Source organism: Typha latifolia, chromosome 15, assembly GCF_019914945.1.
Source record: "Typha latifolia isolate L0001 chromosome 15, TyphaL0001v2, whole genome shotgun sequence".
Lineage (NCBI taxonomy): Eukaryota > Viridiplantae > Streptophyta > Magnoliopsida > Poales > Typhaceae > Typha > Typha latifolia.
In genome coordinates this window covers 2,337,531-2,481,709 of record NC_133100.1, presented here as the reverse complement: position 1 = coordinate 2,481,709, position 144,179 = coordinate 2,337,531, and the positions used below count along the sequence as shown (strand labels likewise).

The window sequence follows — 144,179 nt, the reverse complement described above, 5'->3', positions numbered from 1 at the left end:
AGGAGGAGGGGCTCAAGCCTATATGCAAAACAAAAGCTCTAATAATCAATAATCCAAAAGTGGTTGTTATACCATGTATTTGGAGGTTAGCCAATCATTCAAAAATTATAAACAAATCTTAATATAAAATAACTTAACCGACGAGCGCTCGAATATCGTTCAACCGCATTTGACGACCAAAAATAAGGATATGTATGTGTGAAACCTATGCAAGCGTTTGAACACCCTTCGACTGCATTTGAACAACCAAAAATAATATTTTATATCTTAATCAAGAACTACAACATAGTCGTGTGTGTATATATATATATATATTTTTATATGCTCCTTATTTAATTGGCGTGAGAATTTTGAACTCTATATATGCTCCTTATTCATTATGTAATACATGGCCTCTTTTATAGCATACATTCTCTTCTCCTCACATTAACTCTTAATAATGACTAAACAAAGAACACACTCTTTATCTAAGTGGGCCGAGACCATGGTCTGCTAAAATTTCAAAGTTATAGGTATTAGGGTGATTTGCACAAAAAATACATTTTATTTTCTTTTTTGAAGTCAGATTTGCTTTACATTGTTTCCTGCATGATAGATTTTTTTTTACTAGTTTTCCTAACTTTGCTCTTACCCTATATGAAAAGTAGACAGAATTGTACAAATTATTTATTAGTTACATTAAGTACATCTTACACTCGACTATATATACTAATATTCTATAGTAATATAAAAATATCTTTTTCTCACTCCTCCAGCCAAAAAGAATTTTAATTGGACATGCAAGTACTTTATATTAATTAAAAATTTTATTCTCCAACCAAATATATAGTTGCTTCTAAAAGCGAAGTAAGTTTAAAGGTTTTTTTGTTGTACCATTTTAATTGGTAGCTAGTTTATGGACTTCATAATTTGTGTATTTCTAGTTGATAGTTAGTTCACATTTTTTGCAGTTATTAACTAAGTAGTTTGAGATTATTGAACATAATTCTCCATTACTAGTTAATCTGTATCACTTCCGCATTTGTATTTCTACATGTTTTAAAATTTTATGACATAATTTATAATTATTGAACATTTACATTTCACGAGTTTCATAGTTTTATTATGTAATTCGTATGAACAATAATATTTCATATCTCCCAATTTTATTATGTGATTTATAGTTATTAAACACTTATATTTTTATGAAACTCACAATTTTTACTATACGGCAGTTATTTATTTTTATAGTTTTATTACATAAATTCATAGTTATTTAATATGCATTTTTATTGTTTCATAGTTTTATTACATAATTTGGAATTATTGAACACCAATTATTTCTGTTTCATATTTTTTATTACAAAATTCATAGTTATTGAATACTTGTATTTTCTATTTAACAGATTTATTATGTATTAAACACTTATTTTTTAATGAATTTCATTTAGTTTAATTAATTCCTAATTTATACTGATGTAGAGTGTAATTAATTTACATAGTTGATAGCTTTTTCTGTATTGGTTAGTAAATATTTATTACTGCCCATGTTCTCCTGAAGCAAATGTGACATAATATTATTATATTTTAGAAAATCAGACTAATTCTTATTTTATATATTATGTAAATATATATGAGAAAGAGAGAGTGCAAACATATATTGCTGCCTGCATCTTTCCTAGGCAAAAAGTGATAGTATATTTAATTAAAAAAGTTAGATTTTATTAAATGCATAGTAGATTTCTCTTCCTTCACCACTATATTAAATGCATAGAAGAGAAAATGAAAAAAAAAAATTTCTGACATTCAAAGAAAATATGAAGTGCGCTTAATGTATAAAATCGAAAATGCATTGTGTTTTTGCAAATCACCCTAGGTATTATGATAGAAAATTCTAGGAAAAACTTTATTTTGCTCCCTCCTTTTTGCCTTATTTCTATTTCGACCTATTATTTTTCTGCCGGCCTAAATCCACTCCTGCTTTATATATTTACTATCTACTAAACCCCCTGCCATTAGTTAACGTCACATAGACTAACTGAATTCAAATTAAACTAACCTACGATGCTCAAATTACTAGTATGCCTTTGGATATTCACATCCATACCCGTTAGGAAACTCAACCCATTTACATTTAGTAAAACCCCATCTTTCTTAATCTCTCATATGAAAACCCTATCTTTCTCATCCGAAAAATCTTATTTCCTAAATCTCTACTGATCTCTCTTCCCTAGTATATCTTTTTCTTCTAATCTCAAGATGTATCTAGGCATTCTTGAAGAGAAAGATGAAGGTGCTAGTTATTGAGCTCTTGACCACAGGTAAGTTTCTGCTCTATGAATTAAGACAATTTATTCTCCCTTTAAGTAGTAGTATCTTTGTTTAAGTCTTGTATAATCACTTTTCATAGATCTTTACTTATATCCCTTTGAGTACGAGGACTGTGCATGTCATATGTTTATGGAAATGTCACAAACGAAGTTATTAAGTATATCACTCAATTGCTTACCTATTTGCAAGTTATTGAGTTGGTTATTTACAATATTTCATTAAATCCATGTTATTATATTTCTTAGCCCTATTAAAGTTTAGCATGATATGTATAATTAATCACACATACATTTTGACAAGGACAATTGTAGCGAAAATCAAATTGCATTATGGTGGGGCATATGGAAAGTAAATGAGAGAACTCTACTTAGAGAATATAATAGAGAAAATCAACATACATTTACCATAGATCGAGATTATGTTATCACTATATATTAATCAAAGCTAATATGGAAGGACATGTGGTCAACTATCTATGCTACATGTCACCTGCATTGCATCATTCCTTTATCATTTTGAAAAATGATAATGATATTATGAAAAATATGTAATAATTGTGTATTATTAGTGTATGTAGATATGTATGCTGATATAGAAGAAATGCAATAATGAAAATGATGATATATGTGAAGGAGCACAAGCTTCTTACAATCAAGATGACAATCCACCAATGGTAGATGTGCATGATATGTTTGGTGATGATATGAAATTTTTTAATAGTGTCTCACATTCAGAGTCTTCCGATGATATAAGACATAATAGTGACAATAATGATGATAACTCACCTTTAGATGATAGAGATTTTAGAGAGCAAAAATATAAGCAACAAAATAATGATTCGTCGATGGTTGTTGGTGTAACATATGACAATGCCAACAAATCTAGATATGCACTGAAAGACTTTGCAACTCACCATTTTGAGACAATGTACATGAACAATGAGTCTAGCAGAGTTACCGTTAGATGTGCATAACAAGAGTGCCTATGGTGACTATATGCTTATATTGTGTTAGGTGGCACAATAATACAAGTGATATCAATAAAATGAGCACATACCTGTGAGGTAAGTGATATTTGTAGTAACAAGATAGCGAAAGCCAATTAGATAATTGGATACGGCTTGAGCCAAGTTTAGGAATGTGCTAAAATGAAGGATGAAGGATGCATATCATGGTTTGAGTTATGGCAAATTATGGAAGGGAAGAGAGATTGCTATAGAAAGAATATTTGACAATGTAGAGAAATCATTTCTAAAAATACCAACATTACATAAAGGATTGTTTGAGAGGAACTCAAGGAGTGTGATAAAATTTGATGTTGATGATATAGAAAACAGATTTCAAAGGTTCTCCGTATGTTTTAATGCTTGTATTGATGGAGTTCGAACGCGACCTTACAAGAATTTTATTTTAATAAAAATAAACACCTAATGCAATAAGAAAAGATCCTAACTAAGTGTATCAGCCCACCACGCTTCCCCCACCTTGCCCTCAAAGTAAAAAGTTAGGGAAACGCTCCAAGATATCAGTCTCCAACTCCCATGTCGCCTCATCAGATGGCTTGCCAAGCCACTCAACTAAAATCTCCATCTCCAATTTGGTATCATGTCGTCGGCGGCATCTAGCAAGTACTCGAACTGACTCTACGATCTCTATCTCCTCCAATAGCTCCGGTAGAATCAATCCAACAATCACATGATCTCCAATGCGCTCTCTTAATAATAAAATATGAAAGACAGGGTGCACTCTCGACCCCTCTAGCAGCTCCAAACGATATGCAACCGGACCAATACACTCCAACACCTGAATGCATCCGCAGTCCAGCAGCAAACCGCCTCGATTCTCCAACTTGGGATGGCGCTCTAGATCATCCATCACCTCCTAGAACAATCTCAAAATATCTGGGTTAGATGTACATGCATACCTCAGCTCATCAAGGAAGAGAAAGGTAGGAGATAAATGGGCTGCAAGCTCGGTAGTATTGGGTTAGCGTGATAGTGCATCCACCACTCTATTTTCCATTCCCTTCTTGTATTGAATTTCATAATCATACCCCAGCAATTTTGTGACCCATCGTTGCTGTGCCGGAGTGTGTATGCGCTGTCCCATAAAGTATGGAAGACTCCTTTGATCGGTTCGGATAATGAATCGTCTACCGATCAAATAAGGCCTCCACTTTGACACCGCATGCAAAATTGCCAACATCTCTCTCTCATAAGTCGATAATTGCTGATATTTTTGCGATAAAGCCTTGCTAAGATAGGCAATAGGACGTCTTTCTTGCATTAGTACTGCTCCTATGCCAACACTCGATGCATCACACTCAACAATGAATTCTTTGGTGAAGTCCGGTAGCGCTAGAATGGGTGTCGTCGTCATTGCTGTTTTCAATTTTTCAAAGGCTAAAGTGGCTTCATCCGTCCATCTAAAAGAGTCCTTTTTAACAAAGAAGTGAGAGGAGCAGCGATTTTGCCATATCCGGCAATGAATCGACGATAATAACTAGTCAGCCCCAAAAATTCTCTCAATCCGGTAGTAGTAGTAGGAATAGGCCAAGCAGTCATACATGCAACCTTTTGAGGCTCTGCCGCTACACCATCCGTTGAAATAATGTGGCCTAAATACTCCACCTTCGGTACTCCCTATAGGCACTTGGACTTCTTGATTTTTAATTGGTTTTGTTCTAACAAATTCAGCACATTCTCCAAATGCCACCAATGCTCCAATTCAGTTATGTTATACACTAAAATATCATCAAAAAATACTAAGACATACCTTCGTAAGAGAGGCCAAAATATATCACTCGAAACTCATAATGCCCGTCCGGAGTCTGAAATGTAGTTTTGTGCACATCCGCCGAGTAAACTCTAATTTGATGACATTCGGCCCTCAAGTCAAGCTTACTAAATATAATCGCCCCTGCAAGCTCGTCCAGCAACTCTTTGATAACCAGAATAGGATACCGGTCATTGACGATAATAGCGTTTAGTGCTCAATAGTCGACACAAAAATGCCATGTCCCATCTTTTTTCGCACCAAAAGCACGGGGGATGAGTATGAGCTATGACGGTTGTATAAGGCCTTGCTCCAACATCTCAGCTATCATCTTTGAGATAACTTCTTTTTGCACATGTGGATACCGATATGGTCTCACGTTCGCCGGTGCAGCCCTGGGTACAATCTCTATGCGATGGTCCGCAGCTCTCCTCGGTGGCAACTCCTATGGCTCCTCAAATAGTCCAAAAAAGTTATCTAATAGATTAGACAATTCAATGATAGTATCTGAACTCGTTTGAGGCTCATCTCCTGCTGGTCCTAACTAAAGAAGATAGGTCAAATCATACGCACCAAGCAGCCCCACCATAGGCTGCATCGTAGGAATCGGCAAAGTCCAAACACCATCAAGCTGCATATCTTTGTTTCCTTGTTTATATTTCATCCACATGCTTCGAAAATTAAATGTGACGGGTCCCAAACTTTGTAACCAATGAGCACCAAGGACAATGTCCGCTCCCCGTAGCGCCAACGGATACAAGTCAGCAATGATGTCGTGTCCTTGCACCCGTATACCGACTCGGCGACATAAGCTCTCCGCCCTAAGCTTTGTGCCATCTCCAATAGCAACGTCAAACCCCGTAGTCAGTTGAGCATTCAAACCCAATCTCCTCACTAGCCTCTCGTCTAGAAAGTTGTGTACTCCCCGAATCGATGAGGATGTGCACACAATGCTTTCTAACGAGTTTGTCTACTTGTAACGTCCTCGGTGCGAAAGTACCCGAAAATGCATGTATCGATATTTCAGCATGGTTATCCTCCTCCACGCCCTCCTCCACAATCTCCTCATGGGTCTCCTCTGGACACTCTCCATCATCAACTACCTTATTATCCTCCTCAGGACCATCGATAAGCATCATACTCCCGATCGGTTTAGAACACTGATGACCGAGGGTGAAACGCTCATCAAATCGAAAGCAAATGCCATTTGCTCTTCACTCCTCCACTTGGGCAGGTGTGAGAGTTCGAACGGGGGGTCTTGTGCCTCCTCTAACATTTGAAGGTCTCAAAAGTGGTCGTGGTCAAGTAGTCGCAGCCGCTGTTTTTGAAACCATAGAATTTCTAGCTGGCGTTCTAAGTGCAAACCACCCATCTCGATTGCCCCAATTAGTTTTCGCTGCTATCTTTAGAGCCTATGCTTTTGTTGCATCCTCACGGCCTTCTCAAAGGCCTCCTCAAGAGTAGTAGGACATAGAGCATGAACATCCGCTTGTATCTATTCTCGCAGCCCTGAAATAAATGTACTCATCAATGTACGTTCGGGCCACAGTGGCTCACAACAACTACTAACTCTTTCAAACTCAGCTTAGTACTCCAATACGGTAGTCCTTTAAACCATCTTGCTTAATGTGGCAGAAAAATCTTCATATGCTGCTGTCCCAAATCTGCATGTAATCCTTCTACAAAAGTCAATCCATCTCGTAAATCCACCACCACGAATAATCGACCTATACAAATGCAATGCCGTTCCTTGGAGGTGGAACCTTGCCATCTGGAGTTTTGCATCTTCCGCCCTTGACAATTAAAATATTGTTCAACTTGAAACACCCAATCCGTTGGATCACCACCTTGGAATTTTGGAAAGTCCAAATGTGTGGTTCTCCCCCGAATAGCATTGTCGGGTTCGCGAAAGATCTTAGGTTCAGGTCTAAACCTTTGTGCATGTTGATCACCTTCGCTAAATCCTCGAGCACGTCCATCACCATCTCCATAGGGATCAACCTCATCCTCATAGTGCCAATCCTCCTCATCGACGAAGTGCATCGATGCCGCACGCCTCTCGGGTTCCACCACCGCCGGTCTTGGGTTTTGTAATTGAGATGGGGGATGATGTGAAGGCATAGGTAAGAGGGGATCATTGAAACTCATATGACGCACCTGGACCTGTGAGGTATCGGTTCTCTGGAGTCCCACCGTTGGTCTTTCTTGAAACTATGTTTGTCGTCGAGGAGATGACAAACCCAATCAATTCACAACATATTCCTTGAATTCATTGTGATCCTTTTATATGTTGTCTACTCTATAAAACAATGTTTGGAACATGCCCCTTAGTTTATCCATATTCGAACCTAAGGATGTTGGTTGAATTGGTCCTGTCGTGGTCGCTCCAAAGGAATCGACCTCACGGTTAGGATCATCGTGCATTGAGTCCTCCCTTGTCGGTGTGCTCTCCATAGGTCTCCTTGTTGATGTCATCTTCCTTGTTTCAACCATTAATGGAGGTCTAATGTTCGCCTGCTATGATACCAATTGTTAGGCTCTGATACCAATTTGATAAGATCTGGAACCAAAGATAAGCTATGCTAAGATTCCTTCAAGATCTGAATTTATTATAGAAATTAGTCTGCGCAATCGATGAAAAATATTCATCAGATATTCTCTAGTAGTCAGAAAATTACGAAACCAATTGGGTTGGATCTGTAACTTCCTAATATACAACTTTTATTTACACCCTTCATAGATTTGAAATGTAGCAGGGACGAAAACACAGAATAACGTGGGTGATGGCGGTGGTGACGGGTGGAGTGGATGTTAGGGTTATGGATGGGTATGGAGATGATGGTGGATTGTAGAAGTGATTAAGGAAAGTAGACGGAGGGAACAAAGTGGTCGAGATCCCAAAGAAGAGGGGTGATTCGATAGATGGGGGAGATTAGAAGCGAGGAGAAACCTTGCCAACGGTAGAGGTGGAAGGATGGTGAAGAGAGAGGAGGGAGGAGTCTAGAAAGAAGATAGGAGGCAAGAAATCAAGAATCCAATTCCATTATGAAGTTGGTTGACATCCACATATTTATAGAGGCTAGCCAACAAGTCCTAAAATAATATGAAACCCTAATTCTAGAGGATTCTCGTCGACCGTGTTTGAACGCGCCCGATCACGTTCGAACGCACTCAAAAAGCCCCTTCTCTGGATTTGTGAATGCGACACAAGCGCTCACAAGTCGTTCAAACGCGGGCGTTCACAAACGCGTTCATAAGGCGTTCACAAGCGCAGGCATTCACAAGGCGTTCACAAGCGCAGGCATTCACAAGGCCTTCACAAGCGTTCATAAGACGTTCACAAGCGTTTACAAGGTATTCATAAGGGTTCACAAGCATTCGAACGCAACTCCACCTGCGTTCGAACGCGACCTATAGGAATTTTATTTTAATAAAAATAAACACCTAATGCAATAAGAAAAGATTCTAACTAAGTGTATCAGAAAGGAGGTGGGAGAGAGAGCCATTGGCTAGAGCAAGAAGAGAAGGAGATAAAGGCACAATGCCGATTTCAATTATTAGATTAACTCCAATTAGGGTTTCCTCCACATATTTATAGAGGCTCACCGTAGAGACCCATCAATTAAGTTAGAAAACTGTGACAAACCAATAATTTTTGCTGCAGTGCATTCAAACGCGAAATTAAAGTTCTCTGTCATTGCGAACGTGTGCAGTTGTTCGAACAATCGCGTTTGAAATGCCCGATTCTATTCAAATGCACAATTTTGTTCTCTATTTTTGTGAACGCGTACAAGCATTCTCATAACCTGTACGAACACAGTCCTTGCTTTAACGCCCCCCGGCAAAAAATTCTTTTATTTCTAGATAAATAGGCTCATCCCAATGAACCCAATGTCACAAGTGAAGCTAATATAGACTGAGTCGTATCACTCCACCACGCTTCCGTTCACCTTGCCCTTAAGGTGTCAGCTCGGGATAGCGGTCAATAAAGTCAGATTCGAGCATCCAAGTCATCTCGTCCACTATGCGTCCTTGCCACTTGACCAAAATCTCAATCACCAACTCGTCCTCGACTCGAGTGCGTCGTCTAGCTAAGATCCGAACTAGAATAGGAGTACTCGGTTCGGCTTCTGACTCATCGGGTTCAGCCCCTATTGGCTTAGGTGGAATAGCTCTAATGTGATTCAGACTAGATCGGATCACCTAGAAAGACATTGGGCTTGTTAGATCAAGTCTAGTTATTTTATTTATTATTCTTATGTGGTTTAGTCAAAGTCTTAGTATGATAGGATTTTATTTAATTAGCTAAATCTAACTCTATATAGTTACGGAAAATATTCAACAGAATATTCTAAATATATCTGAATAATATCAAAAATTTTGTATTTAAGACTTCTCTAGATTTAGAATCTATCTATATCAAAATGAAGGGTTAATCCGAAAAGATAAGGAAGACTAGTTTAATTAAATATTTTTAGACTTTTTTATTTAATCTCGATAAATAGGGCCTTATGGTTTGTATCTTATGCATGCTTGGAATGAAAGATTAATTGACTTTTGCCATGGCATCTCTCTCAACTAGGCCACCGGCCTCTACATCTCTCTCCTCCTTCTTCACCAACCAGCGCCACCTCTTTCGTTGGCAAGGTCTTGTCTAGCTTCTAATCTTCCTCTTTCGTCGACTCCCCTAGTCTTATAGGGCAGGCCTACTTCTTCTCCTTCGTCTCTTTATCTTAACCATTTCTATCTCCCGTACGGTTTTTATCATAGTAGTAGGCCAATCATAGCCTTCAACCATTTATCGCATCCGCATTTACCAACCATCACCACCACCACCATCATCTATTGTCGAGCCACCTTAATCAACTACTCGATCTCCACTCCATCATCACCTCCATTCTATACCTAGAAATTTATGCCTCCACCTGTGGATCCCTGATAGATTACAAAATGATCCCTTTAAGATCTGGATTTATTGTAGGAAACAGTCCGCGCAACCGAGAGAAAATATTCACCAAATATTCTTCTGTAGTCATAAAATTATGAAACCAAGTTTGATTGATCCGTAACTTCCTAATCTACTTTTTGTAAACTTTCTTTCACAGATTCGAACTGCAACTGGGACAAAAACACGATATAGTGGGGATGAAGGTGGTGGTGACGAGTGAAGTGGATGATAGATGATAATAGAGATGAGGGTGGATGGTTGTTGTAGTTTAAGGGATAAAGATGAAGGGGAAGAAGTAGTCAAGATTCCAAGAAAGGGGGAGAACTCGATAGACGAGGGAGATTAGAAGTTATGAGAGACCTTGCCAACGGTAGAGGTGTTAAATTAACTATAAACTCAAATTATCTGAATAGTTTTGAGTAATTTTTTTATGGAGTAGGATAAAAATAAAATAATAAAAAAAGTTAGGGTCAAATAAGAGGTAGGATTTAGGTATTTAGATTTTTTTTAATTTATTTATCACCCTTACTATATCCGCCATGCTCATTAGTCATTTCTACTCCATGAGTAATTCGAATTTTTCCGAGTCCGATAAATATAAACCACGTAAATTTCGGATCCTCTGGAAAACTCCAACTAAACCCGATAACGACGACTTCAGCGGTAGACCAAGGGCCCGCAAATTGCACCGGATTCACACCCCGGTCGTACTCGCATCGCTTTCCGTCGCCGGATTGGCTGGCAGCTCTAATACCACCTTGCGGGCCCCGCCAAGCCGTGACGTGTGACTCTAGCAGTTGGCATCACGTGGTGGCGGGGGTTAATCGTTTGGCTCTTAAAATCATCTCGTGTTCCCATGATGCCCATCTCTTTCATTCTTTCAAGATTCGTTTTATATTATTATTATTAAAGAAATTTGCATATAATACCCTGACTTTTAATGAAATTATGATTTATATCCTACGATTTTACTAAACCCTAAAACACTCTCGCTATTAAATTTATTAGCTAATCTTAACTAAATATCTAGGTTATATTAATTATACTAAAAAGATTAAAAAAGAAATCATCAGTCAAGTTATACTTACCCACATATACTAACTTAACTCAAAACAACTAAACCTAACATATACTAACAGTATTTAGTCATTTAGAAATTAAATATCTTAAATTAGCTATACAAATTTGTTAAATTATGAGACTCGATTTGCAAATAGTGAAAATAAAATGATGTAAAAAATAATTTTGTTAAAAGGCATGGTATTATGTGCAAATTTTTCTTCTTATTATTATTTCTACAAGAAGAAATAATAGATCTAGGAGAAGTAAGACGAGACTTATTAGGAAGAATAATATGTTCCAAATTTTGACAAACTCTAATAATATTCAGAGATCAGGTATGTGGCAGATTTTGCTTCCCATTTTAACACTTTGTTGTTTCAAAATAATTTCCCCAAATCATCCACCAGATAATTGTTGAAAGAAATTTAGTGGCTTTTCTGGTCTTAGCTGGGACATGTAGCATTTTGCTAGGAATCATAGAATTCCTTCAGCTAAGGAATATGAGCAGGGAACTGAAGCTTGTCTATGAAATAATTAAGAATAAACTGAGAGTAAGAACATTGCTGGGAGATTATGGGAGAAGCCTGAATGAAAGATTCTGACTTTAGAAAACTATAGATGGTGTTTTGAATGATCTTTTAAACATCAACATAGATAATTATTTTTCAGAAGGAATAATAGATGTTTTTTTGGACATATGCTCAAATCTAGATTGGAGATTTGTGAATGAAACAACACTAGAGTATTGACTCTTACTCAGAAGGAAGGATGAAAATGATAAAAGGTATAAAAATTATATAGTTTAAATATAATGCATCATTCACCTTTGTTGTTGGTGGTCTTTTTTAACCTCCTCCTCCTTGTTCAATATGCATTGAGTGTAGAAAAGTGATGTTAATTAGATCCTTGTAAATGTATTTGATATGCTTTGTGAAAGTATAAGAGTATAGAATTTTGGTTTCTCTTTTAGCCCCCTAAGTTAGCCATCATGATTTATTTATAGTAGATCATAAATTATAATTATTGAATTGTTATGAGAAGAAGTTATAAGAGGCGTATGGATAGTTATATAACATAGGCAGGTGTTGCAATTTAAAATCATGTAAATATAAGTTTTTTTTTATAGGAAATGGCTGATTACATGTGTGAAGTTAATAGAAATTTTAGATAATTATAGGAGTGTGGAAAGTTAAATAGCTATGGAAGTAGTGGAGAGAAATAAAAAGTTAAAAAGAATGTTATAAAATAGTTATAGGAGAGTGAGAGGTGCAAAGAAATAGGAAGTTAGAAAGAAATTATGAATTCCTTATAGGAGAGTGAGAAGTGAAGGAAAATACAAAGTTAAAAGGAAGCTATTGAAAATATTTAATTACCTCTAGAAGTTCTATACGAAACACAAGGGTATAAGAAAACACAATGATTTTAACATGAAAAACCTTTATCAACCAACGAGTTGTTTGAATAACTTCGAACAAATCTTACCCGAGAGCTTGAGAAGATAAAGCTGAGTAGTTTGCAAAGTTTGTTCGAACAAACTTTGATTGTTCGAAGTTATTGGAACAAGTTGATTGTTATTACCCACAACGGTTATAAAATATTTACAATCTAATTGTTATTACCTACAATTCTCTTGACAATATTTTGTTTGACGTGCTTAGTACTCAACCTTGGTGACTCTTAAAGTTGTAGGTTTGTCTCTATCACCCTTGAAATAATATATAATGAAATTTTCAATATAGTGAAATACTAATAAGATAAAATATTAATCTCCTTAACTTCTTTGAATGATCTCCAATGAGATACTTTGGTCTTAAGGAGTGTTGTCTCTTTTTTTTAAGGCTTTTCTTTTTATAGCCCCCAAAAAGGTAGGCTTCTGAAACCCTAATTTGAATTGAAATTGTGAACTGTTATTGACATGTTTGAACAGGTTTCAACAAACCCATTAAAAACTGCTTCAAAAGACTTCTAAAGCTCTCGAGCAAATCTTCTTAGAAGTTTGTTCAAACAATTTTGAACAAACAACACAGCATTATTTTTTAGAGCTCTCGAGCAAGTCTTGTTCCAACGACTTCGAATAATCAAAGTTTTTTTGAAAAAAACTTCGAACAAACTACTCAGCTATATCTTCTCAAGCTCTCAAGTAAGATTCGTTTGAAGTTGTTTGAAAATTCTTCAAACGAATTTTAATCTTTGCTGCACCAACTTCACTTATCTTCCAAACTCTATAGGACATTATGTCATAGCTCATACAATAGAAACTAGATAAAGTACATTATGACCAACTTTGTTTAGTCACTAATTGCCAATTACAAGACCTAATAGTTGTGAAGTATTAATAGGAGAGTAAGATATTGAGAGAAATAGAAAGTTAAAAAGAAATTATGAATGTCATAAGAGAGTGAGAGGTGGAGAAAAATATAAATTAAGCCGCCATGGTCCAATTCCCTCCCCCACAAAAAACTTTGACCAAGATCTCTGCATTAGTCTATAGAATAATTGTTCCCCGTTAGCCTTTAGCTTCTAAAAGCCCTAACTATAGAGCTCAAACCTCATAATATATTGTTGACTCCTTAATGGTTGGCTCCACCATGGCCCAAAGTAGGTCATCGCATTCATTCCTACCTATAGCTTCGATACCGCCCTTATAATCACTCTCATGAATGCCCCATTTGTATTAATTTTAATCCATCCACATGGTATAGACTCCCAATGGATATGGATGTTTATGTGCCCATGCGCTTTTGAATTGAGAAAATTTATAGATATTCTTGTACCATTTGGATAGCTCTTCTGACCACCATCCTAGGTTGAGACATTATACCTTAGAAGATCATATAGTTTCGTTCCTTTTAGATACCCTATCATGTAGCTGCAATGGTCGCCTTGAGTTGGGTATCCCAATCTTGCTCATGGTCCCACTCCTTCATGATCTAATCTTAATTAACTCTCCCTCCAAAACCATCTGTAAAGTGGGTGAGCTCAGTGATGCAATCCAAACTTGCATAGCAAATTGGCAAGAGTACAACAAATGGGCCATCGTTTTCAAAAACAACCCACACATAGAACAATTTGATAGACATTAATTCATGCATAACCATACCAAGATTCATAAATCTTAGATTTACCATGATCCTCTAGGGAACCTCTAATCTTTGATTTTAAATTATCTTGGTCCATAGCCATGATCTTCTAGAGAGACACAATTGTTAGTGATCTTGGAAGCCTTTAGATCTCCAAATAATTTCTCTCAAGTCCGATAGAGAGAGTAAGAGAGATGACAACAACAAACCTTTTCAGCACAAGGAAAGACACTTGAATCGCAAGTACTTGACAAAAAAAACTCTATGTCAAATCACTCAAGATCAAGCTTTATTTATAAGAGAGAGAATTGGAATTCAAAGAGAGGGAAACAAACCTCTTGCTCTTCTCTTTTAATAGATACCTCTTCAGAAGATAGAAAATCGTTGATATGTAGCCTATTTTCCTTATTGGATCCTTAATGGGTCTAAATTTGGAACTTGCCTATATTATTTCCTTATTTACAGAACATTGCCATATTTAATTGTGTTCCTCAGAGACCAATAGTCTCGTGATTAGGATTCTAATGGCTCTAGTTTCACCTAAATCAGAGGTCAGGATGAAAAGATAAAAATTAAATAGTAGTGATAGGTCAGGGAGAGCATAACGGTAATTTCTGACGTTGCGGCGGTCATTGGAGGGTGGTGGACGGCAGTGTAGTAGGGTGGCTGCTGGAGGTAGGAGGTGGTTAGGGTTTGCAAACTTGAAGGGGATCTACGGTTATGGTCTACTCCTATGAAGATAAAGACAATCCAACGGTTAATGTAAAAAGATAAGGATGAGAATAATAACTAGCTAAACTCATATTTCTCTCGATTCAATGCTCCTTATCAACTCATGTCTACCCCTATTTATAGGAGTAAAATTTCTTAACAGATCGGATCCACATGCGGATTATCCGATTTATTTAAAATTTAAAACAGAAAGATAAAGCTAAGTAACTAATTTAACTTGACTCGACTTGACTTGACATAACCCATATGGTCGGATCGTAACATAGTACCCATAGCTTCTTGGACCCTAATGCTGCTAGAGAAAGTCACTGCATCATTGAATGTACAGCTCCTCTTTATGTAACTATTGCCCATGGTCAGAAGCTTATCAGCTCTTCTACTTGCTCACAATTTACTTGGACTATGCAAGGTCCTACATTCACAGCTGATATGAAAATCTTGCAATTAGGAGGTTGTGATATGGTACTCGGGGTGGATTGGATGCGTCAATATAGTCCTATAGTATTTGATTTTGAGAAGCTCATGCTGAAATTCTAAAAGGATGGCAAAGAGATTACACTTTCTGGAATGGACAATAGTATAACTTGTCAACTTATTTCAGGCTCTTCTATGGCCAAACTACTTCAGAAAGGGCATAATGCTTTCTTAGGGCAAATATTTTCTATTAATTCAGACATTGAATCAGCTAGTTCAGTTCAACAATTTGCAGTACCAAATCTTACTTTCACCAATACTCTCTTCTTTACTAGCTAATTTTGCAGATGTCTTTAAAGAACCGCATCATCTCCCTCCTATAAGATCCCAAGACCACTGCATACATTTGAAATCAGAAGCAAACCCACCTAATATGAGGCCTTGTCAAATCCCTTTTGCCCAAAAAGCTGTAGTGGAATCTATTATTCAGGAATTGCTCAAGTCAGGGGTCATTCAGCCAAGCCAAAGTCCGTTTTCTTCACCTATTTTGCTAGTCAAAAAGAAAGATGGAGATTGGAGATTGTGTGTTGACTATCAAAAATTTAATGACCTCACCAAAAAAAACAAGTATCATATTCCTATCATTGAAGAGCTACTTGATGAATTGCAAGGCTCTACTATATTCTCCAAGTTAGATTTGAGGTATGGATACCATCAAATCAAAATGCATCCTTCCGATATTCCGAAGACTGCATTCAGGACACATCATGAACATTTTGAGTTTCGAGTAATGTCATTTGGACTTTGCCCCGTGCTACCTTCCAATCTTTAATGAATGACATAGTTCAACCCATCTTGAGGAAATTTGTCTTAGTATTCTTCGATGATATATTAGTTTATAGCTCTTCCATGGAACAACATTTACACCATCTACAACAAGTTCTGAAATTACTACGGCAGCACTCTTTATTTACTAAACTTTCCAAATGTTCCTTTGTTGTCCCACAAATTGAATACCTGAGCCATATTATAAACAAGGATGGGGTGGCTGTTGATCCAAAAAAAATTGCTTGCATTCTAAAATGGCCCAAACCGACAACTCTGAAGCAATTAAGGGGTTTTTGGGGGTTAACCGGTTACTATAGGAAATTTGTCTTCAACTATGGGTTGATTACAAAGCCTCTTACTAACATGTTGAAGAAGGACTCATACTCATGGTCTTCGTAATCTGTAGAAGCATTCCATCTTTTGAAGCAAGTGATGACTAGTACCCCTGGTTTGGCACTTTCAAACTTTAATAAGCTTTTCGAAATAGAAGTTGATGCTAGTGGTACAAGTGTGGGGGCTATGCTCAGTCAAGATGGCCATCCTATAACATATTTCAACAAGGCATTAGGGACCAAATTCCAATCCTATTCTACTTATGAGAAAGAGCTACTTGCCATAGTCATGATTGTTACCAAATACAAATCATATCTAGATGGACAACACTTCATCATCCATACGGACCACCACAGCATCAAGTACCTATTGGAGCAACGCTTGCACACCCTTTTGCAGTAGAAATAGCTAATCGAGTTATTGGGATTTGACTATAAATTGCATTATAAACAAGGTAAAGAGAACATAGGTGCAGATGCCTTATCAAGAGTACCATTTGTTACTTCTTCCTTTGCTTCCTTATCTACGGTAAATCCAAGTTGGCTAGAGGAGGTATTGGCATCTTATAAAGATAATAGTTTGGCATCCCTTCTCCTCCCTAAGCTTGCTATCACTTCTCTATATAATGACTTTTCATTATCACAAGGTATTATCAGGTACAAAAACAGAATTTATCTTGGAGCTACCACGACATCCAATCTAGAGTCATTACAGCACTGCATGCTACACCTCTTGGAGGACATTCAGGTCGACAAGCTACATATCACTGCCTGAAACAATTTTTCTTTTGGCCATGCCTCAAAAGAATGGTTAGTGACTTCATCAAAGTTTGTGATGTGTGTCAAAGACACAAGCATGAGCAAACCCACCTCGCAGGCCTACTACAACCTCTTCCCATATCGACCAGATTTTGGCTAATATTTCTATGGACTTTATAGAGGGTCTACTTAAATCAGAAGAGAAAGAGGTGATCTTGGTTGTTGTCAATAGGTTGAGCAAATACTCACATGTCTTCTCCATTGCTCACCCTTTCACAGCTCCTCAGGTAGCTACACTCTTCCTAGATAATATTTACAAATTGCATGACTTACCCGAGAGCATTGTTAGTGATAGAGGTTTTGTCTTCATCAGCTCTTTTTGGAAAGCAATTTTCAGCAAATTGGGTACCTTGCAATTTTCTACAGCTTATCACCCACAAACAGATGGGCAAACAGAAAGGGTAAATGCTTGTCTTGAATCATACTTGAGATGCACGACAAGTTCAAAGCCAAAAAAAATAGAATCAATGGCTATCCCTTGCTGAGTGGTGGTTCAATACTAACTACCACACTAATTTGCAAATCTCTCCTTTTCAGGCTCAGTATGGTTATCCTCCTCGATAGTTAGCTCTCTTTGTTGAGCCTACTACTCCTCTGCAAGTTGTTGAGTCATATTTAGTGGAGCGCAATCGCATGGTAACTCTCCTCTGAACTGAATTGGCCAAAACACAATCCAAAATAAAAAGCTATACTAACAAAAACAGACAGAAAAGGAAATTTGCTATTGGAGACTGGGTTTACCTAAGATTACAACCATATAGGCAATCATCTGTTGAAATTAGGAGCTCGTTGAAATTAGCAGCAAAATTCTATGGGCCTTTTCAGATTATTAATCATATTGGCAAGGTTGCTTACAAGCTACTACTCCCTCCAACTTCAAAATTTCATAATGTCTTCCATGTTTCTCAACTAAAGAAACACTTGGCCCAGCAATACACCCACAACCATCCCTTCCATGAGTTGACTCTGATGGTGAGTCTCTATTACATCCTGAGAAGATCCTCCAGCGACGCATGATATGAAGAGGAGATCAAGCAATCACCCAAATTTTGGTTAAGTGGAGCAATTCGTCAGAGGAGGAAGCAACTTGGGAGGACTACCACGCCTTGCTTCGCCAATTTCCAACGCTTGATCCTTGAGGTCAAGGATCTCTAGAGAGGAGGTTAATATGTCATGGCCCAATAGAAACTGAAGATGACTTTGGGGAAGATAGACTATTTTCACTTGAGTCCTGTTTTGTTTTTATTTTCACTTGAGTCCTTAATTTTCATGTGATTAGCACATGAGGAATTGTTAGACGTCACTGTCCGCTCATGGCAGTTGGTTAGGAAGGAGAGAGAGAGAGAGAGAGAGAGCGCTGGGGTGAGAGTATATATACTAATCTGTATTAAACTGAGAGGAAGGCAAGTAATGAAATAGCTCTTTATCTTAGTGGAGAAGACGACCAATTTAGTGGAACTGGTGTCTCATTTACTCTCCTCATTACTTTTGAATGTATTTGTGATTTGTGGATCTGTTATGGTTAGTAAATTCGTACTTGACCCTAACATAAACCTCTAATCTTTGATTCTAAACTACCTTGATCCATAGCCATAATTTTCCAGAGGGACACAATCACCGAAGATCACTAAAAGCATTTAGATATCCAAGTAATCCCTCTCAAGTGTAATGGAGAGAGCAAGAGAGACGACAATGACAAACCTTTCGTGCACAAGGAAAGACACATGAATCGTAAGTTCTTGACAGAAATCTCAAATCACTCAAGATCAATCTCTATTTATAAGAGAGAGAGAGATAGAGAGATAAAAGTAGAGAGAGAGATGATTGGAATTTGAAGAGAGGAAAACAGACCTCTTCCTCATCTCTTTTAATAGGCACCTCTTTAGAAGATAGAAAAGAGTTGATCTGTACCCTATTTTCTTTATTGGGTCTAAATTCAAAATTTGCCTATATTATTTTCTTATTTACATAATATTGTCATATTTAATTGTTTTCCCTAGGGACCAATAGCATAATTGCATTATTTTCAAATTTTATATAATTTAGACCATTACTAAATCATAAAATTATTAATACACTTTTTATATTAAAGGCCCCACTCCTCATGACACATATTGAACCCGATAAATAATACTTAATTTGATCACTTCATAATGGGTCTTATTAGATATTGACAATCTATTATTCAATATATATTTATATCACATATAAGTCTATATATGTTGTAATTAATTGAAATTAATTCCAACACAATTGTGATCAGGTCCACATTTGATCCCATAGAGGAAGGCTCCAACTGAAACTCTATTCCACAAAAACTTTCAGATGAAGATCTTAATACAAGGGGGTGGTAGGTAGCTTCCACAGCCTAGACCGACCTTCCCAAAGTTAAAAAGGAAGTTATGGAGTAGCTATAGAAGAGTAAGAGAAAAGAGAGAAATATGAAGTTAGAAAGAAATTATGAATTAGTGATAAAAGAGTGACTATAAAGCTAAAAGGAAATCATGAAATAGATATAGGAAAGTAAGAGGTGGAGAGAAATAGGAAGTTAAAATAAAGTTATGAATTTGTCGTAAGAGAGTGAAAGGTGGAGAAGAATATGAAATAAAAAAGAAGGTATGAAATAGTTATACAAGAGTGAGATGTGCAGAAAATAGTAAGTTATATAGTGGTTAGTAATATATTTATGTTTACATAAAGATAGTTTTGATATATTCATCAATCATATGTTTCTATGTGATAAAGAAAACATAAATTTAATCATGTTAGATAATGATTGAACTAATACACGTGGCATTATAATAAGATGCTACATAGCATGAAACATATAATGATGAAATATATTAAAAAGATGTACTTATATATCATTAAAGCTTTATCTAGATAAGACTCAAGTTTATTAGCTCATAGAGCTAAGTATATTAGATTTTATATGTAAAATACCAAATATATTCATGTTGTATTCTTAATAAATAAATAGATAAATATGGCAATTCAACTTTAAAATATAATCCAATAATTTTCTAATTTTATACATCCTTTAGGAAAATGTCAAATGAAAATTTTAAAATAACCGTAGGTGGGATGAAATTTCGAAGATGTCCCACAAGTATATAACAAATATTATGTATTATTCTGAACACAAATTCAAATAACAAAGTGCGAAATTAGATATCATATGTTTACATTTTCACATATTATTTGATGAAAAAATTTACCAAAACTCCCTTATCTTATGGGTCTCTATATAGGATGTTATTAGAATATTATGAAACTTAACATAATGATTTACATATGTGGTATAAATATTTTAAGATGATACATGTCCCAAGGATTATTATGTAATTATAAAAAATTTAGAATCCTATGCATACATATGATAAGAGTCTGTAAGTTATATACTGATACTCTAAATAAAATATGTTATTTAACTAGGTATACTTGAGGAGTAATTATAATTATGATAATTAAGATATGTCATATATATGTGGATTACATATTTTATTTTGAACTAGCAAAATGCATGTCAACAAGCTTAAAATAGATTAGCCTATATATAATGTAAATAGAAACAAGTACTTACAAACCCATAGTCAATCTATTATCTAATTGTTGAAATCTATGTCCCTTGCTCAAATTCTATCTCGATTGACTACTTTATGATTTTTGGCATCTGGATCGTAGTACCTCACTATGGATCACTTATTCAAACTCTTGAGTGGCTAGTTGTGGTACATGATGCCGACTTAGTTCAGCTTCTTCATTATTTTAGAATCATCCTTTGTTGAAGCATAGTACTCAAACATATGAAGAAGCTCTTGTCACACTTAATACGAATTTAACTCCCTAAGAGAACTAGAAAACTCTTCAAATATGGGACTGAAAAATTTCTAGAGTTTTCACTTGAATGGATGTCTAACTCTCTAGCTTTAAGTCCCTTAAATAAATAAGAATCATATTTATTACATATTAGGACAAGACACTAAAGAAATCTCCAAATTAATTTTTGAATCAAAAGTTTACTTTGTTGTCGTGCACACGTTGTTTGGATGCTCTTAGTCATGTTTGAACGAGGTTCTAAAAATAATTATTAAAATCTAATTTATGCTTTGATTTACTTAATTCTTCGCATAATTTGACTCATCAGGTGTGCATCGGCCCTAAGTTGCATATGAGTCGTATGCATTCTTTTGATGTGCTAGTTGTGCGCCCAACCTACAAAATTGAAAGCATGCATTTTGACTTGATTTCTCTTGCATTCTTCAATCTTCCTCTCACAAGGATTCTTCTTGAATATTAAAACTAAATTATACAACATATTTTAAAATAGTTTGTATCTATATACTTATCGTTACATAAATTTGCACTTAAAAGGATATTTTCTAGGTTAGTACCATAGTGGAGAATCTATAAATATGTTTTAGAGTTTTGTATTAAGAGCAACGGTATTCTTACTCAATAAAAATTCTTTTCTTTCTTATATTCCAATACATTTGTGGTGAGACACTTGAGTAATTTAAAATACGAGTTTTGGTGAGACATAAAAGTTTTGAATTGATAAGACACTACCATTTATTTTAAGGTTAAAGACCTATAAAAATTCTTAATTCAGTTAAATTTTTTTTCTTAGTCGAGGAGGTCAATGAGATTTTTTTTTTTTTTTTGATGCCATGCTCATTAATATTGCATGAGTAATTCGAATTTTTCAAGATCATGTATGGGATGTACCATGGAATAATAGGCAGAAGGAATATTCTCCAAACATACTTCCAAACCCTTACTATGTTATCCGGACAGACTACCCAATCAAAGTCCGAGTCCGATAAATACAGACCACGTAAATTTCGGATCCTCTGGAAAAGTCCGAGTAAACCCAATAACGACGACTTAGGCGGTTCCAATTAGACGGAGGCCCACAAGTTGAAGTCGTACTCGCGTCGCTTTCCGTCGTCGGATTGGTCGGCAGCTCTCATACCATCTCGTGGGTCCCCCCAACCCGTGACGTGTGACTCTTTTGCAGTTGGCTCTTAAAAACAGAGGAAATTTGTATGGGAAATTTTCATATAACACCCTACTTTATGTGCGACTCTTTTGTGGGACAGTGGTTGGTCTTAAGAATTCGAGAAATTTATATATAACACCCTACTTTATAACGTAATTATGATTCACACCCTATATTTTTTACTATATATAATTCAATTTCTTTAACTTAACAAATATTAATAGAAAAATAATCTGAGTTAGATTTGAACTTAACACCGTAAAAATTATCTTTAGTATAACTTAGTTGAGGATATTTTTATAATTTTTTAATTGGCTAAATTTTCTTCACATATTCACTAACTCATAGAGCTCAATTTACGGATAATAAAAATATGGAATGTAAATTATAATTTTATTAAAATATAGGGTGTTATATGTAAATTTCTTTCTTTTTTCACTCGGCCTCCTCGCCTCTATCCCCACAACAAACCTACCTCCTATCTCTTTCAATCTTTCTTTCTTTCAAGATTCTTTTTTATATTATTCATTTAATTTGTTTTGAGAGAAAATTTGGACCGAGCACTATTAGATTAAAATATTAGAAAGTTTAAGACGTACGAGAAGAAATAATATTCAAAAAAATATATTTTTAACCAAATCATCCACCGGATAATTGTTGAAAGAAATTTAGTGATCTTAGCCTGGACATGTAGTTCTCAGAATACGAGCAGGGGAGTGAAGGAAAGATCTTGACTTTGAATTCTATTTGGATCAAATGCCAAAGTACTGACCGCTTTGTTTGATTTAAACTTAGAAAACTCTTTTAAACTGGTCCAGGAACTCTTAATCTGATTCAATAATTAAACATCTTTTTATCTTTTTCATATCTAACTAAATTTACTCTTAAAAAAACCCAAGACTAAAAGATGAGACCGGATGCAAATTTAACCAAGTTTTCTATATCTAACCTAGTTTTGTTTTGGGATTAGGTGATGCACGAACCGGTTAAGTGGATGTCAAAAGACAGTATCTAAATCTACCTGCTTTTCTTAAAAAAAAATATTGTGTCTATTTATTGTGTCTATTTATACAACATCTACAAAATTATGTCAACTTTAACAACCAACTAATAGAAATACTATTGAAGTAATTTTAAAATAATTAATCATAAGGCAAAATTATAATGCTTGGAAAAAGATGGTTATAAAGTATAAACTTACCCTTTGATATGTAGTAAATGAAATAATATTTTACAGCTCAAAAGTTGCCATAATTAATATTCCTACCATGATGCTAACTACCTCATGATTTAATGAAGTAGAGGAGTCTAAAACAAAGAGTATAAATATAATAATCATATATTACTTATGTTTGATCTAGCAATAATAATTATTCTTGCGAGTTTATGGGTTAAAAAGAAAAAAAAATCCTGCTAATTCGTATAATTTAGAGTACAATTTAAAATTATTTATGAATTTGAAAAAAAAAATTGGTTGACAATTGTGGAAAATGCTCAATTTCGAAATTTAAATTTGCTATTATATTAGAATATCTTTGAAAGCTTTTGTCTCTCCCTCTCCAAGCCCGACCGTCCATCCTTATGGCCACGGTCCCTTGCTCCTGCGGCGCACCGCATCTCGTCCTCCGGCGAGCGAACTTCTGGGTGCGGTCGACGCCGTCGACCGGAACGCGCGATGCCCCGACCCTTAGGGTCAAGCGTGGCGGGGCGACGGCGTGCTCGACGTCGTTCCCGAGCTTGGGGAGGGTGGGGTGGCATCGGAGGGAGGGAAACGCGTCGCTCCTGTCGTTTGGCGCGACCAGCGAGGGATTCTCCGTCTCTGGCAACGGAGACGCGCCGGCGGCGGCGTCCGACCCCTCCCAGGCGATCTCCGGATTGCTTCCCTTCGTCGTCGCGGCCACGGCCGTCGCCGCTCTCGGGAATCCCGCGACTTTCTCATGGTGTGTTGATTTTGGATTCAGAAAAATTGTTTTTTTTTTGTAAAATGTTTGATGCTAAGTTGTGTCCATGAGGTAAAAAGCTAGTTCTTTTAGATGAACAGTGATGTCGTTAAACAATGATTGAAGGGAATTTAGTAGCTAAAGACTGATGATTGCTTACTTTAGTGAGTTCGACAATATTACAAGAGTAGACTAGGCACTTTTGGGCGATGAGATTAATGAAGTACTTGCTATTCATGGTTGAGGGTGCTTATGTCATATAATGGTTTGAATTTTCACTGGATACGGAACAGTATCGGCCGAAACTTGAAGAAAACTAAAATGGAAACTCATTGGTTAAGACTGAAACTATCAAGATTTTTTGTTTTGACATTTATTTTAGACCACAATAATCTAAAATCATTATATTTTGGTTTGAAATATTTATTTTTTATATGGGTCAAAACTGAACTTCGAACAGTAAGACATAGATGAATATAATGGAATTTGATTATGGGTTGTGGTTTACAAACCTTACTTACTATGTCAATACAATTAGTAGTTCATGGGTTATACAATTTCAATACAGAATGGAAATATATACACTCACATGTGCTGCTTTGTGAAAATGATTTACCATGAATTGTTTGAAGCTTTAAATCATGGATTGAACTCATTGAAGTAAAAGAAGAAACCTAGCAGTGTCAATTAAGCCTCGGACATCAATGGGTCTTGTAGAATTGAGTACTGGAGTTGTTGATCATATTGTCAGTCTAAAACAACTTCAGTTATTATTTTGCAGCGCTCTTGATGTGCTTTTTTGGTAACTTTGATCCAATGAATGTTTTGGTTTAGGTCAGAGTTAACTGAAATATGTACTCAACTCGCCTGGGGTTTGTTCCTTTAGTAAATGAAGTTCTAGAGAATCTAGACTGTAACTATTATTGCACTTATTTTTCTGTTTAGTAATCAAAGATCAACAAGTTATCAGTCTAGCAGAAAAAGACTTGTGAGTCAAGCGATGCTAGTCTCTAATGACTCTAATGAAGTAAAGCTCTTTGTTCGATGTGCTTCACAGTATTTTGTTTCTGCGATGAGATTCAAATGTTCCATCTATGATTGATTAACTTATGGGTCCAAATGTATATCATGTTGCACCAACAATTTTATTTATTTGTATGAGAATAAAATTATTCGTAGCATTAAGCTGTTTTGTATTAGCCTAAAGATGTATATCATGCATTAATATGCCCTCACATGCCCCCTCCCAAAACAGAATGGGTAGCCCCTCCATTTACACAAGTATAGGTAATAAAAAGTAAGGATTAATAATGAGGTTGGTGAGCAAACTTGAAAAGAACTGGCTCTCATACCATGTCAAATAATCACTTGATGGAAAAGCTTAACTTCTTAATCTATCAGGTAATGGACCAACAATTCATATAAAGCTTCAACAAGTTTGAGCAAAGAAACTGGGGAATGAGGTGAAATCTCCATTCTAGAGTTTGAATCATTGATGTGATTGTCGTATACAATTATATTTGGCCAATATGGTCATTAATTGTTGTTTAAGCTTCAATTTAATGTTATAATTTGTGAAAGATTGTTTGTTGTTTGAGCAAATTCAAATGTAATTTAATGTCCTGATTTGGATAAATTATTTGTCCTTGAATTTGCTAGGGTTTCAAAAGAATATTATGCCCCTGCATTAGGAGGAATCATGCTATCCATCGGAATCAGACTCTCCATTGATGATTTTGCTCTTGTCTTCAAGAGGTTGTCTATTCCGTATTCTTCCATTCTTGTAGTTGAGGGTACTGATAAAAATTCTTATTCTTAATCTAAAACTTTGTTTCTATATGGATAATATGGTGCAGACCTTTACCGTTGTCCATTGGATTTATTGCACAATACATTTTGAAGCCACTTTTGGGCCTTCTGATTGCAAGGGCATTCAAGGCACCACCTTCATTCTATGCTGGTTTCATCCTTACTTGTTGTGTTGCGGGTGCACAGCTCTCAAGCTATGCTAGTTTCTTGAGCGAAGGGGATGTGGCTTTAAGTATTCTGTTAACTAGCTGCTCAACAATATCTTCTGTCGCTGTTACACCTCTTCTCACTGGCTTTCTCATAGGCTCAGTGGTCCCAGTTGATGGAGTTGCCATGTCCAAGTCTATTTTGCAGGTATATATGATGCTTGCTGATCTCAAAGATTTTACTATCATTTTCTATTTCTTTCGGAGCTTTAGCACTAAAGAATAAAAGGCATGATTGTCAGAGCATGTTAGTTTGCATTTGTGAAAAGAATATCAGAATTACTTACTAGTACTTTTTTTGTGAAGAAAGGTGATGTAGTAAACTTTAAAGCTTTCTCATATTTTTCCATCAAATTCAGTGTTCCCTAACAAATTAGAAGGACTCCATAAAAATTTATAGATGATTCATGCCATGTTTAAATGTGTCATGTCATTTTAACTGAGTCATATGGATGTTATTTGAGAACTTCTTGCCAAACTTACATCATCAATTTGCTCTATTTCTGAAACTAAGACCAATTTTCAGGCATTCCTAAACCAATACAACGCTAAGAGCTAAAGGGTACTGATATGATAAACATCAATTTGCAATTGTGATTTCTCTGCTGTTTCTAGTTCTGAGATAATGAATTTGCCACAGCCTTCATGCTAACTTTTGTGATGGTCAAACTTAACTGGAAATTTTAGGATTTGGTCCAGTGCAGATTGTACTGGATGATTTTAAACAAATATTTATGTAAATTCTATGGTTTAATATATTCTAATTCTGGATCTTAAGCTTCCTTCAAAGATTGTTTATTATGCATCTACTCTCAAGGAAAGCTTTTTCATAGCCTTCAAGCTTTCTACTTTATTCCATTGGAAAATTTGTTATTCAGGTTATTGCACACATCTGCCTTTAACTAGAGCCATCGGGATCTCAATTATTGCATGTGTTATTGTGAATATCTTCCATTAATCTACTGTGGAATTTCTTCCCTTCACATTGGACCAAAGAGACTTTTTAATTTATGTGAAAGTTCCTTATCATAATGATTTTCCTTTAAGTTCCATGGTAGAACTTAATCTTTCTCAAAGAATGTATCCTTCTTATATCTTTTTCCTTTCCCTAATGGTATTCTAGATTCCATATTCTCTTTCTTTTTTTCTTACTTCCACTGCCACACACATTTATGATATGATGAACAATTACTTGGAGGATGATAACTTTTATGTGAACCACTATTTTTTTTTTTTGTTAACTGGTTAAGGCATGATATACATTGTTAGTTCATTAGCAAACAACAGTTTTCAGTCAATTGGTTTTCTAATATAATATCAGAGCTGGCTTTTTTTAGAGGTCATGAGTTCAACCCTTGTAAACCCAACTTTATTCTCTATTTCTATTATATCTTCTTGTGTGGTATGGACTATAGTGGGTCTTCACACCCTCTTGTCCATCATCTATCCACTTCCAGACTGCAATGTATAAGAGCTCTACGTGATAGGATGTGTTAAGGCATGACATTGCTGATATATTATCTAAGAGTTGAATTTTTTAGGTTAACTAGTTATCTAACATTTCCCTTGCATCTTAGATATATTAGAATATGCTGGGGGAATTTAGTTTTGGTTGTGTTTTAAGATCTTATATATCCTTAATTTTCTTTCTTTGGTTGTCTCACTTAACATAAAATTGAGAGTTCTAGTGCACCAAGTTTCATCGATGCAGGATTTAAGGGAAGTTGTATGCAGCCTTACTTTTATTATACTCAAATCTGCTAACAGTGTATAGAGTATCGAACTTCACATCACACCAAATTACGTTTTGTAAATATCAATTAATCTGCTGAAAGAAAAGGGTCTGAACATCCATTAGTTTCCCTCTTTCCTACTATAATACTACACTAGTAGACATTCTATATTGTTCTCTTGTGGTACAAATTATCAAGATATTTCAATAGTTGCTTTTACTTTTTATCAGATATTATTTCCTAGTTTGGTATGTGAATTTACTCACTTTCTATTTTCTAGGTTGTGCTTCTTCCAGTAACGCTGGGCCTTCTTCTCAATACTTATGCAAAATCTGTGGTGAACATTATACAACCAATTATGCCTTTCGTTGCTATGTTTTGCACTTCATTGTGTATTGGAAGCCCTCTTGCCATTAATCGGAGCCAGATTCTTTCTTCAGAGGGTTTCCTTTTACTTCTTCCCATAGTGACTTTCCACATTGTTGCCTTCACATTGGGTTACTGGTTTGCCAAGTTGCCTTTCTGGAGGTAATTCTGTAATAGTATTTGCCTTTTATTTCTTTAATTATCTGAGTACAAAAGAATGTAACAACCATTCCCTAATAGCTTAAGCTTTTAGGTAGTTGGTAGGTTAACCAAACATTAAAGCAGGAGGTCCCTAAGCTCGAATCCCTCATACTTATCTATCGTTTAAAATATAAACAAGGTCCCTTTTAATTCAAGTCCATTTTTTGAGTCTTGAACCCAAAAGTAAAAGGAAGTGTTGGAGTATAAAAGATGAAATCAGGTTAAGTTGTTACAATAGTTAGTGAGTTAAATCTGAACAGAGAAGTGTAGTTATAAACTATCCATTCCCACTTTTCCTTTTTGTAGAAGTCAAAACTAAAAAAGAAAGGCATTTTGCCCATAATATCTTACATGGAAATCTTAAATGTACATTAACCGACAAATGTTTTGTTTTTTAATTTTCAGAAAAAAATTCTTTTGAGCTTTTTTTCTGTTGTAAGAGTGCTAATTTCGGCACCGTAAGCTCTGACTACTATAGTCTCATGTCTTTTCCTGATTAATTTAATTGCAACTCTAGCCTTTAATGCAACTCCTTTTATTGTTTTGTTTAGAAAATATAACTGCAATTAGATCTGACTTTTATGGATCCTGCGATAAGTTAAATCTTGAATTTGAATTGCATGAAAAATATAGTTTAGAAGTGTAATGTACTGAAATTTTCTTTTGATCATTCATTATATATATATATATATATATATATATATATATATATATATATATATATTCTTTTTCTTTATTTTGCTACAAGATGCTGTTCAGACCCGACCCATATGCCTTCACTAGTGAGTTTGGTTTTTCATTTGTCAAGTAACAAACTTTTTCCATCTTGTTCTTTGTTGCTTTTGTCCTTTCTGTTGTTCCTTAAGATTGAATTTTTGGTGCTTGAGAATATTCTCTTGTAACCTCTGCGTGATAGGAATACTTTGAGGAATTTTAGTTGCACAACTTCTAAGATGTACATCATTGGGACGAAAAGCCACACTTCAAAAATGACAACTTATTCATGTCATGCTAGCAAATACATTTATACTTCAGTTCCTGTCACATTTATTTCCATTTCATTCTACCTCATTTCTATGATTGATCCACCAGGCAAGAGGAGCCCGTCTGTAGGACAATTTCTCTGTGCACAGGGATGCAGAGCTCTACCCTAGCTGGTCTTCTTGCTACACAGTTTCTTGGAAGTAGTCATGCAGTTCCACCTGCTTGTTCGGTTGTGGTAATGGCCATAATGGGTTTAAGTCTAGCATCCTTCTGGGGCAACGGCTCGCGCATCAGAGACATCCCATTGCTATTCTTACCTTCAACTCAATCAGATATCGGCTCGTGAGGAAAAAAATAACAAACCATGAATTATGCTGGAATCTCCACTCTACCTGGAAGCAGCCACTGAATTGTGGATATTACATTGGTTAACAAAGAAAAGAATAATTCATTGTAAAATCCTCCTATTATATAGCAGAATTGAGGAGGAAAGTGAGATCATGACATCAATGTAAGAAAAGTTCCAAATGAGTCATATATGTTGAGCAGCAGCATCTCGGCATTATTTGTAATTATGTATATACTTCAATTGCTTAGATATATAAGAATAAAGAGGTGCTTTATATCTGATGCAAACTGAATGTCCTCTGAATGGCTGTTGTGATATTGACTTATTGTAGCTTGTTGATATGCTCTTGTATAGTTGAAATTATTGCAGTTAGCATATTACGGGCACAAAAGAAACAATGGCTGTAGAGTTCTTATCATTCTTTCATCCTTTCGTGCTGCATTGACCACCTGCAGTAATTGAAACTGCTAGGAACTATCTTTTGATTCACTCTTGGCTGGAGAAAATGAGAAATATCAACTGGTTTTCATTTTTGTTTAAGAAATGAATAATATTAACTGTCATTGTGGCCATCGTTAGCCATTTCCCTAAGAGGGAAAAAAAGAGGTAAAATTGTCTTTAGCCATATAAATATTATGAATTTTAAGTAGGAAGAATGCGTACAAAAGTGAAAGATTACAAAGGGAGAAGGAAGAAAAATATATGCTACAAGAGGAAGAGTAATAAGACTTCCCCTTTCATCAAAGTCCTGTCAGCTCGAAGAGGAAGCAGATGGAGTAAGAGCTTTAAAGTTAAAAAAATTGTTGTTGTGCTGGCGCCAAATCTTCCACTAAATGATAGAAATGAGCATTTCTCTTATTTTGAGAATCAATGGAGGAATAGCACTAGCCCTCTTATCAGATCAGCTACCAGCCAGGAGGAGGGACTTGAGGTGATCCCAAGCTTGGAATAGAAGATGTTATTGAGGTTCATAGAATGTGAACAATCAAAGATAATGTGATTGAATATTTCTACTTCCACATCACGGAGTGTTGGCGGTAACAATTTGATTCCAAAGAGTCACAATAAATTCGATCAAAATAATATAAATAACTTACAGATTACAGAATATAAAATTCTGAATAGTCGAGTTTAGTGTTGGACACTATCTCCTTAAGACCAATTCGCCCTCCACCGATTGCTTCTGGAACAGTGGACGTCGATCTCCCAGGATACAACGACTGCCTTGCACTGGAAAGGAAGCAGCTTTCTAATGCTTTGATTGAACCTGAACTGTGCTGTACTCTCTTTCGGATGCAGACTCGACTCTAGAAGGAATGAACCAAGTTTGACAGCCTATTTATGGTCAAAAATTAATTTATTGTTACATTGTGAAGGGATGCACCATTTGGTTTTTGAACACAATGTAACTATAAATTAGTTTTAACACAGTCGGTTCTAAATGTTGTGTCCATTTCGGCCCTGGACGCGCTTGGTAATTCTTTGAGTGCTCTAGAGATTTAGCCTAGTTATCTCATAGAAGCGGCCCACTTCACACTCACATAGGTGACCTCTTATTAAGAGTATCCTGTCATACTCCACTTGGATTTCCAAAGTATAAGAGTCATTAAAAGCATTGCTTACCCTAACGCTTAGTACAGGTTTATCACTATGTCATCATAGAAAAGGTGTAGGAAATTTAATTCCTTAGTGATTTCAGAGAACGCCCCCACAACTCGGTTGTCCCTTTGAACCTAGATCTTGGGATCTCCAGTCAACTAGGTTGGGTTGCCGTTGTGTCGTTACTCTAGGTGGTAGGCTTCAAACCCATTCCCCTCGATGAACAATATACTTGATCTCTTGTTAAACCCTTAGTTAATGGATCCGCGATGTATAAGAGCAAATTTTCATTCACTTCTCTTCATGGATTTGACTAAGTGAATATTTGACAATAAAGTACACTTTGAGCTAAATTAATTCCACCATTAAACCATCATTAATAATGTGTGGGCCCCACTTAAAACTTAGCTCAAAGTTAATAAAAATTCATGTCAAAAACATGAAATTACTAACACGGAGAACACAAAATAAAGCCCTGGTGTAACCCTTTCTTTTTGACAAGTTTGCTCTACTGTGAAGCTTGTTGAGGCAGCCTGATGCAATCATGCAATACGAGTTGACTAGAATCTGAGATTGATCCGAAATTTTGTTTGGGAAGTTATTTTTTTTTAGTTTGTTTCTTATTCTATTTCAGATTTGATCTTATCTCGTATAGTTAGTGAGTTTGAGTTACATTATATGACTCTTTGGTTTTATTTCCTATTAATAAGACTTTATGACTTGTAATCTGAGACATTAACTGACTTTTATGCGACTGAAAATTGACAAGTTTTCTCAAATTCCAGCAATGCTGCCCATTTTTTATGCCTTACTCGTAGTATTCTGTTGGAGAATACGTGATTAATTAATAAATCTATTTGTGAAGATTTTTAGTTTCTTTCTTATTTTGTTTTAGATTTGATCTAATCTCATCTAGTTATTGAGTTTGAGTTTTTTTTTATTTTTAAAGAAAGTCCGTAGACGGATCATATCATTCATTTCAATCATACCGATACAACTTAATACAAAAGATGAAAATGAGAAATAGAACAAGAGCCATAGAAGCAAGCCCCATACTTGGTTGTAATATAGATTGAACAATAATTAACGCAAGTATCATATCAAGTACTCAAGCACAGTAAAAACAAAGGAGATATAGCAATGCTCTAATAGCAGGTCTCTCGCTTAGCCAGCTGGCAGCACTATAGGTAGAAACAGTGTGAGCTTTGAGAAGCTAAGTATCCAACTAAGGAGCAATCTTTGACAGTGATACATGCATGCCAGCAATGAAGTCCGATGGATTTAACAAAATATCTAAAAACCCTCATTTGAGTAGACTTGTGAACCCAAGAACACTACAAGCAAACAAGAGGAGAGAAAGGAAACAAACAGTGAGGGTAAGAGCCAAGATATGCTGCCTATTACATCTCATTGCATCCAAACAGATATTTAATTCAAAAAAATGGAGGGCCTAAAATAGGAAGAAACAGGGCAGATAGTAGCTTCGATGGTGATGAAAGCTAAGTGAGGCGAGTCAAAACATAGTGACGGAGGCCGAGGTGAGTCAAGGCGATGGCGCGTCGACGGAGGCCGCGGTGAGACGTGGCAAGGCGCAGCAATAGAGGGCGAGGTGCAACGACAGAGATAGCAAGGAGCGGAGGGGTAGAGAGTGGGACCGGGTAGATCTACGGTCTTCAACTCTAACCGTGGTGACCCAGAGGTCAAGGAGGGGATTGGGTGGGTACCACGGTACTTAGCCCAGATAGTGATGACGCTCGCGATAGCGCTAATGAGGGGTGAGTGGAGAGAAGAGGAAGCGAGAAGAATCGTCGGAGGCGGGGGAAAGTCCTCTTGACGAGGGGAGAAAAAGCCAAACCCTAGCAAAGCGCTCTGCTAGGGCCGACAAAAAAGACTATGTTGGACAGCTAAAATCAGAGTTTGAGTTACTTTAGAACTCTTTACTTTCGTTTCCTATAAATAAGGCCTTATGATTTGTAATCCAAGACATTGATTGATTTTTTATGCTATTGAAAATTGAGAAGTTTTCTTAGGTTTTAACAATGTTTGCCATTGTTGACGGGTTATTTTTGGTATTTTCTTGGAAAATTAACAAGAGTATGAAAACTTCAATCTCGTATTCGTATGCAAATCAACATGTTGGAGTAAATCTATAGTCTCCTCATGCAACCTGCATTACAGGCTAATCAAAGAAATATTTGTAATTTGGAAGGAAGAGAAGAACACCAAATTCTGTTGAAGCTGCTGAACTTCAACCTAAAGAACTTAAGGAAGCAATAAAAGGACTTTACTGAGAATGCCCCATTGGCAGAAATCTTTAGGAGATCCGATATGAAAAATGATAAATAAAATTTTTCTAAATCAAGTTTCAAATCTCCAACAACTATTAAGAGACTAAATGTATGAAAATGTCTCCAAGAACATAGCAGTAATGTATGAGGATGTCACCCTTCTCAGCAGTCAACTCTTCTGAAGGCCGAGAGGAAGAGTGTTTGAAAGTAAATTTAAGAGGCCCACCTATCAATCCACTCGTTGATTCAAGCTCTATTTCCAACACAGCACACTTGAAATTGTCTCTAACTCAAGAATGCTACTTGGTCATATTAATCTATTTATGACTCAAATTCAATTATGCTACTTGGTCGAATATGAGAGAGCAATATGTGGTTGCTCTTGATAGAATGTTTACAACTATTAAATGGGAAGTATATTTCCCTATAACCAGAGTTATGGCCTTGCCAAGAAATTGTTTAGACCACGTGTCTTTACTAATTGATATAGCTCAACTATTGTGCATAATAATGTTTTTAAGATTGAGGGGTTGGTAAGGAAGTGATGGAACCAATCAGTGAGGGGTTCTATTGACATGGACATCTGGACTGCTAAAATTAAAAGAATGAGACAGGGTCTAAGAAGGTAGAGCAAGAATAGCAAGAAGTTAGATCAGGCTCAAAAAGATAATTGGCTTGCGAGCATTAATGATATTGATACGGTGGAGAAAAATAGAAATCCGACTATTAAAGAGATTGATAATAGAGGAGACTTAATTTCAAAGCTTACTCAATTATACAAAGAGGAGGAGCTACTGTGGCAACAGAGAATAGATATTGCAAGTGGATTTGAATACATCTTATTTTCATGCAATTGCAAATGGGAGAAGAACAAGGAATCTTATCAGCTCTTTAAAAATTGATGGGGTTCAAGTAAGAGACTCATAAAATCAAATAGCACAATATTAGTTACTACCGGAGTTTTCTTGGAGTAGTGTCTAATTGGAGATTACAAATAACTAAAGAGAGCTAGGTAAATGATAAGGTGGAGGCTGACGAGGCTAAAGCATTAAGTAAGCTTTTTACCGAATAAGAGGTGCATAAAGCTGTATAGGGGATGACTAAAAACAAAACACCTAGACCAGATGGGTTTAGTTCAAAATTTATTCATCAATTCTAGGATTTGATTAAGCATGAATTGGTTAACATGTTTTAAGAATTAGATGAGGGGGCTGAGATCTTACATAGGTTGAACTATGTTATATTGGTGTTAATTCCCAAAAAATAGGGAGCTAAAAGAGTAGAAGATTTTAGACTTATCAGTCCACTTAATTGTAGATATAAGATTGTCACTAAGGTTATAAAGAATAAGCTTTGTACTGTGATTGGAAAATTAATTGGTGATTATTAAAGTGTTTTTATTAAGAAAAGATATATTTTGAATAGCATGATGTGTGCACATGAAATTATTTATGGGACTAAAAAGAAGAAAGAATAAAGAAGAAATAATTCTGCTAAAACTTGACTTTGAAAAGGCTTATGATAAGATGAGATGTGACTTCTTAGAAGATGAGGTATTCTAAAATATTGTATTAATTAGGTTATGCAGTCGATATCTATTGGTTTCAATAGTTTTATTAAATAGAAATATGAGAAAATATTTAAAATGTAGAAAAGGGCTGTGGCAAGGGGATCTGTTATCCCTCTATCTGTTCGTTTCAATGGCTGATGGTTTAAATAAAATGATCAATCAAGCAAAGAATGTTGGACTTTTAAGTGGGCTAAGTGTAGATGTGAGAGAACATAGGATAATCAACTTACAATATGCAGATGACACTCTTATTTTCCTAAAAGCTAAAGAGATGGAAGTTGGTGTTTTGAAACCCATCCTCTACTGTTTTTGTAACAACACAACCTTTAAAAAAAAAAAACTAATTGCATGGCACGACGTGGCCGGCCACACTATGGCCAGCCTCGTGCCATGCAGTGGCAGGAGGGGAGCACGCCACGCGCGCCAGGCGCTGCTGGCCCGGCCCGGCCAACCTGGCCGGGCCAGTTGGTGCGGTGGGCCCCGCCGCCGCAGCGGCCTCCCTTCCCACCGCCTCTCTTTCTCCCTTTATATCTCTCTTTCTTTCTCTCTCTCTCTCTCTCTCTCTCTCTCTCTCTCTCTCACCAAGGCCGGCCTATCGCCGCCGCCGCCATCCTTGGAAACCACCACCGCCACCTCCGCGAGCGTTGGTGAGCTCTTCTCCTTCTCTCTCTTCTTCTCTCTTCTTTCCTCTCTCTCTCTCTCTCTCTCTCTCTCTCTCTCTCTTCCTTCTTAGTTCAATTCGCCGGAACCGAGCCGCTAGCTGGCCAGCAGCGGCCGACACCCTCCCCACCGGCTCGGGTCCGCACCATCCTTCCTTCTCCTTCTCTTCTTCTTCTTCTTCTTCTTCTTTCTTCTTTCTGTCTTTCTCTTCTTCTTCCTTTCTTCTTCTTCTCCATTCTTGGTCCCTCCTCCTTCTCTTGCTGCAATAGTGCTAGGCTTAGCCCAACACTGTATGTATCAAAGAGGACTATTATTAATTATTTTGATAAATTATACTCACTAATATAATTATACTAAGTATTTTAGTATAATATAAATTTATTTATAGTTTAGTTATTAGTTATTAGTTATTAGTTATTATATGTAGTCTTATTGATAATAATCTTATATTTATATTTAATTTATACTTTATATGTCTATTTTTAGTTTATTAGTATTGTCTAATAGTTTGTATAAAATGGAATACTAGACTTGCAGATTATTTTTGTATAATAGGATAATGATTATTTTACGTATAACTTAGGATTAGTTAAATAAGAGTAAGTATTACAAAATAATTATTAATAATATTATTTTATAATTATATTTTTATTAAATCATATAAATAGTCGTCTTGGTTATTTACAAAAAGGAGATAAACTACTATATACTTATATTCTATAATTAGCAAATTAGGATTTTATTAAATAAATATAAATAGCATATTAATATTGTCACAATTAAATTTATCCTATAAATCTAATCAATGTTAAACCTAATAAAATATCATATTCTACTCGAACTAATTATAATCAGATAAACGACTAACTTTATTATTTAAATATTTTTAAACTCTAAACCCCCTTATTTGAGACCCTAGGGATCTCACTAGCGACGAGTGGCGATTGATTGATGGACCTAAGAGATATGTGTGTTGAGTCTTCTAATAAGAAGTGAGTAGTCTTATCCCCTAAACGCCTTTATCAAATTATGATATATTATATATTATATACATGCATGTTTTGGCCTCCAACATGATTATATGACTTTATTTAGAGATGATTTTAATCGAGCATATTATATCATGCATTTGATTAGGCTGATCTGAGATATGAGTACATTGGTGATATATAGAGATGATTAGAGATGATTCTACTATTATGATTGTATACTGAGATGATCTCTAGCATGAGTATACATGTGATAGACTAGCGAGAGTATGCATGTGTTAGATACATAGTTGGAGACTACATTGTATCATTTTTCTCTTAATTCCTGTTCCACCTAAATTTCTATTATGCATTGACTTGTTATTGTACTGGATATATGTATATGATCTGTCATTTAGAAGGAAAATATAAAATGTGATTAATTGGATAGTTGATAGAAAACGTGAGGATACCCGAGTGGGCGCGAGGGTTAGGACATGCTTGGAGATGATTGATCGCTCGACATAGTCGCGATCCTGTTGGTCTTACGTCCGAGGTCGTTAGTTTGTGTGCGCAGCAGACATTTAGACACATGCCGTTCGCTAGGGCATATGTAGCAAGTTATCCTCACGAGGTTTCTATCAGCTAGGAGGGTGCCCGGTCTGGATGATGTTGATACCCTTGCAGGTGGCGGGGTTATGGTTATATTTGAGATACTCTTGCGGGTGGCGGAGTATGCTCTGAGCTTTTAGACATGATGTTGAGACCGGGTACTAAGTGTTGACTGTGCATAGTGGTCTAGTATGATGATGACATATAGAGTTGACATTGATGACTGAGATGTTGAGAAATACATATGATTTCATTATCATTTGATTACCTAATTTATCGAGTAATCAATATACATCATATATGATTGCATTTGATATCATAGTATGGTCATGGTTACCATGCATCATGTGTCATATTTGAGAGAGAGTTGTGATGATAGTATGACATGTAGATTTGTTTACTTATTATCGAGGATTATATACTTTTATTAGTTATGACATGTCATCTACTTTTTATTGATGTATTATTGATGATACATTTATATATTCATTCATGACATGATACTCTTTCTGATCCATATTATCTAGTACTTGATTTATTTTCTGTTTGGCATCACTTATTCGGGGTAAGGTCTATTTACTGAGCCTTTTGCTCATGACTCTCTTTATTTCTTTCTTTTTAACCCCCACATATATTATGGTACGTGATACCGTCTTGAGATATCCTGATGAGATATTTTAGAGAAAAGATAAGGTGAGCTATAGATGCGAGATGGTATAGATGATAGTTTATATAGAAATTGAGTTGTACCAGTATTTGATATTTGTACTCTTTTGTATTAGACGACTATTTGTGTAATACAAGTTTGAATCATGGTGTACTCTTGTATTAGTTGCTTTAGTTATATCTTGATAGTTTATTGTGACCTATGTGGGTCTTGCCGGATTATGTAGTGGTCTAATGTATATTATTATGGACTTGGATATTCATATGTTAACAAGTTTATTTGGTTAATAGTATGATTTATTTGGTGATGGATTATGTGATCATGGATAGGTTAGTATGTATTATTTAATGATATCATGATTATATGTGCACAGGAGAGCATCTGTGCGTGACGGGCTCCGCTCGACCTGTTGCATGCGCCACGTGCCCGTGTCGGGCAGGCGGGGGGTCAATTCAGGTTTGAAGATCAATTTAAAAAAAAAAAGGGTGAAAGATTAGTGAAATTATTGAATTGTTGGGTGGAAAAGCTTCCAATCAAATATTTAGGTGTACCTTTACATACAATAAACTTAGAAAATATGATTAGATATCTATTATTGATAAATTAAAAAGAGATTGGCAGGTTGAAAGGGAAGCTTCTCTCACGTAGGGAGAATCACTTTGATAAATTCAGTTATGAGTTCTATACCGCTTTATTATCTCCCATCTTTTAACTTATTAGGTTGGGTTTAGAAGAGGATTGATTACTTGAAAAGAATATTTTTTTGTACTAGTACTATAGAAGAAAAAAATGGATACTCTCTGAATTGGAGAAAGATCTGCGAAAAGGGTTGGGGGTATGGGAGTTTTTGATCTTAATAATATGAACATGCTCTTTTAGCTAATTGGTGGTGGAGACTTCTAAACTCGAAAAACCATCTTTAGACAGAAGTGATTAGGCACAGATATTATAAGAGGGCCAAGACTGAGACCTTCCAATTTGGGATACTAGCTAGAGTATCGCCTTTCTAGAAAGGAGTGTTGAGTATTGCTAAAGTTTTTAAATCTAATCTATCTTGGAGAGTGAGATATGGGAAAAGGGTAAATTTCTGGACTGATATTTGGCTGGCAAAGAGCACCATAGCTACCCAATTTCAACAACTCTACACTATCGCATATGATACAAACTTAACCCTAAATAAGGTGTGGATGGAACTCACTGGAATTTGAAATATACAAGACATTTATTAGATATTCAAAAGGAAGAGGAGAAGGAAATTAAAAAGCTGGTTGAGATCGGTGGCACTATCTTATTGAATGACAAAGAAATCCATATACGACATTTAAATAACAATGAAAATTACATCGTGAAATTTTTAAATAATGGAGGTGTTATACCTAAAAGACCCCCAATGATTTGGCAAATAAAAATAGCTCTAAATATGAGCTATAAATCATTTGTTTTTGAAGTGCAGTTATATAAAGAAGATTATGGGAAAAGTTAGTTTGCTCAAGCCCATGATCTTTCCTAAATATGTAAAAGAGTGGTCTGTGGGGGAGAAAAATATGCTTAAGAAAGATGATAATAAGATGTTATTAATATGAATTACTGCTATGATTTAGAGTGTGTGACTTAAAAGAAACAATTGAATCTTTAACAACAGTAAAAAAATTTGAAATACTTTATAGCATAAAATAACAACCTTATTCTCCTATTGGACAGATAGTCAAGAGACGCACAAGATAAAGAAGGCTAAAAAGGAAAATTCTCCAAACGTGGTGAACCTAGAGGTGGACGACTGATCAAAGACTCTTCTAACCTAGAAGACATTGCGATGATTTTGTCTCATATGCTCTTAGATTGTTACCAACTGTTATGGTGGTGAGATAGCTTATTAAACTTCTATCTAGGTGATGGGGGATGTTATAATGGTCTTGGAGCTTGGTATTGTTCGTTTTGTTTGCTAGTATAAGTGGTTACGTTGTCTAATTTCTTTTCTAGTTTTGTGCTATCTGTAAATATTTTAGATATGGGGAACATGCTATACAAGTGTTGGTGGTCAGCTCCATCAAAACTTTGCTGTGTTCTTGTTAAAATGTTTATTTTTTCAATAAAACAAGGCGTAGTCTTTTGTCAAAAAATAAAAGTAAAAAAAAATTATGCTAAATTCAAACCTTCGATTTAAATAAAAAAACTATCACCCTTAATGAATTCAAATCAACCTAAGTTGGGGACTTGGACCAATCCCAACTAGACCCAACCCATTCATATAACTACTGAATCCTTTTCCCTTTCCCCTTTTCCCTTTCCCTAGCTAGGTGGAAAGACTCTTCTTCTGCCCTCCTCCGTTCTAGGGTTTCAGACTCTCTCTATCCACATCTCTTCGTGCCGCGGATTGCTCTCTTCCAAGGGACACTAATTTCGTCTTCGGTGTCAACACCCAACCATGGCGATGACCCAATTCGCAATGGTAGCGAATCTTTTTCCTCTCAATCCCAATTCCTCTTTCGCTCGCTCTCTTTCATTCCCCCAAAATTTTTCGTGAACCCGTTTGGGAAAGTTTTAAATTATTCTTTGTTTCGTGTAAATATGGATACTTTTCAACGTAGGTATCTTTACATAATAGTAAAAATCATAACTTTTGTCGTATACCATAGTGCTTCTTGTTGAAAAGATTGTAATTATCATTATTCTTTCACGGTTTTTCTAATTAATTGATGGAGAACTAGTGGAAACTAGTTTATTGTGATTTTGTATTTGGCTCAGCAGTACTTTCTACATATTGGTCAAGACATAGATTGTGAGTGGTTTGGTTGGCAGGCCCAGTGTTAACGGCGCTTAATTATTCTCTAACCAGATGTTTATGTTGTTTGATGCACTTGAATTAGCCATGAAGTGACTACGAAATTTTAGTAAGCTAAACCTTCTGATGTAAACTAAAGTTATCCAATTGCAGGTTGAATTAATAATATTAATTCCAGGTGGTTATCCAATCATTTTTTGTGTACTCAGAAGTGTTCTAATTGTTAATAGACTCAATACAGAAGTGAAAACAATATCAGTAGGCAGTTAATAACTAAAAGTAGGGTATTTTCATGGTGATGCTAATTGCAGTTGGAACAGTAGTAGCAGTCCTACAAAAAGTACACTAGCCAATAGATTGGGAGAAAAAAATAAAATAAAGAGAACATTTAGTATCTGGTGCTACAAAGGAAAGGTATAATAAAGACTTGTAAGTTGGAAAGAGTGAGAGAAAATATTGTATAGGCAGAGAGTAGAACAATTCATCATGGTTTACAAGAAGGCTTTGAATTATTGGAATAGATTAGAAAGTTGAGCTTACACTTTATGGAAGGTAATCATAATTATATCGAGGGGATGTTAGATGGACTCGAGCGAATGCATCCAATGTTGGTAACCATAATTATATTCCCTGCATGAGATGTCTCCCACATTAAATAGGATTTTAAATTTAAGATGATTAGGAAAGAGAGAAACCTGTGCCATACCATATTCAGCTTTCCAAGCCTTCTCTCTTATCTTCGCTCCATGATTTCCCCTATAATCGTCATCACCTCTCGCTATTAGAGATGATCTCTGTTCTCATTTCTTAATAAATAATTTGGAAGGACTTTTAATAGTGCAGATTAGGAGAAGGAAGGAGAAGATGTGACTTCAGGAAGGAGAAACGTCCAAGTATTATGCTTACCCAAATAGAGAGCAATAAATTTAACTTGAAGCTGAAAAATATTTTTCATAATTTTTTATGCTTTGCTCATCAGTGCTACTTAGTACAGGAGTTTGACACTTAAGTTGTAACTTTGACTATTACTCATGAGTTAAATCTGGAGGGAATTTGTATTTTTGTATACCGTGTTATATACTTATATGTTGAACAAACTCACAGGTGGAGGAGCTGGCTTCTCTTATCAAGGACAATTTATATAGCAAACACCTTATCCTCTCCACAGAGGACGTGATGGTTAATTTTCTACAAGAAGATACAAGGTAATTATGTAACAAGCAAATAATTATTGTGATGTATGTAAGTATGACCACAAACTATGGTCATACTTCCATACACAGACACATGAGCATGTATGTACACAGATATATGCAATAGACTACTTATACATCCATGCATTTTACTTAATTGGTTTTACATGATCATTTGGTGGTATGCTATTAATTTAATGGAAAATTCCATCTTTATCCCTTGTCTAAACTATTTTCATGTGTAGCAGATTTTTAGGAGGGGTTTATCTTAGGTTTTAGCACTTTGGATAGTCATCATATTGCTGTTGAGAAAAATTTGTGTGCTTGCAGTCAGTCCTCTCGACATGTATTGCCTACTATACATAGTGCCAGGCATCAGTAATCCTTGTTGCCCTCATCAATGTTGACCTTTTTAGAAAGTTCTAAACTTGGGAAATTGTTTTCCACTAAATTTCGATTAAAATTATTTTCTTTTTGGGAAGGCAGCATACCCATAATTATGGATCCCTTTCTTTCTCCTTTATTTCATCTATGTAATCATGAGTTTTTTTGTTATAAGTTCTTAGAGGTTAAAAGGGTACTGGATTTGAGAAAAATGTCTGGACAATGATCAAATTTGTTATAATTTGCACATTACAATATTTTTAGTTATAACTGAAGTAGATAAAGTAGGCAAGGGAGCTCGGTGCCTACATGAATTTTGAAGAAAAATTGACAAATTGGGACGTTCTAGGAAAGGGGATGCTTAGTTTGTGAATCTCAATGATTAGATGATTTCTTACCCATCACTAATGATAAAGTTGCATTTGTTCTAGTGAAGCAATTGTCAAAGAGAAGATACACGGATTGGAGTGGAAAAAGATAATAGGATTATATGTACAATCAAAGTAGAATGAAACAATATGGTAAGAGATAAGTTACCAACTCTCTGTGAAGGTGCTTTGAACTGGGTAGCACTCACCTCTAGTTTCTGTTCGATTGCCTTTTTAAAATACTGATACAGTATTATGTGCCATTATTGGATCCTCTTTTATTTATTTTTTTCAACTTTTGTGGTCGTGTATTTTTGTAGTGCATAATGAATCTCTATCAGTTCCTCTTTTTCTTTTTTTGATTAACTAAAATGCTTAATAGTTTCTAAATGGAAACTTTTACTTCTTGTTGCTGTTGTATTTAACCTTTAAGTTAATTTTTTCCCATGCAGTGTAGATGGGATCTTGGAACTCCAACCAATGAACCCATATGACCGCTTGCTTTCACATCGCCTTGCTGATATTTTTGGGTAGGACTTATTTCCTTCATTCTCAATTTTGTCTTGCTCTTTTGGTTTCTGCGTGTCAAGATTTTTGTTTCATCTGCTACTATAAGTTCTTTATTTTGTTGGTTCTCCCCATCATCTGCTTTTACTCACAATTGATTTTGTTACTCTTCTTAGTTTTGCTCATGAATCAGTTGGTGAAGGAGATAATCGCCATTTAGTTCTTGAACGTTGCCCGGAAACAGCTATGTAGGTGCAAAGTGCTTTCATTATTTCTTCACTTTATTTTTCTCAATTCTAAGAATTTCTTTACATCTGTTATTGGAAATACTGCTATGAAATTTCTTTACATGCAGTATGTTGATGAGGTTCTGACTGCATGTAATTTATGAAAGGTTCTTCATTTCATAGCTAGCTATACTAGATTATGTAGAAGCCATTTTAATCAAGCCAATTAAAGTCCATTAGTACATCCTGAGGGACATTATTTCTGCTATAGGTGCTAATCATGCTTGCAGCTATTAGAAAAGTACTAATGAGATGTCTCTACAGATCAAATTAATTGTTATGCAGGATTTTTTGTCCATTTATACTTTGACAATATCATCTCATATATTTTTCAAAGATCTTATAACTTCATTGAGTTCATTCATTGCTAAGCAAATTGAACTTCTACTAATGTCACTTAAATATTTGTAGCTTGATGTGTCTATTATTATAGGGAAATTTGTATTTACACCCTGCCTTTTAACCTTGTAGTTTACACCCTCTATTTTCAATATTTACAAATTGAGCCCTATGTTCTATCGGATATATGCAGAAAATACTTTGAATTAGGTTAACATTAACACCATTAATAGTAGGTGGCATAAAAAGAGAATATTTTGTCAACTATAAATATCTCGTCTTTTTCTTGCTTTCACCTTTGATTGCGAGTTTTTTTATATGACTAAAATGCCCTTCCTTCTAGAGCAAGAGAGCAAATTGGCTTGGTATATGCTTGTGTAAGGTTAGGTATAATTTGGGCAAGATTGGGCATAAAAAGAGAATATTTTGTAGTAGGTGGCATAAAAAGAGAATATTTTGTCAACTATAAATATCTCGTCTTTTTCTTGCTTTCACCTTTGATTGCGAGTTTTTTTATATGACTAAAATGCCCTTCCTTCTAGAGCAAGAGAGCAAATTGGCTTGGTATATGCTTGTGTAAGGTTAGGTATAACTTGGGTAAGATTGGGCATAGCTTGAGTGAGGGTATTTTTCGTAATATTTTTACTGTAGTTAATTTAAAATAGGGTTTGCTTAAGTTTAATTAACAGATCTAACAAGAGGATGGTGTTTTACACATATTTAATAAAACATAAGGCTTAATTTATAAATATTGAAAATGGAGAGTGTAGGGTGTTAATTGCAAAATTTTTTGTTATTATAATGAGTTGGTTCTTGACTTTAACAGCTCAATGATTTAATGGCTTTGGAGCATTTTGACAATATTTAAACATTTATACTTCCTTTTTATATTAAAAGTTTATTAGAGCCTTTTTTTCTTTTCTTTTAAATTTGTGTTTGGCTACCTCCTTTGAATAAGGTGGGATTAGTCAGCCTAGGTTTATCCTATGGGGTGGCCATGCTATGAGATTATCAAATCACATCCTCATTTCACAATCTATAAAGCATCGGTATCTGATATGTATTAGATATGGCTAGAGGAGTATCTGAATTAAAATAATTAATTTTAATTTTTTGATACGGCATTGATACGATGGGATAAGACTCCTATACGGCGGAATACTTCTCTAATATGGCTATGATATATTTCTTAGATCGTTCATTCCTATGTCTTTTTTTTGTGTTAAAAAATGATATAAAATATATACTTTATATGTATATACGATTATCCAATCCTTTATGATACTTTAAGGCTGTTTATTTGATAATAAATTAAACATATAACTTAAAAGCCATTTAAAGATTCAAATTAATTAGATTATTAGTTGAATTAGGTTTCAATGTTTTCATTAACATTTTGAGTTTCATATCAATTTCTGTTATAATTTATTCTAAGGTTTTATGAATATAGATACTAAATATATAGCTTTCTTTCTTTTATCTTAACATTTTTTGGATAATAATTTTTTAGGGAATTTTACAAATTACACCCTACATTTTGTCTATTTTGTGATTCAAACCTCGTATTTGAGGATTTTATAACTCAACCCCTCATTTTCTCTAAAAATTTTATTTAACATCTTTTTATGTTATTTTGATTAACTGATATTAATCAAATTACTAAAATTGATATCCCTGGGTTGGATTTGGGTTAGATATATTATGGATTTGACCCTATTGACATCTTGATCTGAATCGGTCAATCCAAGCTAATCCTACTAGATCCCAATCAACTAACTGTGATTGGGCCTCGATCCGGATTGGGATCGCCAAATCCTATCAACCATGACTTGAACTATCTATCATCTTAGATCTTCATATGCAATCTCTCATGTTCTGTCAACTAACTATACTACATTTGAATAAGATAAAAAGCAATATATGTACCTCAAGATATAATTTCACTTGTAATCATGTACATAAATTATTGAACAGTGCATTAGTTCATTCATTGTATATATGTTCGGTCTATTGAGGAGAAAAAGCTAGATTGTGGTATATGTGTACAAATTCTGAGACCTTTTAAAGGGAAGAGATGAGAGATATTTTTATGGAGGGGTAGGAGCGAAGGATAGCTGGAGATGAGAAGTCTTTCTTGTCGATCAGTGGACTCTGTGGAAAAACATATGAAGATATTATGTATTAAAATATGTAAGATATCGTTGTTTAATAAAAGATAATCCCCTAAACTTGGAGACGCTGTACCACCCTAGCCGTGGGATGTCACGTCCACTTTTTTGGGGTTATGTATCTAGTTTGGATTCCAAGTTTGGACCAAATTTTCCATGAGAAACATGGGATTTTGTTAGGACCATAGAATTACTGATCCATTCCTATCTTTGTATCTTGCAAGCTGATACTATCTCCCTTTGGGTTAAAGTTTGATCTATTCCGTTTTTAGATCTGGACAAGACTTGGCACGAAACTTTAGAAAAAGTTTCGAAAATTATAGCCATCGGATTAACGTGAAATTTTGATATGTTCTAGCCCTAGAAAAGAGCTTTCCAATGAATTTAATTTTAGGGAAATCGGACAGCGGAATCTAGAGATATCTTCAATTAAGTAGACGAACGTCAAGGAGCCGTCTGGATTAGTGGATGGAGGGCACGAGATCCTAGGTAGATTATGGAGGTGGTAGGCCGATGGTAATGAGATGGCACTGGTGAGCAAGGTGGTGATGGTGGGATTATGGATGATGGAAGGTTTAGGGCAAGGGTAGATAGATTTGAATAAGGGGGAGGAGTGGGCTGCCTCTAAAGGACTAAGGTGAGTAGCCGGTCGAGGGAGGCTAGAAGCGGCGGAGCCGGGGAATGAGGAAACGAGAGAGAAGGAAAAGAAGAAGATTAGGGCAAAAACTCACTTCATTCAATAATAACTCCTTGGTTGCTATCCATACCTTTAGAGGTTAACCAAACAATTCAAAAATGATAATTATTAACCCTAGAAATAGTAAATTTTCGCCGACCGCGTTCGAACGGGGTCGAACGCGTTCGAATGCACTAAAAGCGTTCTCTGTCGATGCGAACCTGATACAGGCGTTCGAACCCGCCCGATCGTTTTTGAATGCATATTTTGCGTTCTCTGTTTTTGTGAACCTAATGTAGACGTTCGTAAGCGCATTCGAACGCATCCACCCACGTTCGAACACGACCTACAGAAAATTTATTTTTCTTTGAAATAAACGCTAAAACAAAAATAAAAGACATCCATAAAATGTATCCATGCTCAAGACAATATCGGTGAAGTCCGAATTGTATCACAAGTAAACATAGCCTAAGAGTTGTGTACTATTGTGCTGCTTCAATTAGGTACTTTGTCTTGTATTGGTGAATTTACTAGTTGTCTCAGTTGCTTGTAACCACACCTGTTCATTTTTGCAAGTTTACTAACTATATATTAATTTGTATTGCAGTCCATCAGTTCTGGTCAGTGATATTTTGTGGCAGTATGATGAATATGAGTCTCCTGCATCATCTCATCATATCCTAAGGAGAGAAGCTTCAGGTAACTATCTTCCATTTCCTCTGTATGTTATACTTGCTGAATTTCCCTTTGCCATTTATTTATTGAGCTATTATGTTTTGTATGGCATTTGATTATAAATTTAGAGGCATGCATCAGAATTCAGACATATGACCATGGATCATGCATGCAGTCCATTGAGATTCTTTGAGAATTGAAAAACAGAAGGATAACAATGACCGTAGTTATTAGATTCAGACTGCATGTTGATCCGGTCTAAGGTCGGGTCAATGGTTTATTGGTTCAACCAAAGGTTCATTCGATCGGATCGCTGATTTTTTAAAATATATGAACAATATATAGATAATTTTAAATAATTCTAAAAAGTAAAATATCTATGAAAGTAGTATAATCATGTCTTTATTACTTAGCCATTTTAAATAATCTTTATGTTTAACAACTTCAAATTTTTTAAAACTTGGTTTTGCATATCACAGGTAACAACATTTTGATCAAATTTTGAATTGTAACACAATAGTATGTTTTAACTAAATTTTTCAACACATAAATACAACTTCGTAGCAAGAAACATGAAATTAAAAAGACATAGAAGTCAAATTATTTGATAAATGAGCAATCACATATTTTAAAACATAAATATGTTATTAACTAAATATTTTTAGAACTTTAGGATTGAATTACCCTTAGGGTAAAGAATAGAGTAATTAAATATTAAGGATAACTAGGTAACTTTGCAAAAGTAAGAGCTGACTGCCTGACCACTCTGTCTTGTCTGGTCTGGTTCTAATAACTATGACAATAAGAGTGTCTATTTAGTCGTGCAAGTCATTGAGATGCTTTGACCTAATGCTAGATGATATAGAAATGAATTGCAATTTTGGATCCATATGATTGCTTAAAACAAACTGAGCGAAGCTTTCAAGGTGGCATATTGTTGTGTGGTACTTGAAGTTGGAACCTCAAGGTGTGGTTTTTCTTTTGAAGTGAGTGAGGTCTACCAGATTGGTTTAAATAATTTCAGCTGATTATTAAACTCATATTGAATGACTTAGGCCTTTTAAAATGCTCACTTAGTGATTAGTACCAAATTCATATTGCTTATTATTGTATTGTTCACATAATAAGTTAAATTGTTACTGTACAAATGTATTAAAGCAGTATGATGAAGCAAGTCTAAGTAGGAGAAATATTGAGGTAAGCACGCATTCCCAACAAAGACAAGGCAAATTAAGATGTGAGGACTGGACAAATTTTGGTGAAGTTTTCAAGAAGATGAATTATCAAATAAGTAGAGGAAGCAAAGCAGCATGACTAGGTTATGAGTGTTCCAAGATTTGGTTAGCTCATTCAAATTCAACTGGATCACATAGTGAGGTAAATAAGCAACTTCAAAAGCTTAGCACAGTGTCAGTGGATTTATGCAGATTAAGCGCAAATTGGGCATCTTTGTAATTTTTATCTTTATTAATTATAAGGTCATCAATGCACTTCCTTCAGTAGATCATTTTAAACGTAAACATGATATTTATTACAACATCCTAATAGAAATAATTTTTATAACAAATTTATAGTGTTGGCCTGTACATGTAATATATACACACACACATACACACATATACATATATAGTGGATTGCATATGTGCTTGTATTACACCTAGCCTATAACATATTCACTACATTGTCCCTTGGCTTCACAGAGCACTGGCTTATTTTAGTACATTAAATTATAAGAGCAAATGGGAAGAGTGGAAAAATTCAATAGCTTAAATGGAATACTCCCTTCTTGCATATGTTATGGTTTTTATGCTCTACTCTTAAGAGGACCAATCTTTGGTTGTACAGAAGAGGGCAACTTTTAAGGTGGTGTTTTCTCTTAGCGAAAGATTCATCACTCTCTGATGTCAGATAGAATCAGTAGATTTTAACTACTTTCACTAGTATGTTCCTACAGTAAGTGGTTCTGCAAACTAATGCTTAAAGAAAGGACGCAAAAAAGAAAAAGAATATTCTTTTCAAATTCAATGTTATCATCTGCAATCCCTCGTGCCAACATGAGCTTTTTAAGGTCCACTATAATAGACAGATGAGAAATGACTTATGGTACCATACCACTAACCATTAACGAATCTATTGAGTTCATGTGAAAGCAAACCCCTCATAAATGTATAATCAGCAGACTTGGTGGGTACAAACACCATAAACAGATAGCAATGTCATCAACCTAATTTCAGAAGTTAAAAATTAAAATGAGAGTGAAATGATGATCAATTTGTTGCTCGTGATGTTATTATGTGATGAGCACTAGTTCAAAGCTTCTAGGAAAAGACATTGTAGACCATGTAATATATTCGTTATTTCATTAACTGTTTCAAGTTTTCCAACTAAAGTTTTGCGAAGCATCCATGCTCTTATATGAACATTTTTCCTTTGACCTCAAATAGTTGGGGCTAAAGGCTTTGCTGTTGTATCATCAGTAGTTATTGAGAGAAAAGTGATAGCTCTGTATAATTTAACCCGACAAATTTCTAATAATTTTCTGTTGTAGGGATTTGAAATTAGAGTTTTGTTTTACAGTAAGAACCATGATCATGAGTTTACAGAAGCTATTATTTTGAAAGTGGTCTGATGAAGAAGTAAAATAGATTCTCATTATGCTTTTTTATTTCACTATCAAGAATTCAAGATTAAGATAAGCTACTTGGTCTGGTTAACAGTGTCCCTTATTTTTTGTGCTCTTTAGTGAAGTCAACACAATCAATGTCATTAAGCTTGTATAGGAATATTAAGGTTAAGCCAATGATTGTTGCAACATTTTCTTCCAGCTTTGAAGTCGATGCAGTCATTGTCACTGTCAACATCACTTGAGGACAGAGAAGCTGCTTATCAAGCTGCTCGTGATAGAATCTTTGCTTTACATGTGTGTGAAGAAAAGGATGTCATAGCACCAAAACCCCGAAAAGTTCCTGTGGTTGCACGGCGGATGATTGCCCATGCACTTGGTCAGAAAATTTGTTCTTCCAATGAGAACATTTCCCTGCTGAAAAGCCACAACAACAGAACTGCAATAGAACTGATCAATGATGGGTGTGAGGAGAATAACTTGCATCTGAACAGAGAAGTCAGTGAAAGGAATGTTGTCCCTAATGGTGAAGTGATTTCACGCAATAGGAAGACATTTGACAAGCCATCAGGCCAAAGCAGCAATTGCATCAACACCACCTCTTTCAAGAAAAATGATGGTGCTGAGGATACCGGCATGTCTAAGGCGAGTTTAGATGAAAATGTGAGCAATGGTAGAGTGGTCAACAATGAAAGTTTGCAGAAAGAGCAGATAGGAGCTGCTAAAAGAATTTTTGCTCATGCATTAGGAATACCCACAGGCAAAGGAACTTGTGACCTCATGGTGAAATCTGAAGAAAGAGGCAGAGCTTTTAGAAAAGATATGTAGTGAGTGCTGGTGAAGCCAAGAATGTCTGTTTAGTCAGGTGGAAAGTGGAAAAGAAGATGTTCCTGTTACTATATTATTGCAAGTCACAAGTTGAGAATTCTCGGATTGAACAGTCTCACTGTCGGCCTGCAGTTGCAAATTTAGTGAGCATTTTGGTTCAGGAAGGACACGGGTCCAATCATTGACATACTCATCAGGCACAGTGCTCCCAATCTCCCAGATTTTGAGGTCAGTGAAATGACAGATATGAAGACCTATCGGAGATCAGAAAATGAAATGCAATATGCATTAGTCTTGATATACTGATGGATGTGTTATTAAATCTAATTTGAAGGAGATATGCTGCTTTGCCATAGCCGTTACCTTGATTTTGGAGCAAAATCTCAGAGCATGTGAATGAATGTTGTACAAGTAACCGTGTGGAAGATGAATTTGGTGTCACTTCCGGTTGAATAGATCAAGACTAGTTAGGAGGTTGTGCATTATGATGGTATGTTTTTAGCACCTAATCTATTGAAAGCATCATTAGATATTTAATATTTCTTCAAGGTAAATGCTTGTAGAGTTTAAACTTGTTTTCTTAAGAAACCTTTGCTTTGACCTGACCTTTTGTTAGATCTCCTATCTTGTACAACCTTTTTGTGAGCCTTCTTCTGGTCAATTGATATGAAAGGAAATATATTATGTCTTGTGATAATTAGAACCACTTCATTTATGTGTGCTACTTGGATAATTTTGATCGTGGAGTCTTTGTTTTCATAAGTTGATGGATGTTATCATAGTCTTCAGATGCATCAGTTTAGTAGTAAGCTCTATTTGAGCCTTCGAAATATTCTCTTTTGTGAGATTAGACATGAGCATCCCCTGTGTCAGTGCCCACCTTTGATCTCCATTATATCTTATAAACCTCCTTCTATCTACTCTCATATCAAACTACCAGTCACCTCCTTAATCCAAAAGGGAACAAATAAAAGTTTCATTCGGTCTTTCTAAGGTATGAAATATGAAATATGATTGGTATATTTTTTTTTCTTATGAGAATATATTTATCAAGGTACTAGGTGACTCTTATATAGTTTTCTAAGTAATGTTCCCTATAAAAGTTGGGCTGCCTTTGCCTCTAGAAGGACTTATAAAATAATTAGTTTGTACTATTGAAAAGTTTTCTAAAATATGGGGTTCTAAACTTGTAATAGATATACCTACTTTATATAACATATATGAAATATGAGTTTTAAAGTAGCGCAGTGCTGAAATATAATTTTCCTTTTATCATTGCCTTTGTTTTCTTCGAGAATAACTTATTTCTTATTCCGGATTATAACTTCTTATTTTAGAGTAACAGTTAAGCATCATAATAACCATATTTTAAAATATAAATATAATTTATTAAAATTACATCTTATAATACATACTAATATAATTGTTAATTTACTCTCGATATCTATCTCATCAACTAAATTTATATTAAATCAAAGAGTATTTATGATAATCTTATAAAAAATGAAATATAATTTTTTCATATTTTTCTTTTTCTTCACTTTATATCACATCAAAGATCATTATTATACACTTATTCTAAAATATAAGTGAATAAAATAATAGTTATTCCTAGAATAAATACTTTATTTTATAAATAATAAAAATAAATATATATTTGAGAATTGATATTTGAAATATTCCTAAATAAATGAAGCCTAAACATTTTCTCTCGCGTGTATTCCACCATCGTTCTTTTAACTTTTAAGTCAATGAAAGGAAGTCTTACTAGTGCTCCAAAATAGTTGAAAAAGAGACCTTAGAAATAGTATAAAGATGGAGAGACAAAGATAGCAGAGAGCCCAAGATGACACATACCTTATATATTATCCAATGTTGTTGATATATTGAAATCAGCCATTGATGATAAGTATTCTATTAATTTAATTTTAATCTTTTTCTAGTAACCAAACTATTTTTTTTTTGTTGTAGAATGCTCATTTGCCATTACACCGTATACATTGGACAAAGTAAACTGACAAACATACACTTTCTATACTTGATTTAAGGTATACCTACTTGCTAATATATCCTTTAGTTATATTATTATGTTTTAAATTGATATATCTTAAGCTATTTTACTTAGTTATTCTCTTTTCATTAGTGTTGTGACATAATTATAATGTCCAAATAAAACTAAAGATTTTAGTAACTTTTTGTAAACATATTGGTGAGATTTTATATATTTACATAAGTAATCTACTATCCAAATTTAATACCTAAAACTATTTAATTAGGATTCAATATGGGCCAACCTCGTATGAGTCCATTTAAGCGCATTGTAATATGTGTGCCAACACATTAATCGTGTATATTTAATAACTCTAGGCCCACTCGAATCCGACGACTATATGTATTTTCTTTTGGGCACAATCGATAGACATTATTCAATCTTGTTGGCTCACATCTAAGATGCGCTCATGTAGAAAAAGATGAGCATGATCTTTTCATATACCATTAGAACGAAAAATGCTTGACTCTAGCAATACTCTAGCAATACTCATGCCTAAGACATTGAAATATGCGAAAAAAAATGAGAATAAAAGTGAAAGGCTTAGAAGAACACTACAATATAAGATACACCTGGTTCACCCAAAACTAGGCTACATCCATGAGCAAGGAGAACATTCCGCTGAGATGAATCTCACCTCTCTACTACTATGGGCATACAACATTCTAATAGGAACCCTTCTTGTTTAACTCTCTTTTAAGCAAATCCTCTTCCGGAGCATTCTAGCCATCGTCTCGAACATATCCTGAAAATCATAAACTAGTAGGAAGATTTCGAGAGCAAACCTCAAAATCTCTCTTTTCTTTATACCAAGAGAGAACAAGAGATAAACCCTCTCTTGCTTGCCAACCCTCTTACATTTTGTATACATCCAAGCTCTCTTATACATCATCCTACTTAACCTAAACCACTTAATCAAGTGAACTCATAGTATAACTCACTCTATAGGTTATTAAGCCGATTTAAATGAGTACTTAATTTGAATAGTGAGTTTGATATCACAAATCCAACGATCTCCACCTTGATAGAAAATTCACCATCTCCTTGCCATCCGTATGCTTTATCTTTCGTTCACTTTGAAGCCCAGAGAAGTAAGACATTATTAATCTTCTCTGCTTGCACTGACTTCATGAGCATTGACATTGACAACCCTTTGATGAAAGCCAATACCTTTGCATGTTGTCATATCTTCGTCATCCCATGACTATCTACCTCAATTGTATTCCCTAATAACTTGTACAAATTCTGTACCCGGATAGCTTACATGTCGACTATTGCACCCCTTTGATATCTTCAAAGTTCACCTTGCCTGATGAATTTAATTGAGGCATCAAATCGCTCTGTTGCACAACCTTCACCTTCCAAGCTCCCTTTGGTTGTCTTTTTTTGGAGTTTATCCTCTTAGTAGTGCACTATTATCTATGCCAAAAGAATATTACTCGGTGCAAACCAAATTTGTGACCAAACCATCACAAATTTTCAATAGTATGCACAAAAATGTATCCTCATCCCTCAACTCCATTTCATTGAATAAGGACTTGTTTTTTCTTTTCTTTTCATATTCAAAGAGAACAACATTTTCTTTATCCCTGTTGATAACCCTTGGGGTTTGTATAGCTCTCTAGCTTTGTCCATATGTTGAAGACCGTCTTCTCCTCGATGACCTCAAGAAGAACTATATCTACTAAACACAGGTGAATACTAGACAAGCCTTCATATCCATATCATCTAATCTAGTTTCCTTCCTAACAAGTAGAGCCATGTATTGACCTTGTAGCACCAGTGGATCATGAAAATTTTCCACCTTAAATCGACTTTTCACCATTGAGGCATTTCATCGAACATCTTGCACTTATGTCGTGATGCTCTGATACCATTTGTAGGAAAAGATGAATATAGTCTCTCTATATACCAAAAAAATTAAAATATTTCGAGCAGGAAAATATTTGGCTCTAGCAATATCCACATCTAAGACGTGCAAGCATGTATAAAAACATACAAGTATAACCACAACATAAGATATACTTGGTTTAGCTAAGGATCTCACCTCTCTATTACCATGGCATCCAACATTCCAGTAGAACTTCTTTTTTGGCTTAATTCTCTCTTAAGCAAATCTGCTTCTAAAGTGTTCTGGCCATCATCTTCAACTCTCAAAATTTCTCTCTTCTTCTCTACACCAAGAAGAGAGAACAAGAGAGAAACCCTCAGTTACTTACTAACTCTCCTATATTAGGTAAACCCAAAAAATTTATGCATCCTCCCACTTAACCAGAACCATATGAATTGAGTGAACTCAAACCAACATAACTGTAAAGAATACTGAGTTGATATCACAAACCCAACATGACAAATCTACACAGATTGCCTTGCATTGAAACCACCTATGATCTTGACCAAAAAAAAACTATATATTCTTTAAAGTTTTAATTAGCATATAACACACTGATTTTGTTCATGCTTAATCCATGATAACACATTAGTTAATGTCCTCTTCTTTGTGGTAATAATGCATCATGTCTTGGTATAAAATGCTGATCTATTCAGCAGTTTACTTTAAAATTAGTTGAAGATCTTATTAGTATTTTTAGGTTAACACTAAATAGTTTGAGCTCTTTTAGCTTAACACTCGATCCATTTATAGCCTTGATGGGTCTTCTCGTCACTACAACGATGGCATTTTCGTCATTTTTGGCACTTCTGGTCTCCTCACGCTTCTCCACGACCAAGTAGAAAGCACCCGGATCCTGACCATCTTCCACGTGTCATCACTCCCTTCTCTGCATGGTCACGTGTCGTCCCTCCCTCCAGACCTCCGCCTCTTCGTCCTCCTCACCTCCTCGTCCTTCTCATCCTCCTCTCGATGATGAACTAAAAAGAAGCGAAGATGGAAACCATACTGCTCGGCAGCTCCACCGGTTCCGAATCCAAATCCGACCCACCAAATCCCACCTCCGCCGGGTGGGCCTCCGCGGTGTTCGGCCGGGGATGGGTGCTGGGAAAGAAGGCGGCCATCGCCGGCGCGGCCATCATGGCGACGCCGATTGTGGTCCCACCCCTCCTCCTCTTCTCCACCGTCGGAGCAGCTCTCGCCGTCCCCTTCGGCGTCTACTTCGCCAGCCTCGCCTGTACCGACCGCCTCATGCGCTCCCTCCTACCTCCTATCTACCCCGAACTACCTCAGAAAGTCGACGACGAAGACGAGTTTGTCGAAGCGGTGGAAGAGACCAAGAGCAACCAAGCTCTTGAGGAGGATGAGGAGAAGCCCACGGAAGAAGAAGAGGTAGGGGAAGGGAGAGAAGTGGAAGAGGAGAGGACTCCTAGTCGTGAGGTTGAGATTGAGGAGCATGATTCGAGTTTGGAAACCGTTGGTGTCACAAAGAGCACCAATCTATTAGAGGAAGAGGAACCGAAAGCAGAGGAAGTACAAGTACAAGTACAAGTGGATGTCATCGATGCCACTCAAAGCGCCACCGGTGGTTCTGTGTTCTTGGTTGCAGATGTGATTCAAAAAGAGGAAAAAAGTGGCGCTGTCAAGGTGTTTGATGAAATGCTTGTGTTAACAGAGGAAACAGGGGACGGGGTAGAAAGGGTAGTGATAGTGGAAGGGAAGGAAGTGAGCACTAACAATGAGGTGCAGGAAAGTTCTTTTGACGTTGTTGCTGTGGCAGCTATGGAGACGGAGGAGGGAGAGAATGAGGTCATTGAGGTGGCTAGCATTAGCTCGGAGTATGCCTCTGCGGTGGCGGACGATGAGAGCAGGTCCTCCATTGATCATGTCGAGGATGCTAAGGATGCGAATTCGGTAGTAGGGGTAGAGACGGAGAACTCGAAACCTTCTAATGGTGAGGTAAGTAAATTGTTGTCTGTTCTTCCATTCACTTGTTTGTAGCTATAACTAAAGAATGCAGATCTACTGAAGATTATGCAGTTTACAGTTTACTTAACATATAAACTTTATGATATCATAATATTAGAGGCCCTTAAAGGTAGTTAACTCTTATATGTTATTGAAGGTTTGACAAGTATTCATATCATACAATACATGCTGCCTCTCTCTGTATATATATCTCTTTAGCTCAAATTAGACAAGTACTGAGCATGTAGATGACATATGTTAGTGATCTGAAAGTTGGAGGGCGTCGTGAAGCATGAGTGGCTTTTGTGGTCATATAGATGTATGAACAGGTTTGCGAGATTATTGTTTCAATTCCTTTAACCTCACTGAATAAGATGTAGCATTACATCAGACTTCTCATTAGATAAAGCTGAGTCAAAAAACTGACCCTGCGTCTTGTTGAATGGTAAATATGATTCTGGATAATTACTCTATGATGGTCTTTACAACAAACCCTTCGAGGTGTGTGAAGAAAGATAACTGAGAACATCCGATGGAGGGGGGAGAACGGGTTAAGTTCTCTATTAACTGATAAATAAGATAATTACTTGTGGTGATTATGATGGCTGCTAGGTTAGTGAAGAGTTATGGAGGCGACACCCTCCTTAGCATGACCTGTTTCAAGATATAGGTTGAGTCATTGAGAACTTCGTCTACAAAATTAAGTCATTTATGTCTCCTTTTTTTTGTTTTTGTGGACTATTTGGTTTTTTTTTTATTAACTTGAATCTAGGCTAATTATCTCAAAGAATTTCACGCTCTTATGTGTAAGCAAGGACCAAGGAGTTATCTAGATTGTGAATACTCCATATATTGAGGTCAAATTGTGACCTATTATTCATGCATATTTTATCAAATATAATGGAAGAAAAATGTATTGAACTTAAAATTCTCCTTGAGTATAAGAAACTTCTAAATATGCTTAGAAACTATTTGACCATGAATACTCTTATTGTCTTTGTGATTAAGGAACCATGTACAGAGTTCGTTCTACAAATCTTTGACTTCTTGAGTTTTGTTTTTGTTGTATGAGTTACCCATCTAGAGGTTTGCAATATGCTGTCAATGGGCCATCTACTGCCTATCTACTATTATTCAAGTGAGTCGGCCCATGCTTTTCCTTGGCATTATGCACTTAGAAGATGGTAGTCAGCAAGCGCTCATTAATTATCAGTTCATCAGTTAGATAGACTTTTTTGTAGGTTCCTTTTCCTAGATAAAATGACACAATAGATAATTGGCTTTCTGAAGTTTTTCCAAGGTTATTTATGCATAGAGCCATAGAGAACGTCACTATTTATGTTTGTAAGGGAGAGCAAATTTAACAAAATGATGACTTGTACTGGTGACTAAGCACTCCATTGTGCTAGGAATTGCAACTTGCTAGTTAGTGTGGGTTTAGTTTAACTATATTGCACTATGTTCTCAAATATTGTTGATAGATGCCTTTAACAAAGATGTAATGATCTCTTGCGAAATGAATATAAAAATGGGAGGTCATGGGAGACCTGTCTTAGTGGGATTGGATAGATTTATGCTGTGTGGACAAGTGATTCTCCTGATACCACATTATGGTTGATCTTGGAGCATTCAGCTTAAGTAATGTGAATGATCAAATTTGTTGTATCACTATCATTTCATATAGTTTGTCAATATCAATAGCCTATATTTTGCTACATTAAATGGGTTTTTAACTTTTTAAATCTTTGCAACTTAAGAGAGTCCACGTTGGCTTGATTTATTATAAGTGTTATCTTCAGACATTGCACAATAACTTAGTTTCAGTAATTATGGTTCTTCTTTCTATTATTTTTGTGTAGTTAGATTTCCGGTGGTATTCTTATATCTTTTACAGGATTCCTACAGTGAGGAAAAGCTTTGGGAACAACTCAATGCAATGCGAGCAATTGTGGGTTATAAAGCTGCTTCCTCTTCATCCCTGGCAGATGAGCTGAGAAATCTTTATGTCTTCACTGGTGTAGAGCCTCCTATGAGTCTCAAGGAAACTACCAACCTGAGGGAGCTCAACTCCAAGCTCTTTTTTTTGAAGTCAGTGATTGGTGTGATGTGAACTTTGCAGGTCTACTAGTTTGTGATTTTGTTGGACATCTCGTTTTAGTTAAAATGCATTAGAAACTACGAAAATCTTCAGATATGTCTGGAAACATTAAACTATATGAGACATATTTTGCATAATGTCAATCGATCATCACTTTTTGTCTTAATACTAATTAGTTGAAGGGCAGAGAGCACAGAAGTAGTGCAACTCTTTTTGTCAGAGAAGTTGGGATCCTTAATAGATAAACAAGGTTAAGGAATTGTCAGGAACTTGGATAACCATTGGATGTCAAAATTTTATTCCAAGTGCTACGAGAAGGAGATCTTATGCTTTGGAAATGTATTGTGAAAGCAATCAAAACATGCATAAGGCTAATCAAGCTGAGAAGAGGTTAGTCAATATTGTTAATAAATGATAAACTTTCCTTCTTGCTAGGGAGCTTGAAGAAATATCCATTGTAGAGAGAGTTAAAAAGAAGCTTTTCTTTTCTTTAGAGAGAGATGGATAAAATTTTAACAGTGTTCTAATGAAATGGATGCTTGTCTTTTGTATCAAACGTTATCTTGAGACTTTTTGGGACTTGTTACGGAGAACGATGTGCTTTTCCTGTTCATGAATCGGGTGTTGTTACGAGAGCCAAATTTGTAAGCCCCTACGTCATACTGGTACCCAAGTCTATATATAATATGGATTTAGATTTATACGGATCTTAGGAGATGGGAAATCTTTTTAATAAAATTTCACTTATTTTCCTCTCTTTTTTGTTGTGAAAATGGGGTATGTATTTTGTTTGCAGATACAGTGATCTCTAAGCAAAATTCACCTCATTTCTGTTTGGATATATATAAATAAACAACCAAATATGTATGTATGGCGTAAACGAGATAAAAGTAGATAGAGGAATTGAATGAAGAAAAAAAGCAAATGTAATTTGGAACTTAATACATTATGTACATGGAGTTGTTTCATTACATGATACGTACATACATACATACATATATTCTTCTTCTCTTGTTAACTGATAACAATAACAACTTTAACCTCTCCAATTCCTTCCTGTTATGGATTTTGAATTAACTCCAACACCGAGTTGCCTCTCTGGACTGCTCCCCGTAACTTGCCTACTAATTTTCCGATCAATGGAACTCTCCCTGCCATACAAACAATGACCATATGACTTAACAAAGAGATTGGGCAGAATTGATATCAATAATCAACTACAAACTGAGAGGACATGCAACAGTGCATGATATCAACCAGCAGAAAATAGATTGACAAGAATTTTGACAAGCATTATCCAAAATGAAGAAAGTAGATAATTCTCCTCAAGTTTAAAACACAAAATCGTAGATGTACCTCTGAGGCAACATATAAATTCCAGGTGGATGGATAACCCATGTACGGCATGGTACCCATGAATTGAGGCATGTAAGCAGCCTCATCTCCGCCGGGCAGCCCACCAAAAGTCCAGTAGGGGTAGTAAGATGCAGGAAGAAATGCGTAAACAGAACTTTCAGCACCAATATCTGTAAAGCAGTCACAAAGATATCAGCATGAGAATATCTACGCTGTTTCAGGTATGTACTGGAAATAAATCTCAAAAAGGAAATGAACTTAACCATTCCCATCCAAGTTTGTCCTTCTCTTTTTCCTCTTATTTCCTGATAAAAAAAACAGAAAAAAAACAGTAAATACAATGTTAAACACAAGTAAATACAGTACTTCATCTGATTAAACAGTCTAGTGAAAACCATATCTTAATACCAACCTTGCTCAGTGCTGACAACCTTTCCTTTGATAACTCTGGAAGTTCGAGCACTCTGTCGTGATGGTGATTCCTTTCCACTCCTTGGTTGTGGTGATGATGCCTCAAGCAAGTCAACATGTTTTGGAGTTTTCTCTAGCAATTTCATTGCATGGTTACTTTCTGTTGTAATTTCACCATCCCCTTTACTATATGGGCTAAACTCAATAGGAGGTTGTTTCAATTCATTTTTAGAAGCTGCAGAAAGAGTGGGATGAGCATTTTTGCATTCAACGCGACTCGCAGATTCTACAGCTGAAAGAAAGAAAACAGGGTTATACAAAGTCAATCAATAAATAATCACTAGATCAACCAGAGGTCCAGAGGGTATTATCAAACCTCGCACTTGCGACCGGCTTCCATCATTATCTGAACTACTGGACTTGCTACTACTCCTTGACACCAACATGTGATTGATTGTCTCTCTAAGTGTTATATTAGGAATAAGATCATCTGCTAGCATATTTGTGGCGCCACATAAACACATCGACTTTGCCATAAGGTAGTCTCTAATGCCTGAGTTAAATAAAGTAGGGTAATCAGCACATCTGCAATGTGAAAGCTGGAGAGAAAAGAAATAGAACAGAGAAATATGATTTTGGCACTGATGAACAACATGTATACTGAGAAGGTTCAGTTGCAGATTCAGTACATAGTAATCTAGTATAGCCAAATTATGCTTATAAAATAATATTAAAATGGAGCAAAGAAGCGCAATTGACTCCTAAATGCAAACTGGAGGTTTTTTTTAATCTTTACAATATTTGAATACCGATCAAAATCAATGGAGCAACTGGTAATTTGGATGGTCTACTACTGATATTTATTTTTATCCTCTTTACATATCAGCAATATTTCAGAATATGTGCAGGAAATATAAGTTCCAATGGTCAGACCACTTACATTTGTCACAAAAACTACTGAAACAGCACTTGGTAGTCAATGCAGCATCTCTCATCACTCTTTTACACAATGGACAGCACAGTTGCACCGGAAGGTCACTGGTAGAACAAGAAGTGGGCAACCCTTCGATCTCCTTATCAAAAGCATCTCTACACAAAGAACAAGATGTATTGAGTTATCACCTTAATCAGAAAACCCTGCAAACAGAGAAACAATACACGCTGAATTACTATACATACTCATTTGGTTTTAAAATAGCAACAGCACCACTTGGCAGCGCATATGAGCCATTTGGATCAGCCATCAACATGGACTGCGGAATGCCGGTTGGAGGTTTCATTCTTTTAATGTCAAAAGCCGGGTCACCATTAGTAGGGCAGTGCTGAATAAAATGGCCTGGAGGACAAACATTTAAACCGTATCTTACTGTCAACCAATGACAATTATGAAGAAAAAGCTCAAAAGCAGTTAAAGGGAAGTTACCGGGAACATCTTAAAAAAAGACAGCATACCTGGTACTTTACATCTATGGCAGACATAGCCTGGAGGAGGTCTTTTGCTTTGTAGTCCACCACGACCTTCAATTAAACAAATTGGTTAGTTACAATTTTACAACACCAATCCAGATAGAAGAATCTAATCAAGGCAAAATAATATGTACACCCTTTAGTTTCTGCATGTCAGATGAGTTATGAAGAATTGAATTTTCTAATATTCACATATTTGTAAGTATTTAGTATATGCTCAACATTATGATAGTATTGTGTTTGAAGCTTAAACAAGTCAAACTAGGTGCCGCAGCAACTTGATCAGAACTCAGAAAGTTCTAACTACATAATTCAGGATAGGTCTAATAAAATGTATTGTCATACTACTTGAGGGAAAATAACATGCTTCTTATTGATTTGCATGGTTTAATTAGAAAAAAATATATAGTCTACAAGCGACCAAAACATAATCAAGATACAGAGCTAAAGGCAAGATTAGTGCTTCAAGGATTACCGAGACCATGTTGATTTGCTGTTGTCCCACTCCTGAACTGCCCAGAGCCCTTTCCAGATCCAGAATTACCTAGTGTTTGACTGCAGCAATGGCATTGAGAGTTCAAAATATTAGTGCATCCATATCGCAGTATAAATAAAAAAATAAAAAATTATAGTTGTCACAAGACTCTTCACTTTCCATTTTTTTCTTTTTGCCATTTTCATATAATTACATCAGAAGACCTACCAAGAACAAGTACAGATTACAAAATTAATTACAACAAGTTAGATAAGGAAAAGAAAATTTTGGAAAATGTCTAACCATTGCCAGTCAATAGCAGGCGTATTAACCAATGCCTTAATCTTCATATCCTCTTCAGCCTTATCAACTGTTGATATATTCAGTACTGGGTTTTTCGGCTGCTCAGGGGCCACCTCGGTAATAGCAAACAAATCTTCCCCGAAGTCATCAAAGTTACACTGCTCACACTGCATCATTTAGTACAAATGCACATTGTATCATTCTTTCTATTGCATTGCCATGACATAACATGGAGAAAACTATAAATAACAACTTCACCCTGGACTTTTAGAACATGGAAAAATAATGATGCTTACAAGTTTCAAGGAAGATGAGTGATCAACAGGTGTGCTAGTTGCTGGCGGAAGATTCTGCGAACTATCATCTAAAACTTTCAGCCTGCAGAGAAGACAGCCCAATCTCAATATTGAGATGCCATTATCTATCAGCAGTTACCATCACCAAATGTAATTATAAAGAACCAGCTTAGTGATTCCACTGTTACAGGAAAAGGCATATCCATTCTCAAGCATATCTAGGAGGAAACTGGATTAGGGATATCTAAGAAAGTGAACATGTCTACTAATTGGGTATAGAAGCAAGACAACAGCAGCTAAAGAAAGGAAATTATTCAAGATTCAAGTGGAAATAGTACTCCTTGCGTTCGGCAACAATAGGCTTTCGAGGAAGTCCTGGAACTCGGCGAATCAACACAGACGTGTTTCTGGGTATCATTGTTTCTTCATCTACATATTCTGAAAGATTGACACAAGATACATCACATTACGAGGCCAAAAGCAAACAAATTTAAGAAGAAAAGAACGGAAACCCTAATTTCCTTGGCTACAATTAACATTATCACAAGCAAAAGCGCCCAAATCTCAAACTGCCAATCGCACCAATTAAGCAAACACGAATAGACTAAATGGCAAACCTTGATTAGTCTGCGCATCAGAGACCACAAGGTCATAATCTGTACCACTCCAAAGTTTTTTACAATTAGAAATTTTATCTTTCAAATTCGCAACGGATATGTACGGCTCAGCGATGGAAATAGAGTCATAAATTTTTGCACTTTTAAACTTATAGTACACGGCCATAATGTTTCAATCTTTCTTCAAACAAAGAATACAAAGAGTGGCTCCGATTCGAGCACCAACACGATGAGATTGATACAATACAAATCCCTTCTTAGCTTTCTAAGAGGTATAAGCCTTGGGGTTTCTTGAGCGAATCTCCAACCGAAGGAAAAAAGATCGCCGGAGGAGATCGAAGGAAAGATCGCCGGAATTTCTTGAGTGTATCACCAATCCAAGGAAAAGAACGCCGGAGGATATCGAAGGAAAAGATCGCCGGAGGATATCGCTGGAGGAGATCAAGAAACCGAGACGGAGTCGATCGAGAAGAGGAGTCGGAGAAGGGAGAACAAGCGAGAATAGGCGGGAGGGAAATCTATATATAGGAGGACTCACCACTAACTTTACGCGGATTCTGCGCTGGTTTCGCGCGGACGCCGAATCCGAAAGGGAATCAACGGACTCTACGCTGTCTTCGAAAGGACTCCGGATCCGAAAGGGAATGGACCCGCAGTTATTAGAGCCCAATGGGAGGATCTCGACCGTCGATTTGATCAACGGTCCAGATTAGAAGAATTTACCGTTATTATGAAAAATTTCTGGTTAGAATTCTATCTTTTTTTTCTTACAAAAATCGTTCTCTTTTATAAAATATATTCATTTAACACGTTACGTTAATTATAACTGACATCACCTTAATTATCTTATTCAAAAATATATATTTTTAAAATTACAAGTAACGATCTCACGTCTAATGGTTTTATTTTTTTTTAATTATTCTCCTCTAATGTTTATATTTAATTTCAATTTCTTTCGATGTGGATGTGTATTTAGATTATCCTCTCAACAAGGGTATCTTAACTTCACTAATTTGGAGACTTTCAATTCAATTTAAGGGTATTGGGATTGATGGAGGAAATCTCATATTAAAGTTGAGCTAAGAAGAACTACGGGTTTCTTTTTCGCTATTGTTTGGTAGATGATTGGGGAGTAAAGAGACAACATATAATTAATTTGTCGCAATTGGCAAACCTTTTAATACAACAAAAGCATATTTACATTTCTCTTCTTTCTCCTCAATTTTCAATTTTCTCTTCATCTAATAAATTCTAATTTGAGAATGGTCCATGGGGTGAAATCAGGTCCGACCCGACCCGCTATCCGATCCGATTTGGATAAACAATTTATATTCGATTTGGATACGGATTCGAATATGGATAGAATTTTTGAAAAAAAAATACTCGGATATAGATATTGTATGTTTACCGGCATATATTTTTTGAATGATTTACGATTTTTAGTTTGATTAGGTTGTATTAACTCCGACCCGACCCGCTATCTGATCCGATTTGGATAAAAAATTTATATCCGATTCAGATACGGATTCGAATATAGATAGAATTTTTGAAAAAAAAAATACTTGGATATAGATATTGTATGTTTACCCGCATATATTTTTTAAATAATTTACGGTTTTTAGTTTGATTAGGTTGGATTAACTCCGACCTGACCCGCTATCCGATCCGATTTGGATAAAACATTTATATTCGATTTGGATACGGATTCGAATATGGATAGAATTTTTGAAAAAAAAATAATCGGATATAGATATTGTATGTTTACCGGCATATATTTTTTGAATGATTTACGATTTTTAGTTTGATTATTTAAATAGTAAATACTGATATTGTTACTAATGATGTGTTGTATATTATTTGTAGAGATTAATTTCTCTAATTTTATATGTATTTGACATATAAAAACTTTATTTTTTATGAAACCCTTAATTTTTTGTGTGTTAATTATGTCTAAATAAAAATTTATAATTCATTTAAAATTCGATCAATATTCGTTTAAGATCCGATCCTCTATCTGAAAATTCTCTTTGAAAAAAATAAAATTATTTTGGTAAAAAGCAGTCTTCTTAAAAACAAAGCAATAAGGTACCAATAAATTTCTTTATTCAAAATTTTCAAGAAATGAATCATCATTTTGTCTCGCAAATATTTTAGTTTCTTTGCTCAAAGATTTATTTTTCTGAAATGATATATTTATTATTACAAATGCGGATTTAAAATACTCTATAAGCCTGCACTATGAGGAACACTTAGGTAATTTGAATTTATAACCCTGCACTCTATATAAAATAGTTATGAAACAAAAAAAAATAAAAAGGCACTACGAGTTCATAACCCTCTACTCTATATAAAATAAGTATGCACTAAAGAAAATAAAAAAATACTTTAGGATAATGTGGGGTTATAAGTCAGCATAGTGGAAAAATAACTACGCACTCTATGTAAAATACTATACATTAGAGGAAATAAAAAGACACCGTAGGTGATACAACGTTATAAGCCCACAGAGCAAGAAAATAACCGTACACTCTATATTAAATAACTATGCACTAAAGAAAATAAATAAACACTATATGCTAATGTCAGGTTATAAGCCTGTACTATGAGAAAAGAGCGCAGGCTTAATATTTTTTTCATTTTTGCAAAATTTATTAGTCCATAATAAGATGGAACCTCAATTGTATGTGAGATGATCGATATTTTAAAATATAAATAAAGGATAGAGAAAATCTAAACTATAGTTGAGATAACGGTATTTAAGAGAAGAGACAGTGGAGAGAGATATAATATAAACTATAGCTAAGATGACTAGTATTTAAGAGAAGAGATAGTGGAGAGAGTAAATCTGTTATCTAATCTATGAGCAAAATAGTAACTACGAGTTATTATTAAATTATTTTTAAAAGTTGTATAGAATAATATAAAAGAGAATGATGAATTACTATACCAGAATAAGAAAGCTTATTCTAGAATAAGTCCATTCCTATTCCACAAGTGTTGAACTGAGGGCTTAATAAATAAGATTTCAATCTACATTTATTTCCAATCTTCCTCAACAAAAAAGGAAGTAACAAATGTCTATTTAAATTCAGCTAGGAAAAAGGCAATAAGATTTATTTAACCATTTTTATCCCTTATTTCAATTATAGAATAAATTTATTTCAAGAATAAGTCTATACTTTATTCTAATTCTATTTTTTTTTCTTATTTCACAATCAAACGGTACTAAACCAAACCTCAACCTATATTATACTCATGGAATGGCATTAATGAATCAAATGCCCCTCCACACTAGTAGGGAAAATTACAATAACACCCTGCATTATACTATATTAAAAATAAAGCCCTCTTTTTTTATTGTTTATAAATAGTATCCTTACTTTGTTAAAAAGTAATAACAAGTCACCAGAGTGAAGTCTAATTTAATAAATAGCCAACGAGATGAAATAAAAAGTGAAATATTTCTTCCATTTTAAATTATAGTTTTATATTTTCTAAGTTACTCATATCTTTCTCTAATATCCTGTGAGATTAAATGACAATAATTTTTAAATTCATTGATATTCTAGAAACCAATGTTTTGGTAGAATTTTAGTTTTCTCAACACTTAATTTGGTGCTATTCTATTTGGAAATCAATGTTGTAGTTTGTTTTGAGATTGTTTCCAAGGTAATTTGATTCTATGATTAAGTTAGCATGTTGGTCAGGTTAGATCTTATCTGTTTAATAGAGGGTAAATCTATCAATAATACCAATAATCCACTGTATGGATATTTATCAACCTGTATTTTACCTAAAATTTTTCAAAAATACTCTGCTGTTAGTTTTGTTATCCGTCAATTTGCCATATAAAAAAGTTAAGATAACTATAGATGCAAAATGGTCATAATACCCTTAAATAAGTTTTGTTTTTCCCAACTTTTCTCTTCTTATTTTTTTACCAGAGAAAATGAAAATGGCATCATCTACCAATGTTTTGAGGCATTCTCATGTCTCTGTTACACAATATCACAATAACCAGTAATAATAAGATAGATTTTGCTTTTCTCACAGCAAAATTCAACATTTCGACAACCGTAAAATAGCGGTGTGTAATCCCAGGAATAAGAACTGATGGAATGCTTCATTATTTCCTTCATCCTTTGCAGAATATTCCACTACTATCATAGTAAAACTTCTCATTCAATTGTTAACCTGCTAAGGCTGTGGTCTAGTCTGTACTATGAAGATGTCTTTGCCAACCACACACCCTTCAACATCCTGTGCTGATCCAAACTTCTGTTCAAGAAAGAAGCCAATTGCGCAAAGGCGCTGACCTAGCTGTCGCCGGAATGTTGAGTCAGTACTTAACGGTTTCTTACTGTAATCGACAGTCAAGCGAATGACTTCTCCATCAGCAGGACCGGAATTTAGTACGAGTAACTCCTCACTGAAATTTGCAAAAGCCAATGTACTAACACTGCCGTCAAATTTCCCTGAGGAAAGCCTCCATGGAGTACCACGGGTCCCTGAAGCCAGTGTTTCGCCGAGTCCAGGTGCAATCTCCGCAACAACCTGTTTGGGATCATGATCAATAGGACTAACAGTGTGGAGCACAAAAGAGAGGTCTGGATGTAGCATCTCCTGCACCAGAACAGCCATCATTGCATCTTTCTGAGGCACACCAGCAGCACGACGACTTAATATGGCTCTCCTTGTGTACAAGGAAGCCCATACTCGACCGATAGCAGATCCAAAGATGCTCGGGTTTGCAAGGCTGACATTTGGAATTGACTCGTAGAGTCCAGCAGCAGACATACCAGCTAGGTCCTCAACATTTGCGCTGGATCTTACGATAAGACGAGCATTACTTGGAAGGATTTTTCTGATAGCTTCAAATGTTTCTTCAGGCGGACACTGGGCTGACACCAATGTCTGCAGCTTTGAGGATAATTCATCGAGTTTGCCATCCTCAAGTTTAGCTGTTTCTATCTGTTCTAAAAGGGTTTGGAAGGATTCAGTAGAACCACTTTTCTCAAGTGCGATCTCCATTGACCCAAAAGGAATTACAGCACCGGAGGGAACTCGGAATGCTGCAGGAACTCCTTGATCGCTGTAAACTGACATTAAATGAACCAAATCAGGATAGGAAACCATAGAAGAAAAAACTTTACTATAAAAATACTTCAAGAGGAACTGGCATGAAGATCCAAAAGTTGGTGATATGCAGTTCAAACAATAATTTGGTTATTTTGTGGTTGATGTCCAAAGAAAAATGAGTTTATGTCTATGATTATGTATACTCATTTGGGGACATCTCTTGAAGTGACAAATGTGGAAGTTACTAAACTACAGGGGATCTTATTTCGTCACATTTACCATGGGCTGAAGCTATGCAACAAGTCTACCTAAATTACAGTTTAGGCAATTACTAGAACCAAGCTTTCCAATATTGGGATCGGAATCAGTATCAACCGTTAGAAAAAACGATACGTATTGGCCGCTTTTATCGGATTGGACTATTTTTTAATTATGTAAAATTTTAAAATGCAGAAATTTTTTTAAAAATTTTAAAAAAATGATAGGAAAATAAAAATTATTAATATATGATGCCTAAACACTTAAAAAATGTATTTACTTACTCAAAATTCAAAACTTTGATAAATATCGAACTGGCTTTGATAAATTTCTATGGTCTTCATTATCATAAACACTATAAATTTTTTTTCTTACTTCTTCCCCCTCCCCCACTCTCTTGGGTTCTCAACAGCTAGTGCTACTACATTGAAGCAGCAGCAGGTGTGCTGCAACACTTGCTATTGCTTCACCGCAGGAAGAGAAAGAGAGAGAAAATGGGAGGAATTAGAAACTGAAAGAAAAAAAAAAACTCACCCGAGGTCGAGGTCATCGGAGAATGTTGTCGGAGGTCGAGATCACCGAAGATCTACTCAATTATCGGTGGAAGAGGTGAGAAAGAAGAGAAAAAGAGAAAGAGCCAATTGGTTTTAGCTAGGATTGAGATCGGCTAGGGCCGTTCCGATCTGTTTCGGCCGATCCTACTCAGAATCGCCCGACACTAGGAACCTTGATTAAAACTGCATGACAGTTGGAAGTTTAGTCTTGAGTATCCTTTTGCTATTTTGATGGTCAATTTTTAACTGGATATGCATTGATGAGGCATTTGTACTCTTTGCTAGGAGAACCATATTAAAAGTAGAAATCACTATAAATATTATATATAGTTAAGTAGATGTCTAAGGAGACAGAAACATCCCAAGTTTCATTTGAGAACAATATAAGACATGGGTCGCTAACTTGTGGGGCCAAAGTTCCTTACCTCAGATTTTATTTATGAAATTCTGTGTTTTTTGATATTTCTTAATTTCAGTGTACCAATGCACCTTCTCTGTACTGAAGTGAATATATATTGCAAGTCTCAAGAAGATTGGAAGCACAAAGGTGCCATGTTTGAAAGATACCGAGAGGAAGAATTACTTTGGTGACATTTTCTTAGCTGTTGAAAACTTATATCTTAGTTAACATCTAGATAGCCATTATTAAGATTTATTCAAACAAATAAAAGGATACATCAAAACCAACAATGAGATTCTTAACATGACTAGATTTACTTGATGTTGCGAGTTTAAGATTCCTCATGTCATTTGTTGATTGATGAACATTAGATCCAAAAAATTTGTTTAATAATATATGTGTAAAGCCTTATATTAGAACACAAGACATGATTGCTCTCAACAAGACAAAAGTATGAAACAAGAAAACAAAGCGATACCTTTCTCCGAATTGCTTGCCACAGTAGTAAGGAGACCACATACAGCAGCTTTTGCACCAGACGATTCAATGGTGGCCTGTGAAAGCTCTAAAACACTAGAAGCAGAATCTTTTCTTGCAGGATGCTCGGTCATCTGGACAAAAATTCCAATAGTAAAGGAATAAACCATTCCATGCATTTCTAAACTAAGATACAAGAAGAATGAAAGAGAGATCTTAGATGGTAGGACTAGGACCTAAGTAGCTAGCTAGCTAACATATGGGTAACAGATGGCCATAAAGCAGATAGGTGTAAACTAGAGATCTATTCATAGCATGAAATTCTAGAGGAAGATCTAGGAGGGTATGTTTGAAAGCTATAACTACCGAAATAGGAAAACATCTTAAGGAAATAACCTTGTTGATACAATAGAAGCAATTGTTCTAAAGAGCAGTTAATGCCTAACATTGTAGATTACAACTTTGGACTTTCAAATATATAGCCTATATGCTAGAACTTTATGATATGGTGAAAAAGTTACCTTTAATCCACAATAGGTACCTAAGAATACTTGTTGATATCTTGGACCAATAGTCCACCCAAAAGGGGGGACTAAATGAGATTGGAGATAGTATTTGAGAAGGATGGTTGACATGGACAAGTCATGCGATACAATATCTGCATCTAGCCCTTAATTAAAAGCGCGTACATATGCACACATGCATGAGAGAGAGAGAGTACATATATTTATTAGATCATGGTACCTTGCTGATGTAAGGTGCATCAACAGCAGCTGACGACCCTGATAGTGTTACTGTACCATCCTCCATAGGAGAAGTTCCAGCTTTTGATAGTTCGGCAGACGAGAAATTGCCCTTGTCTTCAGATATGGACGACAAATCAACATGATTGACTGATGCTTCCAACCTGAATTCAGAAAAAAGGAATAAAAGCATGTAAGATATCCTTTTATCAATCCAAGGAAAGAAGGGAGGAGATGCAAACAACTGTAACACAAAAAACTCTTATCAGGTTCACGTTCATAACAATAATTCATCCACAAAGCAAAGCATAACTAATATCATTATTCAGTTGGTAAATAATACCCAAAAAAATTTCTTCTCTTTAAGAAGCACAAAAACATATATTTCTTAGAAATAGCATAATATTTATAGAGTCGGCATAACTATAGAATTGGACATAAAACTATATCTGTTATCTCACAACAATTAAATTAATATCAATATGAAACAAGCAACGATAAAACAATTCAGCAACTTATGAAGCCAGAAAATGAAGTTATGACATCAAATATAACAACTAATAATTTGCGTTCTTGCTAGGAAGTATGAAGAATAAAAGGAGATGCAAATATGCAAATCTATTTCCCCATGTAATAAAAGAAAATGTCAATTTGAAAAAAAAAGGCCAAAAAATATACCAATCAATAGTCTTTCAATGTACTTAGGTTCAATGATGGTCAGCTTGTAGAGTGTTGACAAGCACGCCCTTGCGTGCCACTGGTATGCATCGACACTCCTTTAGCACATTTTTAAATTTATATATAAATATGTTTTCAGGTTTTGACATGTCTATCTTTGATTTTTGGTTTAAATATATGTATTAAGACTAACATTAGAATATTTTATCATTAAAGTATTTTTGTAAATGACCCATTTTATTAAAAGATATATTAATAGTCAAATATATTCATTAAAACTAATATTAATGATTGAGCACTCCATAATATAATTGAATACTCCATTCTATGATTGAAAATAGGAAAAAGTTTAAAAAAATATGAGATCCACATAATATATCATATTTGTCACATGATAAAAAAAAGACCTTGGATTTACCACTCTAATTGGTATGTTTCAGATAAACAAAAATCCATTTCGAATCCCACATGACCCGTGACCTGTCCAGCTGGGGACAGCACAACCCATGTTGGTCAGCATCTTAGCATCGGGGTAAGCCACTGACACACTCCGTGCCAAATGCCATGCCACCATCTGCATGGCCATCATTGACAAGCATATTGGGTGCTTCTAGAATAGTCATTCGAAAAACAACCAAGAAAAAGAGAAAACAATCGAATATTTGTGGTAACAATGAAGCTAAGGTAACCAATCACTAAAAGGATTAATTCCAAGGTTCGAAAAATTGAGATCGGGACCAAGATCGGCCTTCCGAAAAAATGATTTGTATTGGCCGTATCAACCGCCTAGATTGGATCGGACTTTTTAATTACGTAACATTCTAAATATTATTTAAATATGCATGAAAACTTCTAAAAATTTTGAAATTTTTTTACCAAAAATAAGAAAATAAAGAACGAAAAACTATGGTGCAATGAAAGTTGAAAAGAAGAAGAGATTAAAAAAAGAGCTAGTGGAAGAAAATCAAACAAAAGAAAAAAAAACCATAGTGTAGTGAAGAAGAAGAAGAAGAAGAAGAAGAAGAAGAAGAAGAAGAAGAAAAAGAGAAGAAAAAGGAGAGAGGGGAAGAAATGAAAAAGCAAAAAGAGAAATAAAGAAATAAATTAAAAAATTATATACCAGAGTTCATCAGAGTTCGCCGGAGCTAGATTTCTCCATAAGAAAATCAATGGTTATATGGTAAGGAGAGAAAAAGAGAAAAAGAGTTCAGATCGGCCGATCTGGCGAACCATGATTAATTCCCTTCCAGATTTATATGTGGCTTGAGCCTTGAGGTCATGTTTTTATTCCTAAAGTTGTATGAGGACTTTAGTGGTCAGAAACAAATTTGTTCTATTTCTGCTCCCTACCTAATATCTTTGGGCTATTTTCTAACTTAATGATCATTCAGCGACACTTTTTGCATGCCAATATCTAGACATAATAACAGATATCATAACAAACTTAATACTGAACTAACTAAAATTTAATAGCTAGTCTTGTAGACTGACCTTATTGAAGTCATGATGTTAGTGGTCCACAATCTCTGCTTCTATTGTTTTTCATATTCATGTATAATAATGATATGAATGGTGAACTGGCCAACTTATTGAATGGTTGAACTATCAGTACATACATACATATATTTGTATAATATAATCGGAAAGTCATGACATGACCATAATTTATAAGACAATAATGGCAGCAGCAATAAAAGTATCACGTAAAATATATAATTATTGCACATATGCAAAACGTAAAGTTGCATTATCACATCACAAAGAACAAACAACCAATCTAAAAGAAACATAACATGAAAGAGATAAATTTTAAATAATAGCTTAAATGATCAAATTACTTCTCAAGGAGCCCAAAAATGATAACTATAAAGCAGCAGAACATATAATCAATTACAAACAGTAACTTATGGGTAGTAGAGCCCAGTTGGATCAAACAATAATAAAACCAAGCAAATGAAAAGCTTAAACCAAGGATTTTAATTTTGCAGCATAAAACCAACCATGCTAGCATCTTGCTACCAGTACATATCAGGCAGCACAGACAGTTTCACTTAAATCAGGGGCTTGCAATGAGAGAAAATCTGAAAAATCTCAAGGTAAGGATTGCCAAAATTAACAACAGCTATATAGCCTTCATTTCAATTCAGGGGTTTCAATGGGGCAATTGCCCCCACTCAAATCACAAAGGTACCTCTCTTATCATAACAGATTCCTACGTTCCCTTCCCTAATTAAACTTTGACACCGCATATCTTTTCTCTTGTAATTAGTTCACAAATAGAATGATGCGAGACAAACTCTTTGATTGCAGATTAGAAAAGAAGCATAGCAAAAGTAACTAAACCTAGCGAATTCACCAACCGGGGTGTCGGAGTCCGTCAACAGAACACTCAATATATCAGAACTCCCCAAATATTCATTGATTGAAAAAAAAGGACTACAAGCCTTTATATAAGTAAAGCAAAGCAAAAGACCAAACTAACCATAAAACCCTAATAAGTAAAAGACAAAAATAGTCCAATAAGCACAAATAACGAAAAATAACTTTACAAGGCTAATCAAAACCCTCATTAAGTTAGAGAGCTACGGGTGCAGCTCTCTTACGCCTACAAGAGTAAATATGTCGAATAGTAATGTCCACACTACAGAAGCTTTTCCTCCTGGTATCCCACATCCTCACTATCCTTCCCTAATTAAACCTTGATGCCTCATATCTTCTCTTGTAATTAATCCAGAAACAGAAGCTTTTCCTCCAGGTATCCCACATCCCCATTATTGTAAGAACTGAAAAAAAAGGGGTTGAGAGAGGAGGGTACACGTGCTCTGCACGTGCAGTCCCATCCCCTCTCCCTCTCCGGCACGCGACGAGTCAATCGCTGATATCTCGCCGAATCCAAATCTAATTTAGATTTTTGATTTGCTCTATAAATTAAACCCTAATTTTTCTATCTCTCCTCAACCCCTTCTCCCCCCCCGGCTGTTTCCCTCTTCTTCTCCTTCGTTTTCTTCTTCCTTACCGTCGGAATCACGACGTGGGTTCGGCCCGTCGAAGCATCGTCGGAGTAAATAGGGACCATCACGCTCCTCCTTGTTGAGGCCTCTCTCATCCCTCTAGTTTAATTTCAATTTAATGGAGTAAATTAGAAATACCTAATTTCGATGTTGCGGTTTCATTGGTGAACCTCATCGGCCGACGGCTTCGGGTCGCTACCGCTCTGTCACCGGAAGCTTCGTGCTTTAAGCCCGGTGTCGATGATATCTTCTAGGAGGCCCTCGTGGCTCGAGTTGTGGTTGGCCATGGGTGGGAAGTCTTCCACTGTTGGTCGCCGTGATCGACCTTCCCTCTAGTACAGGTCGTCGAGGTCGCTAGGAAAGCTCCAACAAGGTCGATAGGCTGCCGGCGACAATGGTCGCCGGCGATGCTCTCTCCCTTCCCTTTTCCTCCTCTCTTCTTTCTCCCTCACCGATCTCATTAGGGAAGAAAAAGGTTGGGCTCGGGTTCAACTCGAGCCAACCTTTTTCCTTCTCTCAAGTTCAAGTTTGGGTTGCGGACCTGACCTAACCCGACCTCTAGCCTTAAGTCATGAACTACAGGCCGACCTGCAACCCAATTCCTTGTTGGCTTTGGGTTGGGCCTTGGCCAGCCCAACTAGCATGAAGTGGAAGGGTTCCAATCCAATGGGTTTTGTTCAGCCCATTATAGTCATTTATTTGGTTTTAAAAATTCAGAAACTTAATTAGGGATAAAAATTAAATTATGGTTACTTTTCTATTATTTAAAGGTGGTGATTTTTAGCACGTGGACTAGAGACTAAAAATTTCAATTATCTAATCTAGACTCAGGTGAGTAGGTTCACTCACATATTTATTTTTATTACATTTCGTACCTTTGTCAGACCATATAAATTTTCTGTGTGCAAATTTATTTATTTCATCCTTACGTGCAAAATTTAATTGTTATATTTTCTGTATGCATTTAATCATTATACTTAGTGCATCACCATACTTTGTGCAAATATTAAATTTTAGTGAAAAGAAAAAAAAATGAGACTAGTATTGATACGACTTAGAGAACAATCCCGGTATAAATCGTTTGCGATTTTTCGTGGTGACTCAAGTCTATCTAGAAGTCCAGGGAAAAGTCCTAAATCATATCACTGCGGTGACTTTCTTAGGTGACTCTGGCGGGGTTAGGGAACAATCCTAGGATGAATGAAAAATTTTCTAGGTGACTCTAACTTCTCTCAACGGTTAATGGAAAAGACAGGGTGTGTTGATCATATAGTGATACCATCTGATGACTCTAACCGAATCAGCTATGAAGAAAAGTCCCAAGTGGCATCTCGAGGTGACTTCTAGTTGATGTAGATCCACAAGATATAGACCCATTGAGACATATGACAGTATAAATATTGAAAAGATGTTAACATGTTGAAACTGTGCAAGGTTACAAGTTATGACTCTCTATTGTTATCATTGTCATTATTTAAAGAGCATGCCTATTGCAAATTGTTATGGATATTGTTGATTTTAGTTTAATTTTATTCAACATTAATATAATTTAAAATTTATTTGGTTTTCAAGTAGATTCCACTCACTGAGCTATAGTTGTTGGCTCATGGATTTGTTTTTTTTATTTATTTATCTATCTCAGGTAATAGTCAGCATGGCGACTGAGCGAGACGTATCCGGACTCCACCTCCACTTAGGATCCACCTATTTACTTTTCCGCTCTTTTGAATTTTATACTTTAGATTAGAAGTTAAATTTATTTCGTTTAGAGACTTAAAAATAATGACATTGTTTTATAATTATTACAATTAGTTTAAATTTTATAAAGCAAATCTTCTTCGTTTATTTTATTTTTGCCATCGTACATTTAGGAATTATTAATAAGGCTTCGTGTATCTCAAGCATAATTTAAAATTTTGGGATTCAAATCTCAAATAACATACACAAATCAGTATATAACCATATTAACTCTACCAAGCATCAAAACCTAAAAGCACAAATTGCACATAGTTTTCATCGCTTAAGTTTAGAAAAAGCTTCAAATTCTCGGAAATAAAATTAAAGACGAAATATGGGGCAACCAATTAAGAAACCTTCAATTTGAAAAAAGAAATTTTGAAGGAGAAAAGAGAATTTAAAAAGAGACGTTTCCTCCATGTGCAATTCGAATCCAGCACTAAATCAGGTTCTTATTTCTTTATCTTTCTAAAATTTTAATTTTTCAACTATACTCATAATATGTCAATATTTAGTTGTTGATGACTCTCTAATATTTTTTTCTCACTGTTTTAGCATTTGAATATACTGAAAGACCGTTATTGGAAAAAAGGCCCCATAGAGATTGACAGGAAAAAAATTGCCCCAACACAAAATGCTGACTCCTCACTGAACCAAGACATGTAGATTCACTCTCTTCTTTCTCTCTCTCTCTGCCCCCTCTCTAGTTCGTACTCCAGTATGAGGTGCTTCTTCATTTTAATATGTTATCATCAATGAGATGTGCTAGTCAATGCATATGATTGGGGCTTAAATAATTCCTAGAATGAAATCCACAAACGTCGGCAACATCAAGTTTTTCCTTGTATTCTTTTGGGGGGCATCCGTTTTCTCTTTATTGTGCCTTTGATCCCACATCATCAAAGGTGTATGGTACCAAAATGGTCTTGGGCCAACAAGGCACATGCCACAAGACATGCAGTAGTATAACACAGTAGAAACCTATCACGCGACCACCGGAAATTTGCAACATTGACTGCACATCTCCACACCTTAACACAGCTTTTAAATGTTCTCAGTGATTGAAAATAATGAAGATAATATAGTATCAGTGCTTATCGTAAAATAAAGTAGCACTCATTGCTGCTTGTTTTTCATTCTTGTACACCAATTAGCACAAGGTGCACACTTACCAAATACAAGTAGTTGTTGAAATTTTCTATTGGGAAATTTTCTTACCAAACACAAGTTGAGTTACTGTCTTTAGGTATAATCATATTGGAATAAAGAATAGCTCTATAAAGAAGATTTTGGAATTGTGAGGACGTAGTTCTCATAGATCAGTCAAACAGCTTAAATCATGATTTGTCCATTTATAAGAAGAAACCAGAAGTCCAAACCTCTTTCTCCCACTATATGGATGTAGAATTGTGATGACATGTGTTTTCAATTTTTCTATCCATAAGCATGAATCCCTGTCTCAACTATTTCGTATCAGCTTTGGTGTTCCCAATCAAAGTTTCCTATCAAGGGACTGATGAAGTAATAACAAAGTTGTCCAAAACCCTATCTCACAAAATTTCATTAAGGTCGTCTAGGATTTTCATTTTTCTTTTGTAGATTCCAAAGATTGTTGCCATATGGGTCCAGACAATCTATGTTCTAAGACAATTTATCATCAAGTGATACTAAAGTTCCTTTAGTATACTGTACACAGAATTACAGACCTATCTCCTTACTAACTTCGTCAAATTTACTTAAACGTTCTCTTTTAGCTACTTTTGATAGCACATAATCTTTAAAACTTGACAGGAAAACCTTCAAAGAAATTACAAAATATCACTCCATTATGTATGAGTTAGACATGGAAAATATGTTAGTATATAAACCAAATGCAATAGCTAGGTTAGAGAAAATAACCTCACATATTTGCCATTAAGTGTCTGAATATATGCAATTTTGTCATAATCTTCACAAGTCACAAAAGTCACCTTCTCCTATAAAATGAATACCTCATAATTTAGCATTTAAGCATTTTGCTCAAAGTCTAAAGAAGAGAAGTCCTAAGAAGTCATAGACTGACCTGTCGGGCCCTAACACCAATATGTGATAGGTGCGGCATTTCTTGTAGAAGAACCACACCAACAATATTATCGCCAGCAGCTTTTACCTGTCAAAATCATTAAAACATGTCTAATGTAGGAGATAGGCAGAAAAACTGGCAGATAGGCAAACTAAGAGAATAATACTGTTTGATTACTGACGACTTTTAAAATATACCTCCTCATCCCCGTCAGCCTTATTGACAACCAAAACAACAGGTCCATTGATAGATGAAGGTAACGAGCCAGGAACTATAGTTTCTACCTGAAGCATAGAGTAATATATGAACATGAAATCCTCTCTGGAACAGCAACATGAAGAATCTGCAGCAACTAAAGTGAAAAACTCCTCTATAGAAATAGAGAACAAACTTGACTCCACAAAGTTTGCTTAGACAAAAATATAGTAATATACACATCCATGCTTCCTAAATTTCATGAAGATATGGGAGGAACAGCCAAAGGATCTTGGAAAAAAATCGATACTATTTCAAGATAGCAAGGGATCTTGATACAATCTCAAAATTACAAAATGGGATGTTGGAATCCACCAACAAAAGAAAAAGAAAAGTAGATAATCTCAAAATCACAAAATATTCATTAAATTTCAAATGATAACATAACATGCTTTTATATAGGCAGATCCTAAAAAGGACAAAAGACAAAAGCCCATCAAGCAAACGACTAAAATTTCCACATATAGAAATCTCTCCCTCACGACTCATTACCCAACCAAAGTGTCACTGGATGGGCTACCTTCTTGCGTCTGCATGAGTACAAATGCCTGAATGTGGTGCCCGCACCACAACCCCCCGACCCTCAACCACCATTTCTTTCCCCCTTCACACCTATAATTCAATGCACAAATCTACAATGTCCAAAACTCTATAACCTACATCATTCCATCTTCCTAAAGGGAGTAAACTTTCGCCCACAGATTAGTATAAGGCTTTTTTACTACTACCAGAAGACAACAAAAGTATCCCCTTCAGAGGCAAGAATTGTGCAACTTGAGGATGGCTACATCTTCAAGAGAACCTAAATTCTACAAATAAGAAGATAGGGAAGCATAGCTTGTGGTATAATCAGCCAACACTCTTCCTCTTTAAATCACGTAACTCCTGAAAGATTTTTGTATTGTATTTCTCTCGAAATCTTTTAACTTATTTGGCGATCTTCATTAGGTCTAAACATCCATTGATTTCTTTTATTTCTTATTTATGCATAATACTATTGACCTACTATTTGTCCTACACCAATAGGTCAACATAAGAAAAGTTTCAACTACCTTCTTTATTAAGGTTTTAAACACTGAAAAATGATTACAATTTAACACTTTCCAACACAACTAGTAATTAAACTACCACTTTCTTATGTTAAGATTCCTAGAATTGATGCCAAAGTTGTTCTTGTCACAAAGACAAATGCCAATCCAAATTATAAGAAAATTTTCCACTTTCTTAGTATATTTCTCTCATAACTTTAAAGGCGCTCATATCAAATAAAGTTGCAATTCTAATAAATTATTGAAAATACCTGCACAAGAGTTCCATGAGCCACACCTGGAACAAGAACATCCCAGCCAGAGGATCCAAGTGTTATCCGTACAGCTTTTAAGAGAAGAGTGCAAAGCTTTGAAACCTGGAAAATAACTCTAGAAAAGTTTTCAGGAGTAATGGTGTTAGATTAGCACTTCATTTATGTAACGCTCAGCTGTACAAATTTTAGATATAAGAATACAAACTAATATACAGATACATTATAATATAAATTTCAACATAAAAGAGCAGTACCCTGCACGAATTTCAGCTTCGGTAAATGTCCTAACACTGTTCTCTGGTATTCCAAGAGCTTTCCCTAGTATCTGCAGTTCAGATATACAAGTCTAAAGTCATACCTAAGATCATGAATGCATTGCATCTCCCGGAATATGAAATAGAAACAGCCAATGGAATGACAGAAATTAGTTTCTAAATTAAAAGGTGAATATGTCTTTTCAGAGTTCTATTAGTATTAACAATGTCTTATCAAAGTTGCATATTATGTCAAACTTACATCACTGTCTACTTATCATCAAAATCCACAAGTTTTTGCTCTATGGTTGGCTATTTGACAGTGTAGGAGATCTACCTTTGCTCACAAGCTCAAAAACCCCATTATAGATAGATGAGCCTATACGGAAGCCCGTAAGAAAGTATATGACCCTAGGAGAAACCGAGAAACTATTAAAGGAACAACATTGTACCATAATATCTCCAAAGTCCATAATAACTGCAAAAACATAGAGCATCAGTAATGGAATAAGCTACTCATAACAAGGTAGCTTGCATTCATGTGCCTAGCCATATCTCTCATTCTTTGAGAAAAAAGGATATCGAACTTCAAAAATGAAAAATAAAAAAGCAATTTGATAAACTTCACTTCCGGCAACTTCTACAAGGAGCAGTTGAGAGTTGCAGAAAGAAAAAGCTGGTGGGTTAATAATGAGGAAAGCATTGCTGTTGAATAGATGAACTAGGCTGAAAATAACCAAAGCAAAGGAGTTCAAATGAACTAGTACAGATCTTTCAAATGAAAGTTTCACACTAAGATCCAATAGACTCGAGAAGAAATCGGCCAAGTGTAGGAATATCAAATTCTCTAGATTAAGAATATCTTACTATCATCCAAATATGTATGAAATTTGAAGAAATGAACCTGTTAGTCATAACTTTTGTCAAGGAAAAAAACAAGAGAAAAAAGACTTGACAGTGTACATTAAATATAGTGCATACTTTTCCTTATAATTTGACTTTATAATTTTGCAGCAAACACCCACCAACCCCGCAAAAATCTTCCCAGCTCTACTCAAGAGACCATAGAAGAAATTGGGTTGCAATTTGACCAGGCTCATCTATAAACTTGACTAGTCCAGCTGAAAGTTCTTAAATAGGATTTTCTTAAGAGATGACAAATCTCACCCAACATAAAGTTGGGATCGACCAGCCCCAATTAATTCCAACGTTCTCTAGATTAAGAATACTTACTATCATCCAAATATATGATATGAAATTAGAAGAAATGAACCTGTTAGTAATAACTTTTGTCAAGGAAAAAGAGTGAAAGACTTGACAGTGTACATTAAATATAGTGTATATCTTTTAAAAATGACTTAATAACTATGCAGCAAACAACCACCAACCCCGCAAAAATCTTCCTAGCACTACTCAGAGACCATAGAAGAAATTGGGTTGTAACTTGACCAGGCTCATCTGTAACCTGATTAGTCCAGCTGAAAGTTCTTAACTAGGATTTTCTTAAGAGATGACAAATCTCACACAACATAAAGTTGGGATGGACCAGCACCAATTAGTTTCAACAAAATGTAATTTATCAACTGATTCATGGTTAGCCGGCCAGGGTTGGAGAATTGGTAACCTAGTATATGGTTGGGTTGGTCTGGAACTAGGGCATTTGCAGTGTTGGGCTGAGACCATTGGATTAGGGTTTTCCTTCAACTTGATCCAACCGACCCAACTTAAAGCCTAGCAGGAATACCAATGACTGCAGGAACAATACCAACCTTGACATTTTCAGGAAAAATAGAAAGAAGTGCTTCAGAATATTCTTCTGTTATTCTCCTAGTTCTGTCAAAAGTGGCCTTCAGCCTCAGCGCCCAAATATATTTTCCATCTTCACTACCTAACAACACCAAACAGAAAGATATGAACAGCAAAACATGCTTAGAAAGTATCTCTACAAGAACAGAATATTCAGACAGCAAACTATGATATCAAAAATTCAAAATAGTAGAACATGAAAGTAGATACCTTCTCTTTCAGATAAACCTTTTTGTTTCCATGAGAGAAGCTCGCTCTCTATAGCATAGCACTCATCTGATTTCCAACCTGAAAGTGCAATTTGCCGGATACCAACTACAAGGGCATCAATAGGATCATTCCATGGACTAATGTTTCTAGATCCTGCATTCTGCGCAAGCCAAGCTGATCCTCCCATAGCTTCAAGAGCATTAAGGAATCTATTCAAGAATAAAATGGAGCACACTATATATAAGATTCAACAATAACAACAGCATACTAGTTACAAATAAACACCTTACATGAGCGACAGAAGCGGAAGAGGCAAGACATAAGAAAATGATAAAGCTCTAATCAGATTAAGGACTTCATTTCCATATCTTTATAGAGAAGGATGCACACATTAGTAACTATAACTAACAAAAGAAATGTAAAATGACTCGAACAATAAAAAAATCTGACCCACACATAAAGAATCACATTCTCCCAGAAGTAGTAGACATTAACCGTTTCAACTCTGATATGTTAACTCTGATATGTTTCAACTCTGATATCACAACATGAATAGTGGTGAAATGAGATCACAAATCCTAACCCTTGGCTAGACTTGAGAGAAAAGATAGAGAAGAAGAAACTACTTTATTGCCTAACAACAAGTCCAAGTAAAACAACCTATATATAGTGCCCCAATCGGACTCATCACTTAAGAAAAAAAAACAAGCTAAAACCTAACCGAACGCTAAAATAAACTAACTTGAGTCCGTCGGGCGTTCGAACGGCCTAGAGGGTGTTCAAATGCATCGGCGAATCAGACAGGTGTTCGAATGCCAGGATGAGACCTTTTGCTCTTGGACTCGAGTGTTCGAATGCCAAAGGGGCTATTCGAATACATCCCGAGTCCCATTTTAGGGTTTTGCCATTAGAATGCAATGAAGGTCGTTCGAACTCTCGTTCCTTAGAGCCTTCTCGCACTACCATTGCATCCTCTACCTCTCCATTAACTATCCGGCATTGCCTCCGTTGATAAGTAACTAGCAAAGGAGTGGTTAGATCCGAGGTTCCAAAAATTGATATCGGGATCGAGATTGGCCGTCCAGAAAAACAACACGTATTGGCCGTATAAGCCATATTGGTCGTATCGGCCGTCTGTATCGGATCGGACTATTTTAATTAAATAAAATTCTAAATATTATTTAAAAATATTGAGAAATTTTTTAAAAGTTAGAAAAAATTACAAGAAAATGAAAAAATAATTACTCATATATAAAGCTTAAAAATCTATTTTCCTCTCCCCCCTCTCTCTCTCTCTCTCTGCCTCCTATGCAGCCATTTGCTGCAGCACGCCTGCTACAGTGCCAAAATCATATGACCAATCCTAATCCGTTTCGGCCGATCCTGAGTGGGATCGGCCGAAACTAGGATCTATGGTTAGACCTCCATTTTTATCACTCCCTTTCCCTCAAAAATGAATCTTGTCCTCAAGGTTGATATGTAGTAACTGGTGCTTCAATTCTTCGAGATCCTCCCAAGTAGCATCCTCTACTAGCAATTCTTCCCACACGACCAATACTTCTTGCGCCAAGATGTCGTGACGATCAATCTAGCAGAGCTTCTAAATCTCCTTAGATTCCAAGACCAGTCCTCCATCATCAAGGAATTGGCGTAGAGGCGCCATACTCCGTCCACTGACACCAATCTACCGCATCAACTGAGACATGTGAAACACTAGATGGATATGGGATCCCTTCGGAAGGCGCAAACAGTACGCCACCGGTCCAATCTATTCAACAATCACAAACGATCCATAAAAATGAGCAACTAATTTCTTGTTCGCTCGCACCTGCACGAAAGTCTATCGATGTGGTTGCAATTTAAGGTAAACCCAATTTTCCACGTGAAACTCTAACTCCCAGCGATGCTTGTTCTGCCAAACTTTCATTCTGTTACGAGCAATCACCAAGTTGTCCTTCAGAAGCTACAGGATCTCGAGTTCTCAGCTCTTGATCAACTAATGTCACCCTTATAGAGCTCGACTTATTGCAGTGTACCGTTGGTGCGGGTCAACCATAAACTTCCTCAAAAGAGGTCATTTATTATTACACCAAAACTCCTCCCAAGATAACCACTTTGCCCACTGCTTTGGACTCATCCCCAGAAAACAGCATAAATATGTATCCATATAATGATTTTAGACTTCAATCTATCCATTGGTTTGTGGGCGGTAAGCGGTACTTATCTTTAATTTGGTTCCCTATAAACAAAACTATTTTCACTAGAGGCTGCTGACAAACACCAAATCTCTATCCGAGACAATTGTCTATGCCACCCTATGTAACTGGACAACTTCCTTAACAAATGTCTCTACAATCGACTTAGCCAAGTATGGGTACTCTAAATCCACAAGTGCCCATACTTAGACAGTCGATCAACCACCACCATAATGACCGAATATCCATATGAGCTAAGTAACCCATCAGTAAAATCCATCAAAATATCCTCCCAAATTCTGTCTAGAATTGGTAATGGTGGTAATGGTTGTAATGACCTCACCAGTTATTGGCCTCGTATTTGTTTCTTTGACAAACATCACAAGCTTTTGGATATAACGATGAATATCTGCTCACATCCCTTGCTAGAAAAAAATTCTCCACTAGTCGTCTATATGTCCTCAATACTCCCGAGAGTCCCGTCATAGCCATATCATGGTATTCATATGATGAATTCTACTTCTGATCAAAGTCTAATGGTATCACCAAACTTCCTTGATACCACAAATCTGGACTAACTAACTAAAACCTGTCCAACCATTATCCACTTGCAAGTACTCACGCGCAGCTCGCCTAGTTGTGAGTTGGTTTGTGCCACCGCTTGCACCTGCTCCACCCAAGCCAATCGTGATCCCGAAGTCTCTGCTAGTTCTGCCATGGGTAAGGATACGTCGGGTAACTCTTCAGAATCATCCATCATTTCGGAAACATTTCACTCCCGATGGTGTGATAAGGCATCCGCCACTTTGTTCTCACTTCCTAGCTGATATGTAATCTCAAAATCATATCCCAGCAACTTGATCACCCATCGTTGTTGATCTTTTGTCAACACCTTCCGAGAGATGCTTGAGGCTTCAATGGTCTATCTGAATAATAAACTGTTGACCAATCAAATAATGTCATTTCTCCACCATCAACTCCTTTTCATACATGGAATATGCCTGCCCACGTCCGAATAATGATTGACTACAATATACAATTAGGCATCTGCCTTGACCACAAAAGACTACTCAAAAGTCTGGAAGAGCCAAAATGGGAATGGTAGTCATCGCTTTCATAAGTGCCTCAAATGCCTCCATTGCCTCCATGGACTATTAGAAGTTTAGAACACATCTTTCAGCAATTCCCTACCTTCCTATAGTTTTGTAGAAACTTGCAATAGTAACCCATCAGCCCTAGAAATCCCCTAAGTTCGTGAATATTTCAAGGCGGTTGTCCACTCCAACATACAAGCAATCTTTCCTAAGTGGACCTTAACCCTCTCAACTAAAATGATGTGGCCAAGATACTCCACCTCAGTATGGCCAAATGAGCACTTTTTCTAGTTCACAAAAAGCGCATATTCTTGTAGAGAGGCAAGGACAAACCGCAAGTGTTTCACATACTCCTCCCAAATCCTGTTGTAAATAATGATGTAATCAAAAAATACCAAGACAAATCTTAAGAGGACTGATCTGAATATACCATTCATCAATGCCTAAAATGTGATCGGTGTATTCGTCAAGCCAAATGGCATTACTAGAAATTCATAATGCCCATTGTGCATCTGAAATGCGGTCTTCGGTACATCTTGGGCAGCCACTCTTATTTGTTGATACCCCAATTTGAGGTCCAATTTGGTGAAGAATCTTGCTCATGATTAGCTTACAAAGATATGGGTGCTCCCACTATCTACTAGCACTAATACAAGCCTTCCTTCCAAAGACCCTACCATGCACAGAGTATGTGGCATCACGCACCTAGATAGAGCATGCAAGATGATCCCCTGTGGTTTCTCCTCATCCTCCAAGGTTGCTTTTCCTTGCATTGGTGTCCACAGACAAACTTCTGGTCACAATTAAAGCATAAGCCATTTCTCGTCTCTCTCGTATCTGCTCATAAGTTAAATGTCGGAAGATGTTACTCAGTACAGTCGTGGTCTGCACCATGCCAATGGGTCGGCCTCCCATCAGTCTAGATCTCTCGTTTTGACTAAGCGCGGCTGGCGCAGTTGATGTGGGTAAGATTCTCATTCGACCTTAGGTTCGTTTTCCTCTTGTCAGGTCCCTCTTGCCACAACTTCTTCAAGGCCTCATCAAAATTATCATACTCAGATGGCCCAAACTTAAGACGTTAATCCCCTAGTGAACTCTTGTCAATATGCCAATCGGTTTATTTTCTTGAACCATTGGAGTCATTGCAAGGCTGCATCTTGCAATTGGAATGCAGCAAGTAACCTTCTCCACTAGTTGCATCCCTTGGTAAGTGGAAAATGGATCTTTGCCTGAGAACTTCAAAAAATACGAACGGGTGATTCGAGGGTGAACTCCCCCAATCTAGCCTCCTTCAAACCCCCACGTTAAAGCAGTTGTCGACTTCCCTTTCGTTCTAGCCAACATCTTCATGATACAAAGCATTTGATCCTTCATCTCCTCCATGTTGGTATTCATTGCCTGCATGGCCTCCCCATGCTCCCACTGCTTCATAACCAGCTTATGAAGAGACAACTCCAATGCATCGAGACAGTCCTTAATCAATGTAGCCCGAGTCTTCATCATTCTTGCAATCATTGTAGCGAGTTGAAGAACAAAATTTTGTTAACCGACCACCGAAGCTCTAGTACCAATTAATATGAACCCGACATAGTCTTATCAAGCAATATCTCAGTAAGAATAATGGCGAAATGAGATCAAAAACCTAGGCCCCTAGCTAGACTTGACAGAAAAGAAAGAGAAGAAAAAGAATACATTATTACCTACTAAGTCCAAGTAAAACAACATATATATAATCTCTCAATCGAACTTGTCACGTAAGGAAAGAAAACAAGCCAAAACCTAATCGAATACTGAAATAAACCAACTTGCGTCCATGGGGCATTCGAACGCCAGGACAACTGTTCGAACGCTTCCAAAAGACATTTTGCTCTAGGATTTGAGCGTTCAAACACCAGAAGGGGCTATTCAGACGTGTCCAGAGGCTCACTTTACTATCGAGCTTCAACATTTGAAGTTTGAACGTAATGAAGGTCGTTCGAACGCTCATTCCTAAAAACCTTCTCATGTTGCTATTGCATCCTCTACCTCTCCAGCAACTACCTAGCGTTGCCACCATTGATAAATAACTAGAATTGGAGAAGTCAAACTCCATTCCTATCAAAGGTAAACCATAATTACTAGACAGTTACCATTTACTACACAAAGAATCGCATTCTTATTATATTAGACAATAACAATTTCAAATCTCATATGTTAATCTAAAACTTTCTCACAACATATAAAAATGTAACAGTCATATGTAGTTAATTTAATGATCACTAACTAGTAAATTGAGGAAAATTTTGTGGCCAAAGCAAGACTAGTGGAAAAAAAAGTTTAACTCACACAAAATTCACCTTCTTACAATAGCACTTTAACATGCTTTTCTCCAAAAGTAGTAAACATTAGAAATTTCAAGTCTGATATGTTACTATGGTTAGTTTTTGTAATTGACAAATTTGTGAGAAAGCAAAATCTTTTATGATGTAATTTCTTTGAATTTCATTGTAAAGATTAGTAGAATAACCTCTTCCCATTTAGCAATCAAAATTGGAGTTGTTTCAATTGGAAGAATAATGTTGCAGAATTTCTATTTGAAATCCGTTCTAATGAGGCTATAGAAAACATTTGGGAGGACAAAAAGAGAAGAGTCAGAAGGGTAAAATGGTTAGATTTTATACATCTTGATAGAGTTCTACTAAATTCAAGATTGTGTTTGCTAATGTCTCAAGGGTCACAGTCCGATCTTTTAACTTTGGAGGTCACTAAGGTTGGGTACCAAACACGGAACACGATGCATTGAGGGTAGGACTGTCAAAAAAGCTCGCTAGATTGTGAGCTCAGCTTGAACTCGACTTGAGCTCTAAACGAGACGAGACGAGTCGAGCTGGATTTTCTAGCTCAGGAAATTAATCGAACCGAGCCGAGCTAGACTCAACTCACTCAAGCTTAGCTGGAATTAGTTTGAAATATTTTTTCTAATATAATGTAATACATACTGTCTACTTTAAAATTTACAATGATGTGTTATAGCATAGTTGGTAAAGCATTTCAATCTCAAATAAGATGACTTGGGCTTGAATCCTAGATTTTACATGTAAAAAGGTTAAATTTTTAAATTAGTTGAATGGCATTTAGTCCCACATCAAAAAATGAAGAGTTATTAATCGTCTTTATATGTACCAACCTTTCAAAAGGTTGTAATGTTATAGCTAGAAAGTAAGTATGAAATAAAAACTTTTGAAAAAGCTGAGACAGCTCGAGCTAAGTTGAGCTAAACTTCAATCAATTGTGAGTCGAGCTGAGCTAGGCTCAACTTGCTCAAGCTTGGCTAATTCACACTCCTAAATAAGGGGAGTCAAATAAATTACTTCAGAGATGGTTGTGGGTAATAGCGAACTATCTGTAAGTGTTTTATAATAGTTGATTATTATAGTGCTTGATTTGATCCTGAAGAAGAGATTTGTGGTTTTTATCTTTATTTGATAAGGGTTTTTTACGTTAAAAATATTATGTTTGCATGTGTTCTTGCATTTTGTATTTTAGCTATTGCTTGACGTTCTAATTGGGAAAACATCTTCTAGCAAGTAATGAAATATTTTTAATCAATATCAGAGCGAGACTCTTACCTTAGAGAGATCCCGTAAAAGATGAAACTTCTTAGAGAACGATTGTCTACTGTTAGACCTCTACTGCTCGATGGATCATAATAGAAAGCCAAGATGCAAGTGTTTTTAAAATCAATTGATGAATGTGTTTGGTTTTTTGTTCTTTATGGTTATACATCTTCTACTGTTACTAATGAAAAAAAAATATTATGGAAAAACCTATTTCTCAATCGGTTACAGTTGATTATGAAAACTCTAATTTCAATGGCAAGGACAATTAACATCATTTTCAATAAGATTACTCCTAACAAATTTTGTCATATATGTACTTGTACGATAGCCAAGAATGTATAGGATATTTTTAAGATTGCTTATTAAACTTTCAAAACTTTAAAGAGGAGGGCAAAATCTTTGATAATTTCTATACCAACTTATTTGATATTGTTAATTTCAATCTTACCTTGATAAGAGGATACCTAAGAGCAAAATTGTGAGAAAATATCAGGTCTCTTCCTAAGCAAAAATGACAACTATAGAAGAGAGCAAAAATGTTGACGCTCTTCTATAGCTAGAAAAAGGCAAAAAGAATCTGGGAATCTAGTGTTTCTTCCAAAGCATTTTATTCCAAAGACAAAAGATCGGATATTTCAAAGTAACAAGATAGAAGGGGAGAGAATCCTATCCATGAGATGATCAAGAATATTGACTAAAAACCTTTTGAGAATCATTTCTCTTCTAGGTCCATGGAAATAGAAGAAGCAACAAATATCATCAAGATTTTGCACAAGTTTTGAAGGTGTGGAAATTTTTAATGCAATTGATTAATATGCAAAAATAATATGCTAGAGCAAAAGATTCAACAACCACCTAAAAAAAAAGAGGCTAGACAAAATGCAGCAAACAAGATAACCCAATATCTATAAAGAATTTGCTGGATTTCAAAGAAGAGTAAACTTCCTAGATTTGCAGGTACATTGTTTCTACTTCAAGAAAATAAAAGAATAAGTTAGAAAGAAAAACATGAAAAGGTCATCACAAGCAATCAGGAGTTGACAGCAGCAATTCAGATAATTGTTGACATTTGAGAAAATAGTGAATAAAGGATATCTGACATCCAAAATTATGATTCACAAATTAAGCTGACATATAGTTACGAGTTGAGTTGCCAAAGTTAGCATTTGAATACTAGAAGTCATCGTGTTACCAAAACTCTAGGAGCCATGAGTTGAAGAACTTGAGTGGTAATAGTAGAACTCCAAGCCAAAAGATGTAAGCCTTGAATGGTTTGGTAAAAAAAATAACAAAGATTACAATTTGAGAATCCAGAACTCATATGATCCTTATATAAAGGACAAATTGTGATGCTTATGATGGAGTGTGTTTCCTAGGAGCTTTTTATGACAGAAAAACTCTTACATCATCATATTCTTCTCAACCCGGTCCTTGTATGTTTTTGTTCTCATATTTTTGCACTTCCACTTCCTCCTAATATATCATACTAAATACACAAAAACAACATATGTATGATTGGTGCCGAAGGGCTTTATATTTAGAAGAAGTAGAATCACATGTGTCATATAGTACACATCCTTTAAAAGTCTTGAGTATTCTCACTCCCAAGTCCCAACTGTACTTCACTAGACCATATATAGAGTACATTAATCGATTTACAGAGTATAACAAGGTTACCATATTCTTGTAGCCTTTTCCCAAACAAGAGTTAAAACTTAATAAAAGTAGTAAATTTAATGAAGACTAAATTCAATTATATGGAAGTACCTGCTCAGCAAAACAAATGAATAATCTTCAAGGCCAATTTCGGAAAGACGCCACTGCAAAATATTTACTATTGAATGTCATTATTAACAGATAAAGAATGTGTTTTGTGCTATTTCTACAAACTTAACAAACTATTTTTGAAATGTACCTTCTGACGCATAGCTATAGCAGTATCAGGAGCATCATTTCTAAGACCACTTTCAAGACCCTTCACAATTAGCGATCTTAAAGCAGTCAAAGATTGCAACATCTTCATCAATAATTCGACCTCACCATTTCCAACAAAACCTGTTGCTTCTTGCAATTTATCCAAACTCTGTGAATAATCAGTAAATTAACTCTCCACCATGTTAGGAAGCAAAAAAAAAAAAAAAAATTGCTGATTTCATCAGGAGTTTGCATACTTAGCGAAAATCAAGGCATCATTAATGACAGTTGCAGACTACTAAAGAACCCCTCAAGAAGCACTCAACCATGTTTATCTCGTTCATGTTTCCTATTTATGGTAATATCAAATTACTAAGACAACAGATTGTAAAATAAAATCAACATCATTTTTACATAATAACCGAAAAAGCACCGCAGACTGAAATTGGCTCCGCATCTCTTTGCACTTCAACAAGTGGAAGACATTTCACAATTTAGAAAGTTCAGAAGATGGGAAGAAATCATTAAAACATAGTAACAAGCTGAAGGCAAATTTGACATTGTGAAGCCTAAAATGATTGGTAAGCACTTGAAAATGAAATATACACAAGAAGGTTGCCCACGACGAACAATATCACTAATTGCATGGGCCTGAAAGCTAAATCAAGCTTTTAGCTTCACCTGGACCTTAAATGATCAGAGTTTTACACCTTGTAGGTTTCAATAGTTTTTAAACAAATTTTGGGAGCTTTGGGATAAAATGAAAGGCTAGAAAGAAAAAGGTCTAATACCAAGATAAATTACTTTTACAGCTTGTTGATAAACATTTTATGGATGAATCTACAAAAGAATTGAATATTATCTATGAAATATCTATAAGAAATTTAGAATATAAAGGATTTAAAATAAGTAGGCATAAGACCAAGTATACAAAATGTGTTTTAGTATACTAAGGCATCAAATTGGAGGACCAATTTAGAGATAGCACCTGCAGAGGTTAACTTGCATGAGAAATGGTTTGGACTTTGGACATGTCCAATGGAGGCCACATAATGCACTAGCAGGAAGGAATGGTCTCATTTAAATAGAAAGTTGCTTATGACAGAGGGGAAAGACCAAAACTAACAGAGGGCAGAAGTAAGAAAGGAAAAGATAGAGCTGGATTTGAAGCAAACTATTACACCAAACAAACATAAGTGGAGGAGAAGGGTCCATATGGCCAACCCAAATAGTTGGGAACAAAGTCTTGGCTGTACTGTTGTTCCTATTGTTAATATGCTAAAATTTGTAGTACTTCAGCACTAGATTTTCACTAGAATGTGCTTATGGAGGAAGATCAACAAACCTAAGCCAGAAGATGTGTATCCTAGAGTTGGTGATCTTATGGGTACATAATAGGCGTCAATACTACTATAAATTAGGTTACACTAAATAGGACATAGGCATACATTAGAATTGTCATGTAGGTGGCATAGGATGTGTCATTCACTATCAACATGGCAGTGCCCCACAGATGCTCAACCTTGTTGATCGGCACAGCAAACTAATGATATCTTATCAAAAACCATGACACATCAAAAATTAACCAAGCACAAAGTTATTTTTGAAACAAGCATAATTGAAGTATTAGAACATATAATTGTCTTGTCTTAAATTACAGAGATTACTGAGGTTAACTCAGGTTTACAGGATGGTCCTTGGCTCATGAACCTTAGGTATATTGTTTCGTAGGAAATGTCTTTTACTATTGACTAGCTTAAAACTGAATTAGTTCTTGTGATAACTTACATTACCTAAAATCATAAGTCTACTTACACAGATAATTGAAGGATTGTCATGTCAGTGACACAAGGTGTGCCAACTTTTGGCATGGCACGACACATACCATTGGCATGAGCCATGCCAATCTGGTGTGTCATTAGCATATTAAATAGTATTGATATACTGAAAAACAATATCTAAACCTTTCTAAGCACTTAAGATAGATTTTAGAAGCTAAATTAAAGTCCTTCAAGACTTATATATTAGTCTAATATATGCAAAATTTATGATTTTCCCTATTTTCCTCCAAATTTCTCTTTCATTTTTAAAATTTGAAGTACAATTATATATAGATCAAACAATCAAATGTAACGAGATACCAAAAGGGATGAAAAAGACCTCAAACTAGGTTTCTTTAAAGCAACAATGGTCGTGCCAGTGGCACGTGCCTTGCCATGCCACCATCGGGACAGGCTCCTACATGCCAGTGGCACGTCCTTGCGTACTACTGACACGCATTTATAATATTTTTAATAAGAATTTTAGGATATTTAGAAATATTTTTGGGTGTTCGACATGTCAATTTTTAATTTTTGCTTTAAATATATATATTAAAACCTACGCAATAGTGCTTTATTTTTAGATTATTTTTGTAAATAACATATTTTAGTAAAGATAAAACAACAGTTAACTATAAATAGTATTCAACACATAATATGATTAAATACATAAATACATTCATCAAAACTAATATTAATAATTGAACACTTCATAATATGATTGAATACTCAATAATATAATTAAACATATAATAATATTTGATTCATAATATTAATTGATAATATTTCAACAATTAAAACTAATAGCTAGTTGAATGTAGCATGATGAGGAAGATCAAAGACTTCATTTACCGGCACAAAAATAATACAAGAATGTTACACTAAATATTGTTAATAATATTCAAAACTCATCCACTGATAGTATTACACTATTACTTATTGTAACATTTCACAGTCTTCATACATATAAGAATTTTATAATTCTCCTATGATATGATATAAATATTAAACATGCACGGGAACTAAAGTTGATTTGATGATAATTGATAAAAATTTAAAATTTTAAAAAAAGGTTCCACATGTCGTGTTGAACGACATACAGCCATCCCGGTCGGCACGCATGCCACTACTGACACAATCATCCTTGCTTTAAAATAAAATATGTTCAACACTAGTGACACAATAGATAATTCACTATAATATGGTCATATATATACACACTGGCACGATACATATCAACCCGTGAGAAGCTATAATATGGCCATATATATGCACACACACACAAGTAGTATTGTTTCCGCATACTAAGATTTAGCTGGCAAGGTAAGTTCTAAGTAACCTAAGAACTCCTACCAACAATGGCATGGATGAAGCGTTTTGAGGTTCTCTAAAGATGGATAACTTCTAGCAACACCTATTTCTGTGCAATCATAAATCACGGAAATAAAAAACTCTCTAATTCACAAAATTTGATATCCTATGACCAAAAAAGCATAGCAAGATTAAAAAATTCTGTCTATTTTTATTACACTAACATGGTTCTGCTTTTGTACTTTTATGTACAGTAAGAAGAGGGAACTGGAGTTGGGCATATAAGCACCCAATATAGCAACCAACAACAAAAATTTGTAATATGGAATGAAATCAGTAACTACAGATCAAAATAGGAGGAAGATAACCTTTTTATGTTCCAAAAATAAAGCCAAAGCTTGTAACTTCTGGTCATCCAAAGACTCTTTGATTGACTCCAGTTGTTCCGAGAGACTGTAGTTGAATAAAGAACTAGCAACTTAGTTTCTTTTTCTCAACTTGATAAATGATTGGAGCAATTTCATCAACATGAGAATGGAAACATCATTCTAGTTAAAACAACATAACAACTTTTCAAAGGTTAATGCACAAGGATTTATATTGGGGGAAAAACGTCTTAATTTTACAATTCAATTTGGTTAGTAGACTTGTGAGGTAAGGGATACACCAACATTAGAAACTAAGAAAAGGTTTTTTATTTTAACGAACCTTCCAGCATTGAAAAAGTCCTTAAGTTCGCGATGGAATATTTTAAACTGTTCAATAAATGCTTCATTGTATTCCCCTGGATTCTTAGTAATCCTGGCAAGCATGGCTTCTGTAGAAATCAAATCTTCTGGACCAGCATTGCGGTGAAGCTTGTTTTGAATTGTATGTTTGATTTCTTGCTGTTGATGAGATTGAAGTGATCATAAAATAAAGATATCTACAGATTATATCAACCACCACTAGAAGTCAGAAAAATCACCTTCAAATCATGAGGAATATCACCACGATGAGCAATATCTCGTATTCTTGTTAGAGGAACAGAAGCAGTAAATTCTGACTTAAATGAAGGCAAACATGGGTGGATCTTCCGGATCACAAGGACATCCTGCAAATTTGAACATAGAATAACACAATATTTGTCAGTCATCAAGAGAAATAATAAATAAACTACAATAATAGTGTGGAAGCAATTAAAAAAAAAACCGACAATCATTCTAAACAATAAAAACTTTCCAATAATTCCTTCTGGCTCATTTTTGCCTATAAGAACACTATTAATAATGAAGCACACAATTTTTAGAAGTAAAACAGTCTAGAACAAGAAAATTCATTCTATGCACCAATTTTTAAGGTACTTTGAGATAACTGTTTTAACAATTGAGACAGCTAATCAAGGACGGTCGTGCCATTAGTGGCACACCCCGTGCCGAACAATGCCGACAAGCACAGGTGTGTGTTGTGCCGAGTTGTGCCGGTCCAGCACGGCAGCATGCCATCCGGCACATCCGTGCCAGTTATTGTGCCAATATGGTGCATTTTTTATAAATTTTTCTTGTTTCCATCAATCATTATTAAATTAATTTTAATTATTTTCTTAACAAATATGATAGGACATATAGAGCCCATTTATTTAAACTTTTTCTTATTCCCATCAATCATCATCAATTAACTCCTAGTGAAGCTGGATCTTAGTGATTGGTTACTAGTCGAGTTAGATTATCTTCATGATCAATTGATCCTTTAGAAAGCTTAGATAAAATTAATGATGAGACTAAAGATGATAATGATAATGATGGTGATAGTGATAATGATGAGACTCGGTTTGGTGGCGGTGATGATAAAGATAAGACATGTGTCCCTGCTACACAACCTTCTCGGAGAGATTATTTTCACAGAGGAGGAAAACTTCACACATTTCACCCAAGGTCAAGACTATGGGGCCAGACCTAGACAATCGCAAAGACAGAATTTATCAAAGATAGAAGAAAGGAAAGGGACCATCTTAAGCTTTACATGATTACAGCTAGATGAGGAAATGACTTAAATCTATAGATAGTAGGATATCAAAAGAGGTGCACCCACATGATGATATAAGTTTATCATCATTACCATCATATTAATTACACCTACCAGAGCACAACACTCTTATTATACTCCATATCCATAATCTATATATACTTATGATGTGCTTATGTCAATGTCAGTGCCGGTGCCCGTTATTTCCATACATATATACTATCAATATCATATCATAGAAAAATTATAAAATTTATATTTATATAAAGACTATGTGAAACATTACAACAAACAGTACTATCAGTAGATGAATTTCCAAGATTATCTACAGTATTTAATGCAACATTCTCGTGTTATTCTTATACCAGCAAATAAATATTATTAATTAATATTATGTGTTCAACTAGATATTAGTTTTAATTATTCAACTATTATTAATTAATATTATGTGTTCAATTATATTATGAAGTATTCAATCATATTATGTAGTGTCGAATAATTAATATAAGTTTTAATTAATGTATTCAATTATATTATGTGTTGAATAATATTTATATTCAATTGTTGCTTTATATTTAATAAAATAGGTCATTTGCAAAAATAATTTAAAGATAAACACTATAATGTAGGTTTTAATATATATATTTAAACTAAAACCAAAGATTGACATGTCGAATACCCAAAAATATCTCTAAATATCCTAAAAAATTTATTAAAAATATTATAAATGTGTGCTAATGGCACGTAGGGGTGTGCTACTAGCACACCAGTAACACGCAAGAGCGTGTCGAGAGTGTGTCGACTAGCACAGCCATCATTGCAGCTAATTATTAAATGGTTATGGATCCAATCCAGCATCTCTATAAATTCAAGAACCAACTAAATTTAGATTAAGTCCCATATGTCCTATATAAGTTTCTCATGCTTCTATCATTCAAGTAATATAAAAGTAAAAACCCCAAAAAAACTAGAGCTAAATAAATCAAACAAAAATTGCAATTTAGGTGGCCAATCTTTCACATCAAAATCAAATACAACTGTTAGATATCAATTTCTTTCACTATTTCCTCCAACCTTACCAAGGAGCAATTTTAGTACATAAACATTAATAAATTTAATCTCATGCTAAAATGGAGCATAATTGTCCTACCAGAAATCACTATCTAATTATTATCCTAATTCCTAAGTCTCTTGCAAAGTGTCACCAAACAAAAAATTGGACTATCATTATCGAGTAAATTAGATCCAGTATATCAGCTACAATTATCTCAAGCAAGCATAATATGTATTCTCAGTTATTCTGAAACAAGTATGAATTTTTCAGACGGCTAACTCTAGATACTGAAACATAGTAGCATTTCAAGGAATGACTGAAGAAAGCAATTGGATGAAGAAAATATTAGAGAATAGATTTCATATGTAGTAGGAGACAGATAACCAAACAGTCATTCTTTTAGCCATGAAAAGATTAACACACCAACTAGCTACTCTAAGTGCTTAAGCTAATAGAGAATGGTAGCTTTAATCCTTTTATATTCTAACAAATTAAAATCCAGAAGTATGTTCCAAAGCACCAGAGAAAAAAATTGCATAGAAGAATATAAATTGACAAAGATAAATATAAAACGACAACCTGTGGTGATGTGTTTTTTTTGTAGTACACCCTTTCAAGTTCACGAAATATGAGCCTAGAAATCTCAGCGTGCCTATTTGGCCTGTGATGACCACCATCCTCAAAGCAGGGAATTTGACCCGTATTGATCCACTGAGATAGATAGTTCAATTTGTTACAGAGGAAACTGGCATTCTGACAAAACTTACAGAAAAGGAGTGGCAGCTTTAAGTTGCTTCCATTTGCAAGCAGATTTTTTGTAAAAAGATGTTCGAGAAATAACAGTTAAGCTTCATTGGAAAGTGAAAGCAAGCAACTTCATAAACCTTTAGGTAAATGGCAGAGTATAAAAGGGCTTCTGAAGAGTACCCTTCTTCAGTATCTCCAGCCAACAGCTCATTTACAACTGTCAGCTGCACATAAAAGAAAAGATTAAATAAATAAAAATATCAAATAGAAGAATTACTGGTAAATCTGTAGGGAGAGATGTTCCTAACTACGACTTACAATCTAATGGCAGCACAGACTATATTATTGTGAGAACAGTATGAGATCACATGTTTACTGAAGTGTAGTTTGAACCTATTTCCAGGACATTCAAGTTCTATGCTAGGAGATAAAGCAAAATGTTTAGAAGATTGCCCTAACATAAAACAATTGAAATAAACTGAAAGTAGAACTACAAAACATGAATTGGAAGACATTTTGACATACCATACCAAAGTAACTTTTGAGGCATGTTTTAGTAAAGTATCGTTGATTTTTCAACTCAAAAGCATTAAGAAAGAAATTAGAAAAGGAAAGGAATGTAATAAATCAAAGGAATGTTAAGTGTAGCAAATCAACTACATTAGGTTAAACGAATCAAATATGACAGAGGGCCTAAGTGGATGACAGCATACAGACACCAAAAGTAGCAAATAAAACAAAGATCACAAGTTTACACAGGGGCTGGTCTGCATTATTACGGAGGAAGTTGAGCCTCATATTTGGATTTGATTTTGATCAAAATAGGACAACTAAAAGAGGGCCATCAAGGAGCTGATTTGCAGCAAATCAAAAGCCAGTAAGGATGACTCCTAAGGAGCAGAAGCCATGCTCAAGATTTTGCCCTGTCTGTTTTCTTGATTTAGATACAATTGAATTATAATGGTCTAATTTACATTCTCAGCAGAACAAACTACAGAAAGAACAATGTAGTGAAAATAGACAAGAAAATTAGATTGGTGTGGATGAAAACTCCTAAATAAACTGAAGTTATGGTAAAGAGACAAATACATCCAGATAGTTATCATATGAAACTAACCCAACACTAGCACATTGACCTCGCTAAACGAGGAAGACAACTAAAATTGCAAAAATACATGAAAATAAAATAAAATAAACAGCACAAAGCAAGTATATTTCAAAGTAACTTGTGTAGACATCACTATTCATCACGTTTACTCTTGTAGGCACAAGATGGCTGCACCCATAACCTTCTGGCTTAAAGAAGATTTTGACTAGCCTCATAGGGTTATTTTCGTCTTTTTGTCTTTTACTTTGCTTTGCCTATATAAAGGCTTGTAATCCTCTTTTTATTGGTTAATGAATATTTTGAGATTTTTCACATATTCACCCCGGTTGGTGGATTCCTTGGGTTTAGTTACTTTTTCCTACTTGTTCTTCTCAAATCTACAATCGAGAAGTTATCTTGCATCAGCTTTAGCTTAATTGGGATGTCATTCTTCCTGTAGCTTGATTTACATACAATAACTTCATCAATAGGCCTATAGACATGAGTCTATTTGAAGTTGTTCATGATTTTAAAGAACGCAAATGTCAAAGAGTTTAATATAGGAGATCATGTTATGATTTGTGTTAAACTCGAATGGTTCCCCTTCAGAGTTGTTCGGAAGTTGCATGCTTGTAGTGCAAGACCTTTACAAATTCCGAAACGTGTAGGGACTAATGCTTGTATCATTGATATTCCCTCTAATTACAACATTAGTTATACTTTTAATATTGAGGATTTAGTGGCATACTAGCTGCCTATGAACATTCCCACTGAACCATATGCTACATCCACTACTATTCCAGACAAACTTGATATACCATCCACCACTTCTTTTTTTCTATCCACACTACAAGAAAAGATAACGTTATTTTAGATAATCAAATAACATTTACTGCACTAGAAGGGGTTCACCATTTTCTAGTTCACTAACAAGGTCGATCAAAGTCTGATTGTACGTGGATAACTCGCGAGGAGTTACAGCAGCTTGACCCTGACATCTTAAAGTACTATTAGAGTCGTTCACATCTTCACTCGACTGAGTCGAGTTTCTTTCACCGCAAGAGAGTTAGTGCGGACACCACTTTTCGTCGCATTTACTCTCGTAGACACAAAAAGGCTGCACCCTTAGCCCTCTAGCTTAACGAGGATTTTGATTAGCCTCATAGGGCTATTTTTCATATTTTTATCTTTTACTTTACTTTGCTTATATAAAAGCTTGTAATCATCTTTTTATTGGTTAATAAATATTTTGAAAGTTTTCACATAGAGTGTTTATTAGTGGATTCCAACGTCGGTGGATTCCAACACCACGGTTGGTGGATCCGGTCCCCAGGTTTAGTTACTTTTTTCTACTTGTTCTTCTCAAATATGTAATCGAAAAGTTGCCATGCATCAATAACCCTCACTAACTTAACTCGATCATGACATCATTCAAGTGAAATCAAACTAAAAATCTGTTACATGCTTCTTCCCCCTGCATCAATCATCTTCTAAAAACATATCTATAAAAATCTCGCTTAAGTGCCTGATTCATATGGGATTTCATATGCCCTATGCTAACCTAGTCATTTGAAACCTAGTGATTTTGAGTACTGGACTAGAGAAATAGGGTCCAGAACTCCACTGGCCCCAAACCTACCTGCATAGAGCTTCCAAGGCAAGAAGCTCTATACAAGTTAACTGTTTGAGAAGCTCTAATATGATTGCACTTTAGCAAGAAATAAGCACCAGTTCTTCAGGGGATTGATAGGGTTATGTCAGGTTATAATTGGTCATAAAATCTGCCTATTCTACTAGAGCATTGTAAACGCAAACTTGAAGCTCTCTAAAAAGGAAACGGAGAACTTTATATTGACATCCATAATGAAATATCTGATCTTTAAAGATTGCAACTTCTTGCAAATTCTGCTGAGCCTCATACTCTTATTTTATTGTAATCAGATAGAATTATTTCTTTCGAATGTGTCCAAGCTATTTAAAGAATTTTCTCATGTCCTCGAGGCAATGCATTAATAAGCTCATGATAGATACATCACTCCTTATCTATCTTTTCAAGTAATACAAAGTTAGAAACCATCCCTCTCAACATCCCCATCTTTAGTGTAATTTCTGCATGTACTTTTCCTAGTAGGCCAACATGTTTATTGTAAAGTACGGTTGATTTTATAATCAAACTGTAAAATTTTCTTTCTAACTTAAGGGAGTGTAAAACATGAAAAAGATTATTCTCAAATTTGGATTTATATACAATATTATCTTCCATCTCATTGATTGAACTATATAATATCTTTTATAATGATTAGTAATACCATATATCCTGATAAACATGATATAGATTCAAACTTTCACACACTACATATCCCATATATTAAAATATGCCATACAGATCGTCAAGTGTACCACTCATAGTCGTAAACTACCTTTTGTTCCCACAGTAGAAATGGATATTTTGGGTGAACTATCTAATGATCATTCATGTTGCCTACATCGACTATTGGTAATTGTTTTTTTAAGTGAACTATCTAATGGTCATTCATGTTGCCTACATCGACTATTGGTAATAGTTTTTTTAAGTGAACTATCTAATGGTCATTCATGTTGCCTACATCGACTATTGGTATCCAATATATGTCTGACATAAATATGCCTAGTACTTGAAGCATTCCTGGTTTCCAAACATTCAAGTTGATTACCGTGTGTTCCTGATTATAGAAGAACATGGAACATTTCTCTCAGAAACATTAACGTGTAAATCAATGTGCAAGACTTAAGAACACCTATCCACCAATTTAAGGTAAAATTGAATAAGTACAATTATAGCAATCAGAAAATATCTAAACTAGCTACATCAACTAGTTCGAGATTACCTCCCAGCATAACAATCTGCTGAAGATGTCCTATGAATTATGACAGCACTTTAAGTGCCTCAAAGTATCATCACAAGAGGAGATATGAAGTCTTTCTTAATGTGTTTTATATTATAACATTCTTTACATTTTGAAGAATTTTAATGAGAAGACATGGATTCTCGTAAATTCAGATCTCAAATCATCAGATTTGGTCATCCCAAATCAACTGAAACCTAGAAATTAAGCCACACAATGCAATTGATAAAACTAGAAAATAACTCTATCTAATTCAAGGCACTGGGATTCCAAATAGGGTGTACACAAATCTCATCTTCAAACTAAATAGCTTATTCTATACAGCATCATAGTGGCTGATTAAAGAACCATTCCATGAAACTTTTCAACAGGAAAATATCCTAAACTATAACTTCTTTACCAATAGAACCAGTGTAAATGTGAAAGATACCTTACGCCGCCAATTCCTAGCACCCTTATCACCTTCCACCAGCTTCAATGCCACACCATCAAGCCCATGTGTATCCCATCTCCTCTCAGTCTCCCTAATTCTGTGATCATTCGACTGCATAAATGAAGCTTCCCTGCCCTGCCACTGCTCGGTGAAAGGGCTTGCCTCACCTTCCGCGATAAATCCACCATTTCCATCGGCTGAGCTGCCACCACCATCCCCGCTATCCAATTCCTTTTCCTCAACCAATGCAGAACCCACCAAGTCCACAGGTTCCGCTGTCTTGTTCCAGTTACACACCACATCAAAAGTTCCTTCCTTTGGGAGTTTCAGAACCCGGTTATCGCCGTCCTCCCACACCTTCTCCTTCTTCCCTTTAGAAAAGATTACAAATTTATAATCCACAGGGGCCCCACCTGAGAGCTCGACCTCGCAGACCCACCCATCCTGAGTCCATTCCATCTCCACCTGCTTCTTCCACGAGCCGAGCTCCTTTGTCGATCCTATAATACCAACATGCTTCCCAAACTCGACCTGGTGGTTTAGATGAATATGAAGACGAACCTTCCCTCGCTTCCTCGAACCCTTCCGCTTCGTCTCCGCAGCCCTACACATCAAATCACCCAATTTCCTCATATGGGTACCATCAATTTCCCTTAAAAAATGAGATTCTTCGAATTGGGTAGAACCACTTCTCCCAAAAAACAAAAACAAAAAAAAAAGCTTTACCTTTCAACCGAAGTCGTGCTGCTTCCACGGCAATAGAAGCGACGAGAAGCAAAGGGAAGAACACCGCCGTGAGGCCGTGATGGCGCTTGCATCGGGAAGCGGCTAGATTGGAAGTGGAGGAGGTTGATTTCCTTATGAGCTATGGAGATGGCAGGGAGAACAGCGCGTAGAGAAGCCATTTTCGAAGAAAAAGAGAAGCTTTTTCTTATAAAAAAAAAAAAAAAAAAGAAAGGTAGTAGAGTAGAACGGAGAGAGGGAAATCGATGACCTTGTCTGTCGTGAGGAGTGTGAAGAGGAGTGTTCTCTGCAAAGTGGACCGCGAAAAGAGCTTTCACGTGGAGAGGAGAGAGGAGACGAATCGCGATCGATCGTCCATTTGTAAGGTTATAATTAGACGAACACCATATATATTGTTCTGGAAGAAGAAGAAGAAGATGATGATCCTCTTGAAATGCCACGTGTGATTGATTCCTTTTAAAGATAAAAGGAAACATAGTAATCATTACCACTGTTGTGGACTTCCATTGATTCATTATCCGGGTTCGGCCTACATGTCTGGTTGGAGGCCCGAGAGTGCATTTGACCCGGGCCCATAAGAAAATTTAGAAAAAATTATCGAAAAAAACAAACATCCTAAGTTTTGTCTTTATTATCATTTACATCCTATCGTACTTAGATATTTATCGGCAGATCATATATTTAATTTACTTTTAATATGTTATAAACACCCTGAGTTAATTTTAACCTAACTACTAACTATGAAGTAGAGAATGTTTGGTTACTTTTAAAAATGAAAAGTTAAATACCTCGAATACTCCCCATTTTATTTTAAAATAAGTTCCTTTTAATTGTTATATTAATCTTAAGAAATTTGCTAAAAATTACTATACATTAAAAACAGTAATTTTTTAAACATTAATGGCAAAATGCCGAGGTTGGATGATGGTAAATATTTATATGGTAGGGTGTGAATGAAAATAAAAGCAAAAGTTATGTTTTTAATATGGCAAACTTTAACTCCAAATAATTGTTTACTACTCAGACATGCATATTAGCTTAGTACAGAGAGAAAAAATAATAAGGTGGGGCTCAGACTATAAAAAAAAAAAAAATTTAAAAACCATAATGTAGGGGCTTTTTTGCAAATTTCCTAAAATATTATTTTGAAAAATCAAATTCATTCATATCATGTCTTCAAGAGCTTTATCATATTGTTAACATTTCATTCTTATCCTATTTAATCTTTAAAAGCTTTGTCTTATTCTTATTTCATCTAGTCAAGAGTTTTATCTTATTAATAAAAAATATCTATTTTTTCTCATTCACAAATCATCTTGGAAGCATTGCATTTTTAACAATTTTTTTTATTCACAAACTTTTTGCAAGCATTAAATTCTTAATAATTTTTTTCATTCACAAATTATTTTGCAAACATTAAAATCTTAACAACTTTTCTTATATACAAATCATTTTGCAAACATTAGATTCTTAACGAGTTTTCTCATTCACAAATGTTTTTGCAAGCATTAGATTCTTAATAAATTTTCTTATTTACAAATCCTCTTATAAGTATTAGATTCTTAACAACTTTTCTTATTCACAAATCCTCTCATTCACAAATTTTATCAGATTCTTAATAATTTTTCTCATTCACAAATTCTCTTGTAAGCAAACAACTTTTATTTTAGAGCTCATGTTTAAGTAAGAAAACGCTTCCTAATAAACCAATAATGGCTTATTTACTATTTGACAAAAGTTTGAAGGGTTAAAAAAAAATTAGTAGTTACAATCATAATGGTCATAGGACAATCTATTAGTAGATGATAATTGTTGCTCTCTTCTGGTCAAAAAGAAAGTAAAATGAGTCAAAAATAAGAAATTTATATAATTTTATGGAAGTGAATAAAAGTTACTCCCTAATCAACATTCTGCGTCAAGTATTACAAAATAGGGCACTTTTAAAAAGCTGTCATATATTTTTTTTTCCTTTTCATCAATCAAACACACTCTAAAACAAATTTATTAATATTAACTTACTATTTACTAGGAGCTTAACACATTTGGATCAATTTTAAGTTTTTATAGGAAATGTTTTGGCTTCTTTAATAGCATCTCCAACCAGGCTCCAAATCTCTATATTTAGAGCCAAGTAGTGCTCCAACAAGGCTCTATTTGAGGCACCAAATTTGAAGCCCAATTGATAGATTTAGAGTAACTCCAAATTACTATTGTTTATCTTAAAATGCCAACTCTACTCTTAAAATTTTAAGCCATTATTTCAAATTTCATATGTACCATTTATTTTATAATCTAATTATTTAAAGTGAGTATATAATTAATTTAAAGTGAGTGTATAGTTAATTTCACTAATTAGTTTTCTAACAATTACTGTTGGAACAGTCAAAACTTTAAAATGATTCTAATTTTATATTATGTTAAAATAATTTTTAATTTTAAAATTTTTAATTATATAACAAATATTTTTTTATTATTTAAAATTAGCGAATACCATTCTAATATAAAAAATGCATCAAGTAAAGATTTTTTGCTTGTTTAGAGTACTAGATACTTTTTTCAATACTTATTTCGTGTAATATAATTTTTGCTTATTATTTTATTATTTTTCTTATTATTTTATTATTTTTCTTATTTATTCAATTTTTCTTATTAACGGCATAGCATTTCATTATTTTGTGTTTTCTTCAAATTCTCTATTTAATTAAAAAATTAGTAATTTAAAATTAGTTTTGAAACTATTAAATGTTAATCTTATTATAAAGATCTTAGAGAGTATTTAACCATATATGTTTTATTAAAAAATAATAATATCAATAACATTTATTAATATATATTTTGTAATAATTAAATACTAAACATAGAGCCTAATGTATTTAGAGCTTTGTGCCTCTAAATATAAAGCTCATAGTTAAAAATACTATAATGTCACTATATATGCTACCAGTGTATAAGATATATTATGTGGTAGATTTATAACTATAATTTGATTTAAATAATAACCATTATCTTCCTTTATAATTGCACTTTTACATCTAAAAATAATTATTATATTTTTATATATTATATTTTTTTTTTACCATATAGGATATTCAACTTATAAGACATATTTGAACACAATAAATGGCTAATAATACTACTCATATTTTTATAATAAGTAACTAATAATACTACTCATCTTTTATATTATAAGATTATTCTTGCATTTAAGCTTATTTAATTAAATAGCTAGAGATCATAACTTAAAAACTCATATTCTCATATCATATGAATTCAATAAATTATGTTAAAATTCTAAAAATATAAAATAATATAGCTAGTATTTTATATTCTAATAGTATAAGTTACAATATTAATAAGAATAAGAATTAAGATTTGTGGTATTTTTATTATAGTGATATTGACAATGATAACTTTATTTTCTTCACATAAAAACCTTCAATAGGTTTTTATATTTTAAAGTTTTTGATCAAACTAGTAAACCTACCAAATTTGGATATCAATTTATGCTATCTCTTAAATTTAATATCATATTAGATCACTTTGTACCATGTTGATATTTAAGTTATTATTTTCTAGATAATTGCACTAATAAAAAAATATTTTACACAAAAAATTAAACCGTTAATTTAGATATCACTATAAATATAAAGCTAAGTACCAAATTTGATAGTATTGTTTAAAGTAATAGTCTCTCAATTGATGCATATTTAAGACCATACTTATAGTCATGCCATTTATTGACTAAGTCAACATTCTAAGTTAATCCCTAATATGATTAGTAGTTTACCATATATTATACTAACAGTGTTAACATATTCTTTATTTTTTTTATATAAACTATTTTTTTGTTAACGACTTTATACTCCACAAATAAGCTAGCATATAACATGACAAAATTTAGATGGTGACATAAATTGGTACTGCTATTTGGTAAGATATATTTTATCAAAAGCTTTCTATTTTCTCTAAATAATAATAATGAAAATGTTAGAACCTAGCACTTCTAAACTCAAATTTTAATATTTGTATAAATAAATGAAAGTGAAATTATAACTTTATATCACACAATTGAGTAGAGTTTAGAGAAAAATAAATACTACCTTAAAATTATGGTTATCTTTATAAATATAATGTTGAAAACTAATTACCATATAAACTTAAGATATTATGTAATAAACTAACAATGTATATTATATTTATAACATACATCTTACATCCGACCACTATATATCATATGGATAGATGAAACATAATAGAATGTGTGATTTCTGCACCACATACAACAAACACAAGTACATAAAAATAGAAAATAAAAGATAGAGATTTAGATGAGTCTAATTCATAATTTATAGAATAATAATTAAGCGAAGAAGAGAAAGATAATGTAATAGTAAGAAAAATATATATTTGCTAATAGGTTATTAAAGTTCTATCCTAATAAACAAAAGAACTAAAATTTTGAAGTTGTTGGCTAAGTTCGAATCTCCTTGTATTTATAGAAAATTATCATGTTGAAAATTTTATAAGCACAAAATATAAAAAATTTAATAATATGATAAACACGTAAGTGATGGATAAAATGATAAACAATTAGGCTTAATTTAGTAGGGCTAGCTTATATTATCTAATTTATTGATTTAAATTAGTTTTCACAATAAGTCAAATAATTGATTATCTGATATATTAAAATTTTAAAATGTTCAATTTTAATAATATATTTTTATAATGAAGACTCATATAATTTATTATGATAAGTATTTGAAACTCCAACCTCTTAGTTAGGGAAGTAGGACCTCAACCACTTATGCTAATTATACATTACAATATTATTTTTAATTATTATTTATATTTATTATCTAACAAAAAAATAATACTGACATTATATTGTATTATTTGTCTTTTATAAATGTTTGAATGATTTAGTGCTAAAAGTTAAAAAAAGGTAAAATAAATTTTTTTTGAGAATAGTAGAAGAGTTTAATTCAACAACTATTATCACAATGATATCTAATAAAGAAAAATACACTTCATGAAAAAATAATATCGTCAAGTATCCATCTATTTATTTAGAGAGAGAATGTCTTTTAGTTTACTACAATATTTTACTTTCTATTGTCTTTAAAAAAATTGAGAACTCATTGACATCATATTTAGAACATATATTTTTGTTATCGAGAGTGAAATTTTTAATTTTCTAATAGTTAATCACGTTTCTTAACTACAAAACGGGTAAGTGTATAAGTTAAATATATTTAGTCTTATAAGTATTATATACATGCGTAATAAGTTTAATGTGTTAAATAAATTATATTATAAGATTTTTACAACTTAGGGTTTAAAAATATCAAACTTAACCAAAATTAGTACTTTTCAATAATAAATTAAAAATGCTAGATCTAAAATAGATATGCTTAAACTGTTTAATGCAAAAATTAATGAATGTAAAATGACAAGTATTAAATATAATTTATTTTGTCTTAATTTTAAATAGTATGATATTTGATTTAAATAACAATTTATCGCATATTCATATATCGCACTCTTAATTCTACTCATAACCATTATCTTTCCATGTATTACATTTTTACCCTTTGTGGCATAAGACATTCAACTCATTAGTCACATTTTTGATAATACAATAAAGTCTTTATAATACTACATATTTTTGATATTATACTACTCTATTTGTATATAAATGTATTCAATTAAATCAGTAGAGGTTAATTTTAACCAAGAAATCTCATTTTAATATTTTATAAATTTATTATCTTCTATGAAATTATAACGATAAAAATGAGATTTTTTTTATAATCTGACAATAGAACTAACAATACTATCAAGAATGGACAATTAAGATTTGTTTTATATTTTCTATAGTACTATTGATAATGGAATTAATTTTCTTGTCAAAAAAATTTACATAGATTTTCATTTTAATATTTTTTTTATCAAATTAGGCATCCCACCAAATTTAGATATCACGCTATCTTACTTTTAAACTTAATATCACCGTAATCACTTTGTGCCCCATAGATATTTAGAATGTTGAGATCCCAAAAATAATAATAATAAAAAAATTATTTTACATACAAATTGAACTATTAACTTATGCTCATATTATAGCAAATCTTATTTTTAGTTGTTCTGGTTAATATGCTGAGCATACTCTCAATTTCAGATAAGTCAATGTTATCTTTTCCAACCAGAATAGAAAATTAATAAGTCATGAACACAAACATACATTAAAATAACTATTTTGAAATTATGAAATTACCCTAGGTTTGAATCTCTTTATATTTATAAGAGAATGTGATATATAAAATTATAATATAAAAGATTTGATGACATCATAAACACACATGTCATGTCATGAATTTAATGACAACTACTTAGACCTTATAAATGGACAAACTTAGCATATTTTATATAATCTAAAATAGCTCAAACTAGTTGATTATACTATATACTAGAATGTTAGGAAATTTAACTTTAACGATCCTTATTTTCTTTTTAATAATTTAAGAGTTTGTAGATTATAGGTTAACAATCCCTAATAATTAGATTGAGCAACTAATCGACACTCATAAATAAAGGGTTGCATATGCCAACTTTAGTGTATTCGATTGAATTCATTCTCGTAAAGATTTGAAACTCTAACATATTGGTCAGGTCTTTTCTCTCTACCTACTTGTGTTAATAATTAGACTTGTCAACTTTTATTTTAATCTCTATTTATATTTATTATGTAATTTGAAGTATTATTTATATTATATTATATTATTTATTATTTATAAATATGGTGATTACTTTGATAGTAAGCATAAAATATTATTCATTTTTATAATGATAGAAGACTCAAAGTTAAGTTTAATCCAAAAATAATTATGAGAGTGAGACCTAGTAGAGAAAAATGCTCCATTAATTTAACAAAATATTCTTTAAATACCCTATTCTAAGATATATATATTAAAGAGAGGATGTCATTTTATTTAGTACAATATTTATTTTTTTGTTATGAAGAAACCAAGCAACTCATGTGTTTTCAACAACAAAAATACTAATATAACAATGTAGCTGTATAAGTTAAACCTATTTACTTTTATGAGCTTAGTGTGCATGTATAATAAGTTTAAATTGAAAATAAAGTATATTATAATATTTTAATACTTATGGGGATTAGATAAACCAAGGTTAACAAAAATAAGCAACGTATAGAGCTTGAATTGGACAAATTGAAATATATGATATAAACTATAATAAGTGTGAAATAATTAGTACTAAACTTAATTTATCCAATCCTAAACACAAAAAGAAATTACCCTCTATGGTTTCTAGTTAATTTGATTATCAAACATTGATCTTCTACTAATCTACATTCATAATGTGGCCCCCCTAATTTGTCTGTAATTTTTTACTTGCAAGGATCACAGATGAATAACCAAAGAAATTAAACGATTAAGATTTAATATAACTAGATTATACCCATAAAAGTATTAGCTCGGCAGTCCTATGCTAAGTTTTTTTTTTTGGTTCTAACCCATAAGTTAAAACGGGTATAATCGGGTCTCATTTAACCTGTTTAAACCATTTAATTATAATCTATTTAAACTAATTAATATTTATCTCCCAAGATGATTACGGGTGCTCATGGGCCAAGCCAGGTTAGATTCCGGCTCGCTATGTCACCAAATGTAAAGGCCCAATGGGCCGAGCCCAGTTTTGAACCAGGCCTTGGATAGGAAACCAAAGTCCAGTAGATGTTTATTGTTGATTTACTTTGTAAACTAGTATTAGCATATAGGCAATAAATAAAGATTGAATACTTAATCTTGGGCATAAACTTAGTTCTGCTTAAGTGCAGGCATAAGATGGTAGTTTATTTGGAACTAGGGGTGAAAACGGGTCAGAGTAACTCCGACCCGACCTGTTATCCGACCCGACTCGGATTAGATTCGGATAAAAAATTTCTATCCGATTCGGATACGAAAGAATTTTTGAAAAAATTCGGATACGGGTCGGATATAATTTTCGAATTCAGATACAAATATCCGATATCCTTTTACTTGCATATATTTTTGAATAATTTACAGTTTTTAGTTTATTTATTTAAATAGTGAATATTAATATTATTACTAATGATGTGATATATATTATTTGTAGAAATTATTTTTTCTAATTTTATATGTATTTGATATACAAAAATTTTATTTTTTTATGAAACTCTTAATATTTTTGTGTTAATTATGTCTAAATAAAAAATTATAATTTATTTAAATTTTGATCAATATTTGTTTAATATCCGTTTTAAGATCCGATCCTCTATCCGAAAAATTATCCATATCTGTTTAGTTAGTATATGGTTTTAAATTTTGCTATCCGTCTAATATTCATGTCTGAATCCGTATCCGAGTAAAAATATAGATATGGACTCAGGTTGAGCACTATCATCAGTTTTCACCCTTATTTGGAACACTTTGAAATGGTAAAGTAAAATAGTTTTCTACCTAAGATTGCCACTTCAGTGATGAGTTATCACTAAGAGAATACATTGTATTACAATTGAAAGTGATATATTAGGTGACTATGATTTGCTGTTTACTCTATTGGATATATCTCCTAAATTTTTTTGTCCATTGTGGGGTCTATGTTTGATTGAATGTAGGTGGGGAATAAGGTTTTTTTTTTTAAAATTTGTTTTACTCTTGGTAAAGAATATGTATTCCTAATTGGAAATTTAAAGAAAGCAAATATGTAATCTTATTAGTAGACTCTTGTCCATAAATTTAGGAAGTCAAATTTGGACTTCTCTTATGATGGTTATGCTTGCCAATGGCAAACTCCTTCAAGATAGCTCTTTAGAGGTGTCTACTTATCAATGTCCAGAATAGTTCACCCTTAATTTTCTTTCTTTTGAATATTATATATATATATGACAAATACTTCAATGCAACTTTAAAAATTATAATTTTAATCCAATGGCTATAATAGCCGGTTTTCATACCCGGTACCAATTCCAAAATCATATTAGGTAAGAAAAATAGTATCTTAGTTAAGAAGATTTAATAATTACGTGTGCCCAAATTTTCTTATTATATCCTTGAAGATCTTAACTATTAGATCTTCACCAAACTGATTGATAAACAATTAACTTTAGAAAGAAGCGCTCTACACGTTTGTTTTTCTTCCGTTAAGATTTCTCTCTTAAATATAATTATGCCTTAATTATAGGAGATATCATTTAATATTAAATAATTTAAATTTAATTATTTGGAGATAAACTTCAATTTAAATATAATTCTCTATCTCTATCTATTAAAATTTAATTTAAATCAATCTTAAACTAATGGGAGATATATGCAAATAATTAAAAATAATCAAAAAGATAAAATGTAATTAAATTTTCATCTAAGTTAATTATAAAAGACATCAATACCCTTATTTTGATATATATACATTACTCTCAGTTAATGATATATATGTCTTTTATTTAATAAAATATTAAGATAGTATAATTATTAAAAAAATAATATACAAGATTATATATTTTTTTAAAAATCTACTGAACCTATAATATCTTTCATTCCTATTATACCCTTAAAAAACCCTATATATATATATATATATATATATATTGTTTGGGCTTTACCACTTTAATTTTAATTGGGATTGGGCTTGGGTTATTACATCTCTCTATTTCCTCCTCCTCTCTCTTATTCCCTCCATTAAAATAGGATGTAAAAGTGGGAACCAAAAAAACTGATTTTGAATTTAATTATTTGATATTCCTTACTTATAGAAAGTTTGGAACATGTAAGAGAGAGAAATAAATAAAAAGTTAATTTACCTTTACAAAATAAAGGGTGACCAGTTGATTAGTGATAGGTTTTTAGTGTTGGCAAATGTGTATAAAATATATAAAATATTTTTATTTATTTACATGAGCATATCTATAAGTTTTGATAATATTCAGATCGAAGAGTTTTAAGATATAGAGTAGATATGCATTTGCACCACGGTCAAATATACCCTACAATCATTCACAGTGCATTCACATATATATAGACATATTTTGGTCATTTGAACACACTCTACAGTCTTTCATAATGCGTTCACATATATAGAGGTATGTATTTGCCCGTTCGAACGTGCTTGGAAATAAGTCACCACATTCAAACTCACTCGGACTGCATTCAAACACGCCCATGTAGTATACAATTTCTAGAGTTATGTGAGACATGCTTTGACTTAAATTTGAATCTTATCTTGTTAATATATATAAGGATTATAATGTCGTAACCCTATGGATGTCAGTTATTACTTTTGAAGTGAAGTTCTTGAAGAAACAATATTTTTTTCATCGATAAGTTTTGTCTCATCTTTTACCCATCAATATTTTCATCTTAAGAGTCATCAAGGCAAAAAATTAATTTTGAGGGTTGCTGAGATTGGAGATCAATCACAAAAAGTAGTGAATAGAGAGCTTTAACAATTAAGAGTTAGTAAAATAAAGTTGTGTAGATTAACGAGTTGTTTTGTAACTTGTAAGTTAATCTTGTAAGCTACTATAAGTTTTTAGTGATTGGTTTGATCCAAATTTGGATTTGTGATTTTTCCTCATTTAGTTTTTTTTTATGTAAAATTTTTTGATGTTTATCTTTGCTTTAATCTTTGATTTACATTCCCCTTATTTACTTAAGCAAAATGATGAAAATATTGCTCAGAGTTTAGATACATACGCATATCTAAATATTTTCAATTAGTTTTATAGAATATTATATAATTTTAGCCGCTGGATAAGAAGATTAAAAATTAGAGATTAGTGTTGAACTATTTGCCTTGCTATTAAAGAATCATAGGCTATACGGTAAGTATAGACTAGAGAAAGAGCAATCCCTCGTCGATATGTAAGACATTTAAACATATACAATTGTTGAACAACTGGTGCCAATTATAATAAGTAATAAATGAATTAAATCTTCATCCCATAATAATAAAATTTCTAGTGCTAGTCACGCTAATTTCCTTTATAGTGCCTATGGAGAATTTAACCGTAGACCTCGAAGTTAGACCTCAAATATTTTCTTTTGCAACTTGGTGAATACACAAGCAAAGATAGTTGAGGCAAATATATAGTATTCCACGGTATCTTTTTACATAAAAAATGCATGTCTTTTCTTTAACATCGGCCCTAGCTCTAATAAAGTTTCGATTATCAGCTTTTTCTCCCCTTTGAGGCAAATAAATCTCCTCTTTTCCCTTCTTTTTTTCTCCTTTCTTTTCCTTTTTTTTTTCTCTTTATTCCTCTTTTCCTCATCCGTTTTCTTTTCTCCACCCTTTTTCGCTCATCTCTTCCTCATTCTCCTCTCTCGGCTATGCCGCGATCTTCTCCACCACAATTCACCCTGCGATTATGTCGATCCCCTTATCACTGACGCTGCTATTGCAATAGGTAAGGCAATCATCTATATTGATTGTTTAGGTTTTATTTTTATTTTTCTCTTTCTTTTCACTCTATATTTATTGTTATTTGATATATGTTATTGTGGTAGTATGCTTCAAGGATAGCTCGAATTCACACAGTTGCAGTTGAGCCGGTCTAGACCCCTTATGCTAGTATCATGGTATGTGTGCGTAATTCGCTATTTCTTTTTTTTTTGCCTTTCGTGTTTTCTTATCGTGTTATATTGATGTTATATTGATGTTCACCAAATAATGAAGCTTGTTTAAATTATCTCTCATTTTCTTGAGTATATCAAACTTAAAATAAATGAATTATAACCTACAGGCTTTTCCTATAAAAAAATAACTTTTTAAGAAAGAAAAGATCTTGCCCTTTTCTGCTTCGAAACTGCATCATAAAAATTGTCAAAGTGGTAGGTAGGGTTTGTCAAAATAATCAAGCCAACAAAACTCTGTGCTCAACTCGATAAAAGTAAATTAATATTATATTATATAGAATATTTATATAATAGATAAAATTAAATTTAGTTATATACTTAATTTAATTCTATAAAAATTGTAGGCCATCCAAGATTCAGTTAAAGCTTAATTCAGTTGGAATAAGCTTGAAATTAATTTAATTAATTTAAATTTGATGCTTTGGCTTAAACTCGAACTAATTTTTAACTAAACTTGAACAGAACTCGGCTCAATCAAGCTCATTCATTAATTTTGCATCCATTAATTTCGATTACAAAGGGAAGGGAGATTGGATTTTTTTTTTAATCACATTATGTTGTGAGCTCATCTTTGCATGGTAAAAATTTCAGCTTTAACTGATCACATTATGCCTTCAAGTAACATGAAGATATGTGAGCTTTTATTCAGATCTCATCATCATTCAATTGCTGCATCACTACTATGAAATTTTCTTCTTAAAATAAAAAGAAGAAAAAGAAAAGAAGAGCGGTATTATATTAATTTGGGATTTTGACTAATCACATCTTATATTTTACCTATTTTATGATTAACATCCTGCCTTTGAGGATTTTGTAACCTAACTCTTTATTTTTTTTATAATTTTCATTTGACATCCTGACATTATACATATTTGACACTATATTTCTAAGGATAAATATGATAATTTATTTATGTTTTGAAATCTTTTGAGTCACAAATATGTTAGAAAAGATCCGAATTTTCCTTTGAAATAAGAACATACTCCTCATGGCAAGTGAGATGTTGGAATTTGGAAGCAAATTTATGTTGTTTAATTTCAACTTGCAGGGGTTGGTATTGTGTTTTGCTCTCTCTCTCTCTATGTATATTGATAATGTAATTGTTTGTAGATTAAGAATATAAACTAGTCTGGCTCTGTTTAAGCTCAGCTCAAAATTAATTTTAAATCTATATTTTAAGTTAGCCAAGCTTAATTTGAGCTCAAGCCAAGATCAAAGTGTGTAAATGAGCTTCGTTTAAACCTATTTAACCGAGCTTAAGTTAAGCCTAATTTGAGCTCGAATCTTAAACAAGCTCGGTCAAGCTTTAAACAAGTCTAATGCAAGCCTTATTCTTGCCTGCCAAATTAAGCTTGAACTAAATAAGGTTTGATTATAACTAATATTTGATAAAGTTAGAGATGGGCATACTTTGATCACATAGTCACCAAATAATTCATTGTATAATTAAAATTATATATTGGTTGAAAATTAATTTTGAACCTAATTTATTTTATTCATATTCGACTTATTTTTTTTTAATTTTGAGCTAAGCCTAAGCCTAAGTCAACCTTTAGCTACTAATTTTTTTTCCATCTCTATTTGTAGATTCACACTACACTATGTCAATTCTAGTCATAGCATACTCGGAGTATTTCTTTCAATTGTAGTAGGTCAAACATTTATTAAAATATTAAATATAAAAATTATTGTTGTATAGAATAATTAGTGAGTTAATATAAAATTAGAATAGATATCCTAGATTAAGTCTATTTTCTATTTATAATAAGCTTAACTTATTAAATTTAAATTTAGTTATTAGGCCCCCTAAAATATCTCAATCCGAGAAATATGAAAAAAAGTATTAGAATGTAAGAGGTAAGACCACAACAACGGCTCTCTAATTAATACGTATGATTTATTTTTTTCTTTTTGTTGTCATTGCAAGATTAAATAGGGTGAATATTAATATGTAAAAGTAAAATGCATGCATGAAGAGATTGTGGTAAATATCACAAGGATCCTTTTCTCATCAGTAGCATTAATCAATACAGGAGATCTAAAGCATTTAATTTCTATAAGACATTTAATATTTGACCAAAAGAAGTTATGCCCAAGGAGAGCTAGGAAAAGGGAGTACAAGAATTTAAATCTCCATTAATATACAGTAAGAAACATTAATCACTCTCTCCATCAGTACTACTCTCTCCATCACCCATCACTTTTTCAAGCAATGCAGTTGAGTTCCAGGCATCCACTCCACAGGCTCTTCAGCAACCTCTTCTGCAACCAAATCAATCACATCTGTGTCAATTGGACAAATTGTACACCATGAAATTTATGGCTTGACATGAAACAAGAGAAAGAGGAGTTGAAAGATAAGACTCTTGGAGTACCATACCATCTTAGACTTTTGGTAGAGTAGCTCTGGTGGGATCTTGTACAAGTCCTCATCCACAGGTTTGGCTACTCTCGTCTTCCTTGTTGGAGTCTGCTCAGCGAAATTACATGCATTCCTCGGCTTTCTTTGCTGCTCCTCCTCAATCTGATGCTGCTGCTTCTGTACTCCACTTTTCTTCACCTGAAACCAATTATGAGTCCAATTTTAACTCACAGTCTTCTCTACAGATTAAAGGGGAGAACAAAAAATACAAAACCCATCAAACCTTATGAAAAATAATATCAAAGTTTTACAACACCAGAAAGAAGGAAGGGATTAAGAACTTGTCACCTTCTTGTTGTTGTGATGGTGGCGATGGTAGTAGGTTGGTTTTGCCGTCGCCGGAAACTTGAACAAATCTCCATCTTCTCCAAAATATTTGCCATGGAAAACACCAGCTTGCATTGCAGACTCGAAGTATTGAGTTATGGGTAGCTCGTTGCAGTAGTCCCAGTTCCCAAATGCCGGAATCTGGGCTCTCTTCATCTCCTATATATGAACAAAAGATTACAATATATTATAACAGGTACCAAGACAAAGTTCTAAGTCCTAAATATACTATTTAGCCCACAAAAGAAGGCGAAACTCTCGGCATAACTACACCTCATCTGTGTCACAAAGCAAAAGAAGAGCATAGAAAAATGGATACTAGAAAGTGAGGTGGTCGTTGTATTTATAGAAGGAGACAAGCTTTTTTTTTATTTTTTTTAAGAGAAGACGAGAAGAGAGTTGGAGATAAAATTAAAATAAGATATGTTGTACCTGTTAGTGCATAATCTGTAATTTATTTATGATTTATAGACAAACACTACCTAAGTTTAATATTGGAGTTGGAATGGGAGAGTAAATGTCTCCTTATGAGTACACCCTTTATTCTACTACTAATTGCAACCCAACACAAGAATTATGAATAAAGATAACTCTCATCTAGACATTGGACACATATAATCATTTATCAAACTATTAGTGCAGTAGTTAGAGTCACCTAATATTGTTTATATTTATCGAGCCTATAATTTATAAACTCTTGAGCATTTCTGAGGTCTATTTGTAAAATTAATTTCTATATTTTACTCTAGAACAATCCACTTATCCTTTTTGAGAAATTATCATAGGATGGTCAAAAGTTGACAACTTTGTTTGTCCCCACGCTTGTGAGGGATCTTCTTTTAGCTTTGAGGGGTGAGGGGGGTGGGAGGAGAGGTGTTGACGTTTAATCCCCCAAAGTTTAGCCTCGAGATACGTGGACTAATTCCAAGACTCTTCTCAGTTCCCCATGCAGAGGTTGACGTGAATCTCTAGGCTCTATTTCCTAGCCAGGGCAAAAGAGAGGTTGCGTGAAGGGCAGGAATTAAGGGATATATATATATATATATATATGTTTCTTTCTCTCTCTCTCTCTATCAAACTCATGAGTTGACACTAACTTTAGACAAATATATCATATCATCATAAGCATATGATTGTAATTCATAGGGTTTTCTTTTTACCCTACAAATAACTACTCATATTTTGAATTTATGGTGGAAAACCTCGTGTTTTTTTAAAAACCAAATTAGCACTTCTAAATTTTTATTTTGCATGTCTAAGTAAATTTTAAAAAGTTACAAAAAATATAAGATTTACTTTTGTTTAAAAATTGCTGCATAGTAAGTGACTTATATACAAATTTTAAATACTTCTAAAGATATATAAAATGTGAGGGATATCATACTCATTTTCATATAGATTTTAGTCTCAGTATTTAAATTTAAAAAATATTAGACATGTAAAAGAAATTAGAGGCAAACGATTCGTAGGGGTAGTCAATCTAGCTTATTATTCACCTCGATACATACACACTGTTACACACTTAGTTATTACATTCAAATTTAATATAAAAAAATTAGTGACTAGTTAATAGGATATTTCTAGTCACTTTTTGAGTTAGGTGAATTAAGCTAATACAATTCGATCCATATTGGCTCCACGCGTGACATTGGGTTCATAAGAATGAGTCTATTTATCTAGTTGAATATGTAGAAGTAATAAAATTAAATTTTGTCAGGGTGCGTTCGAATGCAAGGACTATGTTCAAACGGGGCCATTTGAATGCCTACATTGCGTTCGTATCGACAGAGAATGGAAATTTCACGTTCGAACGCACCACGGCGAAAGTGTGGGTTAAGTTAGGGATTGTTAGGATTATTTGGAGTATTTTAATATTAATTAAAGAGTTCTTAGGGTGAGCCTCTATATATATGTGGAGGAAACCCTAATCAAGATAATTTTTTTATCTGGATTGGAATTGGCTTTAGCCTCATCTCCTTCTCTTGATTCTAGCCATTGGCGCTCTCTCCCACCTCCTTTCTTCCACCGCCCAAGTCTTTGATCCGCTTCTTCCCGCCTCTATCTCCCCTCTTCCACAACAACTTCTTCTTCTTCACACCAAGATCTAACCTTAGCATCCATCTAGCCATTGGAGGGCTATTAAGTTAGGATCTAAGTTTTAGAATCATTGTGAATTGGATCGAACTAGTTCGTAACATAAGTTTATTGAGCTCTAAACGAGTTACCAAGCAAAGGTAATGGGCTAATATGTTAGATTAAAATTTTCAGTACAATATATGTTTAAGTTCAATAAATTTAATTTTGAAACAAATATGAGCAAAATTCAACTCGCTTATATTCATCTTAATTGTTGACACCCCTACTGGTATTGGTAGGTATAATTTTAATTACTCTACAATTTTTAATTAAAATGATAGAAACTTTTTAAAATATTCGGGTAGCTTCTAAACTATTTTAATAATTTATAGAACGCCAAAATAATTTGTTTATCTATGTTATATTTAATTTATGATTAATTAACTTAACCAATGGAACAATATTTTTGAAAGAGCATAATAATTCAAATAATAATTATGATATTTTAAAAAATACTAAAATATTTTTCAAAGGCTTATTTGCAAAGTGAAAATATTTGTACAAAATAGATATGCAACTTTTGAAAAGCAAAAAAAAAGAAAAAAGAAAAAAGAAAAAAAGTATTCAAATAATAGTTAGGCACTCCATTTTCAATCATGGTTCTGAATCGCATCGGAAATCGTGTGCTCTCTTTCTCTCTCTTGGGGATGCATTTAGGAATTGGTTTCCTTTTTGCAAGAATTGCCAAGTGGTGGTGGGTTTAAAGTGTAGAACAGCTACTCTACAAAGATCCATTCCTAGTGTCTTCTGGCAGTGGTAGCTATCTATTCTTAGTTTTTTATAAAAAAAAAGTCTCTTTCTGTAGGCATTGAATTCGCTTGATATGGATTGTAGATTGGATAAGTTTCTCCTCTTTATTTCCTTTTCTAATTTCTTCTTCGGCTGCGAGCTCCATTAATGGCGCCATAAATTTTGTGTTCAACTTTTAATAACTGATCATAACGATATCTGGGCTTTGTGCAGATATGTCAACAGTCCTTTCAGTGCTGCACATTGGTCAAAATGCTTATTCCTGTCAACAGTGCTACAGACAAAATCTTCTTCCAGTTTTCTCTTTTTTTAAATTCTTCTATTTCTTTGGAGCCAAATAATCCACTTCTTTCTTGCAGTCTTTTTTTGAAAGGAACTAGTAAAAAACTATTATTTGGCTAAAGAAATCCAACAGATTGTCACTTTTCAAGAGTGGTACTGTTCAAACAGGTGGTTGTGTTTAAAACTGAGCTAAGTTGGGATGTTAAGAATGACAAATATGTTAAATTCTGGAAAGATTTGTATATAAGTGAAATGTAGTTTGGAGTTGTTGAAGATAGCCAGGGACGAGGAGGTTCTAGTAGCTGTTGTGTGGGGTGGCTATGAATGAGATCTGATATATAAACGATACTTAGATGACAGTCTGATTAGGGACAAGTAGCAGTTAATATTTATTTTGGATTGCGAAAGATACTGCAGTAGTAGATTTAGCTTATTGGAGATTTAGTAGTGATGAGATTCATTCTATTTAACTCCCAATATAAATTTCTGAACAATGGTGGCCAACTCTCTAAGATTCTTTCTAAATTTTAAAAGATTAAATACCTATGAAAATCAAAATTTTCTTATGATTGTCGTACAATGATTGAATTTTAAAAACAAAAAACTATTAAATATCAACCTTAACATATAAGGGGAGATTCAAATTTATGATCTCTGTCATAGGTTGGTTAAATTCGACTACTGAATTATTAAAAAACAATGTAATTTAAGAGATCAATGATTTTTTTTTTTTACTTTTTATATTTTAATAACATGACAGTGAAAGCTAGCATGACTGCAGCTCTCTCACAGGATGGATATATTCTGTTTCAGCTTCTCATCCAAGCTTGTGTTACTGTCAAATGCCTTCTATAGCACTTGCTAAATGCCACCCCACTTGAACTACAAAAAGGTAAACTGCTCTTCCTGAAATCACTCAGTAGATCTCTGAAACCCCCTTCTTAATGCCACCCCACTAATGGGCAGCTTTCCTTTTCCTTTATATCTTGTTTCTTTTATTAAAACTTAGGTCCCACTCTAATACAAATGCCAGTAGATATAAAGGATATATGAAAGGAACAAAGCTTTATTACTGTGGATTTAGTGTCAGTTCCTTATGGGGACATTACATAGCAATTGTCTTATCAAGTGTATGGCAGTAATTGTAGTAAACTCTGTACATTGGAATGATGCAAACTTGAAGACAGGGAAGACCAAAGCTAGCTTCAGGGCACCTAAACTATAGCCACTCAGTCCATTGGAGTACTAGCATGGGATAACTCATAGCTAAATAGTTGTAAGGATGACCATTTTTAACCAGTAGAATTCTAAGATTTGAAACTTATGTAGTGATGGAGGACTAGAGCACTATTCCATTTGTTATAAATAATTGTATCTGTATTCAAAAGAACTACTACATTTGTTAATTGTGCATTTTCTTTTGCTTCTTTCCCCCTTGCTTGTTTCAAACTTATGACCCCCACCCACTGTAAAGTCTAGCAGGTTAATTCAAGTAGGTAATGAGAATGTGGGAAATGATCAAAGTTGATTTCTTCTTTTCTTTCAAAAAGAGGTTAACATAAGTAGAATAATAGAGTCAGTGCATTCTGGGACCATATGGGGCTACTGTAAAGCTAGTCTTTATGGTTAACTCCAGGCATGGAAATGATGTAAACTTGATGGCAGAGGAGACCGAGGCTTGCATGCCTCAGATCTAGCTAATCCAAAAGCAGAGCAGGCTCACAAACAAGGTAAGGTGGTGGGATTGGTAAAGATCTCCACCTAAAACAGCCAGTGCAATAGTAGAATAGCAAATAGAAAACAAGGTGGTTGGATTGCCAGAAGATATATCCACTAGAAGTACAGGGGCAGAAGACATATTTTACTAAACAAAATATGTTATTGGCAGAAGAAATTTAGAAATAATTATATTTTAACCTTCTATTTTCAACCAACACTTAGCCTCTTTGTGGTTCTTAAATTTCCATCCAAAACTAACGATACGAATGACCTAATTAATCCTTTTGGACATAAGTAAAATACTAAATGATCAAAATACCTCTATTATCATTAAATAAGACTATTTTCTCTTGGGACAATTAAGTATTTTTATTTTAATGTTTGACTAACAATAGCGGTTTGGTTTAGACCAGAAGAAGGTTAATTATTTAAGTTGAAGTTGTGCCAAACCATGGGAAGGTAAACTGTAATTTATCTCATAATTTATTATAAGTCTTTTATTTTTGAAGAAAGTCTATAGACTGATAATTCATTAAGATTTAAGTAAATGATTACAACCTAATACATAGAAAATGAGAAGGGGTGATAGGAGGACGATCCTAAATGCAAGCCTGGCACATAGGTTAATACAAACAAAACAACAATTAAGCAAATTATTAAATAAATAAAAAAATATAAGTACTCGAGCAAATAAAGAACGGAAGAGATAGGGCTACGATATGTAAGCAAGCTATCTCGTGATCATCAATAGTAGCATGATGGATAAGCACAATAACAAGAGACTTGGAAGAAAAACATGAGAAAGAGAGTCGAAGTTTTATAACTTTATCATGACCACAAATGACCCAACACCACAATTGCAACACCGAACATAAAGAAAATAAAATAAAGGGAGATAGGGGATGACGGGAGATTTAAGGTGAAGCCACGAGCGAGTATGGTTTGCCGTTGTAAACGGTTGGAGTCCACCAATGTACATTATGGATGATAAACTTGCTGAAAAACCGATAGAGTCATGGGATAGGACAAATTATAAAAAAGTTGGATGGAATAGCAAGACAATAAATGCAATTTTTAGTTGTGTTTTCTCGGAAGAATTTTGAAGAACTACTTGTGAGATAACAAAAGAAGCTTGGACGATCTTAGAAACTACTCACGAAGGAACTATGACTGTAAAACTTTCTAAACTTCAGAGATTGACTACTAGTTTTGAAACTCTACATATGGAGGAGAATGAGATATTTGATGAGTTCTATGCAAAGTTGAGTGATATAGTCAACTCAAGTATCAACCTAGGAGAGAAAATTCCTGAAAATAGAATTGTTCGTAAAATCCTTAGGTCTCTTCCAGAAAGGTTTCAGACGAAAGTTATAGCTATTGAGGAAAGTAAGAACATCGATTCTATGAAAGTTGAACAATTGGTAGAAAATCTACAAACATTTGAGTCCAGCCTTTCGAGACCGAAGAAGTCCAAAGAGATGGCCTTATCCACAGTTGAACAAAATATAGAGGAGTCTGATGTTAAAGGTGATTTAGATGTTGAGATGTTGGCTATGTTTGTCAAAAAGTTTGATAAATTCTTTCGAAAGCCAAACAAGTTGAATGTTGAAAACTTGAGAAAAGTAAAGCTTTTGTAAAAAAGAAGAATACTGTGAGTTCGAATGCAGGGGTAAGCAACAACAATATCAAATAGAAAAATAAGAATTCTAGTTTTGGACACATTGCACAAGAATGCCCTAATTGTTTTAAAAGGAAGAATAAAGCTATGAAAGTCACTTGGGATGACTCAGATGGATCTGATGATGATTCTGAGAAAGACAAAGAAAATTTTATAGCTTTTGCCTTCTCTCTTCTTAATACTAACTCTATAGTTGATACTGATAGTACAGATGATCTAGATATGTTACCAGTTGAGGAAGATGAATCTGAAATACAAAAGGCATATAATGACTTATATCTGGAGTCGTTTAAACTCAAGAAAAGTAATCTTAGATTACTTCAACGGCTCAAGGTAATCGAATCAGAAAGAAATCAATTTGAGGAGAAGTATAAATTAGAACTTGAACGTATCAAAAACCTTTCTGAAGAACTTGACGATGCGAAAAATAAGATGAAGACCGATGAAGTTGAGCTAGAGCGATTGCAGAAAGAAGTGATATTTCTTAATGGGAAGAACAAACTAGACAATATTTTAAAAGCTCAGATTTCTGGAAAAGACAAGTATGGTATTAGATACTCTAGTAATTCAAATAATAATAAAACTGTTTTTATTTTTGCAGGTATACAAAATGAAGATAACTTGAGGTCATCGACTGCATTTTCAAAGCAATCCTGGATAAATGTCTCTAAACTGAAGTTTAATCAACAATCTAGTAATTCTTTAGCGGTGCCAAAGGTAAACTTTAGTCACACACCTCAACAAAAAGTGAGTAGAAAAGGGTTTGTTCCGACATGCTTTCATTGCGGCATTCTAGGGCATATTCGATCTCATTGCAAATTTTTACGAAAACCTAGAAGTGCTTTCATTTATGGAATGAAAACAAAAGCCATATGAGTCAAGAAAAATGATTTAAAATATTATGTTGTGCATACAACCTTAAAAGCTTTAAATTCTGATTTGTAGTGTTTAGAAAGTGTTTGTTCTAGACATATGTCGGGTGACAAGTCCTTATTTTCTAATCTCGAAGAACATGAAGGAGGAGTTATGACATTCGGGGATGGTAATTCATCCAAGGTAATAGGTAAAGGAAAGGTAAGTTCTCCACGGGTTTCTTTTCTTGAAAATATTCTTTATGTTAAGGGCTTGAAAGCAAATCTTCTAAGCATCACTCAATTTTGTGACGAAGATTATGAGGTAAAATTCTTCAAAAATGATTGTACTATTCTAGATCATGATGGTAATGTTATATGTTATGGATCTATAACATCTGATAATTGCTATGTTGTTGAAACTTCACATAAAATGAAATGTAACATGACTCTTTCGACATTGCAGATCTTTGGCATCAACGTCATGGATATGTGAATCACAAGGAATTATTTATTCTGTCCAAACAAGAAGTGGTAAGAGGAATACCTAAGATGAAAGAAATGTCAAAAATAGTGTGCGGTTCATGTCAAATTAAAAAATAAATTAGGATCTCACACAAAAAGGTAAATGCAGCTACCACTGACCGTGTGCTACAATTAGTTCACATGGACTTGATGGGTCTAACAAAAATGAAAAGTCTCAGAGGTAAACGCTATATATTCTTAATGATCGATGATTACTCCAGATATACCTAGGTTGCCCTTTTACGTGAGAAGTCTAAAACCTTTGAAGTTTTTAAATCACTATGCCTAAAATTGCAGAATAAAAAATCTATTACTATAGTTAGGATTCGTTCTGATCATGGTAGAGAATTTGAAAATGAAATTTTTTCCATATTTTGCGATTCTCTTAGTATTCAACATAAATTTTCAGCTCCTATAACTCCACGATAGAACGGAATTGTGGAAAGAAAAAACCGAGTTGTGCAGAAAATGGCTAGGGTTATGCTTCACGCTAAAAAGGTTACTCAAATATTTTGGACAGAGGCGATTAATACAGCGGTACATGTGATAAATCATATTTATCTAAGACTAGGTACAAAAATGACTGCATATAAAATCTAGAAAGGTAAGAAACCTAGCGTTAAATATTTTTGAGTTTTTGGTAGTAAATGCTATATCTTGCCTGATCGAGAACACTTGACTAAATTTGATACTAGAAGTAGTGATGGCATCTTCTTAGGGTATTCTAATAATAGCAGAGCCTACAGAGTATTTAATCTTGACACTTCTACTGTTATGAAATTTGCTAATGTTATGATAGATGAATCCACTGCTGATATAACTGAAGCTACTCCTATTTTTGTTCTGCAGGTACACATGATGAAGAAATTGGAAAGGAGCTTGATCTGGAAATTGAGAATCAGGACGATGACAAAGTTGAAATGAACAAAGATGACTGCAACGTACCAGAACCATTTGCTAGAGTGAAATTAAATCATCCACTGTCACAAGTGATCGGAGATGTGAATGAACCAATTAAGACAAGACGACAAATCCAAAGTGAGGTATCATTTATTTGTTATACATCTTTTGAACCTAAAAATGTGAATGAAGCATTGTTAGATAATTTTTGGGTTAATGCTATGCATGAAAAATTAGAGCAATTTTCTAGGAATGATGTTTGGTATTTAGTTCCTAGACCTAAGAATGTGAACGTCTTTGGAACAAAATGGATATACAAGAATAAAAGTGATGAACATGGCAATATATTTTGAAATAAAGCTAGACTAGTAGCACAGGGATATACTCAGGTTGAGGGTATAGATTTTGATGAGATATTTGCTCATGTTGCTAGATTAGAGTCTATTTGTATACTGCTTGCTATCGCTTGTCATTTAAAATTTAAATTATTTCAAATGGATGTTAAGAGTGATTTCTTGAATGGTACTCTGAATGAAGATGTTTATATGGAACAACATGAGGGGTTCGAAGATCATAAATTTTCTTCTCATGTGTTTAAATTGAAAAGGCTCTTTACGGGCTAAAACAAGCTCTAAGAGGGGGAGTGAATAAGACATCGTTCATTAGACGTGTGAACAAGTGTTTAGTTGTGGCAGAAATATATGTAGACGACATTGTCTTTGGGGCAACGAGTCAATCTTTAACTAAGGAGTTTGCAGATCTTATGCACAATTATTTTGAGATGAGCATGATGGGTGAGTTGAAGTTATTTTTGTGACTTCAAATTACTCAATTGGAAAGAGAAATATTTCTCGCTCAAACCAAGTATGCTAAGGATCTTGTGACTAAATTCAGTTTAGAAAATGCAAAACATGCTAGAACTCTTATGAGTACAACTACCAAACTAGGTAAAGATATTTCAGGAAAAAGTGTTGATCAGACACTATATAAGAGCATGATTGGTAGTCATTTGTACTTAACTGCTAGTATACCAGACATTGCATTTAGCGTTGATGTGTGTGATATGTTTTAGTTTTAACCTAAGGAGACACATTTGTTTGCTGTGAAAAGTATCATAAAATATGTCGGTGGCATAGTTGATTTATGTATCTGGTTTACTTATGACTCGGGAGCTATCATATCTGGATACACAGTTCGATTGGGGGCAGGTTCATGTGATGATAGAAAAACTATCTCAGGCTGATGTTTTTATATTAGAAATAATCTGGTTGCTTGGCATAGTAAGAAACAAAACTCGATATCTTTATCTATTATAGAGGCTGAGTACATTGCAGCAGAAAGTTGTTGTTCTCAGTTACTATGGATGAAATAGATGGTCAAAGATTACGTTATTGAACAAGATACTATGGTGCTTTATTATGACAATATGAGTGCTATTAATATATTGAAAAATCCTATTCAACATTCGCGTACAAAACATATTAATATCCAACATCATTTTATACGCGAGTTAGTTGAAGACAAAATAATAGCACTGGAACATGTTGAGACAGAGAAACAGTTGGGAGATTTATTTACAAAACCCTTGAATTTATAGAGATTTGAGTATCTTCGTACTTCTTTAGGGATTTGTGCTTTTGATTGATTTTTTTGTGTTTTGGTTTGCATGTTTTTTTATTTTATTTCATTTCTTTTTAGGTTTTCTTTTACTCTGAAATTTTCTCTTTGGTTTTAGTTTCAGATTTGTTGAGAGTTTTTGTTATATAAAAAAAAATTGATGCACTCCTAGATTCAATAATATACTCTTGACATATAAATATAATTTTTCTCTTGATTATGAGTTATTATAGTCAATTTTGTCATCTTGTAGTATATTGTATCATTTCTGATTTATTCACTCTCTCGACTTTTATGATAATTAAACTAAATTTAATGCACTCATAACATGTGTATATTCTTGAGTGAGCATGACATCATGAAATATTTTTTTTAAATAGCTCACTATTGACTTTGATTTGCACAATTTGACCTCATGCTTTGTCATCAAAAGTGTATTCATAAAAGATCAATGAAAAGGGCTACAATGAGTTAGTGTGAAAGTCATCTTGTTTAGGGTCCAATTTGACTCAGTACATTATTTGCAAATTAAATACATTTTTTTTTGATATTTGTGAATATCTTCTTGCACATTATTTAATATGTACTACAAGAAAAGGACTACCTGAACATTATCTTTTTGCACATTTTTTTGATATTTGTGACTATCTTGTTTGCACCTATATGGTTTCAATATAAAAAAATTATAGAAAAAATTCCTGTTCTATTATGGAGAATAAGTCGAAAAGTTAAAATTTAAATACTAAGTCGATTTAACTACTGTGTTGTATCATTGTTTAAATAGGAAAGTTTATTTAAGAAGAATGTTTCATGTTATCTATGCTCAATTTGGATATGCATATTGTTATGATCAATCAAGATTAATTTAATTTTGAGTGATGCATTAGAATTGATTATAATATGTTTTTGATGATTTGATTGATTTGTGTATGACTTATTTCATTTGATTGTCATATTCTATGTTTTAAATCTATTTTGAATTTCTAGAAGTGCATCTCCAAAAAGATTTTTTTTATTTCTTTTCTTAGAATTTTTACTTAAAAAAAAGGGCGTTCGAACGCAGATTTTTGAATTTTTACGTAGTGACTGGCGCGTTTGAACGCACTCGAGGGTTCTTTATATAGTGCGTCTGAACCCAAGGGTTTTCATCTTCCATCTTCCAAACCCTAGAAACCCTTCATTTTCTCCCTCTCAAATCTTCAAGATCTCGGTCTTTTTCATCAAAATTTTCACTTCAAACCCTTTTAGAGGGTAGTTCTCCTCCGGATCTAGCGTCTTTCGACTGAAACTTTTTGCGAGGTATGATCATCCATCAATTTTCTTATTTTTTATTCAATTGAGTCTCTTGATCTTGATTGATTTCGTGCGTTTTCGAGTTTTGATCACATTAAAGTTAATATCTTGATGTTTATTGTGCGATTGAACGTGATAACTTAGCGTTTTCAAGTGGAAGATGGATTTCACTTAGGGTCTTCATGATCTCTAGAATTGTTTTTGGATTTCTTGTTATTTTTTGGGCATGTGTTGAATCTTGCGACTTGTTTCCTTCTCTAGAATGCCTAAAAAAGCTGCAGTTTCCAAGAAACCAAGGCCGCCTTCATCACCATCTTCGGCTCCCAAGTTTTCTTCATCTATGGCTGCAGGGCAATATAAACATAATTTTGACACTCGACCTATTATCTGTGAACGACCAGTGGTTATTTTTGATTTTTTTGCCTTGGGGATCGAACAAATATTTACTGAGCGAGGATGGTTGTCCGTGTGTCGGATGAACGGGACAACATATGTGGAGGTTGTCAAGGAATTTTTAGCAATGCTAACTGTTTTGGAACATTGTATACGTTCTACAGTCCATGGGGTTTCGATATATTTGGACTCCGATGTCATTCGTGCTGAACTCCAACTTCCTGATGGCGAGTTCCAGTATCCATCTTCTGACTCACTTCCTAATGTTAAAGACTATGATGGTACTATATTAATCAAAGGGGAACGTTGGAAAGGAAACATGATGCCTCATGCGAAATTGACGTCAGTGGCTCACATGCTTCACCTGTTTTGTCTTTACAATGTCACCCCCAAGACTCGACATTCAAGTATTAGTTCGGATCGTGCCTTCCTCCTTCATGCAATGCTGTCGAGGATTTCTATTGATTTGGCTGCTGGAATATATGATTCCTTTTTGACAGCTACACAAAAAGAAGCGCCTCGTGAAGGGTTGCCGTTTAGTATTTTTATTACCAATTTGTGCACTCAGAGTGGGGTGCGAGTGGATGCCTCAGAAGCTTCGCTTACTGCTAAAAAATTGTTGGATTGGATAACACTGAAGCGGAGTCAAGCTAATGATCAGCCGTCTCCTCTCAAGCCATCCTCCTCTTCTGCCGCTAGACGTCCATCACACCTCGACAGTTCAGATGACAGTTCTGACGATGATTCATCTCATCCTGAGGGAGAGTTACCACATTTCTCTGACCATTTTGATCAGCTTAGCACTCAGGTGCAGGACCTACATTCGGTTGTGAATGATTTTCGAGCTTAGCAAGCTCGTCAGGCGACCGTGCTCGACTCCGTGTTGTCGATTCTTCATTGTCAGTTTTCTCCTAGTTCTTAGTCTTTGAAATTTGGGTCAAAAAGGGGGAGAGTTTAGATGTTCGGAGTGAGTTTAGAGTTTACTGGTGTAGGGGGAGTACTGGCGTAGGGGGAGTTTACTAGTATAAGTTTACTGGCTAATAACTTTGCTTGAAGATCGTGTGAACTTGTGTTTATTTGAAGATTCTATGAACTTGTGCTTGCTTGAGAACTTGTAAACTTTTTTGAATTGTTTTTTTCACTTCTAGTTATTTTCACTTTATCTTTGATCAGTATATTTTTCTTTGCAGGGATTGATGTGCTAAATATTCTAGACTTGTTGAATCCTCATTTTGAATTCTTTGTAATATCTTGTAATCTAGATGTTTTGTCACAAATTGCTAAAGGGGGAGATTGTTAGATTTTTAATTGTTGGCAATTGTGTATAAAATATTCTAAGTGTATTTATACATGTATATGAGCTTTTATATAAGTCTAGAAAATATCTGGTTTGAAGAATTGCAAGATTATTGGAGAAAAATTTATGAGTTCACATCGCGTTCACACCGCGTTCACAAGCGTGTTCGAACGCGGGCTCACGCGTTCACACACACCGAGAGCTGCGTTCACAAGCGCGTTCGAACGCGGGTACATGCGTTCACACATACTGAGAGCAACGTTCACACAGACCGAGAATAGCATTCACAAAGGCGTTCGAACGCAACTTGAGAAATTCAAGCTGTTGCGTTCGAACGCACTTGGGCCCGTTCGAACGCACTTGAGATCAAGTCAGGTCGTTCGAACACACTCGGGCCGTGTTCGAATGCACAAACGAAGTTTGTAATTCTTGGACTTTCGTGAGTTTGAATAATACTTGGATTTGACTCTATCTTTGAGATCATATATAAGTATTGTGATGCCATAACTCTAGAGGGGTTGAAGAAGCAATTTTGAAGGAGACTTCTTGAGGCTACATCGGTTCTTCAACTAATAAGGTCCTACTCTTCTTAAAAGCTTAATCTTTCGTCTTAAGGCCTATCTAGACGAAAGATCAATCTCGAGGGCTACTTAGGTTGGACATCAATCACGAAAAGCAGTGAATCGTGGGTTCTAGTGAGCAAGACTGAGAGGAACAAAGTCGTTTGGATCGACGAGTTATTTTGTGAGTCAGTCTTGTAACTGCTATTATCCTAGTAATTAGTTTTGATCCGAGTTTGGATCCATAGTTTTTTTCCGTTTGGGTTTTTCCACGTTAAAATCTTGGCGTTCATCTCTGCTTTCGTTTTTAATATTTCTTCGGACTTTTACTTAAGCGAACAAGTGATATCATTGCCCAGTATTTAGATACATACTTGTGTTTAGGAGTTTTTCAATCTTGGTATTCATCTTTGATTTACTTTTTAATATTTATTTTACATTTATTTAAGTAAATGATTGATATTATTGCCTAGGATTTAGATGTAGACTTGTGTCTAAGTTAAGTTTTTTCAACGATAAAGGAGAAACTATAAAAGAAATTGGAGAGAGAACATGAAACTTGGAAATCTAGAGGCGAGGAAAGAAAGAAGAGGAAGGAAAAGAAGAGAGAGAGAGGGAGACCGGCGACGAGAGCCCTAAAGGATGAGGGGGAGAAGAAAGCAATTGAAACCCTAATAGAGGTGGGGCCAACACTTTTATATATTGTAAGTTAAATGACAAACTGAGTTCTTTTACCTCCTTACATTTCCATTTTTTATAGCTCTTTTTTTTAAGGTTTTTTTTGGCCATGTATATCTTTTTAAAGTCCCTTATGTGACCTTTAAAATGAATACTTTTGTATGATGATAATGATCAAAGACCTGTCGATGAAAATCAACAGATTCCCAAAATGTGATGCAAGTATGTGTCATTTGAACGACTTTATTTAAAGTCTTCATATTTTGAAACGCCTACCATGGAGCATTAAACTGACTAAATATGCTCCTTTGTATATTTGAATGACTACTAAGATACGTTCAAATGGCTAAAAGTATACTTATGTACCTTTGAACGCCGCCTAATAGGGTGCGTTCAAACACCTTCCGAACAACATGAGTTATTTACTTTAAAATTAAAAAAAATTTGAAACTAAATCTTAACACTTACATGCTCATTTATATACATAAAATATTTAAAATATTTTATATATATTTGCCGACACTAAAAACCTAACGGATAGGTTTTCATAAGCCAATGTATAGGTTCTTAAACTAATCATTTATAAGTACGAGGGAGGAGTCCAATTCTTTTCTAAATCATCGTGAACATTGTTAAATATAGCATTGCTGCAAAATTTTAATATTTGCCATAAGATAAAATGAGGGAAGTTTGCAATCAAGGTCTGACTATCTAATTAGATTTAACTAACATAATGACATCTTTAAAAAAACTCTCTACGAAAGTAATAACATTTAGCTAAAGATAACATTTCAATCACAGTTTACTAACTTGTTATTTCCAAAGTAAATATTATTAATTTACACTGTCGGCAGCTCCCTAATGACTCACTCCCACAGTATGGCAAAAACCCAAGTACAAGTAACAAGACAAGTTCAAAAACACATCACCTCACTGCACTGCTGCATTGTTCCATCACATCAGGCATTTATCTAACACAAAGCCAGGAAAGAGCAGAGCAAATAGGGCCCAACCCCAATGCATGCAATGTATATTTTGCTACATTTTCTTCCTTTCTTCCTTCCTTCCTTTCATCATCAGTCCATTTCAATCTCTCTCAGCCAATGCAGTTGATTCCCAGGCATCCACTCCACAGCTTCCTCAGCAACCTCTTCTGCAACCAATCAATCACATCTATGTCAATTGGTGACATTTATCTAGAATGTATGCTAGGACACCATCAAAAGAAGGGTTATTTTCAAACTTCGCGTATTATTCATCACTTGTTTTAAATAATAGTCAAAAGTTATACAAGTTTTTAATCATTTTAAATTTGTCCATAATTTATTTTATACATCTCATTTGTTTCAAAATATAAATAAAAAGACTAAGTGTTTCAGTGAGTCAGCTATTTATATAAATTTTTTTAATTCTCTCAAAAGTATGCCTAGTTTTAGAGAACAATTTCTATATAAATTGCTTCATGTTCATCAAATTCTAAATATTAGAGTGTACAAGACTCCAAAATTCTTGAGTTTTTTTTTCTGAAAATATTAAGTTGTTAGTTAAATTTAATTAACCGCAGCTAAAAGCAACCAAACCATACATTAAGAAGAAAGACTAAAGTTATTAATGTTATTCAATATTATATTGCAAGAAAAACAATCTTTTTTTTGTGTGTGTGCAAAATAACGAGTATTTTAATCATTTATATTTATATGCATATATAAACTTTAATAATAATCTGTTAGAAATATTCCAACATAATGATAATTGTAATCATTATGATAAAAAAAAATAATTATAATATATCAAAGAATATAAAAACAATTATAATACTTTAAAACTTTTAGGTGGAAATTATGTTAAAAAACCCGAACTAATAATGATCAAAGTTTTCACACTTTTACATTTACTCAACTTCTTGAAAGATATTTAAAAGAAATGAAATTATACTTCCAGCGCAACAAACAAATGCTATTAACAACGCAACTAGTTTTTATAATGACAAAAATACCCCTATATGATCTGTCAGAGTTGATGAGCCTAAAAGGATGAAGTACGTGCATAGTTGTCATTTTACTTACGAACGCTCCATGATTAAAAGCCTACATTTTTTAGTATTTGCAAATCACACCCAATGTGCTTCTTCATTCAGTTTACAGAAAATGCCAGGGTGTAATTTGCAAATTTGCATAGTAGTAAGAGATGAGTGAATTTTTGACCAAATTAGCCCTAATAAAAACACTGAACTAATTAGCATTAGTTCAGTATTTTTATCTTATCCTAAAATACTATTAATTTAACATTATATATATATATATATATCTTTTTAATTTAATTTTTCAGCAGTTAAGAAAAATACTAATTAGTTTAACATTTTTATTAGAGCTACAGTAAATTAGACCAAATGAGAAATAGTCTATTTCGATTAAAAAAGATAAAAAAAGAGGGCTAGTTTGGTTAAAAACTCGAGATGAGTACCGTCTTGGGCTTTTGATAGAGGAGCTCCGGTGGGATCTTGTACAAGTCCTCATCCACAGCTTTTGGTACTGCTCTCACCTTTCTTGGGCTCCTCCCCACTCCAACGTCACAAACACTCCCCTGCTTCCTCTGCTGCTTCTCCACCCCACCATTCCTAACCTGATATTAACCAAACAAATATATACTTTCTAAGCTCTCTCTCTCACTCTCAAAAAATGAAATATATATAAAACCCAACAAAAGATTAGTAGAACAAGAATTCGCAACCTTGTTTTGGCTTCCATGGAGATGACGGTAAGTTGGTGGTTTGACCTTGAAGAGGTCTCCATCTTCTCCCAAGTAATGGCGATGGAAAAGACCAGCTTGGATTGCAGACTCGAAGTACTGCGTCATGGGCAACTCGTCGCAGTAGTCCCAGTGCCCAAATGCTGGAATCTGGGACGTCCTCTTCATCATCTCCTACCACGAGAAATTATCTATGAAGTTAATAAGTAAGAATCCACCAAGACCCAACTCTTATATGAATGAAATCGAGAAGAAGAAGAAGAAGAAGAAGAAGAAGTACCTCAATTGAATTTGTTGAGAGAAAGAGATCCCAGTAGAAGTTGCTTTTAAAGAAGAGGGAGAATGGATTAAAACATGGTGGTGTTTATGGAGGCATGGGTTGCCTTCACGACGGAGGCCTACTCATTGTAACTGGAGTCCCATCGCCTCCTCTTTTTCTTTTCTTTTTTTCTTTTTTCCTGCGTCTCCTCGTTTTGTCGCCTTCCTTTTTCTGAACCACTTATCCCCATCCCCATGGGAAAAAAGTTGGTGGCTTTGTCCCCACGCTTGCGGAAAAGTGGTAACTTTTCTTGGTGTTTATTTTAGAAGAGGTAAAAGTTTCATAAATTGATCGACTGCTTACTCTCACCGGCAGCTAATGATATTGGGTTTGGGTTAAATATAATGGATTTAACATAATGTGTTAAATAAAAAAATTTATTAGGTAGATTTTAATGGGCTTATATAAAGATATTTTAGTTATCTTTATGAGAATGTACTTATATATTGATATATACTTTACTAAATTTTTTAATGTGAGATTAAAAAAATTATAAAGATATGCATGCATTATGAATCGGGTCATAGATGAGAGTAGTGGATCAGGCTTTTGGGCCGGGTCGGGCCAGGCGGATAAAAGCTTAGCCCATTGCCTACTACTATCTCGGGCTCGACCTAAATCGAGCTCGGGCCAGGCTTAGCCCGATTAAAACCAGGCGGGTTCGGGCTAGGTTTGGACTGGTTGGGCCTGATGATCATGTCTACAAGGCAATTTCCCACATACAACGAAAATTAATCTACAATATTATAATTTTTTAAATTATTTTAGGATCAAGGAGAGTAGAAAAATATGTGTACAACAGTATCACTTATACACTAAACCAAACTAATACTAAACTTTGTTAAACCATAGTGTTTAAATACATTTAAAAAAGTCTCAAGCCAATCTCTTTATTTATGACTGAGTTTTGTTTTTTAAATTTAACCAAGTACCATGAGTATTTTAGTAATTTCGCTGCAATATATCAAAATTTGCATGTCTTTTTAACAAACATGATAAAGGTATTTTAGTTATTTTGATGTCATTCAGATAAATTTAATAAAAAAATTAACGATTTCACTTTAGTTATTAGTTATTCATACTGGGAGTAGTTTGAGATATTTTTAAGTATAGAAATGTAAAGTAATTTTATAAAAAAACTATAGTGGGTTTAATTGTTCTTCAAAAAATGCATTTAGTTCTTTTCATCCAGTGATACCTGTAAATATAAGAAAACCCAAATATGCGTGAGATAATTCGTAAGGCCCAGTATTTTAGTCTATTTCCATTATTATCTTGATCTATCACAGATCCAATCACAATAAATAAGGGTCTCAAGATCATCCTATTTTGAAATGTTTAATAAATGGTAACTACCATAACATACCAAGCACTGTTAACCCGTGGAATAAGAATATGCTTATTTTCGAATAAGCTTCTATATTATATTCTAGTACAGTAACTAAATAATATTTTAGCTTATTCTAGTATAGTAATTTATTATTCTCTTTCATCTTAATTTATACATTTTTTAAAAATAAACTAATAATAACTCACAATTACAATATTACTCTTAGACATTACTTAATTATATATCACCTCAACTGCAATTATGATTCTCTCTCTCTCTCTCTCTTTTTCTCTTCTTTTTGAAAAACAATCACGTCACATAAATATCTGTATTATCACACACTACAACGTATTGCAGCGTATTGTAATGAATTGTAGCGCATTGCTACAAACTGTATAGCCGCAACATTGTCACGCATTACAATGTATTATGATACGATTCGATCCATATTGACTTCACTCGTGACATTAAGTTCATTGGAATGAGCTTATTTATCTAGTTGAGTCAAGTTGAATCAATAAGATCAATTTTTGCTAGGGTGCGTTCAAACGCAAGGACCGCGTTCGAACGCTTGCATCACGTTCGCATCGACAGAGAACGGAAAGCCCGCGTTTGAACGCGATCGGGCACGTTCGAATGCACCGCAGCGAAAGTGTGGGCTAAGTTAGAGATTGTTAGGGTTGTTTGGAGTATTTTTATGTTCATTAAGGAGTCATTAGGGTGAGCCTATATATATATATGGAGGAAACCCTAAATGAGGATAATCTTGTTATTGGAATTGGCTTTTGCCTTATCTTCTTCTCTCTTGTCTCTAGCTATTTGGCGCCCTCTCTCACCTCCCTTCTTTCACCGCCCAAGTCTTTGGTCGGCCTCATCCAACTTCTAACCACCATCTTCCACATCAACTTCTCCCCCTTCACACCACGAACTAACCCTAGCATCCATCTAGCCATTGAAGGGCTATCAAGCTAGGATCTAAGTTTCAGAATTGTTGTAGATTAGATCAAACTAGTTCGTAACAACTGGTATCAGAGCCAACTTTCCTCAGATCATTATGGCTACCACAAGATCAAAGGCGGCTAAGCAAGTAAGTGATCAAGGCATGGAGATGGATCACATGGCTATGTCAAGATCTCCATCTCCTCAAAGTTCACGAGGACGGACAGAAGGCCCGCCTGATCTTGCACAAACTCTAGCACGGCGCAAACATTGTTGGAGATCAAAGCCACCCTTGCTGATAGGAATGAATACCCTCCAAGGCGTACCCCTGAGCGTCCTCGAAGACATGAAGAACCCCCCTTACCTAGGGAGGGGAACCGACGAGGACCAATCTTGGAGGCACCGTGGCAACAGCGCGACGAATCGCACGGGCGCCGCACCGACTTACCTCCCTTGCCCCCGAAGGAACCTATGGCCCCACATCCAGAGGAGGAACCTTGGGATGGGTGGGAGGAGCCCCCACATCAGCCAAGGATCCAACAACAAGAGCCGCTTCACCGAGGATGCGAGAACGGACGCGACCAAATGCTACAACCTCGCGTCGTTCGAATCGATTTTCCTAAGTTCAACGGTGGTGACCCGTTGGATTGAATTTATAGGGTGGAGCAACTCTTCACTTATCAAGGGACACCTAATAACCAAAAGGTGCTACTGGCCTCATTCCATCTGGAAGACATGGCGGTGAGATGGTATCAAACAATGCAACACGCACGCCCCTTCGCCACTTGGGAGGAGTTCGTCGATACGCTTTGTGTGCGTTTCGGACCTTCCGACTATGAAAATTTCTAAGCCACCTTGACGAAACTAACCGAAAAGACCTCTGTAAGAGCCTATCAAGAGGAGTTTGAAAGGATCAGCAATAGAGTCCATGGGTCATTAGAATCAGCCCTCAAAAGTACTTTCATCTCCGGGCTTTGTCGTGATATCCAAGCGGAAGTCAAAGCTATTCGACCTACCACTTTGCTATAGGCCTTCTCAGCGGCACAAATGATGGAAGAAAAGATACAAGAATTGAAGGCAATACACCAACCAAAGTGGACCACATTGGAGTCGAAAACCATGGAGCAAACACCATTGAGCAACTCGAGACCGCCAGCCTTGGGTGTGCCATATTTAGGACAGACTCGGCCAAATCCAAGCGGGCCGACCCCACCTCGAATCGAGCCAGACCCTAAGGACCAGCCAAGGTTGAGAGGTCGATGCCTCCTACCAGTGGACATTGAAGATCGGCGTTCGAAGAGTCTATGCTTCTATTGCGACGAACACTTCGTATCGGGCCATAAATGCGCCAAACAGCCTACTGCCATTATGCTAATAAAGAAGATGATCAAAGATTATCCAGAGGGTGACATGGAGGACCAATCGTTGAAAGAGCATGGACAATCCAAAAGGGACGCACATTCGATAAATCAACCACATAAGGTTTGGGAACCGCCATGGACACCTTGAGGACAAGGTGAACGGAAGCATGAAGTGATACGATCTGATCCATATTGGCTCCATTCGTGACATTGGGTTCATTGAAATAAGCTTATTTATCTAGTTGAGTAAAGTTGAATCAATAATATCAATTTTTGCCAGGGTGCGTTCGAACGCGGTCGTTCGAAAGCTTGTATCACGTTCGTATCGACAAGAGAACGGAAAGCCGCGTTCGAACGCGATCGGGCGCGTTCGAATGCACCGCGGCGAAAGTGTGGGCTAAGTTAGGGATTGTTAAGGTTGTTTGGAGTATTTTTATGTTCATTAAGGAGTCCTTAGGGTGAGCCTCTATATATATGTGGAGGAAACCCTAAATGAGGATAATCTTGTTATTGGAATTGGCTTTTGCCTTATCTTCTTCTCTCTTGTCTCTAGCCATTGGCGCCCTCTCTCACCTCCCTTCTTCCACTGCCCAAGTCTTTGGTCGGCATCATCTGGCTTCTAACCACCCTCTTCCATATCAACTTCTCCCCTTTACACCACGAACTAACCCTAGCATCCATCTAGCCATTGGAGGGCTATCAAGCTAGGATCTAAGTTTCGAAACCGTTGCGTTTCAGATCAGACTAGTTCGTAACATATTGTTAAGCACTGCATAGCCATTTCATTGTCACCCTATAACAACCCAACCTTAAAATAAATAAATAAATAAATTTAAAATTAAATTAAATTTTGGGCACGACGTGGCCTGCCACACTGTGGCCGGCCTCGTGCCCGTGCAGCGCCACCCATGCAGCTTGATGCTGGATGGGGGCGCCATGCGTCACTTGCCCGGCCAACTGGCCGTCACGGGCCCCACCCTGCCGCCATCACTGACTTCCCTCTCCCCACCGCCTCTCTTGCTCTCTTTTACTTCTCTCCACTCTCTCCCTTTCGGTCTCTCTCTCACTCTCCTCTCTCTCTCAAACTCTCTTTCTCGCTCTCTCTAACTACTACCGTCACCGCTCTGCCAGCTTGCCGGTCGGCGCTACCTCCCTTGGAACTGCCGCTGCGATCAGTGAGGTCTGTCACTTCCCCTATTTTCTTTTCCCTCCTAACTCTCTCTCTCTCTCTCTCGCACGCGCACGCTGATACACGAGCTCGGGCTCGTCGGAGTCGAGCCGCCGGCCGCTGGCTGGCTAGCAGCAGCCGGTGCTCTTTCCGCCAGCTCGGGTCCGCAACCCCCTCCCTCCTCTCCTCCTTTCTTCTCCTCTTCTTCTTCTCCTTCTTCTTATTTCTTTTTTCTTTTTCTTCTTCTTCCTCGGCTTCTTCTCCTTCTCTTTCTACACAGTTCGGCCCAGCACTATAGCAGGCAGTGCTGGGCCAAGCATAGCACTGATGGCAGTGTCTTAATTAATTAATTAATTAATTATTTATTTATTTTATTGATGTTATTTATTTAGACTTTTCCTTCTCAATTAATGCAAATAGATTATTTAGACATTAATTATTTTAATAACAATATATATTCTGCAATATGTTTATTATTAATTATAATTTGTATAATTAATGATTAATTAGGTATAAATATAGGTAATACTTATATTTATTTATTTATGTCTCTATTAGATTAATATATAGATTTGTAAATTATAATTATCAAATTTGTAGAATATGATATATTTTAAGTAATTCTAATAGTTTATTATACATTATTATTTTGTAACAAATAAAATACTATGCTTACGTATTTTGTTATTTATTATTTAATAAAGTAATGACTACATAGTCCCTAATTAATTAAGATATAATTTAATAATAATTAGTTTTTTATCTATATTTTTATTTTTATTTTATAATTAAAAATCTAGCTAGTTATAAAGATAAGTAGAAATTCTAAAGCCTAATAAATCATCATATATTACATGAATGGATTTTAATTAGGTGAACGGCTAACTTCATGCTACTTAAATATTTTCAAATTCTGAACCCCTTATTTGAAGTCTCGTGGACCATATTAGGATGAGTTGTCGCTCGGTTGCCGGACGTGACGGATGCGTGAGTTGTGTCTTCTGATCAGAAGTGAGTAGTCTTATCCCCTAGACGCCTTTCTCAAATTATGTTATATTATATATTATGTACATGTATGTTTTGACCTCCAACATGATTATGACTTTATCTACAGATGATTATAGTCGCGCATATTTTATCATACATATAATTAGGCTGATCTTGGATATGAGTATGATGATGATATATATAGATGATTAGAGATTACTATACTGTTATAATTTTATGTCCAGTTGATCTGTAACATGAGTATGCATGTTGTGATAAATTAGCATGGATATGCATGTATCGACTATATGATCGGAGACTATATTACATTATTTTTCTCTTGATTCTTATTTCACCTAAATTTTTGTTATGTATTGACTTGTTATCGTATTGGATTATGCATATGATCTGTCATTTAGAAGGAAAGCATGAAATACGATTGATAGAATAGTTAATAGAAAGCTTGAGGATACCCGAGTGGGCGCGAAGGTTAGGACGCGCATGGTGGATGATTGATTGCTCGACATAGTCGCGATCCTATTAGCCTTACGTCTGAGGTCGTTAGTCTGTGTACGTAGTAGACATTCGGACACAGGTCGTTCGCTAGGGCATATGTGGCGAGTTATTCTCACGAGATTTCTATCAGCTAGAATGGTGCCCAATTTGGATGAATGTTGATACCCTTAGCGGATGGCGGGGTATAGTTATATTTGAGATACTCATTGCAGATAACAGAGTATGCTATGAGCCTTCAGGCATGATGTTGGGACTGGGTACCGGGTATTGACTGTGCATAGTGGTCTAATATGATAATGACATTTAGAGATGATATTGATGACTGAGATATTGAGAAATGCATATGATTTCATTATCATCTGATTACCTAATTGTCGAGTGGTCAATATATATCATATATATATTATATTTGATATCATAGCATTGTCATGGTTGGCATGCATCATGTGTTATATTTGAGAGAGAGTTATGATGATAGTATGACATGGAGATTTGTCTATTCATTGTCGATGATTATATACTTTTATCAGTTATGACATTTTATCTACATTTCAATTATATATTATTAAGGTTACATTCATACGCTCATTCATAACATGGTGCTTTTTCTGATTCCTATTATCCAGTACATGATTTACTCTTTGTTTGGCTTCACTGATTCGGGGTAAGGTTTATTCACTGAGCCTTTTGCTCATGACTATCTTTATTTCTTTTCTAACCTCTATAGATAATATGGTACGTGATACCAGCTTGAGATATCCCGATGAGATATTTTAGAAAGATGAGGTGAGCTATAAACGTGTGATGGTATAGAAAATAGTTTAACCAAATATTGAGTTGTACTATTATTTGATATTTGTACTTCATTATATAGATGATAATTGGTATAATACAGGTCAAATTATAGTGTTCTTGTGTATTAGTTGTTTAATTATATCTTGATGGTTTGTCGTGGCCTATGTGGGTCCTGACAGATTAATTAGTGGTCTAGTGTATATTATTGTGGACTTGGATACTCATATTTTAACAGGTTTATTTGGTTAATAGTATATTTTATTTGATGTTGGATTATGTGAGCATGGATATGTTAGCAAGTAGTATTTGATGATGTCATAATTGTATGTGCACGAAGAGAATCCTGTGCGTGACGGGCCCCGCTCGACCTGTCGCATACGCCGCGCGTGCTGTGTGGGCGCGTGGGCATGCATATACTCGTGGTGGGTGGGGGCGATACAGACGCTGTAACACCCATAACCCTAAACACGTGCATGGCACGAGCCCACATTGCACGTGCATGGCACATGACTATTTGTTTGTTACTAACAATCAAATAAACCTGTATCAACATCATAAATTTATCAACAACATCTAAACTAAAGATAACACAAATCTAACTGTCAAAAATATACGGAAAACTCTACTTAGGCCCCACACAGGCTATAACACATCATCAAGAGTTTTTCACCACAGCATATACACAACAGTAGTATATACATAATTATACAAGTACAAAGTCACCTGCTAGAATATAAGACAATGATAAAGACACACTTTGGAGGATGTCCACTAATACATCAAATAAGATAACTTATCTAGCGCATAACACTAACCACACACTACTCTTTACCCACTAGCAAGATCTCTAAGGGAGTATCCTGCTCCACTCGTTCACCTGGGTTTTTGGAAAGGAGAAAACAAAATGAGTCATGAGCTAAAAGCTCAATGAATAGACCTTATCCCAAATCAGTGAAGCCAAACAGAGAATAAATCAAGTACTAGATAATATGAATAAAAAAGAGTATCATGTCATGAATGAGTAAATGAATATGTCCTCAATAATACATAAATGAAAAGTAGATAATATGTCATAACTGATAAATTGTATAATCCTCGATAATGAATAAATAAATCTCCATGTGATACTATCATCATAACTCTCTCTCAAATATGACACATGATGTATGCCGACCATGACG

At 34.7% G+C, this 144,179-nt stretch overlaps 7 protein-coding genes and 1 long non-coding RNA gene across 13 annotated transcripts; 3 read left to right on the top strand and 5 right to left on the bottom strand.

Moving 5' to 3' along the window:
• Positions 1 to 23,845: 23,845 nt before the first annotated feature.
• LOC140801559 (probable sodium/metabolite cotransporter BASS3, chloroplastic) lies at positions 23,846 to 30,176 on the top strand. Its single transcript, XM_073156720.1, has 5 exons — positions 23,846 to 24,241; positions 25,901 to 25,996; positions 26,098 to 26,404; positions 28,270 to 28,517; positions 29,649 to 30,176. Exons 1-5 carry the CDS (start codon positions 23,883 to 23,885, stop codon positions 29,884 to 29,886), a joined length of 1,248 nt encoding a protein of 415 aa, XP_073012821.1. The 5' UTR covers positions 23,846 to 23,882; the 3' UTR covers positions 29,887 to 30,176.
• Positions 30,177 to 40,519: 10,343 nt separating this feature from the next.
• LOC140802366 (uncharacterized) lies at positions 40,520 to 51,780 on the top strand. Its single transcript, XM_073157880.1, has 6 exons — positions 40,520 to 40,702; positions 42,140 to 42,240; positions 43,433 to 43,510; positions 43,664 to 43,735; positions 47,565 to 47,656; positions 50,458 to 51,780. The coding sequence occupies exons 1-6, from the start codon at positions 40,679 to 40,681 to the stop codon at positions 51,081 to 51,083; spliced, it is 993 nt and encodes a 330-aa protein (XP_073013981.1). The 5' UTR covers positions 40,520 to 40,678; the 3' UTR covers positions 51,084 to 51,780.
• Positions 41,333 to 55,433, bottom strand: LOC140802367 (uncharacterized). Its single transcript, XR_012111639.1, has 3 exons — positions 55,181 to 55,433; positions 41,742 to 41,791; positions 41,333 to 41,665 (listed from the first exon to the last, which is right to left on the bottom strand). It is a non-coding gene; the product is annotated as an uncharacterized lncRNA (long non-coding RNA).
• A 369-nt stretch (positions 55,434 to 55,802) lies between these two features.
• Positions 55,803 to 59,256, top strand: LOC140801608 (uncharacterized). Of its 4 annotated transcripts, none has more exons than XM_073156788.1 (2): positions 55,803 to 56,983; positions 58,887 to 59,256. In XM_073156788.1, exons 1-2 carry the CDS (start codon positions 56,021 to 56,023, stop codon positions 59,100 to 59,102), a joined length of 1,179 nt encoding a protein of 392 aa, XP_073012889.1. In that variant the 5' UTR covers positions 55,803 to 56,020; the 3' UTR covers positions 59,103 to 59,256. The 4 variants fall into 4 exon arrangements, with proteins under 4 accessions (XP_073012889.1, XP_073012890.1, XP_073012891.1 ...); XM_073156789.1 differs by having other exon boundaries at positions 55,899 to 56,978; positions 58,898 to 59,256; XM_073156790.1 differs by having other exon boundaries at positions 55,899 to 56,978.
• A 742-nt stretch (positions 59,257 to 59,998) lies between these two features.
• On the bottom strand, positions 59,999 to 64,502 carry LOC140802044 (E3 ubiquitin ligase PQT3-like). The gene is made up of 13 exons (XM_073157452.1): positions 64,016 to 64,502; positions 63,737 to 63,836; positions 63,399 to 63,480; positions 63,103 to 63,269; positions 62,800 to 62,879; positions 62,310 to 62,375; positions 62,037 to 62,193; positions 61,798 to 61,946; positions 61,234 to 61,410; positions 60,859 to 61,149; positions 60,710 to 60,751; positions 60,447 to 60,616; positions 59,999 to 60,241 (listed from the first exon to the last, which is right to left on the bottom strand). The coding sequence occupies exons 1-13, from the start codon at positions 64,179 to 64,181 to the stop codon at positions 60,227 to 60,229; spliced, it is 1,662 nt and encodes a 553-aa protein (XP_073013553.1). The 5' UTR covers positions 64,182 to 64,502; the 3' UTR covers positions 59,999 to 60,226.
• A 3,416-nt stretch (positions 64,503 to 67,918) lies between these two features.
• On the bottom strand, positions 67,919 to 104,151 carry LOC140801734 (phosphoglucan, water dikinase, chloroplastic). Of its 2 annotated transcripts, XM_073157001.1 has the most exons (20): positions 103,980 to 104,075; positions 103,712 to 103,850; positions 102,983 to 103,589; positions 98,718 to 98,804; positions 98,413 to 98,544; positions 95,743 to 95,868; positions 95,484 to 95,662; positions 95,144 to 95,228; positions 91,646 to 91,813; positions 91,498 to 91,550; positions 82,843 to 83,051; positions 82,596 to 82,714; positions 80,827 to 80,897; positions 80,570 to 80,687; positions 79,212 to 79,298; positions 79,015 to 79,101; positions 78,852 to 78,928; positions 71,528 to 71,690; positions 70,785 to 70,917; positions 67,919 to 69,114 (listed from the first exon to the last, which is right to left on the bottom strand). In XM_073157001.1, the coding sequence occupies exons 2-20, from the start codon at positions 103,801 to 103,803 to the stop codon at positions 68,213 to 68,215; spliced, it is 3,495 nt and encodes a 1,164-aa protein (XP_073013102.1). In that variant the 5' UTR covers positions 103,804 to 103,850; positions 103,980 to 104,075; the 3' UTR covers positions 67,919 to 68,212. The 2 variants fall into 2 exon arrangements, with proteins under 2 accessions (XP_073013102.1, XP_073013103.1); XM_073157002.1 differs by having other exon boundaries at positions 103,712 to 104,151.
• Positions 104,152 to 117,386: 13,235 nt separating this feature from the next.
• On the bottom strand, positions 117,387 to 118,455 carry LOC140802079 (uncharacterized). The gene is made up of 4 exons (XM_073157507.1): positions 118,430 to 118,455; positions 118,118 to 118,315; positions 117,788 to 117,967; positions 117,387 to 117,669 (listed from the first exon to the last, which is right to left on the bottom strand). The coding sequence occupies exons 2-4, from the start codon at positions 118,310 to 118,312 to the stop codon at positions 117,613 to 117,615; spliced, it is 432 nt and encodes a 143-aa protein (XP_073013608.1). The 5' UTR covers positions 118,313 to 118,315; positions 118,430 to 118,455; the 3' UTR covers positions 117,387 to 117,612.
• Positions 118,456 to 133,619: 15,164 nt separating this feature from the next.
• Positions 133,620 to 136,090, bottom strand: LOC140802447 (uncharacterized). Of its 2 annotated transcripts, none has more exons than XM_073157988.1 (4): positions 135,864 to 136,090; positions 135,566 to 135,774; positions 135,299 to 135,457; positions 133,620 to 133,988 (listed from the first exon to the last, which is right to left on the bottom strand). In XM_073157988.1, the coding sequence occupies exons 2-4, from the start codon at positions 135,752 to 135,754 to the stop codon at positions 133,932 to 133,934; spliced, it is 405 nt and encodes a 134-aa protein (XP_073014089.1). In that variant the 5' UTR covers positions 135,755 to 135,774; positions 135,864 to 136,090; the 3' UTR covers positions 133,620 to 133,931. The 2 variants fall into 2 exon arrangements, with proteins under 2 accessions (XP_073014089.1, XP_073014088.1); XM_073157987.1 differs by having other exon boundaries at positions 135,566 to 135,757; positions 135,864 to 136,057.
• Between the last annotated feature and the right edge of the window lie 8,089 nt (positions 136,091 to 144,179).

Excerpts from the sequence above, each read along its gene's own strand:
- LOC140801559 (XM_073156720.1), top strand. The coding sequence starts at position 23,883 with ATGGCCACGGTCCCTTGCTCCTGCGGCGCACCGCATCTCGTCCTCCGG. Across the intron at positions 25,997-26,097 it reads TTTGCTCTTGTCTTCAAGAG|ACCTTTACCGTTGTCCATTG; the intron begins GTTGTCTATTCC and ends AATATGGTGCAG. Across the intron at positions 26,405-28,269 it reads TGTCCAAGTCTATTTTGCAG|GTTGTGCTTCTTCCAGTAAC; the intron begins GTATATATGATG and ends TCTATTTTCTAG.
- LOC140802366 (XM_073157880.1), top strand. The coding sequence starts at position 40,679 with ATGGCGATGACCCAATTCGCAATG. Across the intron at positions 42,241-43,432 it reads TTTCTACAAGAAGATACAAG|TGTAGATGGGATCTTGGAAC; the intron begins GTAATTATGTAA and ends TTTCCCATGCAG. Across the intron at positions 43,511-43,663 it reads CGCCTTGCTGATATTTTTGG|TTTTGCTCATGAATCAGTTG; the intron begins GTAGGACTTATT and ends TACTCTTCTTAG.
- LOC140801608 (XM_073156788.1), top strand. The coding sequence starts at position 56,021 with ATGGAAACCATACTGCTCGGCAGCTCCACCGGTTCCGAATCCAAATCC. Across the intron at positions 56,984-58,886 it reads CGAAACCTTCTAATGGTGAG|GATTCCTACAGTGAGGAAAA; the intron begins GTAAGTAAATTG and ends TATCTTTTACAG.
- LOC140802044 (XM_073157452.1), bottom strand. The coding sequence starts at position 64,181 with ATGGCCGTGTACTATAAGTTTAAAAGTGCAAAAATTTATGACTCTATT. Across the intron at positions 63,481-63,736 it reads ATTGTTGCCGAACGCAAGGA|GCTGAAAGTTTTAGATGATA; the intron begins GTACTATTTCCA and ends TCTTCTCTGCAG. Across the intron at positions 62,880-63,102 it reads CCTGCTATTGACTGGCAATG|TCAAACACTAGGTAATTCTG; the intron begins GTTAGACATTTT and ends CCATTGCTGCAG.
- LOC140801734 (XM_073157002.1), bottom strand. The coding sequence starts at position 103,890 with ATGGCTTCTCTACGCGCTGTTCTCCCTGCCATCTCCATAGCTCATAAG. Across the intron at positions 80,898-82,595 it reads TTTTTCCTGAAAATGTCAAG|ATACTAGGGAAAGCTCTTGG; the intron begins GTTGGTATTGTT and ends TCTGAACTGCAG. Across the intron at positions 71,691-78,851 it reads CTTAATGGCAAATATGTGAG|GTTGGAAGCATCAGTCAATC; the intron begins GTTATTTTCTCT and ends TTCTGAATTCAG.
- LOC140802079 (XM_073157507.1), bottom strand. The coding sequence starts at position 118,312 with ATGAAGAGAGCCCAGATTCCGGCATTTGGGAACTGGGACTACTGCAAC. Across the intron at positions 117,968-118,117 it reads ACCATCACAACAACAAGAAG|GTGAAGAAAAGTGGAGTACA; the intron begins GTGACAAGTTCT and ends AATTGGTTTCAG. Across the intron at positions 117,670-117,787 it reads TCTACCAAAAGTCTAAGATG|AAGAGGTTGCTGAAGAGCCT; the intron begins GTATGGTACTCC and ends ATTTGGTTGCAG.
- LOC140802447 (XM_073157988.1), bottom strand. The coding sequence starts at position 135,754 with ATGATGAAGAGGACGTCCCAGATTCCAGCATTTGGGCACTGGGACTAC. Across the intron at positions 135,458-135,565 it reads TCCATGGAAGCCAAAACAAG|GTTAGGAATGGTGGGGTGGA; the intron begins GTTGCGAATTCT and ends GGTTAATATCAG. Across the intron at positions 133,989-135,298 it reads TCTATCAAAAGCCCAAGACG|AAGAGGTTGCTGAGGAAGCT; the intron begins GTACTCATCTCG and ends GATTGGTTGCAG.